This window comes from Diplotaxodon limnothrissa, linkage group LG17 (genome assembly GCF_057381915.1).
Source record: "Diplotaxodon limnothrissa isolate DT_005_m linkage group LG17, D_limnothrissa_male_GT1.1, whole genome shotgun sequence".
NCBI lineage: Eukaryota > Metazoa > Chordata > Actinopteri > Cichliformes > Cichlidae > Diplotaxodon > Diplotaxodon limnothrissa.
Window position 1 is genome coordinate 13,898,837 of NC_140612.1, and position 108,490 is coordinate 14,007,326.

At 40.7% G+C, this 108,490-nt stretch overlaps 2 protein-coding genes across 5 annotated transcripts; both read left to right on the forward strand.

Moving 5' to 3' along the window:
- The first annotated feature begins 4,132 nt into the window (after positions 1-4,132).
- On the forward strand, positions 4,133-11,307 carry sirt5 (sirtuin 5). Of its 3 annotated transcripts, none has more exons than XM_085375595.1 (9): positions 4,133-4,259; positions 5,652-5,755; positions 5,843-5,976; positions 6,102-6,327; positions 6,419-6,506; positions 9,201-9,254; positions 9,361-9,484; positions 9,784-9,899; positions 9,981-11,307. In XM_085375595.1, the coding sequence occupies exons 2-9, from the start codon at positions 5,665-5,667 to the stop codon at positions 10,051-10,053; spliced, it is 906 nt and encodes a 301-aa protein (XP_085231721.1). In that variant the 5' UTR covers positions 4,133-4,259; positions 5,652-5,664; the 3' UTR covers positions 10,054-11,307. The 3 variants fall into 3 exon arrangements, with proteins under 3 accessions (XP_085231721.1, XP_085231722.1, XP_085231723.1); XM_085375596.1 differs by lacking the exon at positions 4,133-4,259 and adding an exon at positions 4,266-4,511; XM_085375597.1 differs by lacking the exon at positions 4,133-4,259 and adding an exon at positions 5,067-5,113.
- A 32,015-nt stretch (positions 11,308-43,322) lies between these two features.
- adcy1a (adenylate cyclase 1a) lies at positions 43,323-103,052 on the forward strand. 2 transcript variants are annotated; one of them, XM_085375810.1, is made up of 21 exons: positions 43,323-43,937; positions 45,583-45,732; positions 50,950-51,068; positions 56,324-56,435; positions 67,094-67,221; positions 68,958-69,116; positions 72,808-72,949; positions 75,043-75,198; positions 77,895-78,089; positions 79,753-79,850; positions 79,998-80,082; positions 80,820-80,909; positions 82,536-82,807; positions 83,212-83,338; positions 83,438-83,581; positions 83,703-83,819; positions 95,539-95,685; positions 96,931-97,029; positions 97,384-97,498; positions 99,869-99,993; positions 102,723-103,052. In XM_085375810.1, exons 1-21 carry the CDS (start codon positions 43,323-43,325, stop codon positions 103,050-103,052), a joined length of 3,525 nt encoding a protein of 1,174 aa, XP_085231936.1. The 2 variants fall into 2 exon arrangements, with proteins under 2 accessions (XP_085231936.1, XP_085231937.1); XM_085375811.1 differs by lacking the exon at positions 83,438-83,581.
- The last annotated feature ends 5,438 nt before the right edge of the window (positions 103,053-108,490 follow it).

Below are 108,490 nucleotides of genomic sequence, written 5' to 3' on the forward strand. Positions count from 1 at the left end.
CTGCAGCGTGGGAACTGTCACTGGGCGATGAAGCAGTTTCTCTCACAGTGAGAACAGATTCACTACACTACACTATCCCTCCCCCGTGGGAGGAGACGACACGAATACACCCGGACACGAAGCGTAGAGGATCCGCGGCTCTGGCGAGCAGCCCTACCTGTCTCCAGGTGGAGAGAGATCCTCGCCTCGTTGATGTAAGGCGTGTCGCTCTTGGAGCGGACCCTCCGGATCGGTCTGCGGTCTACCTCCTCTTCCGGGGCCGCCGCCATGTTCCGCCAGCCGGGCAGCGTCCACTGGCGACCGGCGCGACTGCGAGAGATTCGGCGCCGCAGCAGCCACTCGTGCACCCGCGCGGGCAGGCGGTGTAGGAGGGGGGGCTATTGCAACGGTGCTGGAGGGGAGGAGGGGGGGAAGAGAGAGACAGAGAGGGAGAGAAAGATTGGATCCTTGATGAGCTACTGTTCCAGTAAGTGAGCGCCACCTGCTCAAGTTCCGACTCCACCTTGGCCAATGAAAAGCAATAGACTGCACTGTCCTCAAACACATAATTTTAACGGTCACATGTTGTCTGGAGTTATCGACTCTTACAATAAAAGACGAGAAATTCAACAACAAAAACGTTGGTCACAGATTGCAAATGACATTCCCATAATAGAAAAATCCATTGTTACGATCCTCGTGTGTGTCTCATTGATGTGTCATCAATTATAAAGTGCTGAGAAATGTTTGGATACTGCTATGACCAATTATGGAACCACTCTTTATGCTAGAGCCTTATTACAAGGCAGTGCTGGCCCAGTAATATAATATGAAAATGACTGGTGACTTGTCCAAGGTGTACCCTGGGCAGGTGGATGGAAAGAAGCATACAGCAGACCTTATGCACGTTTGACAAGTTGAACAGGCTGCTGTCATGCTGACGAAGCCAGGCTTTTTCGAATGACCAATTTTAATAGAAAAATAATTGTCAATGATGTAGAAAAACAAAACCACCTGGTTTCAGCTTTTCAAATAGAATTTGCAATATATGTACATATACCCCATTTTTAATAAAATACAGAAATTGAAAATAATAAATAATTATAAATAAATACATAAAGAATAATTCAACATAATTGATCTAATTTTTAAAAAGGATATTAATAAGGCACTTTAATTAAAATAAAATAAAAATGCTGTTTGTATATTTTTTTGCTTTTTGTAAACTGTAAATGAATCAAGTTTGGGCAAAACAAGACATTTGAAGATGCTAATATATAGTTTGGGAACCAGATTTAACTACAATTGATAAATTCTTGATTCATAGATCAGTTGCCCTGGTAAATAAATGCTACCCAATTGATAAATAAAAGAAATATATTTTTGCAGTTCTAAATAATGAAATATTAAATAATGGCTGCTATGTTTTATAGGCTAAAGAAGTCAAATTTCAAATAGATCATTACGTAAAGAAAATGACTTACAGAGCTGGCTTTTTTAAACATATGAACACGTTTGTTAAAAAAAAGTAAATGTGCTGCATTTGCATTAAAAGCAAAAACAAAATAAATAAAATCTTTACATCAGCTTGGATTATGGGATGCATGGACTGTATATGACCAATATATCATTATCCAATAAACCAGTCTTTTAACTCTACAAAATACAGTAGTAGTACAATGGAGAGAGACATCAGCAGAAGGGATTTAACTAATCTGCTTTGCCTCTTTTTATTTGTGTTATGAACAGTGTTGGTCAAGTTACTTGAGGAAAATAATCAGTAACTAATTACTGATTACTTCCCCAAAAAAGTAATCCCGTTACTTTACTGATTACTTATTTTCAAAAGTAATTAATTACTTAGTTACTTAGTTACTTTTTAAAAACATGATTTACAACCTGAAGAGGTGATAAAGCACAGATCTTTCAGCCCAATTCTACTTTTTCTGCATAATCCATCATACAAAATGTAATCAAATGGAAAAGTCTCTTTTTTTAACTTGTTTTATCAGTTTTAATCTTTTAACTTTATGCATCAAGCAAAAATTTAATTATATGCAACATTCTCTGACTTGAATAAATTAGTTTAACATTTAAACCTATTTTCTGCACATTCCAGCACATAAAATAAAATATGTTTTGTGTTTACACTCACTCTTTCAAATAGATGCAAGTAAAACACAGCAGAAAATAAATAAAGTCAAAGACTCAGCGGTCCTGTTGCTCTATTTTCACCTGTAAAGCAGGAGTAGGGTAGGCGGAGGTTTACTCTGGTGCAGGTGTGCCGCGGTCAGTTGAAGAATCCGCGAGTTTCTCTGTGAGTTTCCCATTACATCGTTGGGCTTGCTCAGAAGTTTAGGGTTTTTTTTCGTTGTAAAAAGTTTTCTTCCCACGCACAACAGACTCTAATGTTTTTGTCCCTTTTTATGGAATCAAACTCAAAGTAAGGTCAGTACTTCCACGCTTTAAACGCTGCACGCTCATACTCTCTCCCACAATCGATATGTGATCCATTGTTGATCTGCACACAGCTGTTGTCACTAACAGCGCACTCGCTTACGTCACTGTCGTGAGACATTCTCGCAAAAAAACTCACGGTTTTAGTAACGCAGTAACGCAGCGTTCCTACGGGAAAGTAACGGTAATCTAATTACCGATTTTGCAATAGTAATCCCTTACTTTACTCGTTGCTTGAAAAAAGTAATCAGATTACAGTAACGCGTTACTGCCCATCTCTGGTTATGAATGATATTAATTGACTGCTATAACACTGCAGTTCCATCCATCCATCCATAATCACACAGGATTCATAATGTTAACTATTATTGTATATCACTGCTTTGGTATTCTGCTTAATATTCTTATAATTCTACTAATTCATTGGTGACCTCTAGTGGAGATGACTGTAAACAGATTCACTGAGTTCACAATCACTATACCAACAATAAGGTGTTTAAATGTAGTTCTTTTAAAGCACAAACTGAGTACAACTTAGTCCACTCTTTTTTAGGGCCATACTGATGTGTGGATAACAGTTGACAGGGCCTACAGTATGTGGTACTTATACATGCTACACGGTTTTTGAGGGACACACTCACCAGCCACTTTGTTAGATTCACCTGTTCAGTTGCTTGTTAATGCAAATATCTCTTTAGCCAATCACATGGCACTAACTAAATGCATTTAGACATATAGACAGGGTCAAGATGACTTGTTACAGTTCAGAATAGGGAAGAAATGTGATTGAATTGACTTTGAACACAGCATGATTGTTGGCACCAGGCAGGTCTGTTTGTTTCAGAAACTGCAGGTCTGCTGGGATTTTCCTGCATAAACATCTCTAGTGTTTACACAAAACAGTTTAAAAGAGAAAAAAAACATCCAGAGAGCAGCAGTTCTCTAGGTTCAAATTCCTTCTTGATGCCAGAGGTCTGAACAGAATCAAATGTTTGATCATGTGGAGATTATAAACTGAAGTACAGCACCAGAGGTTACATTTTCTACCCACAGTAAAACATCTCTTGAAGCCAAATACAAACAAACAAACAAAAATATTTGTTCAAATTGGTACACATTACACTTTTGTGTTTAGATTTCATCACATCTCATTGTAAGTGCATGAATGCATTAATATGGAGTTAGCCAGTAACATGTATAACAGTTTTCCCTTTTCTTGGAAGGCTTTCTACAGGATTTTGGAATGTGTCTGTGGGAATTTTTGCCCATTTATCCAGAAAAACATTTGTGAGATGAAACTCTGAGGCTGGTTCCCAGGGGCCGTTCCAGGTCATCCCAAAGGTGTTTGATGGTGTTGAAGCTGAGATTCTGTGCGGGCCAGTCAACTTCCACCACATTAAACCCATCCTTTATGCACCTTGCTTTGTGCACTGGGGCACAGTCAGCTTTATCTCTGCAAAATAGGAAGCATGGAATTATACAAAATGTCTTGGTTAGACAAGAGATTTCCCTCACTGCAAATAAGGGGCCGGAGACTACTCTAGAAATAATCATATAACTTTATTAAATGATTAGGCAGTGTAGCTGAATACCTTTGTCCAGTGTGTGAACACCCGTTCAATGCAAAAACAAGTGTAGTACAAATGCTCCCTCTGCTGGACAAGTGGATTAAATGGGTTGCTGTTAACCTCGCTGAGTTCCCTGACAGGTTCATGTCCTCACAGCGAAGCCAATCCAGTGCAGTTGCTGAGCCGAAGTAGAGGAAAAGACGCCTTCCCACTTCCTTAAAGCCCCAGCTAATTGTCCAAGCTCCGGTCTGCCAGGTAGTTAGTGTTGCGAAACCGTGTGTCTGACAGACAAACCCAGTTCATCGATGAACACAGACAAAGACGTGCTATGCTGGCCTCACAAGCTAATGTTATGCTAGCTGTTGTTTCCTTGGTTACCAGCGCTAGCTTCTATGTCGTTAGCTTAGCCACCTAGCATACATGGTCAGCTATCAGTCTGTGCTCGAGTACACACCTTGATCGGTTAGTTAGGATAAACAATACCGTATCATTTGTTTCGCAACCTAAGTAAGTAGTATTGTGAATAATGAGCAGTGTTAAGGCAGCAGGAGGTGCATGTTTGTGTTGTGATAAATATGACCTTTGACTTAAGCAAAGCTACAATGACCTTTCAGCTAACAAAAGTGACAGCAGTGAAAAATGGTTCAGATACAACTAATGCTCAACCAATAAAAACGAGACAGTATAACACCACAGACGACAAACTTTTTAGTTTGCATGGGCAGTATAAACATATTTATAATGCATGTGTATTTTATACAGTTTCCAGTGACTAAAAACAAGTAAATTTCTTAGTTTATTATTATAGGTAAAATAACATTAAATACATGGTTTCTTCTAAATATGTGGATTTTCGGATATCATTTCTTAGCGCTCATATTCTATGTCAATGTCACACTTTTTTTTTAGTAGCACAGATAATTCTACCTTAAAATGCAGTGATAGTGTCCATAAAGGAAAATGTTCCTGTTAACGTAACATCATTTATATTTGGCCATAATTACTTCCATGGTAACAGCACGTCTGCACCAAAAATACTGCGCATGTTTCTTGAAGTGACATCACTAAGAGTAAATAGTGTGGTATGAGGAAAAAGTACACAGATGGTGGTGAGTTTACACTTTGCCTTACAGCATTTTTCTTTTTTGTTAAATATTCCTTCTGTAATCTACTCTGTTTAGCGTGATGGTCAAATAACACAGGGAAAATGTTTTTTAATTATACGGTTACTGTGGTTGTGTGGTAGATCGAGTGATTACAGTGAACAGAACAAATGTGTTCATAGCTAAGAGTATGGGTATGAGCTTTGTAAGACTTGACACATGTATGCTATGAAATACAAATTTCTGTGTTTGTCTTTGATGATAAATAGTACAATTTTAATCAAGACAGTCAATAGTTTCTATGGACTGACCCAGATAAAGCATCACTTTAACAGTACCTTTGTTTCAAAGGCATTTCAGGATTGATCAATAAATCCATTAGACTGGAGCACAAAATAACGTCTGCTGCGCGAGACAAAACTTTCATATGTTTGTTTTAACAAACTCAATTTGTTAAACTTTGGCTTACTAGTTGAAGGAGTATCAGATATAAAGCCATAGAGTCAGCTATAAATAGTGACAGGGTCTTGTCTTTCTTCCCCAGTTGCAATAACCTAATGATTGTGCGCCAGTTTACCTGCAGAGCTGTTTTATTTGCTCACTTGAGAAAACCTGGGGGCAGACAAGCCATGGCTAGACCAAGCTCAGGTAAAATTGATTATTTACAGTCTCTGCCACAAATCTGTTAGCAACAACTGTCGTAGCATTTCACTGCCTCGCTGTGTTTATGTGCAGATCTGGCAGCATTCAGGGAGATTTTCTCCAAAGCCAAGAATATCGCCATCATCACTGGAGCAGGGGTGAGTGCGGAGAGCGGAGTTCCTACTTTCAGAGGAGCGGGAGGCTACTGGAGAAAATGGGAAGCACAGGTATACACCTACAGCTGTTGGTCCAGTACAACCAGCTCTCATGCTTTGTTTTGAGTTTTTAAAAATATTTCAGAGAGAATCATAGGTCATGATAAAAATCTAATTGCACAATTCAAAACTGTTAGGAACTGGCCTCGCCTGAGGCCTTTGCCAGAAATCCCTCACGTGTTTGGGAGTTCTACCACTACCGGCGTGAGGTCATGCTCACAAAAGATCCCAATCCCGCTCACCTGGCCATCGCTGAGTGTGAGGAGCGTCTGAGCAAACAAGGGCGCAAGGTCACCGTCATCACGCAGAACATCGACGAGCTCCACCACCGAGCTGGATCCAAAAACATCCTGGAGATCCACGGTGAGCAAAGATGTCTGATGCGGGCAAACAAACGTTTCTGTATGATAATTGTTGGTTCATATTTTGTTTTTGTTTTTTTGTTGAAATACAGGAAGTCTGTTTAAAACACGTTGCATGACCTGTGGCCATGAAGCAGCCAACTACAAGAGCCCCATTTGCGCTGCCCTCGAGGGCAAAGGGTAAGAGCGTCATCCGGTGCGGTTTGGTATATTGGACTGTGTTTTCCCAACAGTGTGAAAATGTGTTATAAGAGATATCGATCGCAGTCATTTGCGCCCCAAATGCCAGAGAAAGCGGGCTGTTTCAGTCAGTCAAATGTCAGTGAGCTAAATAACGCCTGATGACACGGTGAAAAAGGAAAATATGTGACACAAATCAAATGTCACTTTAGAAGCCGCCGTGCCACTTACCTGACATTTAAAATGGACGATGTTGATAGCTGACAAATATTCCTGTGGTGAATTCAGTCTCAGCTGCAGAGTGGATGAAGTCACGCGCTGAAATTCAGAATGAATAGCAGAACCGATCATGTCATGTTGAAACGTATCTGTACTGACTGTGCTGTTAGCGATTCAGATTAATTTAATTTTCTTTCCTATTGCTACTGCTCAAGGTGTGGAGACATACTGGTGTGCTTTATCACAGCACTGCAAATGGTCAATGAAAAAAAACAACAACTAAAGAACTGAAAATATCATTTTGAGTTTAGATGTTTTTCTAGTCAAAAGTATGAAAATTGTTTTAAAAAATATTGTCAGAAATTCTTGAGCCATCCTTATTTCTTCACATTTTGTTTCCAAGGAGCCAGACTTTCTTGTAACTTTATAAACTGCTCTTGAGAAATACTTCTCTGGGCTTTCTGGAGGTCTTTCTGTCATTGTCAGTCCAGTTCATGTACTTGACCAATTTCAGAGGAATGTTTTGTTTGTTCAGCCACTTAACACTGACCTTTTAATCATTCGAGCATAAAAAAATGGCTAACTCAATGGATGAACCTGTGTCGTGTCTACACATAAACAAGTTTAATTTGTATCTTTGGGCAATTTGTTGCTAGCAGCCTGCTGCAAAAACACATAATTTGTCCACTTTTCCGTAGTCGATTCTAAAGGAAATGCGAGCACAGTTTGACAAGGATAAAAGTTGTATTTTTACAGCAAAAAAATAAAAATCCCAAAAAGCTAATATCTGAAAACTTGAATCTAAATCAAATAAACAACAAATCCCACTAAGATTAAGAGGCTGTGGAATGCTTTCGTGCTCACAGAAACGCTCATAACAAGCAACCAGCTTTAAGCCAACATATTAGAACCACTCATCCAACGACATCAACGACACAGCTCTGCAATCACTTGGGTCACATGCATCCTAAAAAATAGACAAAGAATGGTCAAACAGATTCACATGGAAGAAGGCACAAGTGTGTGAGGTTGTTGAGTTTTACCAGGATTTCAATTACATATCAGTAAAAGCGTACTTTATGGTCCTGCGATTGTCTGTCTCTCTGCTTATACGTCTCTATTCGGACAAGGGGGAAGAGCAGTTTATGCTCGCCTCAAAAAGGTTCGCATGCAGCTCTCCAAGATCCTGATTCTTAGTCGTTGTAAGCAGCCAACTCAGAGGCAACTCCTCCAGAAAGGAAAAGTGACCTGTTCCATGATTAAAATCAATGATCTGATTAGAAGTAGGGGTGTAACAGATCACAGAACTCCTGCTTCTAATCAGATCATGGATTTTAATCATGGAGCAGGTCACTTTTTCTTATCATCAAAATATAACTTTGCTTTTGATAAAAAAAAAAAAAAATGAATTTAAGATAAGATAACTCTTTATCACCATTGCACAGTCATACCTTGTACAATAGTACAACGAAATTGGAAACTGTCCCACGTTGGCACTGGGCACAACTAAACACAACACCAAACAAATTTAAAGTGGATTTTCTATTCGGACACTCCATGGCCACAGTCTCAGTGGTGCAATCACTGTAGGTCTTTGAGTCTTTACTGCAGTACATCTGTGAGGGCAGTGCTATACCTGAAAGTCAGTGTACCTGAGGCTCAGGTTCAGTTCAATTTTATTTATATAATGCCAAATGGGGGTGTGGCTGTAGCTCAGGAGGTAGAGTAGACCATCTACTGATTGAAAGGTTGGTCGTTCAATGATGTCAAATATCCTTGGGCAAGATACTAACCCCAAATTGCTCTCCGATGCATCCATCAGAGTGTGAATGTGTGTGAACGTTATCTAGTAAGCACTAAAAGCATAGGAGAAAGTGCCTATGTGAATGGATGTAAATGGATAATTGTGGGATATCTAGAAGAGTAGAATCAGTATATAAGAATCAGTCCATTTACCATTTAAATAACAACAACAGTCACCAAACGTACAATAACCATTGTCTCACTTGGCAACAGTGGGAAGGAAATAACTCCCTTTTAACTGGAAGAAACTTCTGGCAGAACCAGACTGAGTGAGGAGCAGGAATCTGCCCTGACTAGTTGGGGTGATGGGAGGAAGACAGGATAAAGACAGGTCGCCAAAGACAAATTATGAGTCACACAAAGCTACTTTAGCAATATTCAGTAAGAATGTGAAGTGAAAACTGAGCATAGACTCTTCATTTCTTTATCTGTGCCTAAAAATTTTTTTTCTTTGAATTAAGGTTATAGCCCCAATTTTCCAATTTTCTCCAAAGTCTGTTGAGTTTTTTTTTTTTTTTCAACTTGCTGGAATTAGTTTTTTCAAGTGAATGGGTAACAGTTACACCTGTAGCCCTGTGTCTGACCATGTCTGAGAAATATTAGGTGCATTTAGAAGTGGTTCACTTGGTAGTGGCAACTAACATCTCAAAGGCAACCTAACTGTCTCCTCAGAGCTCCGGACCCGGACACACGAGATGCCGAGATCCCAGTCCAGAATTTGCCCAGGTAAAACACACTTACACTCTCTCTTTTAACACACAATTCTTTTCAAATAAATTTATTTGTTTTGACAAAGTGCGTGTGTGTGTCTGTGTGTGGGTGTGTATTTCAGGTGTGAGCAGACAGGCTGTCACGGTCTCCTTAGACCAGCTGTGGTTTGGTTTGGAGAGACTCTGGATGCTGACATCCTCACCCGTGCAGAGAAAGTGTTGGACAGCTGTGACCTCTGCCTCGTGGTATGTGTGTGTGTGTGTGTGTGTGGGGGGGGGGGGGGTCACAGGACAGGTAGAGAATTTATAGAGGTGCTATAGGACCAGAGATTTCACACTGCATCTTTCCAGGTACAGCAGAGCTTCACAACCTACCTCAACAACACAAAAAGCTGCTTTGTTTTTGGCGATGTTGGCAGGATATTCAAATTTTAAAAGTTACATTTATTACAGCATGTAATTGCAGCCTGCTTAATTGACAGCACTCCAGTTTGTAGTAATCAGCAGAACCTTTCTCTCTGTTTCGTGGGTATCTCGCTTTGCAGGTCGGTACTTCGTCTGTCGTGTATCCTGCAGCCATGTTTGCTCCTCAGGTGGCAGTCAGAGGCGTCCCAGTGGCCGAGTTCAACATGGAAAACACTCCTGCCACCATGCGCTTCAAGCACGTGTCATTTACTTTTGCACAATGACACACTCTTTAATTTCATTGCACTCTGTAGATAATTCTTTTTTTTCTCACCAGGTTCCACTTCCACGGCCCCTGTGGGACCACCTTACCCCCCGCACTGGCGCGCCATGAGACTGAACAAGAATGAAAAAAAACCACGACTCCTGGAATGTTGGCTTCACAGAGACCGGGTTGTCTTAAACCAGAAAGGTTTACTGGTAGTGCCAAGAAAATTGGTTTCTGTGTGACGAGCAACAGGCGTGAAGGATGTGAAGACGAGGCCAACAAATTATCTGTCATACAGATAACACGTTTAAGAATTTGACTATATTATCAATATGTGCACACAGCTGTAAGAGTTTGCTGATTGAGTGGCTTCTGGTTTCTAATCATTAGGCTGTGATGAGAGTAACTGATTTAATTGTCATCAGGTTGCAGCAGATATTGTAGTAATGCCAAATCACCCCTATTTGATGTCAGCAATGATTTGTGAGTTTGTTTGTTGTTGGGGGTTTTTTGGGTAAAAATGAGTTGCTGAAAAAGAAAATGAAGACAGTGGAAAGCAATGATAAATGATTAAATACCATAACCAACGTCATCACTCATTGGGCAACGAAAGGCTTTTGATTGCCTGACAATAGGGGGCAGTGTTTAGCTACCTCAGCTAAAGCCTGGTGGTTGGTCTCCAACGTGGAAAAAAAACGACTCCTAAAGGATTTTTGAGCTTTGCCTGGGATATGTGGGGCTTGCGTATGTTGATGCTGTGTGAATTTAGAGACTGTGAGGAATGGTGTGCATAATACCTTCCAGCGGCTACGAGTGTGCTCCTGTTAAAGCCGGGACAAAGGGGACTGTGTGTTACCTCAAGCAGTCGTGGGGACACACAATGCACATGCGAGTGCTCATGAATGATTTGTCGCATGTATGTTAATATTTTCACACTATCAGAACAGCTTGTGGAAATTTGAATGATTCAAATATTGAAGTGTCTCACCAAAGCTTCCTGTGTGGATCTAACATACTGCACGAGTTTCAAGTAATGCAGCAGTATGAGTCGGGAAAGATCAGAGAGTTTATACCACCGCAGTGTAATGGGTGATGTTCTGCTTTCTGAAAACATCTCAAAGATGAGATTGTGCCTGACACTTGGCTGCTTGGCCACAGCTAGCACAACCTCTCTCCATTATCATCACTGAAGCATAAATACACAGTGTACACTAGTGGAGTCCAGTTTAAATTTCTGTGTGTTATTACTGTGTCACACCTGATCTTTGCAAGATCTGAATATCATCAGCAAGCATTTGAAAGAAGTGAAATTATAAACATCAAGAACTTATTGATGTACATATTTACGTTCTATTATCAAAAATATCAACAAAAATAATATAATATGTACTCATTACAGCGATTTGGAATATATATATATATATATATATATATATATTATATATGTTACAGGCAAAATAAGTCAAAAATAACAGCAGCAATAACTGAATTATAAATTTGTCACAAGTTCCCAAAAATGCTACACTGACTCCATAGAATACGCCCCACTCTAATGTGGATCATGAAAAATGTAGACCACACACACACAAACAGTCAAACTGGAAATGAACATCAACATCCAGTTTGTATGAAAATGTACAGTTCTGTGTAAAAGTCCTGTGCTATCTGCCATGTCTTTATATTTTGCTAGGAAAATGAAAAATGGGTGCAGCAAATTATTGAAATGTGCACAAAAATAAAGTGTATACGCTTGTTCATTTTTAACAACCTTTGAAGGTTAAACACAGTGTGAGCTCTCTTAGACAAGGTAATGATAAATGGAACTATATGGTGCTTTTCTACTCTGGTTGAGCAGAATAGAAAAGCCTTCTTCACACAAGCATTTGTTTCTCGTGTAAATAAAATGCAAAAATGTGGAGGGAAGGGACAGTGTGATTGACATGTGGATAAAATGTCTTTCTCCTCACCTCAAGCCTCAGCTCCTGAACTGAAGTCAAAGCTTTCACACAAAAATGTGCATAAACAAGATGATTTATTGCTGATGTTTTTGCAGGTACTTACCGTCATTATATTAGACATGCGACCATACCATCTCTCTCTGACAATGAGCCAGATAAACAACAACTGGTTATAAGCTAAGCTCCGGCTTATGTGTCTTAAAAATCCCACTTTCTCTCTGATAAACGGTTTAGTTTCTTTGTCACACCATATGAGATTTTATTCACTAAATGCGTGACTCCAACAATGTTAGATCCCATTCAAAGAACGTTTCCCTAATGCCCGCTAACAGTAGCAAAAGCAGCAGTGCTTATCAACAGTAAAGCTCAGCATATTCTCAACAACAACATTCTCAGAAATCCTGGAGTACTATTGGTCAAAATACTTATACTGTTATAGTACCATAAGTGCTTCCATGCACTGAACGCCTCAGGAGTAGAAATAACAAAAAAACATTTTGCACTAAATACACTGGTCTCTCACTAGTTTTTTTCTAACTCAGACTGCTGAAGCTTCAAGTTAGTTTCTCACGTTTTCACGTCTCCTGTTACTTACTAACTTACTAACTAAAATGCAAGCATGTCTTTTCAGATTTCAGAGGTAGCTTTTGTGCAATCGACACATAACCAGTAATAACCAGAGATTATCAGTTGTGGTTCTTAATTACCATTACAATGGTGGATTTTGACAATAAATTCATGAGCATCTGCATGAGCAACCATATACAATATCCGGCCATACTTGTTTTCCCTGTTGTAAGTTGAACATGCACAGAATTTTAAAATCCCCGAGTGTCTTGATGGAAGAGTATGCAAAACCAGTTTCAGAATTCAGATTGGCACCTACAATTTGCTGCTAAAACTGCTAATGAATTAAACACCACCATAATCTTCTGCCACTTCAAGACTGACCAGGTATGTACAACAAATAATTCCCCAAAAATCAAAGTTCCCATACTTGGAACATGGTGCCAGTGAAATAATTTCATACAGCTATTTCAATGTCCAAGTTCAGCTCTTGAAAATATGACAGCGATCTAAGTACTTAAATTTAATTTGATATCTTGCAACACCGTCATATGCTATTAATAAACATTGCATGGGTAATTTGCATTCTGTGAAGGCCCCCTTAATACTGAACACTGTATGCAGCCTTTTCAGGGAAGTGTTGCGTAAGACAGTGCACATCCACATTCTACAACTGCACAAGTTTGTAGTAAGAGTTGGGTGCTAAACTAGTCTCCTTGCAAACAAGTCATTGCTGTCAGTGAAAACATTTCCTGCATAGTGAAATATAAAATAAAACAAAAGAATTGCAAAGCTTTTGAACAACTAAACTGTGATCAAGCAAGCATGGAGCAAATTTTGCTTCCAAAAGTATAGCAGTTGTTTTTATTTTCACTTTCAGAGCTATGAAAAGAAGAGGCGACATTGCATTCGTGATATCTGGTTTCAAGAGCCAAAATTACAGACGCTTGAAAACAGTGCAAAACAAATGGATAACTTGATGGTGGCTTCATCAAACGTTAACTACAGTCTATATATTTTACACATCTGACAATTCTTTGGAATTGGGTTATATTCAGTACACTCATTTCTATGCTACTCCCATTTAATTTAATTGGCACATAATCTGTGCAAACAAATAAAAAATCTGCAAAAGGCCATAGAACTGAACTGAACTCGTGACAGTTCTAGATGTTGAGAATAGAAATGTGGTTTATACCAAGATTACAGAGCATGTCTGTTGTTCACAATCTGATAGAAGCAGAATAAGAGTACAGAAAGACAAAATATAAAATAAGGACTATCAACATAGAATATGGAACTTTTTCAAGCAAGCACTGAGGACTCAAAATCCCAGTATTAAAAATGACAATTCAAGAATTACTTTAACTCAGGGGGAATCATGGCTAGACAATGAGCCTGGACTCATACTGTAGGTAAACAGGAGACCTTTCATGTGCTATAAGTTAAAAGTCACTTATCCCACGTGGTGATATCAACCTTTAAAGTTTTTACAAAAAGCATGTTTTCAGGTTTTCTCCAGTGAGTTTTTTGGAAAGTAGATCAAATCTAATGTACTAATGCTTTTTATGTGTTCACATTTTAGACAACAAATGCATGGATTTTGCTATTAAAACCTAAATGTCTAAGAAATTTTGATTTTGGCTTTAGACTGTGACACCTGGCGTAGGTGTAAAACTGTTTTGGTCGCAGTTTTTCTTTCTTTTTTTCTTTTTTCTTTTTTTTACAGAACTGAAATGTGTTTTTCAGCCCTGAAAAATTTCTGTGACTGTCTCGCTTGAACATTTAGTTAGTTCAAAATTGCTGGCAAAAGTAAGGCAGTTTGAAAAAGTGCCAAATATCAACTCACCCCATATATTAGAAGAACTGTAACTCAGACAGTTCATAGTAGGGAGGTAAAAATTTACATGGCTTAATTATGAATATTAAAGTTATTTTTCCCAAACCCAGGTGATTCTGGGAGCATCAAGTGGAAATTTCTCTCAGATTTGACTGGTTTTGCTAGCTATCATTTACATTGGATTCCTATTAGGAAGAGTAGTCAAGGCTGTATTAACATGAGTATGAAGTCCTATAAACAGTAACACTTCTGAAACTGAACAATCTGTATTGGCACTACTGTTATTATTTTAGGACAGGCTATAAAAATATAAACCTTTTCTCGTTCAACAATCTCAGGATTTCAGGTGCCAGAAAAGTCTGGAACCTCCTGCTGTTTATGTGCCTGACATTTCCCTTTCCTGCCCACAAAGAATCCAACATCCTAGACTGCTATTATCTCAGCATAAACACAAACTGTGCATGATCCAATCCCTGCTCTGTCAGCAGGCGTTATTAATATTTGGCTAATCTGATTTTCATATTAGCTCCAAGAAATCTCATCTCACCAATTCATTCCATCTTCCTCTGCTTTTACTCGGGTACCTTTCGCAGTGCTGTTTTCTCTCCCCCCTCTCATTGTACATCTGCCATGTGTGTGGTGTTTGAGACGCCATGCCTCCCTCCCTCCCTCTACAGCTACGCCTCCATCACCTGCTCATTAGAGAGAGGATGATGGTCCGACGGTCCCCCATGACTCTGCTCCAAAAATAACAGAGCCAATTTCCCGGCTGTTAGGCGGCGATTTCACACCAATCTCAGTTGTACTGCCCAGCGAGGCCTGTCAAGGAGAAAGAGAGGCAATGAAAGCTGACGAAAAAAGGTGGAATAGAAGAGGATGGGAAAGAATATAGGTCAGACCTACAGTATCTGAAAATACAAGCTCTATATCGTATAAACATACTGCCCTCATCAGTCAAAAGATGTTTTCACAAACTTAGATACATTTTTTGGAACAAAATGTAGTTTTTATACATTTTGTACAATATGTGTTCATTTTATTTTTCACTTTTGACTGAGCCGAGCGAACAGCTCTCTCCTTCCGCCAGTCCCTATGTCACAATTGAAGTCCTTCAGTATTAATTTAGCACAGTTTACAGTGTCATCGTGGTTGTAATTCTAATATACATTGCTAAAAAAACATCAAAGGAACACTTTTTAATCAGAGTATAGCATTCATATTGATCTGGTCAGTTAAGTAGCACAGGGGTTGCTTTGATGTTAATGGAATGAACAACAGGTGCACTAGAGGTACAATAGTGATCAGTCGCCAAGGAGTGATGTTATAGGTGGAGGCTGCTGACATTTAACCCCCCACAACCTTTTCTGATTAGATTTTCACTGGTTTTGCATTTGGCTGGGGTCAGTGTCACTGTTGGTAGCGCAAAGTGATACCTATAGAGTCCAACTCCTCCAGGATGGCACATCAATATGTGCCATTCGGTCTGGAGAAGCCGTGGACGACACCATTCAGCATGTCCGGTCAGTGGTGGGTCAGTGATGGTGGAGGAATATCCGTGGACGGATGCACAGATGTCTACAGGCTTGGCGTCAGCATCCTGACTTTCATTGGGTATTGGGATGAAACACGTTGTCAGACACCACGCTGCTGCAGTGGATCCTGGGTTCTTCTCGGGTGACAATACTTGGCCTCGTGTGGTAATGTGCAGGTATTTCCTGAAGGATGAAGGAACTGATACCATTAACTGGCTCACACACTTGCCTGACATAAATCCAATAGAACACCTCTGAGAAATTATGTTTTGGTCCATCCAATGCTCCTCAAACTGTCCAGGAGCTCAGTGATGCCCTGGTTTAGATCTGGGAGAAGATCCTCAAGGACACCATCTGTCATCTCATTTGGAGACATTATGAGACATTCCTCCTGATCTGATGTGTTTTCAAAGTGCTGCTTTAAATTTTTTGATCAATGTATTAAGTAGATTAATATTTTCCTTCCTTTCCTTTTTATCAAATATCATTTAGTTCAATGGATTCCCAGAGTCGAATGAATAATTACGAATGAGCACCTGCTTGACTGCTTGTACAAGCTTCATTGAGCCCCTGAAAACTTCAAAATCCCACTCAGAATTTTTCAAACTCACACATATAAAATTTCAAGCCCTCAGAGAAACTTACAGAATTCTACTCTAATTGTCCTAATTACTTATTATGTCCATCTGTACTGTGAAGTTCCTTCATTTTCCAACTTTACACTTCTATAAAAAAACAGCTCTAGAGTTGCTTTGCCCCCATGAAACAGCAATTACAATAATAGCTGTGTATGACAATGTGCATTTCCTCTTGAAGCGAGATTGGATTTATATTTTGTTGCTGCTCAGTGTGGAGATCTCTACGGTACACTTCAACACAAACAACTCTGAATGTTATTTTTCAGTATCAAAGACACAGAAAGCAGCATATATACTGAGCAGGTTTGTTAAAAAATATAACTATTAAAAGTAACCATCGGATTAGACACTTATTTTCAGAAGTACTCACAGTGCTGTCTTTACCTCTTCTAGCTTACACACAACTTCATACTACAGTGCTGCATACAGGCAAGCACAAAACCCCTCCCCTTACTAGTTCCTCAACAGTAAATTTAAACAGTAGCAGAGCAAAGCTGGTGAAATATCTGAAAGACTGACGCCCTGCTTCCAGGACAGAAAAAACTGCATTTTAGAGCTAACACAACTTTGGCAGATAGACTGCACAGTAACACGAAGCCCCCATGGTATCAAAAATGCTATAAGTATTACGAAATTCTAGTATTGTGACAGCCCTAGCCTCTACTGCTGTTTTACAGCTTCCTTTGCGCTCAGTTTCAAGATTGTATAATGATGAATAGAAAAGCACCATTACATCATACACTGGTTTCCTGAGATCAAAAAGCTTCAGATCTGACAAGTTTCATGTCTACATCTGCAACTTCACCGTAGCCCTCAAACTTGTAATCCAGGAGCTCAGCGATGGCGATGAAAAACAGCTGTTCTCACTGGAAGTGTTTATCAGCTGATGAGCGTAACTGGGATTATTTTGAGGTATTTATTTTTGACATTGTGCAACTTGAATTTGTCCTACAGGACCAGACTGTCTGGAGACTGTGCTGAATAAAACAAAGTTGTTGGTTTTTTTAAACTCAAGTGCTTTGTCTAACATTTATACATCTTATACTTGCAGACTGCAGTAGCTGGGGGATCAATCCACCAACCTCCTGACTGGGAAACAACCCACCCTAGCTCCAGAATCACAGCCATCCCAAGCAGGCCTTCAGCCCCTGAAAGAGAAAACTTAAAATCCTACTCAGACCTTTTTAAAATTACCATGTATTTTAAATCACATTGAAATGTTCAATAATTTTCCAACTTTACACTTTTATATAAAAAACAAAAAACAAAAAACCCCAAATCGTCTCCCGTAGTTGCATTTAAGAGGAAAAGACCCCTTTTGTACCATTTGATACACATGATCCTTTCTGCTACAAAGTTGGGCAACATGAGAGTGCATGAGAAGAGGCTCGCGTTGGAGCCAACTTTGAGTAGCCACTGGCAGTTTTTGACTCTTTTAGCTTCTTTTCAGCTTCAATGGTTCACTGCTTGCATGTGCGTGTCTTCTCAAAAGCAGAGCGCAGAGCAGCGCACCAAAGCAGCAATCTCATCATGATGGGTTTGGCTCGGCATCAGCTGGCTTTGCATAGAATATCTCAGCCATTCGTTTTCATTTAGTGTTTGTGACCTGACTTTTCTTTCTTGTGTACACATTTCTGATTGTAACTGGAACCAAGATGTAGCTGCTGGTGCAACATCCAGTTTAAGTTCCAAAACTTTTCATCTGTTTTGTATCTTCTTTGCTTTTCTCCATGTTATAAACCTTTGCCCTGCGAAGGGTTACAGCACCTTCTGGGAGATGTCAGCAGGGCACTCTGGGACGTGGCTGCAGTTCTGAGGGTTGATTAATAAGAAAGCACTGCGTGAATGTGCCACAGGTGTGGTCTTTTCAGCAGAAACCAGTGGAAGGATATCAGGTAGGCAGAAGAAAATAGAGTGTTAAAAATGTATGATAGTGTTTATTGGTCGGACATTGATCTCAATCACCAAGAGTACTACAAGCAAAATCTCAATTCTGTGATGTTTGCTGTTTCTGTTGTTGCTCTAACACCACGGTGTGTGTGCTAATCTCAAAACCCTTATCTGTAGGAAAATGGACTGAGCTTATTGACTCTCAGATATAACAAGTAAACACAGCATTCCTACCACAGTGCTAGAGCTCCTAGCTCCTGAGATGGAAGAGTTGAAATAAAAACACAGATTGCACTAGGATTATCTCTTTTTTCCACAAACAAAGACTTATACCCCTGGAATAATTTGAAAGATGCTATAATCCTATAAAAAGACTAGAGTTATGGACTTTAAACCCTCTAAACACTTCCCCCTACACACACACACACACACACACACACACACACACACCAGAGCGACTTCCTTCAACAAATAACACAGGTTGCTCAACTAGAGCGAGCGTTACAACAAAGACACGAATCACACTGTCCTCTCCTCTTGAACCAAAGTCAGAGCGAGGTTACGGTAAATATCCGTCAATGTCAGCGTGTCGCCAGCAACCACGTCAGTATGGTTTCGTCCCTACCGCTGCAGCCCCTCTCGACACAGGTTTTATGAGCTATGTGCCCACATGTGACCTCTAATCACAGGGGCTTGTGTTAGTCTGTGTGGCTGAAGGATGGAAACAGTGCAGCAACTCAACTTTATTTTGTCCAAACATTTGAAAATATTTAACGATTATTTGTTCAGAATTATCGCCTCCAGCCGTGTGTTTGCCTTTCTGTATTTCTGTAGCCGCTAGGGTCATTAAAAGTAGAGAACAGTAGATGCCAAGTAACAGTGGAGCACGGATTAGGCTGTGGAAATCTGTATATATAAAATAATATTTAAAAAGCAAATGATTGCACAAGGCAGTTTTGTCCTGTTTTGATTGATGGAGATGTTCATATTCCCACATCCCCAAGGATGTAGCTTAATGCCAGCCCCTTGGCTTACCTAATAGACTAACTTGATTAAATGTACAGTGTGTGTGTGTGTTTGAATAATTTGTCTCCCCACAACTTCTCTTTCAGCGGACAGAAATTCCAATTAGAGAATCTTTCCTCTTTTCCCCCCTTCTTCGCAAACTGGAGCATCATATTTTATTCATTGGTTTGGCAAACTGTGAAAATGAATTAACTTTGAGCCACGATTCCGCAGATGCCCAGCCCTCTATCCACTGACATACCTGCAAACTCTCTGAGCCATCGATTTTTAATTCACACTCAGGAAAACTTATACTTTATTCATTCTGAGGAAAAAAACAGCCAGAGGATCTGCAGTAGGATATATACAGAGTGTGTATGGAACGTGGATTTATTCTTAGAGTTTTCTCCTCATGAAGACCTCAGGTGGATGTGCGCAGAAAGGAAGGAACGTGTGAGAGATATGTGGTTGTTTAACATTTTAAAAAACTTTAGAGCTGCAGTGTTATGCAAGATGTATCCTCAAAGCTAAAAATGAGTGCGTTGGCTTCCGTATGGCTGCATTGATATGTTGATAGGCAAACATGTCTGTACATGTAATGGAAATCAGGTTTTTGCGCGCGGAAAACTTTTTTTTTTTTGCGCGCATCTCCTTTTTATTTACATCCCAACATTGTTAGAACTGGGTTTGAACATCAAAGTTTTTCAAGCTTTGAAGAATTTAAAAACGGAACATTTTGAGACCAGAGGAGTGGAGCCAAGACCAAGTTTAAGAATTTAGAGATTTCTTTCATATTAATTTCAAACTGGGAGTAGTTAAACCATTACTTCGAAAACCAGCTGTCTTTGCTAATTATAGGCCAAACTCCAACCTTCCATTTATCTCAAAAATTCTTAAAAGAGTCGTTATAAAACAGCTAAGTGATTGGCTGCTGTCAGAGATTTACAGTTAACAAACAGTCAGGTGAATAATCAACACTGAGACACTTGTGTAGGTTAACGTGCTGCACGGGTGAAAAGCTCAGAGCGAATCACCACGAACTGCAGTATTCGTTTATTTTTATAGGTTACATCGTCAAGATGCAAATATAATCACATTTCCTGTTACGCAGGTCCTGACGCTGTCTGTGTGTAAGCTGTGTGTGTGTGTGTGTGTCACAAAGTATGTGTGTTGCAAGTCAATTTCTAAGAATAATATAATGCAAGTCAACTTCTGCGGATATGTATTTCTGTACTGGTCTCTTGTCAGTGTCACAGGGTCAGCTTCCTGTTTCTACAGAAAACTGTGTCTGGTGAAATATGTATAACATAACTTTTGAAGCATAAGCAAATAAAACAATAAAAACTCCCTAACAGCTGCAGTGGAACGGTTTATCTGAAGAATTTTAGTCAGGTTTCAGAACTCATCACAGTACAGTAACACTGTAAGTGAAGGTTACAAATGATCTTCTTGTGGTGGCCTCTGACAGTGACATCTGACTCTGACATCTCTGTGATTGTTCTCCTAGATGCTTCCCTTGGGCAGCATCATTAGAAGGCATACATTTTCACTACTATGCAGACGATACCCAACTTTATCTATCCTTGAAGCCAGATAACACACAATAATTCAGGAGACAGACACAGTCTCTGCTTTCTGGATGAGGCTTCAAATGTTCCTTTTTGATGAAACTTAGAGGTGGTACAGTGGCCTTGAATCCTACCTTAGTTATGGTGCAAGAGGCCTAGACTGCTGGGGGGCTGCCCATGATGCATTGACTCACCTTTGTTCACCCACTATGTGTTTATACACCACTGTGCATTTAATCATTAGTTATTATTAATCTCTTCCTCTCTTACACACCATATCTTTGTCTTGTCTTCCTTTACTCAACCCCCAACCAGTCGCAGCAGATGGTCCTGGTTCTGCCGGAGGTTTATTCCTGTTAAAAGGGAGTTTTTCCCTCCTATTGTCACCAAAGAGCTTGCTAATAGTGGGTCATCTGACTGTTGGGGTTTTCTCTGTATTATTGTAGGGTCTTTACCTTACAATATAAAGTACCTCGAGGCAAATTTGTTACTAATATAAATAAAATTTAACTGAACTGAACAGAACTAAATGGAAAAGCTGCAGGTGACAAGCTAACAGTAAATGGTTTGTTTAATAGCAAACATGTAGCTATAGTACTATACCAATCATCCTTAGCATTATTTGGTTTCTGTCATTTCCACTACTGGTGTATCATGTTATTGTGTCCCCAGAAACACTTCTGTTGTGTTTTGTGAGGTTGATCTTGACCTCTTAAGATCACCATACAGTACATTTCATGTATTTCAATGAGATCAGGTTGAATCTGGGAGGTTTTTCAAGCTGTCGTGACCTGTATTTTCTTATAAAATCCTTCAGCACATCTATCCATGGAGACATTTAAAGCATTATTTGCTTGGGGTTAGTATTACCAGGGGACTTTATGTAATTTAAAAATGCACCTCCTTCATCTGTGTTTGATGTTTGCACAGAATGAACAAAGTCCGTTTTACATGGATTTACTGATATTATCTCCAGATACGATGACAAATAATGACTGGAATGTGTCTGGCTGCTGGACACTATTAATGTGCTATTAATATTGAGCCTGTTGAAAGACACCAAACTGTTCCTTAAATGCTGCCAATTATGTCATCCAACTTATCATCCTCTCTTGGTGAATTTGAGCTTGCTGTGAATATAAATGGGTGTCCATGCTATGTAACAAAAGGAGCCTTATAATTTCCCTATACCAGGCTACTTTGTTGCTGTGAAAAGAAGAGGAAACAACTAGCAAAGCAGATATCTCTACACTATGGAGTCACTCTAATAGGCTTGTTTTGGTGTTTCAGCCTAAGGAGGGCATTCTTAACTTTCATCCAGACTTCTCTGAATCTCATACTGAGAGTTCTAGAAAAAGGTTACCAAATACATGTTCAACATGGATATTTTTCCTCCTTAATATGTCATGGAGTAATAGAGGACTAGTTGACGTAACTGAGGTCTGAAAACGGGAACTATTTATAAAAATGGCTGTAATGCCTAAGCTACTAATTTTTCTTAAACCCCTTGAGTTAAAACTCGAAATTGGTGCTCAAATCACATCTTGATTGTGGTTTGTGGTTTACCGAGTTAAAATTCCAAAAACAGTGTAGTTCTACTAAGGTATATGTTAACAACTTGCACATATAAAACATATTCCCACAGGAGAGAATCTATTGGTAGCTGCTTCAGTTGCTCCTCTCCAAGTTGAGAGAAATCTGTCTCGGTTCCCACCCACTTCCCATCACCAGTGGTTATTTTTCCTGTTGTAGCTTGAAGTTGCCACAGTGTCAGCCACAGTCTATCTGGTCTGCGCATCTGTCATGGTACCTGGGCCTGTGACCCAGTGTTTTGAGTCAGTAGATGTCCTAGTTTTGTTTATTATGAATTCTGCGGTTGGTTAATGTTTATATAGTTTGATTCATTCCTTTGGTAGATTTAGTCTTGTTGTTATTCCTTGTATTGAATAATTCCTCCCTCAGTGTTCCCCATACTCTTGTGTCTAGTTTCCTGTGTTAGTTATTGGTGTGTCTTTGTGAAGTCAGTTTCACCCTCTCTCTCTCCGTCCCTCGCTCTAGCTTGATGTCTCTGTCCTTCAGCTCTGCCTGTCTGTCTGCCCAGTGGTCTGTCTGTCTGGTTTCTCTCGCCCTCTCTGTCCCTCGCTTTTGCTTCTTCCTAGTCTTGTCTCTGTCTCTTCTCTCTGTACCCTGTATTTAGTCAGTGTGCATCATGTTCAGCTTTGCTTTCCCTGTCTTGTCAGTTAGATTATGTACAGCCGTGTTCCCTGGGTGTTTCCTCTCTGCTCTGATTCCATATTGTTTGTGTCTCCCTCCGTCCAGTGTCGCGATCTCTGTCTTGTGTCCTGTTTGTTCAAAGCCTTCAGTGTTTGAATACATGTGTTCTTGGCAGTTTCTTCAGTAATAAAGCTATTGTTAAATTCAGTCTAGCCTGAGTCCTTCATTTGGGCCCAGTCTGCCTGCTCCACACAGCATCATATCATGACAGAAGATTGTGACGTCGTGAAAGGAAAGAGGAAAAAAACCCCTCTAGATCCAGACATGTCAACAAAGGTGAAGTGTCTGAAGATACTGATGCACAGGACATGTGAGACCTCACTCTGCTTCAGTCCTTCGCCCTGTTCATTGGGTTTCCATGTACAGTTACACAAGCTCTGTGGTGAGTAATCCCGTAACTTTTCCTAGACTCTTCCCTCCATCTGAACAATTTGAGATCAAGCCTGAGTGCTCCGTTTCCAAAGACATTATTTCTAGTGACTCTTCTGTTATAGTGTCTGCCAGTGTTTATGGAAGGTGTTTAACGACCCATCGTCATTCCAAATCAATCTTTAGTTTCAATGTTAGTAAATCTTTTGTTTCTGAGCTGTTTGATTAATGATCTTCAATTTCTGTTCCTGAAATATGCAATATTGCTGAACTAATAATGCAAGTAAACATATTCTTGAATTAGCTAATATGAAGGAGATGTTTAGTGTTTCGGTGCCGACTTGTTCTAAAACCATAACCTACTCTCAGGTGGCCTCTTTAAAGACTCCACTCACAAGTCTGCTTGTTTCTGAAATCTGTAAATCTGCAAATTCTGGTAATGATTTGGACATTTCTGTTCCCTAGAGGAGGGGTCCAAGTTTTCTATTCTGCTGTCAAGTTAACTAGCAACGAGTCCTCTGTTTCCAAACATGATTATTGTAAGCCTGTCCATTTTTCTCCAAGAGAGTAAGTGCTGTGATTTGTTTCTGAGACAGACAGTTTTAAGTGTATGTTTACTTTTGATCAACCGCATCAAGCAATTTAAATAAAAAAAAAATAGTAAGTAAAATTTATTTATATAGCACATTTCACAGATAAAAATCACAAAGTGCTTTACAGTAAGATCAGACATACAAGTTAAAATTAATTAAATTAGTTAAAAGCCCGTTTGTATAAAAATGTCTTCAGCTGCTTTTTAAAGGAGTCAGTAGAGTCTAGACAGCGTAAAGACAACGGCGGAGAGTTCCACAGCCTAGGTGCCAGTGCCTGAAAAGCCCGATCCCCACGTGTTTTAAATCTAGTACGTGGGACCACCAGTAGCCTCTGACCTGAAGACCTAAGTGCTCGGGATTAAGCATGAGGTTTCAGCAGGTCAGAGATATACTGGGGAGCTTCACCATGCAGAGCTCTAAAAGTTACAACTAAAATTTTAAAATGAACCCTAAAATTTACAGGCAACCAATGAAGAGAAGCCAAAACTGGAGTAATGTGTGACCTCTTGTTTGTACCAGTTAAAAGTCTTGCCGCTGCATTCTGTACAGACTGAAGGCGATCCAGAGCTGATTTGTTAAGGGAATTTAGGGAATTTCAACCAGGTAACACTGTGACTACTTATCACAAACCTCATTCTGATTGTGTTTTTCAGTCAGCTCGGTCAGTTTCAAACAATAAACTAGCCCCCTCGGAGATTGTTTATTGTACTGCTGTGAAAGTCTTTCCAAAGACACCTTACTTTGCACTGCCTTCACCCACTGGAACTGTTTTTAGTACTTCTAAGCAAAGACTTCCGAAACTGTGTTTGCACCACATTCTGTCCTCTCCAAGACTGTCCACTTATCACAACCTGCTCCACTTAAGTTCATTCTCAAGTTACCCCTGAGCCTTCTCCTATGCCTGTTCCTGCTTCCAGGGTGGCTAGGGGTCAGCCCATCCCTGTCCCTGTTGCCAGGGCAGCTAAAGCTCCGTTGGTTCCTGCACACGTACCTGTTCCGACCGTGACCCAGCCAACTTCTGCACCTGTACCTATTCCTCGGGTAGGAGTGACTGGTACCCGGTCTGCTCCAGTACCCATTCCAGTTCCCAGGGTGAGGCCAGCGAAGACACAGTCAACCGCCGCACTTGTACCAGTTCCTTGGGTGAGGTCTCCGTGCCTTAAACAACAAAACAAAACAAAAAACCCCAAAACACTTGTAGGGTGTTGTTTATTGACCAAGTCTCAGAACATGGTTGTGGTCTGACCTGATGATGTTTGAAAAGATCCACAGTCAGATGTCAGAGGCCAGACTCAATAAATCAGACTATCACATAAATGAAGTAAATACCACAGGTAGTCAGGAATTTTAACATAGAGTAAGTTTACAAATGTCGGAACTATTTTCTTCTTCTCTAATTTTTATCTCCCAAAATGCTGTTTTCGAGTGTTCTTTTGCAGAAATTCGACTCTTGGTATACTAAAGACCCTAATTTCTCTCGAGTGCATTTGGTGTACTGTATAACATTTAAAACTTTACAAACATTTCAGGCATCTTTTGAAATACACTGCTCTCCAAGCATGTCAGCGGTTGATTACAGGGTCGGGTGCTGAGTAATCTTCTCTCACTGTACTGGTTGAACCTTTTCTGCTTTTTACATATAATATATACATTGTCCTTTTTAAAAACAAAAAACAAAACAACACTCCCTTTCTTTGCTGTTTTGCTACAGTGTGCGTATTCGTATTTACAATATGTCTTCATGAATGCATTTGCGTACAAACATAGATAGATCTATGTTTCTATCTGTGTTCGGTAGGGTTTAACTGAATTAGGATGACTGAGGCTGGTGCTCTTCCCAATCGCCCCAGATTGGGCTTTCGGAGTCAAAATCCTCCAGGGAAGCACTAATCCCTGACTGTCGGGAGCAATTTTTATTCCGTAAGCAAAGCTTTCTCGCTCTATCTCACTCTTGCTTGCTCTCTCTCTTGCTTCATTGCTCTATTTATAGCCCTCCTAAGCTGCTCTGTGTTGTACTGTTTACATTTAGAGCCCCGACTCTTTAGATTTAGAGCACCCCCGCCTCCTTTTGCTTGCGGTCTTCCCTTGGTTCTTCAGCTGAAGAAATAAAAGCAAGAAAATCTCTACTGACTAGCATTCTCCCAAAAAAGTAGGGGATGAGATGGACAGAGAGATTATGAGAAAGCGTGCTAGACAGATAGAAGTTGAGAGAGGAGAAGGAAAGACAAAGACGAGGAAGATGTGAAGTGACAAACAGATCTGAATGTGTATTCAAGGTGGTTAGGCAAGCTGTCTGTGTTTGAGTAGACGGATTGTTATAGAAAGGAGGAAGAGGCTATGTTTTGAAGGAGAAGGGAGGCAGAGATTGTTTATGTGTTTATGGAGCGACAGGATATATAAAAAAAACGACGACAAGTGATTGCATCTTTTATGTTTTCCAGCAATTGGAGAGTTTTATAGGAATAGTTTCAACAATTTTTAAAATTCTCATTTGCTTTTGGACTAACAAAGATTGATACCAAACACTGATTACATTTGCAGGATCTGTCATGGAGTACATTAATATAGCTATCCTGTTTTTGTTCAGAGGTAACAAATATCCCATTCCCTTTGGTCTTCTAACTACCAGTGTCCAGGAACTCCCCGAAAAAATAAGGGTTCCTCCAGGTCTTTGCGGGAATCCATGTTCCTATCAAAGATACAGTCATGGTCAGAGGTTTACATAGAGCGGGACTCGAGTAGAGCCACTACTCCTCCACATTGAAAGGAGGTGGTTAGGGTGTTTCAGGCATCTGACAAGAATGTCTCTTGGGCAGCATCTGGGTAAGGTGTTCTAGGCATACCCTACCAGGATAAGGACTTGGGAAAGATCTAGAACACACTGGAGAAATTAGCTTTCTCAGCTGACTTGGAAACACCTTGGTGTCTCCCCAGAGGAGCTGGAGGACATGGCTGAGAGAGGGAGGCCTTGGTTTTTGTGCTCTGGGTGTTGATGGATGCACGGATGGATAGAATTATTGTAAACATGCATCTTTTGTTATTTTAAAAAACAAGATTAGGCAAACCTGTTTGAATTTAGGGTGTGGTGATTAGCACTGTTGCTCACAGCACAGAGGTCCTGACCTCGATTTCACCACCTGGCCGGGCCTTTCTGTGTGGGGTTTGTATGTTCTCCCCGTGTTTGGATGGGTTCTCTCCAGTTAATCTCTCTTCCTCCCACAGTCTAAAGACATGCAATTAATGGGGTTAGGTTAATTGGCAATTCTAAATAACCCATATGTGTGAGTGGCCCATGGTTGTCTGTCTATATGTGTCCAGGGTGTACCCTACCTCTTGCCCCATGGTAGTTGGGATAGGCTCCAGGCCCCCTGCGACCCTGACAAGGATAAGTGGAAGAGAATGGATGTTTGAATTTTTATTTAGATTTTTCTCTAATACACACGGGATCAAAAGCATATATACAGGAGCATGCTGATGGCTACTGAAAGTGTCTGGCTGAGGTGCAACTTCATAATGATATGAATGATGATTAGACATGTGATGTTTAAATCGGACTTAGCAATACTCCTGCACAAGATAATGTCCACACAGTAATACCAAAAGATACATGTGATGGAAACAAGGAAATCAATGACGTTGATGATGATGTAGTATAAATAAAATTGAATTGACCTGAATTGAAATTAACTGAATTAAATGTCTGTTCCTGATATTTGCCTGTTCACAGATGCTGAACAAAGAATGAACTTTAATGGTCCATCTATCATAGGATTTTTTTTTTCTGTTAAACAAATATCTGTACTTTTTAATCTTACATTTTCAAAACAGGCTTGTTACTTTTGGTTCAAGGCATTTAATGGGAACCATTATGTCACGTCACTGTGGGCCTTCAAACATCAAGCCGTTTTGAGCCCAAAGAGTAACACATTAAAGACCGTCCTGTTTGAATATTAATCATCAGCAGATGTCGCATAAATAGAGTGTCGAAGTCAGGGGTTGCAGATGTGATACTTTAGCATCTAGCTAGCCCTACAGAAGATGAGCAGGCATAGATGGAGTAATAATTTTTAAGTTGCCGGTAATTTTCAATGCAGTGTATCTATCAGCTCAACAAACATCAGAAAACACACGAACTGTTTATGTGGAGTTTGTCTCACAGTGTATTGCTAACAAAAGGCCCAGCTGCTGTATTTCACAGGGAGAGAAGTGAAAGAGAGCTAACTTCACTCAGAGATGGAGAAAGATAAGAAAGAAAGACAGGAAGAAGAGAGGTGATATTTAAATGTTCAGTTGTATTTGATACACTGGGTCTGCACATGTGACATGTGATATGTTTTTTTTTTATATTGTGAAACCTGCTGCAAAAGAAACTGAGGCAGACTAACGGTGTTATTTAAAGGTTGCATGAAAATACTGCAGGATAAACAAACAAAAAAAAAACAGTGTGTGACTGGTACACAGTGGCTGTGGTGCTCATGGTTTGGTTCAGAGTCGGGTTACATCAAGTTGTCAAAGGAGCTTGCAAAGAAAAGCGTCTGGACTTCTTTAAGTTGCTTGAAGACGTTTCACCTCTCATCCGAGAAGCTTCTTCAGTTCTAAGGTCAAATGGTGGAGAGTCCCAGATATAAACCTAGTGGGAGTAACCCCCCACAGAGGGACAAAGGACCCCCTGATGATCCTCTAATCGCCTGAGCCAAGGTGTGAAACTGGGTGTGGGTCCCAATCAGCCAGAGTTTCGGGTGTGTTCATTGTGAAACCTGGCCCCACCTTATCATGTGAATTCCTGAGGTCAGATGGCCCAGGATGTGAGTGGGCGTTAAGGCGTCTGGGGAGGGATCTCAAAACTTGATTATAGATGGCAGAGAGTTGGTGTCGTAAACCCCCGCCTCTGTTCAAAGATGGTCGCTCACAGTGGACATAGATGGCTTCTTTCACTCCTCTTTCAAACCATCTGTCCTCTCTGTCCAAAATGTGAACATTGGCATCCTCGAAGGAGTGTCCTTTATCCTTAAGATGCAGATGGACTGCTGAGTCTTGTCCTGTGGAGGTGGCTCTTCTGTGTTGTCCCATGCGCTTGTGAAGTGGCTGTTTGGTCTCTCCAATGTAGAGGTCTGAGCATTCCTCGCTGCACTGTACAGCATACACCACATTGTTAAGTCTGTGTTTTGGCGTTTTGTCTTTCGGGTGAACCAGTTTCTGTCTGAGCGTGTTGCTGGGTCTGAAATGCACCGGGATGTCGTGCTTGGAGAAAACTCTCCTGAGTTTTTCTGATACACCGGCTACACAGGGGATGACAATGTTGTTGCGTCTGTCCTTCTTATCCTCCCTCGCTGGTGGCTGATCTTCTTTTCTGTGCCTCTTTGCTGACTTTAAGAACGCCCATTTAGGATAGCCGCACGTTTTGAGTGCTTCCTTTACATGTGTGTGTTCCTTCTTTTTTCCTTCAGGCTTAGAGGGAACATGTTCTGCCCGGTGGTGTAGGGTCCTAATTACTCCAAGTTTGTGTTCCAAAGGGTGATGGGAGTCAAAGAGGAGGTACTGGTCCGTGTGTGTGGGCTTCCGGTAAACTTCGATGTTGAGTTTGCCATTCTCTTCAATGTGCACAGCGCAGTCCAGGAAAGGCAAACAGTTGTCCTTTGTGTCTTCCCTGGTGAACCTGGTGTTTTTATCCACAGCGTTAATGTGCGCAGTGAAGGATTCCACTTCTTGTGTCTTGATTTTGACCCAGGGTTTGAGATCCCTTCCCAGACGCCTTAACGCCCACTCACATCCTGGGCCATCTGATCTCAGGAATTCGCATGATAAGGTGGGGCCAGGTTTCACAATGAGCTCACCCGAAACTCTGGCTGATTGGGACCCACGCCCAGTTTCACACCTTGGCTCAGGCGATTAGAGGATCATCAGGGGGTCCTTTTGTCCCTCTGTGGGGGGAAACTCCCACTAGGTTTATATCTGGGACTCTCCACCATTTGACCTTAGAACTGAAGAAGCTTCTCGGATGAGAGGTGAAACGTCTTCAAGTAACTTAAAGAAGTCCAGACGCTTTTCTTTGCAAGCTCCTTTGACTACGATGACCTGGATGACTGAGAACCTTCACAGACACGTTACATCAAGTTACATTCACTGAATTCCACCTTCTTACCAGCTGTATACTGTCTAGTATGAAGACACCATAAACAGTGTACTGCCAATGTAAAGGATGGAAATCAGCCAGGAAAACTCATGAAACATCTGCTGACATCTGGTTGAATTCAGTTGTGTACATCCACAGAGAGCAGCAGGTCAGCTGATCACACCATGTGTGAAAATCTACTGAGCTCTCAATAGAAAATATTCCCACACTGAACCATTACATGTGATTTAAGTGTCCCCCACCTGCTGAATCCGACTTTAACCTCTTCCCTACTCATTTTCCTGTTTAGAGGCAATGTCACCCTCTACAATGTAGGCAACAGAAAATAGAGCTATCTATAAAAATGTCCTTCTTTTTCTGACCACCTGTTTGAGCACTAAGGGTTTAGTCAGTGGCCTTTAAACCTCACCCACACACCAGTTAGCGACTGGTTGACAAAACCTCCCTCAAAACAATAGGTTCACCTACTGGTCTTTTAAGGACTTTCAAGCACATTGAATGATAATTCTGAAGATTAACTCTAGATATATCAATTTGAGTTAATCTCAAATGTTTGATAATTCTTGTCATTGGAAGCCTTCAAATAATACTTTTCCCCCGTTCTAGCAATTTTACTGTTACCTTGTGAAAAAATATGTGCATTAAAAAAACAAATATAAAATTATGACATATATTTGACATATGTTTAGTCTAGGTAGGAATTTAACCACCAGACATTTTACATAAAACTTATATACATTTCTCATTGAAATTTGGGTTATTCTAAAAAAAGACCCTAAACATGTATTTTGCACTGTTGCACAAGAAACACTTCCTTTATCGGTTGTGATCTACTGGATGAGAGTGGCTATGTTCAATATTTTTTGTTGTTGTGGTCAACAAACCCCACAAAAACACCAAAATGACAAATGTGTACACTGACCTCCCAAATCTGTCTATATGGCTCTGAGCTGACAGCTTTAGTTCTTTATAAAGCTCTACTCAGACAGTCAAACACCAATTTGTGGAATATGAGCAGAGTAATCAACATTCATACTCTATTAAAGTATCTGGGGCAGCAAGATTGTACATGTGAGACTAACTTAAATACGCTTCAGTGTGTGGTCACTGAAATAAAGGGAACCAGTGCAATAAGTAGCGCTTCAATGTATTTTTTATATTCCCCTGTGACACAAAGCACTGAGATCATCAGGCTTTAGTTGTTGTTAGAATTTCTTTGATGCTCTTGGTCTCTCCCTGAAATTTGCTAACAATAAAATAAACATAGTATATATTTAGATACATTACTGCCAAAAAATACTTCCCTAAGGACATCCAGATTGAATGCAAAGGCTTCTGGAGCCTTTGCATTCAATCTTGTGGAGGTCAGCTTGCCCCCCACAGCTAAGAAGTAGCAGTTTAAGGCAGCAGCTAACATTTAGCTCATTATGTAAATGCTAATCATCAGTTGTAGCACCGACCCCAGGGCTTTAGAGATGCTCAGACACAAATAAGGCTGGCAAACAACACGCTGCATTAACAATTCTCGTGCACAAACAAACTGATTTATGGATTGCAAGGATTCGCTGTGCTAATCTGTCAGTTTTGTTCCCCACACATAGAAAAGCAGCGGTGATGTAAACCAGTTATGTCATTTAATATGATGGAGCAGCCTCGTCCTCTGTGCATTTTACACTCAGCTGAGGCAAGCTTCCACTTGTGTTTCTTGCCCAGTGTCAATAACGTAATCAGATGTGGTGCTCGCAGCTGCTCTACCTGTGAGGTTGTAAGTGTGTGTGTGTCTGTTCAGAGAACAGGCAAAAGGACATGATGCAGTATTTGGGCATGGAAATGGCTCTGTTAGCTCCAGTGCGATAGACTTGAGTGAAGCTGCTTTTCTGTGAAGACGTTGTGCTCACATTAGCTAAACTGTTTGAGAACTGCAGAGGTGAGGATATAATTTTGTCTTTGCAAGAGGTTTTAAATTAAATATTTTTATGTAGCGTTTTGTAAAACAGAGCGAGAAAACATAAATACAGCCAGCATGAAAAGCTAAAATAGATCTGCAGTTCCTTTAGTAGCCACTTTAGTCGACACCGGCTGCCAAAGTGAGTGAGTCCTTGCAGACTCACATATTAAAATGAAGTGGAAAGTCGTTTCAGTTACACGTGAAAATTTGTTTGTTGCTTGACCTAAACTGGTTCTCATGAGCATGTTTGTTTTGTTGGAAAGTTTTTAATGTGATTGTCTGAAGAACAATATCAGAATAAGAATCATCTTTATTTGGCCAAGTTTCTGTAAACAAACAAGGAATTTCACCTTGTGCATGCAAAAAAAACCCAATCCAAAAAAAAAAAGAAAATAAATAAAAGTAAGAAAAAATAAGTTACAGAAAGTCTTAAGATACTATTCAAACTTTAAGTGCAAAACTGAGTAGTCAATGTACATATGGGCATTTGACCTGAATGATAACAGTGGGTTGTTTTCATTTTGGTAGATGTGTGTGTCTGTGTGTTGCACCATTATCAACAAGCTTGCTAGTCTTAGCTGGTGTCCCCACATTCTTGTCCATATATGGTCACGTCTGACTCTAAAAACCAACACAGCGCCAACCAAAATGCAAACATTAAGGCTCAAAATTGAGTTCCAGAAGCAGTGCATGACATCATGAGGTCCATGTCCATCTTTTAAATACAGTCTTTGTAGAAAAACAGATTTTAAATAAGTCATGGACTGGCTGACTTCTAAGCTAACTCTTGTGGTCTGATGACCACAAATGTACTAATACATTGTACATAAATTAAATCTGGTGGTTGCAAGCCTAAAATGTGTCAGCACAGGTTAAATGTATTAAAGGTTAAATGTCTCAGCACCTCTTTACAGCAGCAGTGTATCCGAGGCTCCACAGTTCTACTCAGCTGCCTGTGTAGCACGCACTCATTAGTTCCTCCTCTGCCAGCTGAGAGCTCTGATCTGCAATCATTGATTGGAATCAATAATTCACACCGCCGCTTTAATATTTGATGTATGGAGCTATAATCTGCTGGGGATAAGTGTCAGCGTTAAGTGTGAAACACATAGCTCCTGGTGATAATGAGTATTTGTGATTATGTCCCTCGCTCTCTCTCCTCCAGTGCGAGTGGTTTCAGAGTGGCACCGAGGCACTGCTGAATATTTGATGTGTCAGGCTGATTGTGAAGTTGACCCCAGATCACGGTCAACGCGAGTTTCTCCAGCTCCTGCATTGATCCGACTGTCCACCCGCCACTCCCTCAACCAAAAAGACAATTAAACTGTTGAACTGCACTCTCTGAACAGTAACAGCAAAAAATACTTTCAACTCATGTAAAGATCAGGACTGTAAAATTTGAACTACTATTGCAGTCATTACAGCTTTATTAATTCTGAGCAGTTTTGGGGGAGAACTTTTCCACGTGCACCTCTGGATGTCAGGGTTCCTGGGTCGTTGACCCAGTGTTTTCAGTTTTGTCATGTTCGGTTTATTTCCCACATTCATGTTTTTCACTTCTTGTTTTCTGTGCGAGCCTATCGTCTGTGTATTGTGTTCCAGTTATTTCCATGTATCATTAGTCAGACTAAGTTCAGCTGTGTACTCACCGGTTTCTAATCACTCATCATCCAGTGTGTATTTAAGTCCTCAGTTTCCATCAGTTCATTGTCGTGTCATTGATGTTGATGTTGTCTTTTTCGCATGTGTGTTCAGTCATCCAGTCAGTCGTTTCAGTTCATGTTCAGTTCATCCAGCCTACAGTAAAACACCATTATCCTGCACCGTGAGTCCAGCGTTTGGGTCATCTCTTCCTCGCCCGCACACAACAGCCTGACACTGGACAGCTTCCAGAACTTGTGGAAGATCAGTTTAGACCACCACTGGACTTCACCCTGGATATCGAACTTTTTCTGGGAGAAAACATCAACTTTGATGCAAACTGACCACAGCTTCATGTTGGACATCTTCACTGCTGATGAGAGCTGGGTTTGAACATAACACATAACAGTTTGGGTCATTTAGGAAATAACCTCAACTGAGATGTGTGATGTTGTACACTAAAAGTACGCTGAAAATATGTTTTGTTTTGTTTCGTTTTGTGGTTTGTAGTTATAGAAATAAATAGAATATTTGCTTTAGCTCTGTGTGACTTTGTGTTCTTCTCTAAAATTTAATTCAAATCAAATTTCATAGGGTGGCCCTGAGGTCCCCTTCAAGACCTTCAAGGTCATGACATGGTAAATGGACTGGTTCTTATATACTGTAGCACTTTTCTACTCGAGCACTTTATACAACATGCCTTATACTCACCCAAGCACTTCTTTCTCTAAATGTTTTCTATCTAACATTCACATTCCAATGAATTCATTTTGAGCAACTTGGGGTTCAGCATTTGCCAAAGTTACTTTGACAGCTGGGGATCAAACCACCAACCTTGTTCTTAGTAGATGACCTGCTCTACCTGAGCCAAAGACACTGCATCTTGCCTTTTATTCCTTTTTAAGTATTAAAACCCCCCCAGCTGACTAAAAGATTGGACATAAGGACATAATATTTTCTGTTATTTCTACATGTTAAGATTTCCCCAAATTAATTTTAAAACCAGAGGCGACCACACTTTTGAGCTCCTAAATGTTGGAACAGCCTTCCACAGCTAGTCAGGCTGACTGAGCTTGTGATTTATTTTGAACGACTGCTGAAAAAACATTTCTATTGGAGGTTGGCTTTTCTATAATATTTCTTGCATAGTTTTTGTCTGCATGCTAGAACATGTATACTTACCTTCAGTGTGTAGTTTTTATTCAAACTGTGAAGCACTTTGTAACTGTGTATTGTAAGTGGTACTATACAAATAAAGCATTAGTTTAGTTTATATTAACATCCTTCAAGTTCTCCTTACACTGCAACAAAAGTAGTTGCTTAGGTTTCTGTTGTAAATCTGCAAATATTAAGTCATTAAGAGCCACTGGGACAAAGAGGATAATAATCTGAACGGCTGAAATCAGATTCCAGAAACATACTTCACCTTCCTCCGAGCGGTCTCTGTTTGTTGTTCTGTCTGTATACAGGAGATTCTGACCCATACAGCTCCTATAGTCCACAGAAAATGACAATTAACTTGTCTAATGTCTTACTGATACCACCATGGGTAAATTTGTGTCAGTTTGCCTCTTCGCATAGATTTTGCAATAATGCTGCATGAAAACTTTGCTTTGTATTTGGTGCGAAAACACTGTACAGTAATACAGCATGATTTATTAATCTGCTTCTTCTTTATGCTTCTGTTTTTGTTTGTATTAGGAGGAAGAAATCATTACTTGGTAACAGGTTAAACACTCAACGAGTCAACGTGTTTGAAAGGAGAGAACCTACAGCGAGCTCTTGGTGACATGCCTGCTTCAACTGTTGTTTCTGTTCGTATTTTCCCATGTCTCCTCTCTGGGATTCATCCTAAGCATTCAGCTCTGATACAGTGGGCTTCTGCATTAACAAACAGCAGAAAATGCCCTCATACATGGCGAGTATTGGGGATTTTATGCAGATTTTGGAATGCAGATACTGTGTTACAAGTCTGGATAGTCAAATAGAACAGGATGTCTTTCCTGCTAAGGGAGAGGGGGAGCCACATGAAGTGAGTATGCATCCTGCTGTGCTCTGTGTGATTGAGACAATTGTGCTGTTTCACAAGCTTCACTGAAAATAGGAGTGTGAGCAAAATCCATTTACCTTCTACTTGAGAGAAATCCTGCAGCGTATTCCACCAGGATGACCTTAATCCTACTTTGGAGTCCGCTGCAGTTTCACATGCACCTAAAAGCAATAGCATGGAAGAAAGTCATTAGGCCGCTGACGGCTACTCCACAGGGAATTATTATTGCCATCATCTGCCATATGGTGAAGCATTATTTAGTCACCGGGCCTCGGAGGTGTCAGGACAACTGAAAACCTTACTTGTCTTTCTAAACAGCAGTTGTTGATTTCTTTTTATGGGTGGCGAGGAACAGTTAGTCTGTTTAATCTTTTAACACCTTCAGTATCAGATTGAAGTGGGTTTGTGTGTGTGTGTGTGTGTGTGTGTGTGTGTGTGTGTGTGTGTGTGTGTGTGTGTGTGTGTAGCTTGACAGGGAGATTTTAGCATTCACTTGGATTCACGAGGAGATGTATCATCCATCCGGGATCACATTCATGTTTTAATCTTGTTCATGTAAAAATTCCCTCACAAGCACTTGGAGGGGAAATTCAGAAAAAACCCCACTGACACTCTGGCAGGCTTTTTTTAAACTTTCAAAAACGCAACTGGTGCCATATGAAAGACTTCTGAAACTGTATGTGTTTGCACTAGTGTGTGTGTGTGTGTGTGCGTGCGTGTGCAGGAGTGTGTGTATTTAAATGATAGTTGCATTGGAAATGTTTTTCTGCTTCCCTCCGACGTCTCTTGCTGAGGGAGATGAGAGGAGCTGACACACAGAATTAAAAATATCTCTCAATAACACTCCCACACACACACTGTAGCCCAAGAGACCACACACGCACACACACACACACTTTTACAATCGTACACACACACATACACTCTCTAACACACAGCCTACTGCTGAAGACTCTTTTTTGTGTCTCTCTCATCTATTTCATTTCCTCTCTTGTGCATATGGATGCATACGTACAATCTGCTGACTTGAAAAAGACATTAAAGCAACAAGATTGAAGTGTCAATGAGATCTTTAGATGCTTTTTTATTACAATTTAAGTAGGTTCCTATTATGTAAAGATGGAAGAATAAAATCACTTAGGATTGCAGGGAGATTATGCGGATGATGGTGCTCACAAGGTCCTTCATTGGTTGTATAAATGCCAGCATTTATGTATGAGAGCAGGCTTCTGTGTTCGTCTATTTCTGTCTAGCACATGAGAAGCACGGAGTTAATTGTATTTGTATGAATGGCAGCTAGCAGGTTTTTATTCATGAATGCAAACAATGCTGAAGCAGCAGCAGCACCCACCTCAGCCCTGGTGAAGAGCTCCTATTCATGAATTTACTTAAGAGACGCTTTATCTGTCCCTGTGTCTCCCTGCCAACTGGCTCCAATCGCACACACACAGACAGACATCGGGGCCCCACGACCAGGAAGTCACCTGGCTGTGATTACCAGAGCAGCAGGCAGCAATCTCTGCCTCACCTGGTTTGAGGCGACGCTGGGTTTGCTCTGACATTTTCAAAGTTAATATCAAATTTATGGATTTACCTTTAGAAGCATAGCTTCCCCTGCATGCCTACATCTTCCAACACCACCTGTGTGCTTTTGTGTTTCCTTTTTCTTTTTTTTTGCGGCGGTCAGCCTCAAGTTTTGAGTAGTTCGGTCACTACCGAAGCTTCCTTCTCACCGCACGTACTTCATGTCACATCCTCAATTTCGAGAAATGTCAACAAGCACAATGAGCCAGCAGGGCAGGGCACTGTGGCACCCCTGTGCAGATGGACACGGACACAAACACATCGGCTGCACTCATCAGCTCAAACTGCCTGAAAGAACATCAGACAGGAAAAGAGGAGGGGGGGGGGGGGGGGGGGGGGGGGGAGACAGCAACACACGGGAGGCAAAAGAATTGGGAGAGGGAGCCAGGGTGTCAGATTGGGAAACACCTCAGCAGCATATCAGTCACAACTGCTAGCCTCACTGCCTCTGTTGCCATGACAACAGAGGACTGTCAGGCATCCTGGAGGGAGGGATGGTCCAAAAAATCTGCAGCTGTCACTTACTTCAGGAGAGAGGAGAAATGGAGCCAGTGTATGTGCTGCCTGACTGCGGTATCACTTCATTTCAACGGAGGAGATGCTAAACAGGAAAGATGAGACATTTTCAATGAGCCAGTTGAGATGTGACGATAGAAAATAATTCTGCATTTTCTGCTCCAAAACAACTTAAAACAGATCCAAAGCTTGGACTGGTTAAATAATATAACACAACATAGAAAGGGGGTGTATCTCAGAGTGTTTTATTGCAGAGTAGGCTACATAAAGAATGAATGTGGCCACAGTGACATCACTTATTGCTTTTAGGGTCTGTCTTTAGAAGCGTTGGCTTTAGCATTGTAGTCGCTGCTATGTTGATTTCTTGGAGACAGAAGTCACCATAATGGCAGATGGTGGAGTGCTAAGCTAACAGCTAATGCTACCAAGCTTGGTTAGCTAGCTACAACCACAGGATGTACCAGCTAAGGGGGGGGACAAAATCACTTTTTGCACTTATCTGGAGTCATGTTGAACATTTTAACATGAGCTTCTATAGGGACTGACTTGCTTTTTGTTCTACTTCTGATTCTGTTCTGCATAGGCCTGAACCCCCTCAGCCAGACCATTAACAACACTGTCTATGATAACCAACTACAGAATGTAGCAAACATCAGAACTAAGGGGACTGCACTACAACAAGGTTGCAGACATTAAGGATCCCTACAAGTAACCTGGAATCCCACAGGCAAATGGAAACATGAAGAGGCTGGTAGGAGAGCCGCAACCACCAAATAGCTGCAGAGTGACAGGAATGTCCTGAGGAGTCAGCAGAACAAGATCCGGGCACGGCAGGGTCATCAGATACCCTGCTGGGATAATCAGTTGTCCAAAGGAGGAGACAGAAGCCACTGACATCAAGACAAGAGAAACAGGAAAGCTCCCGATAAACGGTTTCACCTCAAGTCCAAAACCCTGAGAACAGAAGGAAGGACGCAAAAGAGTAGAGGACTATGGCCATCGGGACTATGGCAGAGCCATTGCAGGGGGGGCGCGGTATGAAAAGAAAAAAAAAAGAATGCTTGGACACTGATAGCATAGTGGACAAGTTTTTGACGGGGCTCCCAGCAAAGCAGGAGATGAAGCATCGCCAAATATGTTTCCAAACCAACTTCCTTCCAAGCCAAAGACTAGAAAATTTGGTGACGCATATCTTCCCTTTGGCTTCACCTGCACAAATGCCAAGGTAGGTCTCCCCTGCAGAATTGGTTTTCCCTGCGTCGGGAGTATGTGCTGGGCTCTCCAAATCACAGGGAACATTTTTCTTGTAAAACAAAGAGGGGCCTAGCAAAAAAAAAGTTTGTGAACCACTGGTATACAGGAACATCTTTGCCGAGTATGGAAGCCCTGAGATCAAAATAGGATATGCCCCACGGGGTGGTTAAGAATGAACAAGATAAAGACTGCCAGCAGGACACGTTGGGAATTCTATTTCATGCAATGATGGCATAGGGAGGACAACATTGTTTTTATCAATAACTGGGAACTGTTTGCCCACCCCCAGTAATTTTCCCTTAGTTTTTATGATTAGGAATTCTGACTCTTACTGTCAATCACTTTGTGAATAAATAAACATGAATAAACAAACAAACAATACACTCAATAGAAAAGAATAAAGTGGGTTTCAGACACTTGAGCTGTGAGTAAAATAGCTTCGCTATCTGTAGGTTATCTGCAATATTTAGTGTCCCTGGTCAAGATTCACCTTTATACTGTTTTTCTAAAAGCACCTGTCATGACTGATTTCCCATATGTTACAACTCATTCCCTCATCTTGAGGTTGTTGAGAGCAGAAAAGGACGTCAGCTATATTGCATCCTAGCAGGGACTGAAGAATCAAGAGCAGTGTGTTTTCACTCTGTTGGCTGGCCCACTAGACATAATCTTCCTATTCTCGCCTTAGAATACAGTCAGATTGTCACTATTGATCTCAACACCGCAGTCTATTGATTACAGGCATGCTGGACGATAGTGGATATTGACCATGTAGTAATTGACTGTGTGCATGTAGAGACTTTTTGTTAAGGGAGCCCAAAGTGCTTCACATTGACTTCTTCATTGATGAGCCAGTTGGCTGACTTCTCCAGAGATCTTAGCAATCTAAAGCACACGTTCAACAGCAAACAAGGTCATCAGTGAGGGCACCAAAACACCTGCATTTGTCCTCCGAAGATATGTATGTGCACTCAACAGCAGCTTTTTTTAGATTTTAAAAGCTTGTTATTTTTGGCTTTGTCTGATCTCACAGTTGCTGAGAAGATGCTTCACACTGCTGAGGAGGTTTATGTATTATTCCAGGGCAGCCACATACAGAGTTATGTTTCTTTTGCTTAGGCTATTTCTGAAGGACGAATGTAACCCTGATATGATATAGCCTCTAGCCCAGCTTTTACCAGTGTTTCATTTGGAAATGTATGCACATAAGATTAGTTAGAAGATTGTATGATAACAGCCTCAAGGCCTGATTCACTACTATACTAAAAGGAAGGTGCGAACCGAGAAAAAATTAAATGTGAGAATTGAAACTGTATATATATATATAATTTTATTTTTTTAAATTATTTTTTGGGTTTTTTTTTATATATTTTGGGGTTTTTTGGGGTTGTTTTTTTTTATTCTTGCATGTGGTAAACCCCCATCTTTACTCACAACCGTAACATTAAAAGAAGGAATGGCGTGGAATGACATCACTGGTGCTGTCTTGTGGTGTCTGGCACTGGAACTTTGGTGGTGGATCATTTAGATCCTGTGGATTGTCAGGTGGAACCTTTATTGATCAAGCTTGTTCTGGCACATACATGAATGCTCAGTGGGAACGTGCTCCAAAAGGAATCAATAACTTTAACATTCTTCTGAAGATCAGGTCAGTGACTCAAATTAGTGGATGTGCAGCCTAGCAGAAGACTACAAGCCACATGTCAGTCAACAAGGTCATGAACCTATTCCGTCTTAACAGGATCCAGATGGCTCACCTGTTGTTTTAAAGTAAAAAATGTTTATGAGGGTCACTGCTCTTTCCAGACTTTCACATTGTCTCTGTTGTGCATGTGTATTAACGTGACACATATAATATACACATCACCAACACGCGCGCACATGTTTATGTTTCATAGCAAACCTTCGCCAAAGACTCCTGCTGAGCCATCTGCATATTTCACACCAAATTCAAATATTTCTCCCCTTTGATATGTAATTTCCAGCCCCTGCATGGCTTCATTTTTCCTGCTGTTAATCTTTGAGTTTTATATATTTACATATTCTTTTTTTAGCTGTATTACTTTCACTAATTCAGGCCATTATTTTTTTCAAAATGGATCTGACAGCATGGAAACTAACAACAAGAACAGCTCAAAGCATATAAAATCTTTATATTTGATCTCTGTTTGGATATATGGACATTTTTAGGTGTCATAGAGATCTGGGTTCTTATATTTTTATACATTTACATGTATTTTTTATATTTTTAAGCAAAATATGTCCTGTCAGAGTGTTTCCGATTCAGCAGATGCTGCCACTTTTCAGGCCTTTTAGCCTTTTACTCCATTTTATCATAAATTAATACACAGTTATTCCACAGTAAATGGCGTTTTACTTCAGAGCTGTGCCTTCTGACTTGGAGGGAAAGCCCCCTTACAAGCTGTCCTGTCTGTACAAGTCTTGAAAAAACATTTACTTAAGCACTAATTGCACATTCCACCCCATTACAACTTGGCAGGATACTTTATGACATAGTCCACCGCCTATTAGTGTGTAATGACAACGTAAGAAGTAGCGATTTTGATACTCTATAATACAGCCCACATTCTTATTAGTAATGTACAATTATATTGTCAGAAGAAGAGGTCAGGGAACTTTAAGAATACTGCGTAATTACATAGTAATTATACACGAAAGCCATCATTGCTTAACAAAATACTTACACTATGGCCTGTGTTTCTTTTCTTTTCAAATCCACGCTACTTCTTACTTCAAACAAACAAACAAACAAACAAACAAACAAACAAACAAACAAACAAAACAAACAAAACAAACAAAACAAACAAAACAAACATAAAATACAGACGTTAGAATTTGTTTTTCCTTTCCTTTAAAACTGCCCATTACTCTCCTAGTTCTACTTTAACTCCATTCTAAGCATTAACATGAACCAGAAAGGTACATTTAGAATAATTCCGCGTTAAATGTTGGCGAGCTGTACAATAACTGTATTGAGTGATGAGTGTTATGAAGCGCTACCTGTTGTTTTTGCATTGTGTTTGTTTAGCGATAATGATACGCTTGTTGTACCACGATCCCACCTATTATTGTGGACAAGAGCTTCGAAACTTGAAGTGCAAACTCAGACTCAAATTAAATTACCTACAGCGCAATGCACTAAGATGCGAATAAATATTTACGTTTCTGCAAAAATGCGCCACATTTAGATTTTAATTCGGGCTATTATCACTCTGCGGAATTACCACCTTGTCTGCCTAAGCATCATTTTCTGTTAATTATCTGTGTAAAACTGGCGCTTGACTGCAATAAAACACACGAGGTGTGGAGCTGCGGGAAAGACCAAATTGTTGCTATATTGGAACATCCACGGGTGCAGCTGATCTATTTATAGCTGGGAACTACATCAGCTATGACTGCAGACACTGCGAGGGGAAATCACCAGCGCTGTTTCTGCCGCTGTCTTCTCACTCAGCCGCTGACATTTCACCGAAGTGAATGAAAAGCAGGAGAAGATCGCGGTGCAGAATGTAATGTTTACTCCGTGTCTCACATGGGGAAAGTGCACGCGGGGGAAAAGGATGATTAAATTGTTTTGTTTTGTTTTGTGCGTGTGTGCGTGCGTGTGTGTGTATTGAATGATGCCCACTGAACCTCGTGGTAATGTGTTTTGATTATCACCACGAGCGTGACCCAACCGCTGAGCCCCGCTGAAGCGCAGGATTGCTGGTTACCCTGTGTGAAACGAGGCAGGTGGTCTGAGAGAGAGAGAGCGCGACAGAGTGAGAGAGAGAGAGAGAGAGAGAGAGAGAGAGAGAGAGAGGGGGGGGGGGGGGGGGGGGGGCGTGCGGCACACACTAGTCGGGCTACTCGGCAGATCAACAATCGTCAACCTGTGGATAGAGCGCACTGCGCCCTGCTGTATCCTCCACTGCCACCCTCTTCCTTGTGGCGCCGGCCCCGAACCTCGGACATCCGGGACGCACGAACCGGGAGATGGTGCCGGTTCGATTCCCTAAAAGTTGAGCGGCTCGTGCGCCATCCCCGCTTCATGAATGGCCGGAACATGGAGGATATGCCATTCGAAAGAGTCAAGACGCGGCGGAGGAAGGGTCACTGTCCGGCCGGTGCACCCTTGGGTGCCATCGCCTGCGAGGACGAGTTCAACAGCCAGGAGCTGGAGGCTCTCTTCCAGAACTACAACCTGAAACTGGAGCAGACCGCCACCCTCAAAGCGCTGGCTGTGCTCATCGTGGCCGCGTCGTCGCTGTCCCTCGTAGAGCTGCTGTCCAGCCCGCGTCTCACCTTGTCCAAGGGCTCCAGCCCGGTGCACTGCGTGGTGTTCCTGTCGCTGTTCATCGTCACCAATGTCAAGTACCTGCAGGTGACGCAGCTGCAGCAGATAGCGAAGCTGGCCCTGCTGTTCAGCTTCACCTTCGCGCTGCTCTGTTGCCCGTTCCCGCTGGCTTTGGGCACGTCGGAGCTGGTGAATGCCGCTGCCCCTGAGCAAGGCGTGTGGCAGCTCATGCTAGTCACTCTCGTGGCTTACGTGCTGCTGCCGGTGCGGACCCTGCTGGCCGTGCTGTTCGGGGTGATGCTGGCGGCATCCCACTTCATCGTCATTGCCACGTCGGTGACGGGGAGGAAGCAGAGGCTATGGAGACCAGTAAGTGCTGCATCCGCACCCCGATCAGTCACCCATCCAAGTCGGTTGCTTAACAGTGTCTTCACTTAAGCAATGGCCGTATGCAGGTGGCGAGTTTGAGTTCCAACAACTTCTGTCCAAGTGTGCTTAAGCAGCTCGCTCCTGTGCTGCGTGGGAAGCTCCTAGTTGGACTGCGAAGTAACCGCATGAATGTAGACTGGTGCCGGGAGGCGGCATGCTTACTCAACATTCCCAGGAGGAGAAAAGGTTAAAAACATTGTCAGTGATCGATTTTAGCTGTGAGGCACTGTAGTTGTAAAGCTGGAAACGAGCACTTTCACTTTTGCGCACCAGCAGTAATGAAGTAGAGGGGGAGCTGTTCAACCGCCAATGCTGAAACACTGATCCTACAGGGTCCAACATACAGCTCAGCACTAGGACAAGGAATTAGATTGTAGATAAAAGTAAGAACAAACAAACAAACAAACAAACAAACAAACAAACAAACAAACAAACAAACAAACAAACAAACAAACAAACCAAAAACACATCCTTAAGCCTTAAATATATATAAGGGTATTTATTAATATGGTTCCATGAAAAATTATCTTTTGTGAAGCTGTATTTGCTGTTTGTCCAGTTCACAGCACAACAACACTGCTAAATCTTTGTGTGGAGGACGCAGTGTTCACCAAACAATAAGCGTGGAGTAGAATAAAGGTCCTGACCTATCAGAAGTAACACACTCAGGAAAAGAATGTTACTGCACCTTTAGATGTATAAACAGCTCATCACTGAGGAGGTACCCACTAAGATGACATACTTGTAGTCTTTGCGGGGTATTCTTGTGGTTTATACCACACCGGACACCGGGGACCAGTCTCTAACCACAACTTTTGAGTACTTTTCCCTGTATATTAATGCATCAGCATAACAACGAGATGAAGGTGCAGAATAAGTACAGGATTCCCCTTTATTTAAATAGGAAACCTGTTTGGAAAAATACATTTACCTTTATAGAAGTTTTTCCTAACCTTTCCAGCTCATGGCCTTTGCAATGTCTAATGAACTTGTTCATGACTTGTTCAACCAAAGAGCAATCTTTTTTTTTCTGTTTTCATATTAGAGATCCGAGGGTGTAAAATCACCCGCTAATCTGGGAAAATTGAATTTCCTGTTAATCATTCCTCACACATCAAATTTATCTTCTGTCTCAACCCCTTAATTGGAAGCCATCGTGCTAAAGCTGTTTGGTTATAACCGGACTAAAGCAGTTTTTGTTTAAGAGGTTGTAATTTGCTGGTCACAGAACAGAGAATGTATCACTCGTGCAGCTGTGCTGGGTTACACATGTCTGAGCTTTCACCTCTGACCCTATCGAGAATCAAAGACATGGACTGACTACAGGGTTCAATCTCCAAATTAGGTGTCGGATGGGATCGATAACCTCTATCAATAATGCACTTTGTCTGCCAGCCATTCCTCTGTAGAGCTTTTGATGCTTACCTGACATTAATTTTTTAATCCTGTGTTGACCTTCATGTCTGCCATTGAATCTGTCCCATGATCTAATCTAGCAGTATGCACAGCAGACACACACGTCGTCTTCAAAACAGCATCTGGATGCTGCCAGCTTTGTTTGGCATGTCTGTTCTTGTCTGTGCAGCTGGTGGCCAACGCCGTGCTCTTTACCAGTGTCAACTTGTCAGGGGTGTTTGTGAGGATTTTCACTGAACGCACCCAGAGGAAAGTTTTCCTGCAGGCCCGCGACTGCATCGAGGAGCGACTGAGGCTGGAGGATGAAAACGAGAAGCAGGTGAGGCGGCACACACGGACGCACCGGTGTTCAGAAAACAGCGGCCACACGTTTTAGCTCATCTTGCAGCGCGTATGTTCATAAAAACCTTTGCAGTCTTTGAAGAGTTTTTTGTTGTTGTTTTTTTTCCTTTCTTTTTTTTCATGAAGGTTTCAGGTGCCAATGTATTCTCACAGCCTGCCCACGGGCACGCAGTAACTATGACAGCAGCTATTTAAGGAAAGAACAATTACTGTGGCACATGCACCAGCGCCACCATCCACCCCCTCTGCATACACCTACATGGATTTAACTGTGGAACCATCAGGCAACTTTAACACACCAGAAACACTCTCTTTTGCACAGCACCCTCCCCACCCACCATGGGCACGAAACCCACTGATTTATAGAGTATTGATTGTCTCGTGTACAGTACAAAATATGCCCGAATATGAATCTCACCTTTGCTATAGCAAACATTTGCAAGTGCACGTGCACACTTAGCACCTGTGCTTTGTAGATTAGATGATGATATGCTGTGTTTTCCTCAGCAGTAACAGCCTCCCTTCTGACAGGTAATTACACAAGCAGATTGCTTTCATGGCCTTCCTACTCCAATAAAGGTCACATTTTATCTGACTGAGAGAAAGATGTGCAGAACCCTGATTTGGATCTATCAACAGACAGCAACCAGGCTTCTGCTGATGTGCTCATGAGCAAAACATCTCAGGCTTGAATATCTCCCATCACGTGGGTCAAATGAGCGTTTGCTTTCAGGTGGTTCTACGAGTTGCACTGACTCTTGAACATGTGTGGACTACACACTGCACTTCTTGTGCGGTGAATTGATTTCCCCGTTCAATAGTGAAGCTTCCTCTTCCTTCCCACAAGCCGGGAGAGGCAGAATATTTAATTTGCCAGTGACTGCAACAAAGCAGTCCTGACACAAGGTCCACTCGTGAGAATTGTCTGAAGCTTTCTGCTCTATCCCGCAGCCTTCATCAATCTTCATGAGTGGGCTCAGTTGTCAAGGAGATGGATCTGTTGTAGGAACCCAATATCTGTTATGGCTTCATCCATTGAGCACTGAAAAGCATTGGAGTTCATTTTTGACTTTGGAAATTGTCAGGTAATGACAGATTAGACCATCATCATTATTATTATATTTACTGTACACTCCATGATATCAGTGAAAGTGTGAGACATTGATGGGCCATGAAAAAACAAAACAAAAACAAAACAAGCAAACAAAAAAAAAAAGTAATTTGAGTTGGGATGAGCACCAACCTCGAGTGTGAGAAAGTGAGAAACTGCAGTTCCTGGCATGACCACTTGGGGCTGATTCTAAAAGGAGGTCAATCACAATAGATTCCCATTTTAAAACTGCTGGAAACTACAGAATTTAAAAGCATTCATAATAACTGTACAGAGGCTTTCTTTGTCCATCCGGATTCTGGTAAGAATTATTGGTGTGGCTGCTTTAATTGACAGGTAAACTGCAAACCATAGCTGTCTGTTAGGCTTCATCACTGCTAATCCACTCCGTGAAGTGGACCTCTGTGCTGTGTTTGTGATGCTCCTGCTTTTAGGAGCATTTTAAATCGAAGTGTCTGATAAATAATATTGACTTTCATGTCATACAGAAAATAGAAAAAGTGTTTGCTTCAGTTTTGAATGACATTTAAGGATTTTATGTTATTTAGCACTAATTAAAAGATATAGAATGTGTGTCTGAGCATTGCACGTCTACAGTCTATGAATGCAGCTTTCTAACAAGGCTTGCTAGCATGAGCTGATGGCTTACTGTAGCAAGTCATGTCAACATCAAGTCTTGAAACTGCAGAGTGACGAATGCCTATTAATGAACACCATCCCAATAGCTTTTTTCTAATCTGAAGACTTTGAAATATTTGGTTCAGTGTTTTTGGTGTCAAAAATATTTTGTTTTTTTAAACCCAGAAGTGATCCTAATACACAAGTGTCGAACTTCAGGCCTCGAGGGCCGGTGTCCTGCAGGATTTAGATGTGTCCTTGATCCAAAACAGCTGATTTAAATGGCTAAATTACCTCCTCAACATGTCTTGCAGTTCAACAGAGGCCTGGTAATGAACTAATCATTTGATTCAGGTGTGTTGACCCAGGGTGATATCAAAAACCTGCAGGACACCGGCCCTCGAGGCCCGGAGTTCGACACCCCTGTCCTAATGTGATGATAAGGTAGATTTCTTGAATTATCAGGTAATGCTGAAAAAACTTGGTTAGATAGGTGGTGACATACTACACCTGTTAATTATTGTTAAGAAACACAAAAATATCACACTGTAAATTCACTCAAAACACAGCAAGCAGACCTTGATGTAGCTGAGATGGCACCCTGGCAGTCAGCAGCCAGCTTTCGATCAAAGCCATCGCACAACAAACAATATGAGGTTTTTAGCCTTAATTGAACTTGAATGGTTTTTAAAAATGTTTTAAAAAAGAAAAAAAGAAAACGCACAGTTGTCATGAAAGTAAAAATCAGATACAGACTACAAAAGTTTCTTGTACATTCTTTATTGATATTTTCACTTTCACCTTTTCTTTTTAAAGCTCTGGAAGTTTATGCATGCTAGATTCTGGTTTGAGAAAAAAAAGCCCAGAAAAGTTAACTTTGTTTTTGAGCAATGTAAAAGTAAAATTTGCATTGAAATATTTCTAATAAGCCAATAACAGTTGTACTTCTTTCTGGCATTTCAAGTGTCAACTCCATCATTGCATCCACTTTGGAATCTAACAGGTGTCTTCCAGATAAGTGGAAGACATTAATAAATTATTATTTATTTAATCAATCAAATCAATTATTGTCTTACACATAAGTCAAATACATTAACAAAGCACGGAACAAAAAACGATTCAGACTGTTGTCATCATGATTTGCGCACCTTGCACACATGTAGAACAGGAAAGATGCGTGCACACACAAACACAGTGACAGACTCACACTCAGACTCCATAATGGAGAATGATGGCTGTTTTAAAAGCTGCTCTCCAGTATCTCTTTGTGTTATTCTCAGGTGAGGAGCAGTGATGTGAATGGAAGTATTATGTGAAAAAGAGTTGGAGGGAGACACGGGAGAGCCCTGGCTGCTTTTATAACCCTGCCACTCAACAGCTATTCACCATAGCTGCCTGATGATTCATTGTGCATTTACAACCGCTTGACATCCTGCTAGAGTTTCAAGCATACTTCATGCCGCTGCAACTGAGACTATTCACACAAACAAAAACAAATCTGCTTCTAGGTATAAATGCCACTTTATGCCTGTGCTGAAAGGATGTTGTTGATGAAGTCATTAAATTAGCTTTCAAATGTTCTCTGGGCTGCATTCTAGACATACATGGGCATGCATATCTAGAAAGTATTGTACAATGGGAGAATTAGACAGAGAATTGGATGAAACTACCATACCATACTCAGATCTTTTTCAACCATGAATGAATTCATAGAAGAATGCTGGAAAAATAGTCATCCATAATAACCAAAAAATATTTCATTTGTGAAAGTCAGAAAATGAAACACGTAATAAGCAATGTTTGGGATTCTAACGGTATTGCAGCAAGCGCTGTTGCAAAGACACTACTTCACCAAACCAGGAAGGAAGGTTTTGTTACTTCCTTTGTTATGTTTATTACCAGTTGGGTGTCTGTTTTAAAGCCCCTTGAATCTCAAAGTGTTCTCTGCTGTGTAAATGCTTTTTCTATATTAAGACTTGCTTATTTTTTATTTTTTTTTCTCTTCAAGCCTTGCCATAATGGTCCATTTGATTCACCTTTTATTGTTTATTTTATTTTCACTTGCTGAATACGGGACAGACTTGACTGGGGAAAGAAGGGGAGAAAGAAAGAGGGAAAGAGAAACAGCTGAGAAGAGGGACGGGGGAGAAGGGCAAAAAACAAAAACCAACAGAATGGGCAGAAAAAAGAAAAGAAAATGCATATATCAATCACCTGGATCACCTGTTGAGAAAGAAAAAAGAAAACAAGCAGAAGAGAACAAGAGTAATAGAATAAACAACATCACAATGATATATGGGAATATGACAGTAAATACTAAATATTAAACATTATTGTGCAGCACATAAGATCAACAGAACACAGTGTGCTTTGAGGTAGGAGCCAAAAAGGGTGTAGTTTGTGGGTGTGATCACCCGTGTGTACACCTGTGAGCATGGACGCGCTTGTTTTTTTAAAAAGGTTCCTTCATGTAATGATCTGCTAGAGGGTGTGTGTGTGTGTGTGTGTGTGTGTGTGTGGGGGGGGGGGGGGGGGCATGAAGCAGGTATGGAGGAGATCAAAACTCCAGACATCCAGAGGCCCCCAGAACACAAGAGACCAAGGAAGACCAACAGAGGGGCAGCCGCGCCACTGTCCCAGAAAGAGCTGAGGAGAGTCCCAGATGAGGGCTCACTCAGCAGCCGCGGAGCAGAAGCCAGGGGGAGTTGCAGTGAGGCGCCCGTGAGCTCCGCCGGCAGCCAGCCGTGCCTGAGAAACTGCTACTATCTGCCACGACAAACAACTACTTTAGCTTAGGTGGATAAGCTAGCCACTAGGCTAACATCTATGATTTTTAAACCCCTTAGCCTTAGCTGTGGGCTAATTAAGTGGCTAAGTGACTAGCTTACTAACCTACACTCAGCCACCATTCCAGGTTTGGCTGCACTGTAAAAGTAGCCTGTCAGCAAGGCTACTTTTTGGACATACATTAAATCTGATATGTGCATGGGAAAATTTGAGTCTGGTGAAATACTGGTGGCAGTACTCAAAGAAAGATTTATTAAGGTTTTTCAGTCACATGACCACTAAACACGTGATGATAACTTGTCTGCCATTTTGCACATGTGACAATGTGGAGTCAAGTGAATTAGGCACACAGAAAAGTCTGTAACCACCTGGTAACTACTGGTAATGAGGGAAAAACCTTTAGCAAAAAAAAGTTTTTGCTAAAGGTTGATGGAAGCTGGTGTGTAACTGTTTGCTAAACTGCCATTCATGCAAGCCTAGAGATTGGTCGCTGATCCTTTGGCAGCTGCTGCATTCTTGGGATAATGTGTATTCCCTGATTGGTTGCCAAAAAGCCTCCTTGTGATTGTTTTTTTTGCTCGCAGATATCTGCAACTGCAATACAAAATGACTTATTATGCTTGAATACAAAAATACACTTTATATCCTTCTCTCCTCTTTTAACCCTTTCTTCTTCAGGAGCGTCTACTAATGAGCCTACTGCCCAGGAATGTTGCCATGGAGATGAAGGAGGACTTCCTGAAGCCGCCTGAGAGGATCTTTCATAAGATCTACATCCAACGTCATGACAATGTCAGGTATGGGGGTGTCATGACAACTGTGGACCACAGACGTGTGCGGAGCGACTGGAGTGTTTTGATCCAGGTGTCACTGGTTGTGACGTCAAGGTCAAGAATAGAAGCAGAGCAATTAAGATTAGCCATTAACGCAGATGCAATCAGGCAGCATAAAGGTTACAGGGGGCAATGCAGAGTGCTGTTGCCACCATAAACAGATTAAAAATAATTGTCTTTCCTGCCTCACATACATATTGCAGATGCAAAAAATTTGCTTTAAAAACAGATATTTTCGATACTTTAAACATTAAGTGTAACAGATTAAAACCTGAGCTTTTTTTTATTAGAAGCCCTGGTGAGATCATTTGATGAGGGCACATACTGGAACATCTTTATGACTCTAAATCAAAAGTTCCTTTAACAGTTAGACACAAGTTTATTTACAGTCATGTAAAAAAGGACGTTTTCACAGGATTTTTATACAGTCCTATAAAAAACTAAGCACACCCCATGTGCTTAGCTTGTACAACCATCTTTAGCAGCAATAAATTGAATGACTTGATCTTTTACTGTATGACTTCATCAATCTCTCACATTGTTTTGTAGGACTTTTGGCCCACTGTTCCTCACAACATTATTTCAGCTCACAGAGGTTTAGAGGCATTTGTTTATGCGCACCTCTTCTAATGTCCAGCTACAGAATTTCAGTCAGGATGACGTCTGGACTTTGACTGAGCCATTGCAAAACCTTGATTATTTTCTTTTTCAGTCTTTTGTTGCATTAGTCAATTTTAGCCAGGCTTTAGCTGTCAGACAGATGGCTTGTCTTGGTCCTGTAGTTTCAAAAAAGGCCAAATCATCACCTCTCCTCACCACCATGTTTTAAAATTGGTACTTTGGTCTTATTTTGGCCTCTTGTTCTCCTACAACATTAAATATGCTAAATGAGTGTGTAGAGTCGGACATATAGTCCTTGCATATTTTGCATTTTCTCTAAACTATGCAAAGTCTGATGATGAATTTGCTGGTATTTCCACTTTTGTTTGTGGCATTGTATTTATACCCACCTGAATGCTCCAGCAAATGAACAAACCCCCTGGTTTTATAGACGTGGCACACAACACTTGACTGCTACTTACCCTCTTAATTCCTGGCAGTAAAAATGCACTCAGTTTTTCACAGGTCTGGTTAGAATCCTGTGGAAATGTCCTTTTCACATGACTGTGGCTTGTTAAATTGCAATTTCAACACAGAAAAGTTTGAGAAAGCAGACTTGGTCAAACTTAACATTAAGTGATCAAACAGAGTATCTCCAGCTCCCATCGCATTTTTGTTGCTTATTTGTAGCTCATTTTCGAGCTGTTTAGTTTCACACTCACTGGTTTCATGGGATCATTTTCAGCATCAGCAAGCAGCTGTTTCATTTGTAAAGGAGCCCTAAAATCTACTGTTTCAATGGGAAAATACTGTTAGCAGCTATCTGTCGAACACAGCGGTCCCATCGAGCAACTAAAAGAGCTAGATGCTAGAGTGAGGTAATGATTAAGTTTGCACCCTATCGCACCAAAGGAGACAAAATGACAGATGAAATACTTCAGTTTCAAAACTCACTAACAAAAGGTGTTGCAATTAAGAGGCAGTAGATCTCCAGTGCAAGAATGTTTCTTATACAAACAGTGTTAAAACTCAAGCAAGATAATAACGGGCATGACTGTAAAATGGATAAAGAACAAAACAGACGAAGTTAAACATAATGGTGAGTGTGCATCAGTATAGAAGTTTTCTATTGAGTTATTTGTCGCTATGCAGTCATGTTGTAAATCCATTATATGAAAAGTACAACCAATAGCTGGACTCAAGTATAGTGAAATATGATCAACGATTTCTCTTGCCTATAAAAGTGGAGTTGAAGCATACGATTGCGGGTCCCCTCGAATGCCATCAGTGAACTTGTCGTCCATTTCTAATTGTAAGTGGCATCTATCGGAGACTCCCATTTGACAGCCTTTTGCAAAGGACTGCAAGCTAACTGAAGTTCAAATATTTTTAACTTGTGTCAATGTGAATTTAACAGGAATGAATGTCCACAACATCATGACAAATCCCCAGCATCCTAGGCCTATTACAGCATGACTTAGGGCGTTTTCATACCTGCGGTGTTTAGTCCGTTGAAATCGAACTTTGATTCGCTTTCCTACTTAGTGTGGTTCACTTGTCCAGGTGTGAACACAGTAATCACACTTGGATTTGGACCAAAACAACTGCGTCGAGACCCTTTGGAAAAGGTGGTCCAGACAAACTCGAGAGCAGTTTATTTGTCTGACTAACAGGTGTACCTTGCAAGCTTGAGCTAAAAAACGTCCAGTAACCACGTATGCTTTGTGTTCTTAATGCAGGCAAGTACCATAGACATGGGCTAGCAACTAGCTGTGCCAGTTGTAATTGTCCATGTTCTACAAGTCCAGAACATAATACTTTCTTCCTGTATTTACTTTTGTTGCTTCTGCCCAATGAGCAGACTTAACACTCTCACGTGGTTTGTAGGGAATCATTTTCATTTGCTTGGAGTTCAGTTGGATTTTTCTCTGTGTGAAAACAAATAAACTGATCAATTGATCTGGATTAAAGCAATTGAAGTATAGGTGTGAAAATGCCCTGAGGAATGGTTCAGCTTCACCTGATCCAGTCCAAACTATAAGTTTCAAACATCTGGAATTTTTTTTTTTTAACTTTATCTGAGACATATAGTAAGTTAATTAAACATCTTTTGGGCTCATTGACTGTTGGCTGTGCAGAAAAAACAATAATCTGAGCAGAGTTTGATTTGAACATTTTATGATTTTTTTTACATTTTGTAATTTACATCATTAATAAGTAATCTACTCATCAAGCAGCTAATATTTACAGGTGAATTTTTAAAGCTATTGGATGGGCCAGCTCTAATGCGCTTGTAATGAAAAATGTGTGTGAGAACTTGGCTTGACTTTGAGCTGATTACATTCCAACGAGGCAGTAAAAAGAATAGGAGAGCTGTATTAGTGCTGCTGAGGGTAGGAGTCGAGGACTAGGTAGCATATCAACAGCACTCCTGTCAAGAGACAATCCTCCCCACTCTCTTCTTGCTCATACTGTCTGCCTGTCTGTCTGCTCGGCTCCCACACTCACTCACATCTCAGGAACATCGCCGCCTGTTCACCAGCCTCTACTGGCACTCAGCCAAACATCATGGGGCTGTGCTCAGCGAGCATGCTCCCGCTCGTCTCTGGGGAGCTGCTGGAAACACATACACACATAAACACATGGCAGTAAAAAAAGAAAAAGAAAAAAAAAAACACCTCCATGTTCCAGAGCAGAGACATACAGCCCCCCAGATTTGGTCCGCCTTTTGATGTGACCCTGAGAACGTTTGATCATACACCTATTTAGCTCCGGCACCACTGCCACCTTCTCCTCTCTACCCCACTGCCCCCAACACACATCAGCACGATCTGCAGCACAGCACCATTCAAAGATAAATGGCACAACGGAGCGCTTCTGTCGAGCGGCAGTCGTGATCCGAGCTTTGCATACATCAGACTCCTCAAGAACTATAGTGTACTGCCAAAAAAAGAGTGCAGCTACTCAGTCACGATGCAGAAAATAGGCCTTCCTCATGCTATCGAGCTTTCACTCATTTTAGTGACTGAGGGGAATGTGTGTGCGCCTGTGTATCAAAAAACATTTTGTCATCGTGTAATTGGTCTGGTGTGTAGTCTTATTTGTTCTGTGACTGTTTTTGTAGCCGTTTAACAACATTTGAGAAAACACAGAAACTAGAGCACTGGTCATTTGTTTATATAAAATGGATAATCTGTGGTCCATTTTATCCCTAGTGGTCAGGTTTGGTGTTCCTCTTCACTGAACCTCCCCTCCCTCATCCAGAACATTGCTTAGCAACTACAGTCTGTCAAGGTTTACCCACAGGTTGAACAGGAATGCCCAAGATTACTAACATGAATGGCCTGGTTCTTCCAGAGATCTCTTCCTGTTTAAACCGAGTTCTTTTTCCCTACTATTGCCAAGCGCCTGCTCATTAGGGTTTTCTCTCTAATATTGCATTTTTCACTGATGATGACATGGTTTACACTAAGATTATTGACTCTGCTTTATTTATTTCATCTGGGAAGGTTTGATTTCCAGCAAATCTAGCAAAAAGTAATGAGACAGATGCAATGATGTAGTGCTGAAAACAAATTAGTTCTGACTAGGAAAAACTGTGAAAATTGTCAACTTGAATTTGCTGTACCAGGGATTAGTGCTGTCACTGACATTATACAGAGCCAGGAGTGGAAACAGGGGACCTCGTTATTTGAAGTTTGACATGTTTCATATGACGATGCAGGAACAGTAAATGTATGATAGAAATTAAGACTAATCTTACAGGTCTCCTTAGAAATTAGTCAACAGAAGCATTTGAAAAAGAAAAAAACTATTTTAATCAACTCTTGCAGCTAAAATTAGCTCAGTCTGCTAAATGATATGCAAGCAGCTGTTGTTTGACTGTAAACTAGAAGCCTGATTATGCCTACCTCTGTCTTAAATCAAACTACAATCTGCCACTGTAAAAGGTATCACAAAAGAATAGAAGGCCTAACACATGTAGCATAATATCCTTATTACTACTTAAAAACCTCACAGGCTGGAGGTTATGGGGAAAACATGTGTCATTATTTCTCAAGCGGTATCTATAAAAGTAAACCTAGGCCATTATGATCAGCTCCACACAGCACAAGCCGGCTCTGATCCCTATACTCCACCGAGAGCAGTGATTTTCCACTGAGTCAATAAGATCCATAACACCTTGTTTTGCTGCCATCTGGCCTGCCTCTGAGCAAATGAATGAGGGGCTAAGTAGCTTTCAACACCTTCCTCCACCCCACTTCAGCAGCTAGCCAGAAGCAGGCAATTTAGCTCCGTAATTGATTTAGTGTTTGGCCTAAAAGATGCTTTCACTTATCAGAGATTGGATTATAGTATTTGCTGTTTGCTCACTATTAGTCAATTTGTCGCTCCTGTGTGATCTGTTGGTATTGTTTTGTTAAAGAAAAACATTGCTCTGTACAGTTAACATATCCCATCCTTGCTTGTTGAGTGTATTTTTTTTACTGAATTGAGAACCACAACATGTTTGGTTGATGGTGAACAGGAGGGAGAGCAGGAGGAATCAAAATCAGCTGTCATCGTGAACTGAGCGCTTCACTTTAGATTAAAATCTCTTTTTCATTCTGTCTCGACAGCATCCTGTTTGCAGACATTGTGGGTTTCACCAGCTTGGCTTCTCAGTGTACAGCTCAGGAACTGGTCAAGCTGCTCAATGAACTCTTTGGGAAGTTTGATGAACTGGCTACAGTAAGTCCTCTCCCTTTCCTCTCTGGCTACTATCTATACTTAATTAATAGCAAAGACCATGAAAATCACATTAAGCCTGTGTAAAGGATGGAATTGTGATTTAACACAGGTGTTATTCTAGAAGGGAAACACTCCTCAAAAATGGACGGAGCAGTGGAGCAGCCAAGGGAATGCACTGAATTAAAAACTGTGTCACTAAAATATAATTTATTATACAAAACAGTTAAAAATGCAAAAGCAATTAAAACAACCCTGGCCAGGGAAAACTCACAATAAAAATCAATAAAACAAAAACATTAAAAGTCCAGTGGCGTCCGCCACGGTGTAAAAGTCACTAAAAGTTAAAAATCCAGCCAATCGGAGAAGAAGGGAAAACCCGGCGGCGTCCTCGCCGTCCTATCAGTGTTTCCGCTCCGGGGTTTTGGAAGAGAGGGGCAGCGACAGTCACTATTCTTATTAATGGCTACGGTTATTGTAGTTGGATAAGTCGTGAAACTTACCCCAGATGGGCAGAGCTCTTAACTCTGCCCGCCGCTTTCCTGTAGCACGCCAACCGGCACCAGCCCATCTCGCCGTGGGAGTTAGGGCGCTGTCCCTCTGGCCACTGATTCCCCACCGTGATCTGGCCTCCAGTTATTCCAGCAGCAGAACAGCTCCCTCCGCTTCTCTGCTCGCTGGCGTCGTCTTGCTCTCCCACGTCCTGCACGCCAACCTTTACCAGCCCCGTCTGGGCTTGTTGCCGCCGCCGCCTGATACAGTTCACTCCACCATTTTTGCCTCCTCGTCTCCCATCCCTCTTATTGGGCTCCTCCAATGAATACCATAAAAACATGCAATAAAATCCATAAAAATAAAACACTGTACAATATTAAAATATTAAAAAAGTAAAACACAGCAAAACATGCACAATAAAAAACCCTAGGTAACTTGTCTCTTTCCACCCCGTGACACCTGTTCTCAGGATACAAGAGCAGTTGATTGAGATTAAATACCAATTGCTGGCTGTAAATTCTTCCATTCTCAGAATTCCACTTTGTCAGATTCAAATGTCCGAGTTTCACTAATATGGTAGCCACTTGTTGATATTGGTGTGTCACCGAAGATACATCATCAAATAGTCATCTATTTACACAGCTAGCAAAAGAGGTGCTAGAAATGCATTTGATCTTATTAACTGAAAACTGTAACTCAGTTACCCTGAGCACTTACACATTATGCAGTAAATTACAATTTACAATTGTCATTACAATACCTAGCAGTGAAAGCAACAGCAGTTTAACAAGCAGCAAGGAGCACAATTGGAAGGGATTTATGGATAACTATTTTATCCTTTCATGTGCACTCAGCATTATAGAAAACCCAACCCCTAAAAGCACCAAGATGAAAAATCCCCCACAAAAAATAAATTAAATGCTTTACTCAAAAAGCTAAAGGAAAAAATTGGGGGAAAAAACACATGCTGGATATCTAACCCATGTGGACTGCGTAATGTGTTAGGTTTAAAAGGATGGAAATAATAATTGAATAATTCATCATCTTGATTATCAATCTGCAGAGAGCTGAATTCAAAGACACCAGTGATGGACCAAAACATAATGTCCCAGAGATTGGTGCAGGTTTCATTGCCATGCACCATGAGGAACCCAGGACCCACTGCAGCAGTGTGGGGTCTGAAACCGGGTCCAAGTTATCATCCTGATACCTAATGGCAGTCAGGGTGCTGTTACCTAGCCTGTTTGAGGTCTGTTGTTAGTCTTCTCAGCCCATCACTGACCCACCACCATAGCGGTCATACTGAATGATGATACAGACAGCTTAATGTTTTCCATGGCTTCTCCAGACTCCTTCACATCTGTCCATATGTGCTCAGGGTGAACCGATCTTCCTGTCTTTAGCCCCAAACATTTGCAGTAGATGAGCCTGTTTCTGCTGGAGGTTCCCTTCTGTTAAAAGCAAGTTTTTCCTTCCCACAGTTGCCAAGTGGGTCGTCTGATTGTTGAGGTTTTCTCTCTGTTATTGTAGGGTCTTTACCTTACAATATTAAGCACCTTTAGGCGACTGTTGTTTTTATTTCGTGCTATGCAAATGTAAATTTGAATTGAATGGAACTGAATTGAACCCTTGAAAAGCACACGGCATAAATGCTAACTGTGCCGGGCTGTGAGCACAGGGCCCACTAGAGGATGTCAGGCCCTCAGGCCACCCTCAAAAGTCTATTTCTGATTGAAACCTTCACATTCAGGTAATAGCATGTATTGATGTGGTATCCTGGTGAAATTGGACTACCTGTCCAACAATAAATTAATACCAAAGCAGCCGAAACCGATTAACAACCTCTCTGCTACTTCACTGACCTGATCGATATCCCTGAGGTTTAACTGAATTGATGCTATACTCTGATTAAAGAGTGTCCGTTTGATATTTTTCGAGCAGTATATTAATGTATTTTTGAAGTTAGTGAAATTTACTAATTTTTGTGGCCTTTTTCTTTTTCAACATGGTTACAAGAATTGCTGTAGGTAGAAACCAACTACGGATTTTGTTGGGTGAGAACAGTCTGAAAGGTACTATAAACTGCTCCACAGTGGGACCAAATCTCAGGCCAGACTGTCTCCACAGCACAGAGAGTAAACTTATGTCAAGCTTCTGTTTAGCTTCCAGTGATAGGGAGCTAGCCAAGCCCATGTAACATGTATTACTGGAACTAGTAACAATAATTTATTAATGGATGTAAGCTTGGGAGGTAGTTGAAGAAGGAAACTCTAGTTGGACACACATACTATGCTCCAGTCTCCTCATGTCACTTAGAAAATACATCCTTCCACTTTTGGTGGCCTATTTAAGCTGTAGGATTCCCCATCTCTCCTTCTGACATGCAAATACTGCTGCACTCTTAAGTGCTGTTCGTCAACATCATCCACCTGCAGGCTCCGGGAGAGATATTTTACTCATTACTCCCTAATTTAATATATAGCATATTTGGAGGAGTGATGATCTCAGAGCCTGGAAGCAAAGTGCTGACTGTAATCTGCTGCTTTAATACTTTATTCATTTCGATCACGAGTTGTTTGCATTAACACACAGTTGGTGACAGTGATGAGACTTACAAATAAACTAAAAATAGACCAAAAATGATGATATGAAAGGCATTAGTGGTTTTATTATTTGTATATGTGGCAGAAACAGCATTCACATTCTCCCCACTTCAGATATTCATGTTGTTAGCCATTCATATCCTCGACAGCTTGCTGTCAAACTCTTCCACAAGAGTGCGTCATCTCCCATTTGGCTGTTTGCAGTCTTCAGTGCAGAGAGAGCCAGTTGGTTAATTGGTGAAAAAATAATTAGGTGAATGATTGGCCTGACTTCTTGCGCTGGCTCATTCAGTCAGTATATACAGGGTGATGCTGGGATGTGTAGGTAATGCTGTTTTCTTATTGGTTATTCAGCGACATCAGCAACTCATTAAGGAGGATAACAAAAAAAAGAGAAAAAAAAGTTTTGAAGGCATTTTTTTAGTCCATCACACAACTAAATGACACTTTGTAGCTAAGTGAGAGTTTGAGCATTGCACAGCCATTCATTCAATTGTTCTGATATTCGAGTGTGCACTGACAATCAAGCTGAGCTGCACTCCTGGCAGCGATCTTGGTGGTTCACTGTATACAGGGCACACCTGTTAAATTGCTTTGATCTTCCCACAGTTGCTGTACATATTTTAATGCCGGATCCACTTCAACTGCTGTTGTATACAGGATGGGCCATTTATATGGCTACACCGTAATAACATGGGAATGGTTGGTGATATTAAAGTCCTTTTTGTGGCACATTAGTATATATGAGGGGGCAAACTCTTCCAGATGGGTGGTGACCATGGTGGCCATTTAGAAGTCGGCCATCTTGGATACAACTTTTGTTTTATCAGTAGGAAGAGTGCCATGTGACACATCAGACATATTGGTAATGTCACAAGAAAAACAATGGTGTGCTTGGTTTCAACGTAACTTTATTCTTTCATGAGTTATTTACAAGTTTGCCTTTGTTCACAGCCATTGACATGTTGAAGAGGTTAACACGTGAGGAGCAGATCGAAATTGTGTTGATATCTGGTATATACCATTCCTCCCACAGTCCAAAGACATATAATTAGTGGGATTAAGTTACCTGATGAGTCCAAATTAGCCATAGGTGTGAATGTAAGTGCGAATGGTTGTCTGTCTCTCTGTGTTAGCCTTGCCACAGACTGGGTGACCCTGGACAGGTCAGGCTCCAGCCTCCCCGTGACCCTGATAAGGATGAGCCGAAGAGGACGGATAGATGGATTTCTACTATAATCTGCTCATTTAATTTTTTTTTGGAAATAGTCGGAAAATGGGAAAGCGGTTTACAACTTTTGAGTAATGGAGACGTGAACATTACGTAGACTTTACTCCATGGAAAAGGACAAGAATGTACAAACTTCAGCCCAAACCAGCAACAGCTATCCACCGCTGGTAACATGACATCAGCTCTTTCCAAGCACCTGCAAAGAAAACATGTTAACAAAAATGCTGTTAGTATATACAGTCAGGCTTGTAGCCTTCATTTCTATCTGTGTATTTTTCTGCAGTGTTTTTTGTGTCAAGCGCTCTTTCACCAGCTTTGGTGTCATCTTATCGTTAACACTTAAGCACTGACAGCAGTCTTGGTCAAGTTCTTTGAAAATAGTAATTAGTTACTAATTACTGATTACTTCTCCAAGAAAGTAATCCTGTTACTTTATTGATTACTTATTTTCAAAAGTAATTAATTACTTTATTACTTAGCTACTTTTTAAAAACATGATACACAACCTGAATACGTAAAGCAATAGACCTTTGCCAATTCTATTTTTTCTGCATAGCCATCATATAAAATTGAATCAAATGAAAAAGTCTCTTTTAAAAACTTGTTTTATTAGTTTTAATCTTTTAACTTCATGCACATTGCATCAAGCAAAATTAAATTATATGCAACAGTCTTTGACTGGAAGAAATTTGTTTAACATTTAAACCTATTTTCTGTATATTCCAGCATATAAAATAAAATAATGTTTTGTGTTTACACTCACTCTTTCAAATAGATGCAAGTAAAACACAGAAAAAAAAAAATCAACGACTCAGCAGCACTGAGTCCTGTCGCTCTTAAATCTATTTTCACCTGTTTAGCAGGAGTAGGGCGGGTGGAGGTTTGCCTGGTGCCACAGTGATCATGTCAGTGGGGGCATCCGTGGGTTTCTCTGTGAATTTCACATTCCTGTGGCAGCGTGCTGGTGCTTGCTCAGATTTGAAGGTTAATGTTTCGCTGTAGAAAGAAGTTTTCTTCCCATGCAGAATGTACAGCGGATGATAATGTTTTTGTCACTTTTTATGGACTAAAACTTTGAGTAATTTAAGTACATCCAAGCTTTAAACGCTGCATGGTCGTACTCTCTGCTGCACTTCATATTATTCATTAATGATCTATACATGTCTGTTGCTGCCATGGACGTCGCACGTGCTTACATCATTGTCATGAGACACTGACAAACAAAATCACATTTTAGTAATGCAATAATGCAGCGTGCTTACAGGAAAGTAATAGTAATCTAATTACTTTTTGCAATAGTAATCCCTTACTTTACTCACTACTTAAAAAAAATTTAATGGATTACAGTAACACGTTACTTTTAACGTGTTACTGCCCATCTCTGACTGACAGAAAACTCTTGTGTACAATCATTAGGACAAGGACGTGTGTAGCCTAAACTTCATATTGTTAAGTAGTGTTAATTATCTTAGGCCATGTTCAATTCAATTCAATTCAATTTTATTTATACAGTCGCTTCAAGGCACTTTATATTGTAAGATGGACCCTACAATAATAGGGCCATGTAATAATGCACTTTCTACTTGAAGTAATTCAGTGATATAATGCTATAAATTTTTGTATTTTAAATAGTAAATAACAATGTGTAATAGGCAGTTTTTTAAACAATGACCTCAATGCTACAATTAATCAGTGTAAAAGCTTATGGCCACACCACCCTGATCACGCAGCTCTCACCTGATCTCGGAGCTGTGCGATTACAAATCAGGGCCGCATAAATGATACTAGGTGTTGTGACCAGAGATGGGCAGTAACACGTTACAAGTAACGCGTTACTGCCCATCTCTACAAGTAACGCGTTACTGTAATCTGATTACTTTTTTCAGGTAACGAGTAAAGTAAGGGATTACTATTGCAAAAACGGTGATTAGATTACCGTTACTTTCCCGTAGGAACGCTGCGTTACTGCGTTACTAAAACCATGATTTTTTTGCGAGAATGTCTCATGACAGTGACATAAGCAAGTGCGACGTTCGTGACAACAGCTGTGTGCAGATCAACAGTGGATCACATATCGAGTGTGGGAGAGAGTATGAGCGTGCAGCGTTTAAAGCGTGGAAGTACTGACCTTATTTTGAGTTTGATTCCATAAAAAAGAGACAAAAACATTAGCGTCCGTTGTGCGTGGGAAGAAAACTTCTTTTTAAAGCGAAAAAAACCCCCTAAACTTCCAAGCGAGCACCGAGTGCGCTACGACGTAATGGGAAACTCACAGAGAAACTCGCGGATTCTTTCACTGAGCGCTGCGGCACACCTGCACCAGGGCAAACCTCTGCCTACGCCACTCCTGTTTTACAGGTGAAAATAGAGCAACAGGACCGCTGAGTCTTTGACTTTATTTATTTTCTGCTGTGTTTTACTTGCATCTATTTGAAAGACTGAGTGTAAACACACACAAAAAAAAATTATGTGCTGGAATGTGCAGAAAATAAGTTTAAATGTTAAACAAATTTCTTCCAGTCAGAGACTGTTGCATATAATTAAATTTTTGCTTCATGCATAAAGTTAAAAGGTTAAAACTAATAAAACAAGTTTTAAAAAGAGACTTTTCCATTTGATTACATTTTGTATGATGGATTATGCAGAAAAAGTAGAATTGGGCTGAAAGATCTATCGCTTTATCACCTCTTCAGGTTGTAAATGGTGTTTTTAAAAAGTAACTAAGTAACTAAGTAATTAATTACTTTTGAAAATAAGTAATCAGTAAAGTAACGGGATTACTCTTCTGGGAAGTAATCAGTAATTAGTTACTGATTACTTTTCAAGTAACTTGACCACTACTGGTTGTGACCGTAGTAGTCCATTTACCATATCTGTCGTCAGTGATGCCGTCTCACTGTACCATTAATTTTCTATATTACTAAAACTGAAATTGTAAAATATGTAAAACAATTTAATGGGAAACCTACAATTTCCTTATTAACTACGTCAGCTGTAACAAACTGAGGCCTCTCATATGAACAGTCCTTTTTTAGAATATTAATGCAGCATTACGTTTTACTTTGTCATAGAAAAACAGAAAATTCACTTCTTACAGCATGTGCAAAAGTTCATTCTGCAGAGGTGGATTTGTCTCTTTAAAAATCAATAAAATGAGGAATCTGCATACAAATGTTGTGTTTGTAAGTCTATGTGGTTTTAGTTGCAGTGAGGCAAGTATATGGGATGGTGAAACTTGCAAAACAAAGTAGCTTTAAAAAAAAAAAGAAGTAATGTCACTGAGCCATCACACTCACAGCCTACAGTGAGGGAGGAAGGCTGGCTGCAGCGAGTCCAAACAGTTGGTGAGCTCCTTTTTTCAGCACGTTGTTCCGAAGAAGCCTCCAAGAAAACAAAATGTATTATTTAGTCCTGGAGCTCATTTATTATGCCAAGTCATGTATTGATCCAAAAAGTGAAAGTAAAGCTGGAGAGGTTAACTGACATGTAGGAGGAGGAGGAGGGAGTCAAGAAAGAGAAGGAATTGGGAGGCTGAGAGAGGAAGAGATGACAGTATCGATTTCTAGACAGAGGGGAGATGAGCAGGGCTGAGGAGGTGGAGTGTTAATGTGTGTGTGAGAAGAAGATTCCTTCCCAACAATGTGAGAAACTTATAAAGTCATGAAGTAAATGATTACTTCAAGTTACTGCCTCAAAACATGGTTCTACAAGCTACTCAATCAGAGGGTGTACTTAGCTTTTTCAGAGGACTGCACAGAATCCTGTAAGAACTTTCTTTGTCACATGATTGTATATAGTCATTATAAACATGCAGAGTTAACATTGTGAATGGATGTATTTGATCTATGATCTTTTCATTATACTAAACAAGGTGCTTTGGTCACTGCTCCTGTAACATTTGTTGCTAATATTCAGCACTTCTCTGGCCTCTGGTAGGTACAAAGAGGCTGTGGCCTTGAGAAAACAGACTGTACCATTAGAAGTCAGTCCTGTCCAAGATATTGCACTCACACTCAACTCTTTACCACATGCTTGACCTCTTCCATGAGGCCAAGAGACAGTTTACTCCTGCTTTCTACATGCAGACACGCACACAAGTCACATGATGGGCAGGATTATCCGTCATGAGCTCATTCTGTATCTCAGCAATCAGTCGTGGCTTAACATAGAGAGAGCGATAGACCGAGGGTGAAAAGAGCAAGATACGAGTTATGTGTCTTGCTAGCAGCGCTTTGAAACTCAGCAAGCCATTATATAGAAACCTTGTGATGAGGATATATTGGGTGCATGTGTGTGAGCATTTGTGGGTAGCTGCAGCTGCAACCTAATTGAGATTTATACCCCGTCGTGTTAGCCAGGGAGAAATTCTCTTTCAAACCAGCTCTGTCACAGCTGCTGAGCCTGTCTGGCTGCTGTATGCTACACAACACATTAGTTCCCTGCGGGCTCAACTTAAACTTAACCACAACAGACACATGCCTAACACTAACCTTCACCTAACCATAGCGAAGACAGCATCAAGCAAAACAGAGGCACAAAGTCTGCACTTGAATCAGGTAGCTTTATTCCTAAATGTGTCTCCCAAAGCAAACAGAGATACTTTTCTCTTGTGACATGGTTTGCTGTGAGCAGATTATTTCTGTTCACAGACATGGACGCACACACAGGCACATGCACACTTCTCTCTCTTCCGAGTGCCGGGATAATCATGCACGTTCTGAATTCTCATATCCTCCCACGCCAGAATCTTTCTGCTCCCGTGAGCAGAAAACCAGAGCACCCCATCTTCTCTCTTCTCATCTCTGCCTCTTACCCCGCAATTGTCATGAATCTTCTGTATATATGAATGTGTGTGTTTGTGTGTGTGCACATGTGTGCTTGTCAGTCAGAGGTTGCCTGCAGGCTAAGCTTTGTAGGGTCTTCCATTGCAATTTTCTGATGACTCTGTGTGATACAGTGCCAAAAGGAAACCCTGCGTGTGCCACTAAATCGTGTGCAGTACAGTATGTGTGCAAGTTACCATGCAGCTGTTTTTTTGCATTTTTTTTGCAGGTATGTGTCTGAGTGGGGATTTGTGTGTCTGTAAAGGTGTCTGTGTACATTGGTGAGTGTGTGTGTGGCACCATTGCTGAGTTTGTGCACAATGTGCACTGTGACAATTAGCGGATCTGTCTGGAAATGTGGGGGCGGGATTCTACTTCAAGAGCATGTCGGAGCAATTAGAGTTGGCCTCAACTACAAATACACAAACAGTAGCACAAGCACACACATCTGATTAAAATGAATCGAAATGCAGCTGCAGCTTCCATACAGTTTCTGCAGAAGAAAGGGTTTAAAATAGCAATGGTTCCTGTCATAATTAGCTATTTATGGGGCGTTAAACTTTACAAAATCTGCGATCCAGATGGAAATAAAAGTTAGTCACACCAGCTCACGTCACAGAAAAATTTGACCATGCTATCTAAGAACAATTAGGAGTCATGCTCCGTGTAGAGTAATAATGATAGAGCCATCAAATAAGATGGCTACAGGTAAATGTATATCAGGGCAAGTACCAGTAGTTTACAAAATCAGGGACATGCTAGGATTAAGCTGACCCCCCACAAGGGTTATCTACTGGTGGTTTTCAATTGAGTTAAATTAAGAATTTCATTAGCTTCTAGCTAATGTTAACTGCTTTGACATTTAAAAAGAGAAAAAATGAAAACACAAGTAAGTAAAACAGGATTAGAGAATAAGTTAAATAAAAGGAAAAGCTACTTTTAGCTACTCCTTTAGTAATCCCGGTATTATGAGTGAATAAAGGGATCACTCATTGTGGTGATCCCTTTATTCACAAGGGATCACCACAATGAGTAGCTCTGCATGTTTGATTGGGCAGCAGGATCTTTTGATAGTTAGGCAAATGTGTAAGCCACTACACTATGGAGGACCTGTTAGACAATAAGTTAAATATTTTGACTAACTAGTGCTTTACCAGTTTAGACTACCTTGCTAACCTAGCAAGGTAGTCTAAACAGTTCAGTCCTATGTGTAAAACAATTGTTTTCTGTGCTCTTCTGCTGGTATTTTACTTTCTCCTCATGCTGGAAAAGGGTCAATAAACCCTCTGATACCTGTCTCTATCCCCCTCATATCTTTTCCAGTGTACAGAGCTGTAAAAACGCAGCTACGTTAATCATTATGTGCCACCACACAATTAAAGATTCGTTTAATGACATTAAACCTGACAAAGATACATTTAAAGATATGTGTAGTATACACTCAAAATAACTAAATTTTTCTAATCTCACTGACATTGCTCATCTTTCTTTTTCTCTTTGTGTCTGTAGGAGAATCACTGCAGGCGCATAAAGATACTGGGGGACTGTTACTACTGCGTGTCAGGACTGACCCAACCCAAGGCGGACCATGCCCACTGCTGTGTAGAAATGGGCCTGGATATGATTGATACCATTGCGTATGTCACACACTGACATGCAGGCAAAAATGTCTTTGTTATGATTGTTTTGGGGAAGGACCAGAAGTCAACAGTTACTCTACAATGTGTGATCATCCGAATTGTTTCTTAAGAAGAAAACAATTTTATCCTTTTAAGTTGCTTTCGGTGCATTGCTTCTATGACAACAGTTTCTAGGAAATCCGAGAAAACTGAGGCACTTCTTACCTGCTTCAACAGTAATATACATCGATCAGGGATAACATTAGGACCACTTGTCTAGTATTGCGTCGGTCCCCCTTTTGCTGCCAAAACACCTGTCACAAAGGTAACCTAGAAAGCTGACCTTTGTAACATGTGATTGATATTGAGTGTGTATATATTCCAATCCAAACAATTTCTAACCACATAGATTTGGTTGACTTCCAAATCTATTCCCTTTACTTCTTTTTCGTTCATTTGGAACCTAAAAGACACTTGCTTGCACGTAGCCCTGGTTTCCGCCCCTCTCCCTAAAAGCATGTAGACACCACGTACACGGAGAACCTTTGCCTCACTTTCCTGTGTGAACCTGCGCCTGTCATGTTCTTTGCCCCACCGCTCTGTCTGGGAGGATGGATGCCGGAGTGGGAGCCCTTTATCTCAAAGGACAGGTGCTGCCATGCACACGCATTCCTCAGTATGCGTGTGAGTGTAAGATGTCCCTTCTTCAACCTTATGGGCAAACCACATTTTCTTTTCTGCCATCCTGTAAACAGACACACCCACCCCACACACACGCAAATACACACTTTGTGAACCCTTTGCCATTCTCAATTTCCTTCCTCGTCTGTGACTGTCTCACATCTGAAGTGGGTGACCTCCCACAGGTTACTAGGTGATTTACCAGGGAGGAGAGGCTCTGGAAAAGTCCTGCTTTTTCGTCACTGCCCCACAGTACGACTCAGGGAAGGTGATCCACACATGCGCATTCATATTGTAAACACATACATGTGAACATAAACTTTTTTGAAGGCGCATTGAGTAGTTTGTGCTTTTTTTGGAACAAAGTTGAAATGTGTTGGAAGCGTATGATTACAGATGCGCCTCTCTACATCAAAGATTTTGTACTCGTGTAGCAACCCTGAATCAGTTTTGCTACACAATTCAGAACTTTAAGATTCAAGATTAATTCCATTATCATAATCTAACACGAGGCTGTAAAACAATATCCACAAAAATAGCAATTTTAAAAAAGGGCTCTTGTGCTCAAATGTGGTTGCGCTACAGCAGATGTTTCTGGTTGGCTTGCCACATGGCAGGAAGGTAAACAGGTTGTGGCAGGGGGTGGAATTGTCTTTTAATATATTTTGGGTTCTGCACCAACATTTAACCTCATTGTACAGCTATCACTGATGCTTGGTAGATGGTTGCCTGATTTCTTCCAACACATCCCATACCAGTTAGTGGTGTTTCCTGCTGGGAAACAGCTATACTTCTTTGCAGATGTTAATAAGACCTTGTTGTGAGAATTTATCCTCTTTAAGTTTGAGCTAAAGGTCACTGTAGTCTAACCTAGTGTTGTTAACACTCAGTAATCTGGAGAAATTTGCTGGGCATCTTTTACTACCCAGCATTATCATTGCTTCAGCCACACTGCTTCCTATATGGCAACAAAAAGAAAAGAAAACAACAACAATAAAAGAAAAATGCTTTAAATGTTAAATTGTCCTGGTTTTTGTTCAAGTAGTTCTAAATCATTCTTCCCCCCCCTGCAGGTCGGTGGTGGAGGCCACAGAGGTGGATCTGAACATGCGCGTAGGCCTGCACACAGGACGGGTGCTGTGTGGCGTGCTGGGCCTGAGGAAATGGCAGTATGATGTCTGGTCAAATGATGTCACACTGGCGAATGTGATGGAGGCTGGAGGGCTGCCAGGGTCAGTACTGACTGTTACACCCACTGAAAATCAGACGAACGCAGCACACACACTCATGCAAAGACACAGAATACAGTATGTCAGCTACAGTAATATGACACAGTGCTATGACAGACTTTTTGTATCTGTATGTACACTACTATGTTCATAGACTTCTCAAATGGTTATCATAATTCACAGGGTCATTTACATAGAAATGTAAAATTACCGTATTTTCGGACCATAAGGCGCACTGAATTATATGGCGCATTAAGTGAAACAAAACAGTCTGATAAGTCAGACTTAACTCATTCTTCTTGCTTCCTCCACTTCCGTACCATTAATTCATTAATGTTGAATTCTCTCACAGCTGCTCTATTCCCATGTTGTTTCAGTATATTAATGACTAAGCTGTTCTCCTGACTGAAGTTTGGTCCTTTTACCTGCCATGCAATTGCATTTGTCCATAACCATCAGGAACCCTCACGTTGCCATTTAGAGTGAAAAAAAGTTAGCGTTCATCTTCCAGTTTCACTGTGTTTATGTTATGCTAACATAGCTGTGTTGCTAGTGATCAGGTAGCACATCATTATATACCAGCTAGTCCAACTTCAGTAACCCTACAAATGTCACTGCTGTTTAGTTTTCTGTCTTCATTTATGTTGGAAGTGATAGCAGAGCTGTACATTTTAAGTTTTTCAGAAATCTCTCAGTCAGAATATGCTATATCATGTTTAGGTGGTAACTAGCAAGCTAACTTCCTGCTAACTTCTAACTCCGTTAAATTTAATAAATTCTGTTTTCATGGATGCCCGGATGTTAAACTTAATTGTTACACCTGGTAAAGCTGCAAAATGATCATTTTATTAAAGATGAAACAATTTAGACCATGTTTAACTCTCAGTAATGCCGCAGTGTTCGTTTGACTTTGGAACCTGAAGGGACAGAGTTTTGGACCCAGATTACTCCGTGAGGCTCCTGACTACGGTAGCCATAACGCTCCGACAATCCATCAAGCAGTGCGGTTTTGTAGCTTACGAAGTCGTACTAAAGCATTTTTTGACAGATTTCTGAGCCCGTGTACCACATAAAATCGGTTTGAGGTCAGTAAGCACAACCAGAATTCATACATAAGGCGCACCGAATTATAAGGCACACTGACGATTTTTGAGAAAATTTAAGGATTTTAAGTGCGCCTTATAGTGTGGAAAATATGGTACCTTTAAAAAAAACAAAAACAGACAAACAATGAATTTAGCAAGCTATTGCTTACCTAAGTATTTTTCAAAATGTATAAAAATTGTGAAAATGCACTTGATCAGTCACCCATTTTCCATCCATTAACTGAAGATCAGTGAAAAAGTGTATAAAATAGTGTTTGAGCATGAGCTGACATTGTTACCAGATATGAAAGAAAGCTTTCGCAAGACTCTAAGCAGTCCCATGGAAAACTGTATCATTAGCTTGTTGGACAAACTTTAAAAAGCTAGAAGCTGAAGTACTGATTTTCTGTAGGTCTCTATCAGTTTTTCACATTATTATGAAAGTTTGGCCCCTGTGTTTGAGGCAATTGTCCTGTTGCATGATTCAATTTTGGTCCAGCTTTACCATTTAGGCAGATGCCCTCACATTTGACTCTAGAAAATGTACAGGTCCTGTGCCTGAATCATCACCTCTCCAACACTGTGCTTGACAGCTGGTAGGATGTGTTTGTGCTGATATGCTGTCTTTGTTTTCTTCCAAACATGTTGCATCATGGCCAAACATCTTTACATTGATTTCACCTGTCCAAAGGACATCGGTCCATTCTCATGGATTCTTTAGCTACAGCTTTGCAAACCTAAGCCATGCTACCATGTTCATTTTAGAGAGAAGAGGCTTTCTCCTGGCAACCCTTCCAATCAAGCCATAGTTCTTCAGTCTTTTTCTAATAGTACTGTTCTGAGCTTACCATTTTACTTGCTAACTGAGGCCTGTAGAGTGCATGGTTTGCATGGTTTGACTTGGTGGGATGTCCACCCCTGAGAAGACTGTTGTGGTGTGTTAACACATACCTGGATTCTCCAGACTAGCAAACTGCAGTATTATAAAATATAAACAAGATATAAATTCACTAGCTGTGTCCATGTCCTCATTTTAGGCTTGACAGCGTTTTAGTAGATAATGCGCCCTGCCACAAAGCAAAAATGGTACAAGAATGGTTTGAGGAGCACAACACAGAGTTTGAGGTGTTGACTTTGCCTCTAAATTTGCCAGATCTCAATCCAGTCGAGCATCTTCGATCCATGGAGGCCCCACTTTGCAACTGGCAGGACTTAAAAGATCTGTTGCTAAAAGCTTGGTGCCAAATACCGCAGCACATGTTCATATTAAGCAGCGGGTCATAATGTTATACCTGATTGGTGTATACGTATATGCAGCCATCAGATTATGTTTTGGACAGCACCACATTTTTTGACATCAGAAGAGATCATATTGGAAAAAAAATACTAGAATTTCACTCACCGCACTCAAGCACAAATTTATTGGACTTTACTACATATAATTAGTGTAATAATCTCATACTATAACTTATACCAAGCTATGGTTTACAGTTTTTGTACTTTTTCCAATAAACAGAAAAGATATTACAGGTCCGATTGAATAAGCTGCTGCTTACAACTGTTGTAAGATACATCCTTAAACTTGTCATGTCGATCTGACCTAGAAAAAGCAAAACAAAATATCAAAGCAATGTAAACATAAAACAGCATCCCTGAGTAGGCACACCAACATCTGCTCAACAAGTAACTGAGAGATCACAACCTGTGTTAGTTTACAGAGTTGTACCAAAATAAACCACACGGTTCATCCTGATATTTTAAGTGTTTTTAACTGTTTCCATACAACATCTGGATTGACTTGGCTTACTGTAATCATTTGTGGAATCATTTCGTTGGTGTTCATGCTAATTGTTGATGAAATAGTAAATAAAATGATCTTTTAAGAGGTCAACTTTTCCCACATTCTGCCCTGAAAAACCATTGCAAGAAAATAATTCAGATTTAATGTAGTTGCACAAATGTGCTAACTAGGACATAAACAGCAGCTAAAAATAAAACTGACCACCATGATTAAATTAATGTCACTTCATTAAACTGGCTGCAGAAATGATCAGACCTACACAGTGTATACGGACGTGGCTGGGTTTCTTTATTTTGTTTACTAGTTCTTTTCAGGTTACGGCACAACTCGAGCCAGGAGTCAGCTCTTCTCGAGGCTTCCTCCACTGCACACTCTCCCCGTCAGTCTCCTCCGTTACTATATACAAGGAGAGAGTGATTAGTCTCTGCACAAACACCTGTCCCCTCTGCCACCCCGACGCCGCCCCAAGAGCTAGCTGCGCCACCCGTCCCACGGCAGCAGGCCAGAGACCACACCCCTGCCACATTGGCATACAGTAACAAGCAGATTTGCATTTTAAACAGCACTGAAATGAGATCGCCTGTTTGGCTAAATTTGGTTCTGTTTCAAGTGAGGTAATAAGATTTTAGGACTCGTTACCAGATTAGATGATTTACCAGGATGAAAATTTCTATGAAGTGACGAGTTTTGAGCAAGCCGAGGGGCTATTAAGCTGATAAAAATAATGAGGGGATAATGATTTGAGACCTTAGTGTTGGACTTTTTATCACCAACTGCTTTTTGTCCTCTGCTTTGCTTGTGCTCCCAGCAAGGTGCACATCACAAGGACCACCCTGGAGTGTTTGAACGGAGACTACGAGGTGGAACCGGGCTTTGGCCACGAGAGACATGCCTTCCTACAGAAGCATCACATAGAAACGTTTTTCATCGTGCCGTCACACAGACGGAAAGTACGACAGAATGATTTCTTTTCTGCAGATTCTCTTACAACCGTATAACTTGAGAGGTGACACAGCTGTCAGTGTTGTAACAGTTAATCCTCTGATGGAGGGAGAGGGAGGCAAGCCATGTGCTAAGCTGGCATACACATGACTAGTATCAATATCTCACACCAACTGCACATGTGCATCGGAGCTGGCTGTTCGTGTCAGAAAAAATGTTTTAAATCCCTCGTAAAGTGCACATGCACAACGCTGGCACCGGCATGCACACGCAGATAAACACTTGATCCAGGTTTTGTAATATCCCACATTCACAGTTTACTGTAAAAATCCCACTCAAGCCTACTTGATTTCCATGAATGAGACAATTCTCCACATTTAATTTCATGCCATGTCCTTTTAACCGCTTCATTAATGGAGAATATAAATTTTGAATTTGAACATTTTTGAATTAAAAGATTTTTATGGATAATTAAATGGAGGGAAGATGCAATCAGAAACACTGATGTTAAATTGTTTAAGTTGTGGAGGGTTCCAAAATAATAATAATAATTATGATGAATTGGCAAGAAATAATATTACTTGGTTGTACAAGTAATCAATGGTGCATTCGTCCCTAAAACAGAATATATGTTGCTTTTATTTCCACACATGACACTGAAGTAAATCTCTTTCGATTTTTAAATCAAATGAAATCAAGACCTGATGTCTTCTCTGTCCCATCTAGCCTAAAATGAAGCATAACAATAGTGAATTTAGGATTTTTACATTTGTTTGCTTTTTTAAATTTAGATGCATTTTACTACTTATTATGAGAGCTGTGCTATTTTTGGAGCTACATATTTGTTATTGTCATTTTACATTTACTCATATTTAGTCATATGACTAAATGTAAAAAGAGCGTGCCTGCTTGTATTGTGCTTGTTCAGATCTACTGCGCATTATCATAATACATTTTCTTTATTTGTAATATATGTAGAGTGATACGTCTGTCCTAAGGGCCAATGGCAATACATAGCTCTGATTAATGAGGACTTAAAGGCAGCCACTGGCGCAGTGTGGCATGACACACATTTTGTGTTGCTACTGTGTTGTTGATAACAGCTGGCTAGTGGCGACTTTTTATTGACCCTGTAGAATACAAAGAAATGAGCAGCACATTATTTTTGGTAATATATGAAACTGATTTAAAAAAACAAAACAAAACAAAAACATTTATTGTTTTTTCAGCCCGTATAAAAAAACCCTTAAAACCATAATAGCTTTAACAAATTTACAAACATAAGAAATTTAATAAGACTTACAATTTCCTTGATCTTAATGAAAGCTTTATAATGACCCACAACGGTCAGGGTGACTTGAACTAACTAGTCTTTAAGCACCCTTAAAACAATGAGAACAAAATAATCACATTCACATGTCCAACTATTTAGTTAAAAGATTAAGTACCTTTAAAATACATGGCCCAAATCAATAATTGTATTAATTATAAAAGCAATAGTAATGTAAATGTTCCAGCCTATTTAACCTTTTTTATCTCAACCATATTTAACGTAGTACAACAGCAACAGTAATACAAAAATCCTAACAATGTATGCCACAAAGCTAAATTTATAAGTCTGATACAGCACATGATAAATGGTAAAATTCTAATGTTATGGCAAATATCCATATTCAAATACGAGACTGCGTAATGCTAATGATAATTAGTTTGACTTTGGCATGTTTCAGTTTCATATATTTCACATTTTCACTTCGCAAGCAAGAAAAAATAACATAAAAAATGAAAGACGGATTGAATTTATAGATGTATTAGTTGCGAGTTTTTGTGTTTACTGTTTGTACTGTCAATTATTCTATCAAAGCTGTGCTTAATTGTGCTATATACACTAGGCTAAATGTTAGCTTTTTCATCCTGAAAAATATTAACAAGATAAGAGACTTAATGCTTCACTTGATTTATGTGATGTTTTCTTTTTCTTCTTTTTTTTTTTTCAAAAAAGCCTATTATAGTATATCATATCAAGCCTTAAATGTGTTTAGTATGTTGAGTTCTTTATCAAATGTTCTATTTATTGTTTTATTTTTATCTTTATTTCCAGATCTTTCCTGGTATTATCCTATCAGACATCAAACCAGCCAAGAGGATGAAGTTCAAGACAGTGTGCTACTTGCTTGTGCAGCTCATGCACTGTAGGAAGATGTTCAAGGCCGAGATCCCCTTCTCCAATGTCATGACCTGTGAGGATGATGACAAGGTATGTGTAAAAAGCACTAATGAAAGCATCTCTTTGGTTTCAAATTACAAAAGTAATTTGCTATGCTTGCATATGAGTGCACAGAATATGAATTACTAGTTCACATAGTCAAATGAAAATCCTTTTATTAGACTTGCCTATAGGTGTTTTTTGGGTGGATTGAAATCCTGCTTGGATCCATAATCTGCATGTCAAACAATCACACAAGAAAACATTAATATGTATTTAATGTTTGCTTGTATTGTATTAATGAATTAATATGTACATTTCACATCTTCAGAAGTACCACAGTACTCCTGCTTTATGACAGTCTCTTAAAAAGTAAGCCACTGGGACTGATACAACCACTGACATTGACTTTATATATGCCAGATTGCAATTTCATGTCCATATGAGCATCACCTTGTTCTTGTTGATGTGTTTCTTAGCTCTGTGTGTGACGAGGCAGTGAGTCAGTCATGGAGTCGTCGAGTGTTTGGGCGATTGGTGTTGTGTCACAGTGTCTGGCTGTCAGAAATAGCCTGCTAGCTCTAATCCGCCCAACTCTGTGAGCCGGTCCAGGCATTAGCACTTCATGATTTTGATGAGGTTGCATTACAACTGCTGGTAATCACCCACTGCCTGGTATCATCTCTCATAATAGCATTAGACACATTGTTATATGATTATCCAAGTAGCTAAAATCCTTCCTTTGTGACACATAGCAAATCTATAATAGAATTATGACTGGGAATTGTTTGGTGCTATTTACAAGATCTAATCTTGCTATACATGACAAATTAAAAATGGTGACTCTTGCTTCACTGTCACCTGTCAAGGGGCAGAATACATTAGGCAGCAAGTGAATATTCAGTTCTTGATACAGATGTGTTGGAAGTAGGAAAAATGGCCGAGCATCAGAATCAGAGAGACTTTGCTAAGCCAAACTTTGATGGCTAGGACACTGACTGTTCCAGGAGGAGTTTTCTAGTTAGTACATACTAAAAGTGGTCCAAAGAACCGTTTTGAATGACAACAAAGTTATCACCATGTTCATCTGGGAAAGTTTGTGTTTTGAAGCGTTACTTTGATGGGTTCGCAAACATAAAAATGTTCAAGCTTTAGACGTGATTTCAAATATCTCAGTGTGACTGAGCATCTGTGGAATATTCTAAAAAAACAAGTCAAACTGAGGGAGCCTTCACCTGGCAACTTTGCTGCTTACATCTTTTTGCTACAGGACATCGTCAGAAATCTTGTGGAGTCTCGATTCCCCAACAAGCAAAAGCTGATTTTATGACTAAAGGGGGTCTTTAAAGCATGTATGCAGGATGTGGCATGTACTGTGCTTTGAAACACATTATCTTGATTAGCTTGCACCCACTTTGGGGGCACTGTGGTCAACATTAGGAATAACTTTGATTGCTGCATGCTGTGAAAGGAGAAGGGGGGTATCCAGCTGGCAGCACAGAAAGCTGTGTGTGTCAACAGTTGTGGAGCTCGGTTTTGGTCAGTAACACATGTAAAGAGCTTGGATTTGTTATTCGTTCTTCCAAATAGGTCCATAAATCTGTTATACCTTCAGACATAATAAGGAACAGGAGTTGAAAAAGCAGATCTTAAAGAAAAATGTCTTCATCTAATATTATACTGTAGCCAATGAGCAGTAACTTCTGCAGTTAACATACCATTCTATAGTTTATCATAATTTTCAAATTGGGCATTATTTTATTCATTATCGTATTTGACAACTGAGTTCCATCTCCCTGGATAATTCCACCCACAGGACCAATAAAAAACCGCCACACAGAAAAAGCAATTAAAACACACCAATGTGTACTTTGTCTACCTACTTATTTTCTGATTAACTGCTACCTGAAACTTCAGTGTGATGTGACATTAGTGCCTCGGTTGTATTACCAGCAGCAAATAAGTATTTATAACCTTATCATCAGATTGTATATTAGACCTTTTCTCTTTGCCACCATCAGATCAAAAGCACAATGTCAGTACAATGCCCATTTTAATGAGCTATACTTCATATCTATATATACTTTAATTTACATTATAAAATGTTATCACATCTTAATCTGCTACATGGAACTTGTAGTAAGTTGACATGTGATCAAGAAACAAAAGAACCCCCCCCCCCCCCCCCCCCCCAAAAAAAAAAGGCTATTAATGGGTGGTGGAGCAAAGAAAAACTGCTTCTTGTCTTTTTTTTTTTACCAAGGTCTTTTAATGATAAGAGCCTTGTGCCGAAATTTGTGCCTGAGCTCTAACTTCACAGTGGTTAAACAATATTCAAGGCCCTGTGGTTTTGATCGATTAGATTTAAAGCCTTTTGCATGTTAATTTCTTAATCTGTTTAAAAAAAAAATTCAGTCACCTAACTTCTAATTTCAGCCTTCTCTGCATTTATGAATTTGTGCACGCATAACATGCGTGTGTGCATCTCTGTGAGCTGCTATTGGTAGTTTGATGGTAAGTAATGAGTATTATATCCTCAGATATTCAGACAAGCATGTCTGCAAACTTTTTTATCGTCTTTATAGAGTTATATCAAATTCTCCTGTGCTCAGGAGCTGTGTAAGTGCTGAGCTCACAAAACTCTTCATTTGTATGCCTCACCGCATCAGCTGACAAGCAGTCAGCCTTAACGCACGAGGCAGGTCTCTGCAGAGACTGATTGTGTTGTCTTTTTCGCTGTATGACAGCGGCGAGCTTTGCGGACTGCATCGGAGAAGCTGAGGAATCGGACGTCTTTCTCAGCCACTGCCGTGCAGCACTCGCCAGGAACGCGAGTCAACCGCTACATTGGGCGGCTCATCGAAGCGCGTCAGACCGAGTCTGAGACATCAGAACTCAACTACATCACCCTGTTCTACAGGAGCAGAGACAGGGAGCGCAGGGTGAGGACACACGAGACCTGAACATCTGATCGAGAAACACGTAACTTTTCAACAGATATACAAATGTATTAATATACACTTTGCTCAAGATACAACATGCTTCGTGACTGCCCCCCCTTCTGTCTTACACTCGCACATACACACCCTACACGAGCTCTAATTCTCTTTCTCCCTCTCTCCCACGCCTGTTGTCTATGTGTGTGTGCGTGCAAGAGGAATCCACCCACCCTCTCAAGAGGGGGTGCAGATAATGATTTGGGAACGTCTGAGCAGCACACGTGATATCTTTCTGCAATGTGTGCGTGGGTAGCCATAAAGAAGAAGCAGAACAGAGATGGGTTCATGCGTCGACGTGTGCGCGCGTGTCAGCGTCTGCATTTAAAGTTGTTTCAGAAGAAATAAAACCTGTGCAAAGTAAAAACATAATTAATTGCCTCTCATGTTTAACTTGTTTTAGCCTTGCTATCTTTTAGGAGAAGCGCAATAAATAAAGAAGACACAAATGAGCATAATGGGTTTTTAAAAATATATTCCTGCACTACACGATTTATTTCAAAACAAATTTACAAATTTAGACATCCCCTTTCCTTTCTTTTGCAAGAGATAAGTGAAGTTTTTTATTAGTACAAACATGAGCCAAAAAGCCTCTTTTCCAGTTAAATAAAAACAATTGTGGTATTCTGTATTCTGGGTAAAAACTATTTTTCTTGTTAGAGTAAAAACAGCTGTGATAAGTAAATGGCTTATGGCTGTCACTTTTTGTGGTCATAAACAAGTGAGGATCCAATTGGAAACACCGTAGGAGACGGAAAAATCTAATCCTGTATTTTCAAAGGGTAAACAGAAGGCTCTGCAGATATGAGGCAGGAAGTCTAAAATGTGTCCTAAAAGTCTAGGTAGGGTAGAAGGAAAACAAACTAGATTCAGGATCGGATTCAGGAATAACAGAGAGTTGTGATAATGACAAATACTGAGGTAGGACATGGAGAATAAATGAGCACAACAGGGAAAGGGATAATAAACCACATGTGAACTAAATCAGGACAGCAACCAGGGCAGACAAATGAACGAAAGGTGGACAGGAACTATTCTTCGAAATAAAGCAGAGAATATTAAAAGAAGTAAAAAGAATGAACTGTAAGATAAAGACAGGTGGAACAATGTAAAAAAGATGGGTGTACCTTCCAGGTCTGTGGCAGTGTCTTAAACCTGCATTCTTTCTAATGACCAGCAGGGAGAGAATCTGCTGGTTTCAAAAACACAGTCTGAATGTATAGAAGTCAGCCCTCTGCCTCTCTGATCCATTACCTCAGTAAAGACTTTTCTAGTGAAATTAAGTGCTCACTCACTAGTTTCAAGTCACACTGAAACTATCGAGATGTAAAAACCAACAATAGCACCTTTAAACTTCATTAGTATCATACCATGTTAACATTTGTAGCTGGTCAGTTTCTAATAAAACTGAAATGACCATGTAGTTGTCTTCAAACAATCTTATGTACTTATCTCTAGGATGATGTAAAAGCAATGCCAGGATTCCCCATGATAAAGGATTTCCAACACAGTGCTCTGAATCGACCTACACTGTTTTTGCAATGGATGGATGGATTCTTTGTGTTTCCTCTTCTATTTACATTTTAACTCTTGTTTCCTCTTTTCTTAGTATCATCAGGTATATGATGACCAGTTCATCAGTGCTGTGGTTCTTTCTCTGATCCTTGCTGCCCTGTTCGGCCTTATCTACCTACTAATGATCCCACAGTATGTAGACACACACATTCACGCACAAAATGTCCAATCATATTACGCAAAAAAGTTTGTGGGCCAGTTAGAAAAGGAGCTGTTTTTCACGGCATTTAGTGAAAACTGGGAAAGCCCTGCTCACGCTCTTGTCTCTTTGTCTCTCAGAGGGATGCTGGTGCTGCTGCTGTTGGTGCTGTGTGTGTGTTTCCACGTGGCCTGTGTCATGTACCTTCATCTCACCAGTGTTCAGGTAAGACTTCCAGACCTCTTCCAGCAGCCTCACACGTGTAAAGATCACACTCTTAATACACTCTTTGTCAGTGGTTTTAGTCACTTTGTTGTTGCTTTGGGCCTCTTAATGACTATTTTGTGTCTTTTTGTTGTCTAATTCTTTAGGAAGTTACTTCATATGGCTTTAAAATAATTTTGAGTCTCTGCAATTGCTTTGCTTATGTTGGGGGGTATTTTGTATTTCTTTAAGGTAATTTTATATATATGTTCATTGTGGGTTTTTTTATTTTAGAGTTGTTTTTTCATAATCTGACATTTCTTAGATAAATCAGTGTTTCACTATCACTACTATAACTTCATAGTTTTATTTATTTATTTTTATTTAGCCTCCTTTAGCATACACTTAGTGGTCTCACAAACCTTTTAGCATTTTAGCAGTCTTTGATTAATTATATTTTTGTGTGTGAAAAAAAAGCCTTCATATCGGAGCACCATAATCATTTTTGCATAGTGAGCGCATAATCTCCATATGACACTGTGGCATCATGCTACATTGAACTATCATCATACCCTTTAAGTGTCTCCTCTAATAGACCTGAACATAATGAGCCACACCACAAAATGCACTCATTTTATTTCCAGTCCTGGTTAATGATTTGTCCAAAATGCATTTAAAGTAGATAAACTGGTGCTTCATTTACTCCTTCTATTTTCCGCCTCCCTGCCAACCTCCCTTTCCCTTTCCTCTGGCTTTAGTGCCAACCGGGCTGCCTCACCATCCAGATCCGAACAGTGCTGTGTGTCTTCCTCGTTTTGCTCACCTACTCTGTTACCCAGGCCTGTGTGGTAAGTGTATATGATTTATATAAATGATATCATGGTCTGTGTTCAAAATCAGTTACTATTCACTATATGTAGTTTGGCATATTACCTATTCATGGTTGATATACCACAGTTATGTTGAGTGAAAGGAGTTGTCAGAGTTTCATCATTTCAGTTCTGGTCTAAGGAGCTCGGAAAGAATGCGATTGGACTTCTTTAAATTTTGTCACCTCTCATTCGAGAAGCGTCTTCAGTTCAAGTAGGGATTGTCCCTTAATAGGGTCGTTGGTTACGGGTCAAACCACTGTGAGATCTTGCCTCACTCTACCTTGTGACCTCTATAGGTCACCTGACACAAGATGTGAGTAGGGGTTGAGGCCCCTGGGAGGGATATCAAAACTGCACTGGAGGTGGCCTCTTTCACTCCTCTTTCAAACCATCTGTCTTCTCTGTCCTAAATGTGAACATTGGCATCCTCGAAAGAGTGTCCTTTATCCTTAAGATGCAGATGTACAGCTCAGTCTTGTCCTGTCAAGGTGGCTCTTCTATGTTGTGCCATGCGTTTATGGAGTGGCTGTTTGGTTTATTCAATGAAGAAGTCAGAGCACTCCGTGCTGCGCTGCACAGCATATACTGTGCTGTTCTTCTTGTATTTGGGAGTTTTTTGTCTGAGGGTGTGGCTGGGTATGAGGTGCACTGGGGTGTCATGATTAGAGATAATTCTCCTGATTTTCTCTGACAAAACTTCATTGTTGGTCACGATTACAAATACCAAATCTGATTTGACTGCAACTTTATCAGAGAAGCGCTTGTGTCAGCACACCACTATTTTATTTGGATATTTTTTTCTTCTTTTGTTATTTTTCAAGGGAAATGCCCATATGATTTTTGTTTTAATAGTTAAAAAGTTGGCACCACTATAATCAGGATATAGGTAGCTTAGCATAGCAGAAGAAGAAAAAGTTACTTTAAGCTGATGTCACCCCAAAGGAATTTGCACCTTCTCCTGGGGATCTTTTTCCTGATAGTCAAATATATGAACTACTACATTATGAATGTACTAGTTTAGCATAGCAAAGAAACACAAATACTGGTAAAAACGGGCAGAACCCCTTTAACAACCTAATATGCAGACCAGTGTCTTAAGAAGACGGACGTCACATAGCCAGGCTTGCATTATTTCAGCTTGTCGTAGACCATTGAATTTGAACATTCAGCTTGATCAGTAAACAGTTTATGGCCTCTCCAGTCATCATATTGCACATGGGTGTACTCTAAAGATAAATGCGTGCATGCAGAATCTGTCTGTCTCCTTCTGCAAGGCAAATACGACCTGAGTGCACCAGCAGGTTGGTCTTACTGTTTATATTACACGGGAAGATAAGGTTCGGAAACAGAATCCAAAGGCATGGTTTATCACACTGTACTTACGCTTTATTCAAATGTTCGTGGTGCTCTGTACCCAGACGTGATGTAGCAAAATAATTAGTCGAGGATCTCTTGGAAAGGAACAAATCAGGCACATAGATTGTTAAATTGTCTATTCAGGTTTCTAACCTTAATGCCATTAGATCAATGAGAAATTTATTATTTGATATTAAATGTTTTAGGATTTTTTTAAGATAAATTATCAAAGTAATTGTCTTTCAGGTGGGTTGTGTTCCCTGGGGTAAAGTTGGGACAAACTCCAACCGCTCTGTGGAGAACACCGCAGACACTCTCATGGTTAGATCTGCTAACACCACAGCAACGGACCGGGCTTGTCCCAACATGGCCTATGCCTTACTCTCCTGTGTGGCGGGGACCCTCACCGTGATCCCTTACATTCGTGTCTCCTCGCTCCCCAAGATCCTCCTCCTCTTTCTACTCTCCATCACATATGCAGTTGTCATGGAGACCAGTGGTTACCGTCAAGCTGTGGGGTAAGCTGTGCTGTTAAGATTTGTATATGTAATATATGTAAGGTTTATGGTTATAGTCAGGTTTGGCTAAGTGTGCTAAGTACAAAAAAGTTGCTGTTATCCACAAGAACACAAGAAAGTACAAGACAAAAGTTCAAAATCCTATCAAATTATTATCAAAATATTAAAACAGTAGGAGAGGAATTGCAGCAAAATCTGACATATTTCCCTCATCAAAATACTCAGTGTAAAGTTCTGCTTTACATTGTATTTGCATTTGAAGCATGTATTTCTATGCATATTTTCCCACTTTATTCTTCCACTCCAACACATTTCAGGGCATTGTTTTGTATTGTCATGAGTTCTTCCCTACATAACAAAAATAATAAACATTATAAAAATGTTTTTATGTCTCCATCTTCCAGTGGTGGCTTTCTGCACACACGGGGCTATGACCCTGTTTTGGCAGTGTTGCTTTTTTCTGGAGCCCTGGCTCTGCATTCAAGACAACTGGACCTTAAATTGCGACTTGACTATCTCTGGGCAACTCAGGTGTGTGGCTGCTGGTACATTCAACATCCTGTTCTTGCTTCTAGGGTTCAGTTTTAGTAAGGATTTGATCATTGTAATACAGATTTGTGTTTTCTTTAGTGCCTATGCTCAGTCTTGGGTTGTCTCAGTGGATCATCAAAGCCTGGATGTTTCTATTTTGGGAAGATGCTGCATGTTTGTCTTGTCTGCAAATCATTATCTCCCTCTAGTGATAAGGACGGGCAATTACATCTCCTCTTTGCTGTAAGCTAGAGTACGCCATCATAGTGCTTAAAACTTAAAATGTCAAGATCAGTGCCACTTTTTAAAGGATCTGCTATGTGTGTGTGTGTGTGTGTGTCGCGTGATTGCTGATGTCATGCAGGCGGAGGAGGAGAGAGACGACATGGAAAAAGTGAAGCTGGACAACAAGAGGATCCTGTTCAATCTGCTGCCAGCTCATGTGGCTCAACACTTCCTGATGTCAAATCCCAGGAACATGGTGAGCATCTGCGGGCATGTCCAGGCTCATCCAACAGGGATCGTCAGTCTAAAGTGCGTAAGCACCTTTGAAATCAGAAAGCACACCCTGACACAGTAGGTGCTTTAGGAAGCTCTGAGGTTTAGGTTTGCTGACTTACAGGTCAGAAGGTGTCTAGATTTTTAGGTGACAAGTCAAGATTCACACCTGTTTGTTTTTTTTTTCAACTATTTTGCCTTTTAATGTAAATGTCTCAGTACAGTGCATGTATGTGGGTTTTGAGAAGTTTAGTTTCTGGTTTTGCATTTTCAGGAGCTTATATCTGAGGAATTTGAAGGTCGAAGGTGGAGGGAAAAATCTAAAAAGCATACATTTCTAAATTTTGTTATATCTTATCAATAGTTTTGTTCTGTTACAGTAATTCCAGAATTGCTGTTACTCAATTTGTTCTTTGAATTAGGAAGTAATTTCAAATTCAGTTTTTCACATTTTGGTTATCATCTTATGTCTTAAGTATTATGTCTACAAGAGATATGGTTAAATAATAATCTTGTTAGATTAATGAATAATAAAAAGACATACCAGTAAATCATATCATCTGTATGGCCCTTACAGGTCATACAGATTTGTAGACCCTTTGCAGGGACCATAGACTCCCATTGTTGGGAAATTATCTCAGCTGTTTAGGACAATGACACTGCTATCCTAACCATTTGTTTTGAAGCACTTAATTTTAGCATTTCAGTGACAACATGATGTCGTGCTAAAATAATTTTCTGATCATTATATAAGAGATAAGATAAGATAAGATAAGATAAGACTTTATTGATCCCACAATGGGGAAATTTTTGCGTCACCTCAGCTCAGGTACAGATATATGAAGGAAATACAAAAATACAATTAAGTACAATCAATGAAAAAAGTAAGATAATATACTATATACAATGGTAGCATACACAGTATATGATTATGGATATAGTTGGAAATATGGAAGACATAAACTATATAGCTTGGAAGGTCATGGAAGGTCCATTATGCATGAAGTGGTGACCGTGGATGTTCACAGTGTCCAGTGACTTATGACATCGTGATTGAGGAGTTATAGAGTCTAACTGCTGTTGGGATGAATGATCTGCGAAAGCGCTCCTTCCTGCAGCGAGGGAAGGAGTATAATCCAGTAACTCAGAATAAGAAGGAGAAATGAATTTAAACTGCAACTTGACGTGTTTGCAGAGACACACAACTGTGGGGATATGTGTTATGCTCGTTCCCACTGTAATAAAGTAGCGTTGCTAGATTAAAATGTCCTCATTTATTTCATACTGGGCCTTGGTGCAACCCCTTAGTTCTCTCTCAATCCCAAACCTTGCTCTTTAGCCTCATTCCCCTCAAGCCAGCTTAATATCATTGGCTGTGTACCTCAGATGACTAAAATAAAGGTACCTGTTCTCGGTGACATCATGCAGAACCAAGTGCAGATAAATATGCATGAAAGTGCAAGCAGAGAAGCCTGAGCTTTAGGCTTTTACATATGGCTTCATCATTTCAAACTTTATGCATATGACGGTAAATGTGAAAGCATGTGATAGGTTCCCTTTCATCTTCAATACCATTTTGAACAATAGAGGAGTTTTATGGCTACTGTGAGAGTACTGGAGGCTGGAATTTGTTAATAATAATAAAAAGATAAAATAGTTCCTTCAACAATCGGTGGGGCTATACATGAGACGATGTAGGATGGTCTGAGGCTGAGACTCGTAAACACAGGGGGGAGGAAGTCAGGAAGTATGTTTCCAGCACATTGGTGACCCCACAGAGTTACGGTGTATAGAAAGGCTTCCTCTCTTTCCTCTGGGCTAAAGTTCACTCATATACTGTATTCATAACACAGCACAGTGGGACTCCACTGCCTGGAAGTTGTGCAGCTCCAGCATAATAATTTAACCAAAATTTTCCATGCACATGAAACTGCAGCTTTGACCTGCAGGCATGCTGATCTCATCTCATAAACGATCGTTGCATCATTTATGTAGCTCTAATGTATAGACGGTATTGTGATTCACGGCAGTTGATCTGCTTCACATTCGTCTTTATTTTCTAGCTCTATTACTTGTTTTAGTTTTGTCCCCTTTGCAATATGTCTTTCCTGAGGATTGTTGTATTGTTATTTCTTAAGGGGGCAGTTAAACCAAACGACACAAAACAATATGTTTTTAAATAGACTATAAAAATATTTTTAGTCATGTCACTGCAAGAATTCCCAGCACTTAGATACTCTCAGATTTAGTGAAAATCATTGCACAGATATCTGCTAAACAAGTCAAGATAAACTGATATTACTATTATTACTTCTTATTTTAACTTTAATGTATTAATGTAGCAAATATGCCCTTCACATTGTTTTAACATATGTAACAGTAATAGTACAAATCAGTGGTTGTTACCTTAACATTTGATCTGGGTCACTGGGATGAGCAAGTGACCGGTATGCTGAAAAGCTACTGCAGGGGTCCATGTTTAAGTCAACCCTGCACCATTTCCTGCTTGTTGTTCCCTCCTCTCTCTCCTGCCTACTTTGCTGTTGTTTCAACAATAAAGTCTAAAGGGACTAAAATCCCTGACTGCTCATTTTGGTTACAGCTTAGAGCGAACTTAGACAGCAAACTGTGTCAAAGGTCTTCCAAACTTGGGGCTTCTTAAGGACATTGGGGCTGTTTTTGCTTTCTTTTCATTTGAATTAAAAGGTCTGGATCTGTTCTTAAACTCTTCCACAGACTTTGCTGTATATGTTAAATTAACATATATTTATTAGGAAAGGGTGCTTTTGATGTGTATTAAAAATGCTTTGGTTCAATGTGTTTACACCTGCTGCATCTGATTGATTATGCATCAGTATTTTACAGATATAATGACATTAAGGTTGACTTAAATCTTGTTTTCCCTCCAGTAAGAGAATATGCAAATATCAAAATCAGGATGTTCAACTGAAGAGCTCCCCTAAGCTTGACTTCAGCTGGTAGTTTCCAGTGAGTGCATATAGTACAGTTCTGTCAGGAGGATTGTATTTAAATCAGCATCCCATCAACTGTAGTATGTATTTGGTGATTTGGCTTTAGTCTGGGACGTTCCTGCCCTTCAGTGAGCATTCACAGAAAGCCAAAAGACAGTGAAACCATCTACAAGACCCAACACAGTTTAGAGCAGGCATCACTTACAGAGAACTAATAGTAATACTATTACATGGAGAATCCAAGGTGAAAGTACGTTACAAAGTGTTTGTCAGAGGGGAGCAGAAAATGAAGCGGCCAAAATAACTAACATGTCATTTACCAATCAGGCATCAGCTGATGTCTGCTGTCAGTGATATTAGTTGATCCACCAGGGTTGCTAGCTAAACTTATATGTAGTCATCTAAGTATGCTTTGAAAAAACTAATGCAAGCACACACGCCCATAATAGAGGGAAAACAGGGACTTTTTTGTGAGTGAAGGAAAATGAAATGTAACTTCAGTGGTTAGTGGTACACAATGAGAAATTATAGTGACAATTTCAGGAGAAATGCACCAGGGATAGTAGTATATTGCTAAGAGTATGAAAGCAGGGGGAAAAGAATCCTTCAACAGTTGTCTTTCAACTTGTCAATGGCCTGGATAGCAGCTGTGATAGTGTCCGGTGGCACTTCCTCAGAGCAGTCTCTCATTAAGGTTTCTACATCAAGTGGCATTCTTGATAAAGCATCTGCGTCACCGTTTCCCTTCCTTAATGGTGAAGTGAAAATCAGCGAGCTCAGCGACCCATCTTGATGTGGTGGCATTCAGTTTGGCTGTTGACAAAATGTACGTTAGCGGGTTGTTATCGCTATAGACAGTAAATGTTGGGGCATAGTACAAATAGTCTCTGAATTTGTCAGTGATAGCTCACTTCAATGCTAAAAATTCTAGTTTTCCTGCATGGAAGTGGTAGTTTTTTTCAGCCGCTGTTAGAGTACGGGAGCCATAAGCAATAACTCGCAGCTTACCATCTTGTCTCTGGTACAAAATGGCGCCTAGCCCTTTGTGTGAGGCGTCTGTGTGTACGATGAACGGCTGTGTGAAATCTGGGAACCCCAGCACTGGTGGGTGGAGCAAACAGTCTATTAGTTCCTCAAGCGCACGTTGATGCTGGTCAGTCCACACGATTTGTTTTGAGGAGGGCACAACTTGACTGGCTCTCTTTGGTCTTGCCCTTGGCCCTTTTGTGGTGTCTGAGTTCTCTGGGGTTTTGACAGCTTTTAACAGTTCATACAAACGACCTGCTTTTCTGGAGAAGTCTTTTATGTATTGTCTGTAGTAGGAGAGAAGGCCTAACATTTTTCTGAGCTGACCAACATTTTGTGGTTTTATACCTTTGAGTGCTTTGACTGCTTCAAAGTCTGCAGGATCCACTTTACTGCCCTCTGCAGACACTATTCTGCCCAAATAGCGCACCTCAGACTTAAACATGTCACACTTACTTGGCTTAAGCTTTATACCAAAGCCTCTCAATCTCTGGAGCACTTTTCTCACATCCTCCAAGTGATCTTTGAACGTTTTGCTGTAAACTAATGTGTCATCCAGATAAGGGATGCAGATGTTGTCGCGCAGCCCATCCAGGCACTCTTCCATACAGCGCTGAAATGCTGCAGGGGCATTCATAAGTCCAAAGGGGATGCGAATCCACTTATATAATCCCCAGGGGGTCACAAAAGCAGTGAGTGGACGACTTTCTTCTGACATGAACCCCTGGTGGTACGCTTTCCCCTGACCTAAAAGCGAAAACCAGGAGTTTCCACCCAAACTGTCCATAATGTCCGATTCAGGTCTCTGTAGTCTATGCACAGTCTTAAAGTACCATCTTCTTTTCTAACACAAACGACTGGTGAGGAATATGACGAGTCTGACTTTCAGACCCAGCCTTGTGCTATTAAATCATGCAGGTAACTTTTCATCTCTTGGTAGAGCGGCCGTGGCGCAGATAGGTATGTGCGTTTGACTGGTTCGTTGTCTTTGAGTGAGATGGTCATTTTCAGTTTTTCAATACAGCCTATATCAGCGGTCCCCAACCCCCGGGCCTCGGACCGGTACCGGTCCATGAGTCGTTTGGTACCGAGCCGCGAGAGTTGAGGCTCAGGTGTGAAATATATGGTTTTCAGGGTTTTTATCAGTTTTCAGCGTTATTTTGTTATCGTTTTTATTGTTAACTCGGTTTTCCTTGGTCTTTTCATGTGTGTTGTGAATAAAACTTCTTTTTTTCGGTACCGCTACTAGTTTTATTTTGTTGTATTTATCCGCGACACCTTAAAGGCCGGTCCGTGAAAATATTGTCGGGTATAAACCGGTCAGTGGCGCAAAAAAGGTTGGGGACCGCTGGCCTGTATCATTGTCTGTTTTAGAGAAAGAATGGCATTCCTCTCTGAGCATCTGTTTCGCTAATACTCTCTGCTCTTCACCCAGGTGGCTAAGATCTACAGGTGGGTCCCACTCTTCAGTAGAGCTACACTGGGCTTGTATATTTGTCTGGTTAACAGTAGCTACAGATGCGGCTTTTTCATACACCTGGGCAGGTAAAACAGCTGTAATAGTCTGAACGGAGCCAACTAATGTACGGCCTGGAATGACAATTTCATGGTCAGTGGGGTTAGAGACACCTAGTGTTATGACAGGTAAAGTACCCTTCTTAACTTTAACCAAAGTGTCAAAAAACTCAAGATCGTCTGGCCACTGAGGATTTAAGTCTGGCTCAAATATCATGACCTGGGGCCCGTTCTTCGTACGTCGCTCACTACATCCAAGATCAAATGACACATCCAAGATCAAATCATCGCCCTAACCGTGAGCTCGCTAATCCGGTTCTCCGAACACACCTTCCGTTGACGATTAGTACAGCTGGACGCAGTAATGTGAGATCACTGGGTGTCGTAAAAGGGGCTACGCATCGATAGTAGAAACATTGATCGGCAACCCTCTGATTGGTCGGCGAAAATGTCGAAGGGGCGCGCTCGGTATTTTCCGGCAGCAGAGCAAGAACTCTTGAGTGAGGGATTTCAGGAGTTTCAGAGTTTAATTAAAACGCAAGGGAACACTGCAAAGGCTGCAAAAGCAAGGAGAGAGGGCTGGCAGAAAGTTGCTGACAAATTAAACTCGTAAGTAAGTTAATAATAAAAATAATAATGGAGTGGATTGATATAGCGCTTTTCAAGGCACCCAAAGCGCTTTACGATACCACTATTCATTCACTCTCACATTCACACACTGGTGGAGGCAGCTACGGTTGTAGCCACAGCTGCCCTGGGGCAGACTGACAGAAGCCAGGCTGCCATATCGCGCCATCGGCCCCTCTGGCCAACACCAGTAGGCGGTAGGGTAGATCTATCATATGACACTATATTGTCCAATATTATATGGCATTATATTATATTATAATATGTTATATTATATCCCCTTACACATTAGAGCCACAACAGGACCCACTAGAACATGGGAACAAGTAAAAGTGAAATATAAGAATATTCTACAGAATGGTAATATTTATCACTTATATTAATTTTCGTCTCTTGGAAAGAGACCCTGGAATAATCTGTTAGTTTGTTCATAACAGCAACCAAGAAAAGGGCAGAGCAAAAAAAGACAGGTGGAGGTCCTGCACCCCCTCGTCAACAAGTTGGTTAAGTAAATAATACCCTCACGGGAATATCGATATCTCTCAATGAGCACACTGTCGCGCTGAGCTAAAGGATCCTGTCTGTCCCACAATATACGCTGAATTCTGAGGACTCTCCTTATCAATCTTGCACCTTCCGCAATGGGTGGCTCGCGTATACGGACAGGACATGGCTGCGACAGGCTTCCCAAATCCACCTTCGCTTTTATAGCCGTGGTCTCTCATCTTGATTACACGAAGTAATTTACAATTACTACTCTGAAATATGAATTACATCTGTAATAATCACATACATGTAATAGAATGTTAATAGTACATTTCCCTTTTTTAGGAAATGACCTGTATGTATCTGTGTGACATCAATAAAAGGATCAAGTGCTGCATTATCTTTAGTTACATTGATGTTATTTATTTATGGTGAAACAGTGGTGGAATATCGCTGTTGCTTTCGTATACATGAAGCGGACATACCTGCGTGGCCGCGATCTAATCCTGTTTACATAAAGTAAGCCTGCTCCCGAGCAGGTTTACGCTTACGGATCTGTTGCTATGACAGCAAGTCCCAGATGTGCTTCGAAGAACCGAACGATCCAAGATCACGCGAAATCGTCAACATTCAAATCCGGCTAACTTACTTAGCGAGGTACGAAGAACGGGCCCCATGTCTTGTTTAAATGGCCCTGCTGCTATATGACCCTCAACATGCATGTGGCTTTGTTTAGGTACAGTAATACAGTCTTTCTTTGTCATCACTTTGTACTCGTCAACTGTATCTGCACTAACAGCCTGTATAAAAGCTTTCACCTTGTGTCTTTTGAGGCTGTGAAATGCTTTTCTCTGTGCTGTACAGTTTAGCTTGGTCAGTCTTATTCACAATGTATTCAATGATATTGTAACCTATAATAGGGCATCTGAGATGAAAACCTTTCATTACCAACATGGGGATGGTCAATTTCTCAGTTTGTTCAGTTCCGGAAACAAGTTGGAAGGTTGTCTCAACCCACCCAAGATATGGCATGTCGGTCCCATTTCCTGTGGTCGGGGTGAGTTCAGATGTGTCCATAATATCGGCTACATCTCTTAGTTCTGTTTGTGGCAAATAGTCCTTTCTCCATTTCTCATCGATGATCGACACCTGTGAGCCTGAATCCCATAGAGCTTGAAGCCTGTGGCCGTCCAGGAGACACTCAACCAGACATTGCCTGCCCACCAGAGATGTGACTTTGTGAGGGGTGTTTACATGAGCTGGCGGCAGTGGTACCTGAACAGTCTCATTGTCTTTGTTAGTCTTTAAGCCAGTGCATTGTCTCTTATGTTGTCTCCAGTGTTGCTTCTGGCATGCTTTTGAACAATAAAGTGCGTTTTTACATGCTGAACACTGTCTCATGCCTGACTTTTCTTGTTTACAGTTGGAGCAATGTTGGGACTTGTGGATGATGGGCATGGTTAACACTCGTCCCTCGATGGTAACCATTGCTGGTTTAAATGTTTCTCTTTATATGGTCTCATACCTCTGCTTCTACATCCAGCCTGAAAGTGTTCTCTACTCCCATAGAGGTAGCAGTGTGTGCAGCATTCGTTTCTTGTTCTTCTTGTCTTTCCTTTCTGCCTCATTGGCACAAGCCATATTTAACCTCTCTAACAGGAGTTCATCAGGTGTCTTAGAGTCTAACAGGAGTGGCTGCATATCTATCCTGACACTGTCACTCTGGAAGCCCGTGAGTATGGTGTGCAAACACATACGCTGGACTAAAGCTGGGTCGTATTTGAGTCCTGACTCTGACTCTTGGGAAGCAAATAAGACTTTCTGCTTTAGATCTAAAACTCTCATCAGGAAGCTTTGAGCAGTCTCTTTTGGGGTCTGTACTTCAGAGGCAAGTTGTTTATAGAGTTCGGTGGCGTTCTTCTCTTGGAAATGGGAGCGCAGGATGCAGCGTAGAGTCGTAAGGGTGAGTTGAGCTTTTCCCTCCAAATAGCTGCGTAGTTGTAGACCTGGCAAGATAGCTCTGATGACAGCATCTACAATGTCAAGCTCTGAGTAGCCTCTGCTCAGTCCATTTTCGATCTGGTGAGCAAGACTGGAAAATGTCAGTTTATCTTTTTGACCTGGTTCACCAATCTGGCCTGATATTTTGAAATCTTTCTGCCAGTAAGGGCTTGGTCGTTGGGGGGCACTTGACACAGATGAGTTAGGGACAGAGCGATTAGCTTGGGAGTGAGAACTAACCGCTGTGTTAACTGCATTAGCTGTCTCTGTTACCAGTGAGATTTGAAGGAAACGGTTTCCAGGGCCTAATCCGTGGATCGACTTCCTCCGAGGTGTGGACGTCTATCAGCAGAGAATGTACCTTCACCTATCAGCAGAGAATGTCCCTTAGTCTGTAACACAGTCAAATATATTCTCAAGTAATATTCAAGCATGCCATTCAGCGTGTTAGTACGAGCTCGGGAGCAGCTTGGGAGAACAAGAAAACAGAGACTGCTTTAGATTGTCTTCCCAAATTGACTCAACTTTATTCACAAGTACAACAGTTTATATAGAGGGTAAAATTCATGAGACAGCAGATTATCAGTTTAAACCAGTACAGACCAAGATAAGGGAGTGTCTTCCTGCCCTTGGGTGAAGAAGCATCCTTTGTGTAGTTTATCAGTTCAGCTACAATTGTGATTATCTCAGCGACATATTTTCAAGGCACAAAACGAAGAGTTCTTTCATTAGTGAAATCTGAAACAAACCATTTGGCCTTCAACAGGCGTCTAAAAGATTAAGAAACTAATGTAGCTGAGGGAGTGATCTCTGTGGTATTTCAACCTTGTACCAGCCTGTGATTCTCACACATCAATTCTTGGGTCAAAGAGAAAAATAACTAAAACAAAGGGGCCTTATTGAATGACAGAGTTTTCCTGTATAATGTCACTATAAAACAATATCCAGTAAATGCTCCCATGGTACTAAAATACCTAACAAGATTGCAGTGTTTAGTTGCTCTCTGTGCCCTGAATAACCCCTTCCATTTGCATTTGGTTCAGTCTCAACAATTGTCTCTTTCATTACTTCAGCAATCTTATCATTAAGCAACAACAGTTCTGACATTCCATCATCCTCAAGTACTGTTATACCTTCTCTCTCCATGTGTATTTGAATGTGTGTTAGCAGTGACAGTTTTTCTGCTAACATCTATTTTCTCTGCAATGCCAAGGAACTCGCAGATTGACACCAGTTGATCTTTGGATAGAGTGTGCATTTCACGCACAACCTCTTCTTGCAGCTCTTCCACCGAAGACATTGTGGCAGTAGGCAGGAAGAATGTTGTTTTTGCAGCCCCTGATGATCTCTGGCTAGCCTCAGGAAACATGTGCTAAAACACAGCTACCAGTGCGCCTCGATAGCAAACTTTCCTCACTGCAGTCTGCCTGGGTTGTAGGGCTGGGCTATATCATACCGTTCACGGTAATACCGGTGTAATTTTGGGCAACAATAGGAAAATATAATATCGCGATAGAATATGGGTAAAACGCACATGCGCAGTGCCTTTGTTTACATACGCACATGGCGGCGACGGAGAATGAGAAGAGCGAAAGTGGATCGTTAAATGAAACGGATGAACCAGAATTGATTTGTAAAAATGCTGCAACTTCAGTGGTGTGGAACTGGTTTGGCTTTCGTCCGTCAGATACACAACAAAGCACTATTTTTGGTAGCGCATGCTAGCGGGCCGTCGTTATTACCATGTTGTTTGGAAAATACGGCACACTTAAAATCAATCCTTTGATTTTTCTGAAAATCGACAGTGCCCCTTATAATCCCGTGTGCCTTATGTATGAATTCTGGTTGTGTTTACTGACCTCGAAATGATTTTATGTCGTACACGGCGCTCGAAAATCTGTCAAATGTTTTAGTACGACTTTGCTAAGCTACGAAGCCGCACCGCTTGATGGATTGTCGGAGCATTAGGGCTATATTAGGCAGGCGCCTCGTGGAGTGATACGTACTGTGCTTCAACATAATATTACCGTATTGTGTGTGTATAACCTCTTTTTAAGTTTTGTGGATATTATACATGGTTATGCTGAGGATATGTCGGCCAATTTCCACTGGAAATGCCTTTTGGTTAAACTGTCAGCAAGGAATTTGCACTGTTACATTTTTATATAACTTTAATGCACATAAAAAACAGCTGCTTGTTTAAGTGAAAATACATTGATGAGGTTTTTTGCACTAATAAAGTTGTGGAGTTGTAAAATATTTTGTCTAGTGTCAATTATATCGTCAGTTATATCATTATCGCAAATTTTCAAATGTATATCGTGATAAATATTTTTGGTCATATCGCCCTGCTCTACTGGGTTGTATGGGGGGATTTGGCTGGCTTGGACTACGATGTGCAGATGTGGACACCGGACATCTAAGCAGCTATCCCAGCGGTGCCTCCAAATGTTACACCCCTGAAAACAGGGGGGAAAAGAATCACGAGAGTGAATATGACTTGCGTCTCTCATGCAGTCGTTTATTGCAGTGCAAATAAACAGAAACGTTTCACGTTCTGTACTGCTTAATGTCACATGGTGGAAGAAAATCACTAAATAATAAACCAAAATACTAAAGTGCTTACTATATATGCCAGAACAGGTTTCCTGACAAAATGGCTGACAATAGCGGCGTTTTTAGCTCCTGCTGTTATCTTACTGGTCATTACACAGTACCTAACTGGGGCTCAAAACCGCCATGTATATGTGCACAAAACTGTAATATAATGCTTCTAACGCTTACAAAACAATGAAGGATTACCTCTTAAATATCTTAACAGTGTACACATTGGAAATATATCAACTTTTAAACACTTTTACCTGAAAACAGGGGGAAAAGAATCACTATGGACATCAGGATGAAGCATGTTTATTTGTTGGGGTTGTGATGGCACTGGGTCACTGCTATTTAATACTGACAACAGTCTTGCTCAAAGATTCAGTAAGCTAGCACAATCTTCCATATGCAAATATTTTTTCTTCTTTGGTAGTATGGGTTGTTGAATTGTTTTTATTGAATTGTTCTACCCTGCAGGATCTGTACTATCAGTCGTACGCTCAGGTCGGAGTGTTGTTCGCTTCTATCGCCAACTTTAATGATTTCTACATCGAGCTGGATGGAAACAACATGGGAGTTGAGTGTCTGAGGCTGCTCAATGAGATCATCGCTGACTTTGATGAGGTGACTGAAATAGTTTGTTCCATCAGATCATCCATAAATCTGCAGCATTTTATATGTTTTTCGTGTAGTGAATCTTCTGGCCAGCAGTGCAATTTTCAGAGATGATATGGCTATGACCAAGGGAAAATACTGTTTATTTATGGAATATAAAAAGCAATGGTGGCAGCTGGGAAAATAAGGAATTACTTACAGATGATTTTTGGCTAACTTGAATCTATAATCAGCTGCACAAAGCATTCCTTTACTCAAACATGCCAAACAAGTCCATTTTAAATTGTATTCAGATTTGTTTGTCACTTTTAATATACACTCACACTCACCACTTTATTAGGTATACCTGTTTAGCTGCTTGTTAATGACTGATATCTAATCAATAAATCATATGGCAACAACGCAGTGCATTTAGGTGTGTAGAGATTGTCAAGACAACCTGTTGAACTTCTGAGTATCAGAATGGGGAAGAAAGGTCTTTTAAGTCACTTAGAATATGTTGGTGCCAGACCAGTCTAAGTATTTTCAGAAACTGGGGTTTTCCCTCACAACCATCTGTAAGATTCACAGAGAATGGTTTGGAAAAAGAGAGAGTTTCCTTGAGGTTACAAGGCAGTTAGAACTGTCTTGTAGATGTCAGAGGAGAACCAGACTGCTTTGAACAGAAAAGAAGGCAACAATAATTCAAATAACCATTCACTGCAAGTAATACAGAAGAGCATCTCTGAACAGAGATAATGTGAAACCTCGACGCAGAAGACCGCACCAGGTGCCACTCCTGTCAGCTAATGAGAGCAACCTGAGGCTACTTTCACAGGGGCTCACTAAAATTGGACCACAGAAGATATCGTCTTCTCTGATGAATCTCAGTTTCTGCTGTGACGTTCATATGGTAGGGTCAGAAAATAACACTAAATCATGGATCCATCCTGCCTTGTAATGTATCTGGTTGGTTGTGGGGATGTAATGTAATGATGTGGGTGATATATTCCTGACATACTTTGGGCCCCCTTACTACCAACTAAGCATAATTTAAACACCACAGCCTACCTGAGTGGAAGCTCAGGTAGTGTAGCGTAGTGTTCAGATCATCTCAAATGGGTTTCTTGAACTTGAAAATGAGTCACTGCAATCAAATGGCTCTAAGAATGTGCAACCAACAAATCAGCAGAAAATTTGATTTGAATTTTCTTGTTGTGGTAATCTGTTTCTCCTGTTTTTGTCCAATTTTTCCTTCTTTTTCCCCACTTCCAGCTGATGGATAAAGAGTGCTACAGGGACATTGAGAAAATTAAGACCATTGGCAGTACATACATGGCTGCAGTTGGGCTGGTTCCTACAACTGCTTCAAAGGTAGACCTCTACTAATTATATTTATCTCCTGAATAAGGTTTTTGTACTTGTTTGCAGTGTATTTGCACATTTGAAAACTGTTCTGGGTGTCCAGGGTACTGTTGAGAGGCCTAGCCTTTCCAAGTTTGTGTTCTCTGAGTGCTGATCTTTTAAACACTGCCACATTTCACACCACAAAATCCTCTGTGGGGGATTACTGGTATCTGTGGTTTCAGCATATTCTGCTTTCATAAAGTGCATTTAAAGCCACATGTTACCACATCAGGGAAACAGAAATGGAGGGTAATATTGCTTCTTACTTCAGGTTTATTTCTGCATTAATATGTCACATATGTGTCTTCCTCTGATTTTCAGGTGAAAAAGTCCATCACCTCACATTTATGCACCGTGTCAGATTTTGCCATCGAGATGTTTGATGTCCTGGATGCTATCAACTACCAGTCTTACAATGACTTTGTCCTCAGAGTAGGTGAGTGAAGAGATACACATACACACTCTATGGCCTATAAATATGGATGTCAGAACTTCTGGCCTATTGCACTGGACACCGTGAACACTCGGTGCCGCTAAGCTTGGAAATGGAGGAAATGCATCACAGAAAGAACGTTCCCCACAGGAAGCTCGTCACAGCGAGACCTGAAGTTCTGGGTTCCATTGTGTTGGGTATCCTGTGGGGAGCCTGCAGCTAGAGCCCTTGTTTAATCCCAGTGAAACCTGGTGTACACAGTGCCATCCTGTCTGCAGCCTAGGTGGCTCCACATGTAGAAACTGCCTCTGTTTGTGTGCTTGGATGGACTTACTCTGCAGAAATGCAACTTTTGGTAATTTTTGCAATTCTGGATTTCCAAAAAGGAAAGAAACCAAAGTTAGAACTTCAATATGCGCCATGTTTCTGTCTATCACTGAAGTCCTTGGGAAATACTTACATAGATGATGCAATATACTGATGCAAAAAATGTCTTGCAAACATGTATTATCATAGTTTTAAAAATGATATTGATATAAATGATGTCAAATTCTTGCAGTCATTTTTTACTATCATAAGTATACTAAACACTTCATTAAAGTTGCATTTGCATAACATTAATATTATATGGAAATGACAGATAGACCAAGCCCATTGGTCCCTGTTGGATTAAACTATTGCTTTGCGTGTGAGTTTAAACATGTGAAATTACAAGAAGCCATGTCTGATAGATTTGTGCAGTACTTTATGGGGTATAAAATATGATGCTCTTTTAGAACAGTGCTAAAAATGTTTAGTGTATCAGAATGACAGTGTGTCTGTTAATGTGCATGTATGATTGTGTAATTTCCTAACAGCCTTGCACTACATGTTTTCTGTGACACTAAGAGTGTACACAAAGTTTTTCTGAGAACTGTCATCTATACTCAGTACTCTTTAGATGCTAATATTAAGTGCAGTGAGATTTAATTGCATGTATTGTGTTTTAATAATCACACAAATCAGTAAACTACAGTTACAATAAGAGAAGAAGTAGCATAAAAACATCTATCGTTGCTATGGCATTTTTACTATTGCTTACTGTGTGCAATAGAATATTATGGTAACACACCAGAACTGGGAATCAGTGAACCTGTTATCACTCATTCCCATTCTTCATACCCTCCTTTGCAGTGTTACTGGGAAAAGAAACACTGTGTATGCCAAATGCATCCTCTGGAAATGTTATCTTTGGCTTGCAACAATGCTTTTCTTCTTACTGCAGCAGCAGCAGCAGCATGTTATACTGCTGGTAAAATGTTTCTCTTAGCACTAACATAAATAAACAGATCATTTGCCATAGTTTCCTAAAATATTTCCAATTGCTAATAATTAACCTGAAATGCTCTTTCTGAAGAGCACGAGTAAGACACTGATTTTTGTAGGAGTTTGAATATTGTTTTGAAAACTTTAAAGTGATTCAGGACATGAGTACAATCAGAGAAAAACTATTACATGCCACTTTTATTCTGACGTAAAGAAAATGGTCTCTTGGAAATTCAAATCAGTTTTACTTACAGAACACCAAATCGTCGTCATAGTCACATCAAGATGCTTTATGTTATAATGTGAAGATCCTACAATAATACAGAGAAACCCCAACAATCAGATGCTCCCCTACGAACAACCACTTGGCAATAATGGGAAGGAAAGACTGCCTCAATCTTCCTCCCGGGAGCTGGTTCCATAGTAGAGGAGCCTGAGAGCTGAAGGCTCTACCTCCCATGGTACTCCTACCATAAGTATCAGGCCACTGCTTATTTAACATAAGAAGTGGCCATATTATTCAACCCCTTGTATGTAAGAAGACGTTAAGTTTCATTCTGGATTTAACAGGCAGCCAATGAAGAGAAGCCAGTATAGGATATATGCTCTTTCTTTCGCATTTTGGATCAACTGAAGGCTTTTTAGGGAGTTTTTACAACAGCCTAATAATAATGAATTACAATATACTCCAGTTTAAAATTAATGACTGGTCCAGACAGGAATTAAATGAGGAATATGATCAAAACTTTTTCTTCACATCTGCTGTTCATAAAGGAAAAGTTAAAAGATATGCCACCAGCTGCTGAAAAACGCTGGGTAAGTCTAGCTGTTTGGTGTATGTTAGTGGAAAGAGAAATGAATCCTATCACTAACCAACACTCAGCAATTACTTTGTAATTCTCATTTCTTAGTGCTGCACTGCTTAAATTTGTAATTCCAGTAGAAGCTCGACATGTTTGTTATAATTATATGAAAGCACATGAAAACTATATTTGAAAATAAGTAGCACACATATGTAATATGCATGTGTGACCCAGACATTATATGTTTTGTTCATGTTAACACCAGGCATCAATGTGGGCCCAGTGGTGGCAGGAGTGATTGGAGCCCGGAGGCCACAGTATGACATCTGGGGAAACACAGTGAATGTAGCCAGCAGGATGGACAGCACTGGAGTACAAGGAAAGATACAGGTACAGCTCGTCAGTCCACATGTATGTCTTCTCTGTTACCTATCCTTCTTCTTTCTATTCCCAAATGTAACAATGTACAGATCTCACTAAGATTACAAGCTGCTGCTGTGTTATGAAAATACATGCAACGCAGATCAATATTGCAGTCATAGAATAAAAAATAAAAAATAAAAACAGCATAAAGGTGTCCAGCTAAGATATTTAGAGTGCTATTTGAAATAAAAAGTTAGCGGTTTTGGGGTAACTTTTCCCTGAGTTGGGTGGTTTTTGCTGGACATATCTGAATATTAAGGATGTTCCTTGAAAGCACTTGCATAGACTCATAAAATAATCTCTCCCAGTCATCACCTAAGACCCTCCCGAAGTGTGTAGTGGTGTATTTACCTGTGGAGACTGTGGCCCCTGAGGGTTATTTTTATACATTTAAGGCTTTCCTGGGGTGCTTTCTTTGGGCAGTGAGTGTGCTGCCTGTAGCTAATAACAGCAGCTGGTGCCACTTTAAATGCAGTGACCAGTGACCAAGCACTGCTGTCTCTTTTGCGCTCTGTAAGTAAAGCACATGTTTCACTGATGGAGACTCAGTGAAGCACAGTAATACTACACCACACCACACATGTGGAGGTGTGGGCGTGTCTATGCTGTGCCGTAAAACATAACCATCGTGAAGCAATCAGAAAACAACTGTTTAATTCTCTGCTGTGCTCTCACTCACACCGCATAGGTAGATCAGTCATTCTCTGGCTCGCTGCTAGGCCGCTGCTTTCTTTCTCTCTCTCGCTCATTGAGTGGGGATAAATTAAGAAAGAGTAAGTAAGTTTGAATGTTTGCTTTACAAGCAGTTGCTGCATACTATAGCTTTTTATTATTGACATGACTAGTTCTTATTTGACAAAGGTAAACAGATTAGAGGGTGTTATTTGGAAATAATTAGAAAAGTTCAGATAAAGTTCATGTGTTTCATTATTTTCATATATTCAATTCAATTTTCTTTATATAGCATCAAATCACAACATCAGTTGCTACAGCTAAAACCTAACAATCAGAAACTCCCTATGAGCAGCACTTGGTCAAAGTGGGAAGAAAAAACTCCCTTTTAACAGGAAGAAACATCTGCCTAAGGACAATGTACTAAGGACAAAAGTAGTATCTGTTTAGCTTTGAAATCAGGTGTTTTCAGTCACAGCTATATAAAATAAGGCACCTAGCCATGCAGTCTGGCTGTACAAACACTGGTGAAAGAATGGGTCATTCTACACAGAGGAATATAGGCATGGTACTGTAATAAGATGGTACTTTTGCAACAAGTCAGTTTGTGAAATTCCCTCCCTTATAGATATTTCATGGTCAACTGTAAGTGGTATTATTGTAAATAAATGGTAAATGGCCTGTATTTATATAGCGCTTTACTAGTCCCTAAGGACCCCAAAGCGCTTCACATATCCAGTCATCCACCCATTCACACACACATTCACACACTGGTGATGGCAAGCTACATTGTAGCCACAGCCACCCTGACAGAGGTGAGGCTGCCGGACACTGGCGCCACCGGGCCCTCTGACCACCACCAGTAGGCAACGGGTGAAGTGTCTTGCCCAAGGACACAACGACAGAGACTGTCGGAGCCGGGGCTCGAACCGGCAACCTTCCGATTACAAGGCAAACTCCCAACTCTTGAGTCACGAGCACCCCATTATTGTGAAATGGAAGCATTTATGAACCACAACAACCCAGCCATGAAGTGGCAGACCACATAAAGTTACAGAGCAGGGTCACTGAGTGCTGTGGTGCACGGTGCCTAAAAGCCAACACTGTGCTGACTCATTAAACCTCCTCGGGCATTAACATTTGCACAAAATTGGGAGCTTCATGTCATGGGTTTCCGTGATCAAGCAGTTCCTCTAGGTGTAATGTGTAGGTGTCCCAGTACTTGTGTCCATAGAGTGGAGGTTTAAAGCATGACCTCACTTGAAAATTGCAAAACAAATGGAGATGTGGTGATAATATGTTGTGCTCATAGTTCGCTCCCCTAGTATGTGATGATTTGACTGATGCTCTCCTGCGCCGAGAGAAAATGTCTCTCCTGTTTGTCTCCAGCTTTGTATCTGCAATCAAAGATATTGATGATATGCTCAGAGTGAACCTGCTCTGATCTGTGAAAAGCACAGAGTACCAGTGGTGGCAGTTCTGGTAGTCTGTTGCCACTAGGGCTTCAGAGTGTCAGGCAGTGGGCACAGAGCTCACTGGAGGGCATTGGGCCCTTAGGTCACCCTCATGAAGTCTGTTTCTGAGTGTTTGGTCAGAGACATTCACACCAGTGGCCGGCTGGAGGGCATTGTGCAGCTCTAACAGTCCTCGTGCTGTTCTTCCTTGCACAAGGGATGGGTTAAGGACCTTCTGTGTGATTCCTCGCTACCATACAAAATAAATATTTTTATTACATTTTCTAATATTAAAAAAAATATACTAGAATAAGAAGATTACCGATAGTTCCTCCTTCTGTAAGACCCACTTTTATCTTTTCTTTTTGTGTTCAGGTACAGATGTAATTCTTTGCCCACATAAAATTTTTATTTGTCTTTTTTAAAAAGCATATTATTGTTGCTTCATTGTTTGCAAACTCCTTATATATTTACTTGTGCAATCTCTTGTTCATTTTTGTCATGTCGTAGGTGTGTCATGGTAAAATATTTGGTCATAAAGCTCATCAAACGTCTGTGTGCCTCCACCAGGTAACAGAGGACGTCTATCGCCTCATCACCAATTACTACAATTTTGTGTGCCGTGGCCAGGTCAGTGTGAAGGGCAAAGGTCAGATGCTTACATACTTCCTGGAGGGACGCAGACAAGGCAGCAGGCCATCTCAAACCCAGCAACAGCCTGGCAACGGTGAACGCCGTGCCAGTGCATTCGCCCACGGCAGTGTGTGCACCAGGCTTAGCCCCGCCCCAACGGTGACCACCTACGCCGCTATGAGGACCCCAAGCCCAAGTGTGGCTAAACCAACCACATCCACCAGCACCACCAGGTACCTGCCCTCTGTTCCCACTGCAGTGGTGTGAAGGGCACTGTCTCCATCGTGACTACGAAAAAATAAGAATGTAAGAGTGGAGGTGGGTGAGTAACACAGATGGCTGTAGCAGAGAAAGGCTATTTAAAGAGGAAAGGTTGTTCTCCACTCTTCTTCTTCTGTCTGTGGAAGACAGGGAGGCGAGACACTGATCATCCAATGGGAAGCCTGGATTTGGGCCTAAAGCCTGGAACCTGAGGCGTCCTCGATCAGACTGTCCCTCCACATTCAAACCCTGTTTGTTGTTTCACACAGCGGGATGTCATGAACAGGATACAGGATGCCACGTTGCTCTGTCATCAATCAAAGGCCAAGGATGTCTCCAGGATTTCATAACTGCCAAAAAACTGGATCCACCACTACGATAAACTAAATAAGCATAAAAATAAAAACACATCGCAATGCACAATTGAAAGTGTAGCACACAAACCTGTCACAACAACTGTGTCCCGAAATCTAAGAACGTTAGCTGACTCTTTTCTCCCCGTCTAAAACCAAAACAGTGCTGTTGCCTTAGCGACCACTCTTCACAATGAGATTTTTGCCATTTTTTTTGTTGCCTTTTAGATTGATTTATCAGATTAATTCATTTTAGGGGCATCATTGTCCTAGAGACAACAGTGTTTAAAGCGGTTGAAGCCAATTGTGGAATTTTAGATGGCAGTTAATGACATGAACTTGCCAAAATACAACAAGGCGTTGCCTTTGACCATTTGTGGGTGGTTGATGCTGTATGCTTCATTTCTGCCCCTTCGCTGAACCCCTCGTACACGAGGCAAGCTCTTGATTCAGTGAGCCGAGCTGCTCAGCGTCTTTAAGTGCATGATGCCACTGCTGCATTTCAGTCATGTGTGCTGTCTGTTTCCCTGTGATGCTTGACTTCCAGATTCTTCCTTGTCAAAGTGTAGCAATAAAGCAGTTTGTCTCCTATCTCAGCCTATTCACTCCTTGCATGCTGTAGCCAGCTGGATCCTACTTTGACCTGATAGTGTTTGTAGCCAATAGAGTGTGCATAGCTAGCCACACCAGTCTGTATCTGTGGAGTTGAAGCATGAATTAGAAAACCTATTTTTAGTATTGTGCGAGTGTGATTCCTTCTTCCTCAATGAATTATATTTAAAAAAAGAGAACTTTTTTCTGTGTGCTTGTTTACAAAGAAATATTTTCTAGTGTTGAAAAATATTCTGTTCTACTATTTTTATGAACTCGAAGCTGCTTTGGAAAGGGCGGAAAAAAAGAAACCTTCTGTTTATGAGGAGATTCCCACAAACCTCTGTGTCTGGATTCCTCATGCAAACCCAGATGATTTATTTTACGGTATAGCATGCTACTCACAGTATGGCTTACCACAGCCATTAACTTTCCTCTAATCTGTATGAGCATGCACTGCCTGGAAGCCTGCAGATCAAACATGCATGCTTTGATGAAGCACTAATGCAGGCGGAGCAGCGGACACACGTTGACTGTGTTTTATTATAGTCCTCATGCATGCGCTAAAGGTAGCGGTCCTCTTGAATGTAAGGTGCTTAATTGACCCGTGTCTTCTTCATGAGCTTGGTGTGCAAACCTTTTTGAGGACATATTCAGGATAGATAGACTTCAGGCCTGGGGGGAGAGGTTCCTCCTCCTCCTCCCTGCTCCTGCTGTAATCAACAGGTAGCTGATTTTCTAATGTGCCAACCTATTTTCATAAACATATCAGACTTTTTCGTGTTGAGCTGTAGCACAACTGAATGCGTTGCTACGGTTATTGTGGATTTTCTTTTGTTGGATGCCTGTATTTTTACTGTTCGAGCTGATTGAGTTTTGTTACTCAAAACGATGGCAAGTGTCGATTTTGATCAGATTTATTTGGAACCTGACGGAAATTACGTTGGACTTATCATATTTAAAATAGATTTTAAATCTATATGGTAGCTTGAGTGCTTAATTTAAGTTTATAAAAGGTTTAAAATGAGGATTTTTTATACACTTGCTTTAAACAATTAATTGAAAGTTGATGAAAAGGAATTGTGTACAATATTTTTCCTGTAAATTGGATATTTTCATACTGTATGATACGGGTTTCAATTGTTATATGTAGGTATTACTAGCTATTATTGTACATTGTAGAGATATATTATGGATGATACAATATTTGTCAAGTTCTTTTGTTGAAGATGTATTTATTGAGATGTTTTATGTGAATGTAAATTTTGGTAAAGAAAATATTTTATACTAAAATATAAGTGTTTGCACTGCAATTATATTGACGTACCATGATTATGAAGAATAAAGCCAGTGGAGATGTGTCTCCTGGACTAAGAACTCTCATTCTGTGCTTATTTTGAACAAACACAGACAGAAATGCACATACAGAGTGCATATGGAGAGGACATGAAATTTAGTTAAACAGTTACGTAACGCTAGAAAAACAGAGTAGCTCATGTAAGAAGTTGGAGCAACATCGGGGTCAGTGGCAGTTTGACTCCTCTGGTGCTGCTCAGCATTGGCGACCTCGCGCTGATGACATAAACACGTCTGCTCTAGTAAAAACATGTCAAAGGAGTTAAGTGTGTGGGTGTGCGTACAATATGCCTTAAGTTTATTGCTCATAACAGTTTAAATGCAACAGATACACATAATAAGGGTCTATTTTTTGGTTTGTTTTGCAGAAACTACACTGCAGGGTTTTTTTTATGTTGTATCAAATCATAAGACATCTTAAGCAAACATCTAGAAACGAGTGTCACAACTCAACAATCTTCAAGCATTCACTAGACCAGGTATTTGCATATAAGGAAACACCAGTCAAATGTGATAAGGATCCACAAATCTACTAAACACAGTCCACAATCCACAATGTATATTTTGTCTTGTCCCCATCCCCTCACCCCTAACCGGTCGCAGCAGATGGCCGCCCCTCACTGAGCCTGGTTCTGCCAGAGGTTTCTTCCTGTTAAAAGGGAGTTTTTTTCTTCCCACTGTGGCCAAATGCTGGCTCTTAGGCCGTGAGATGACTGTTGTTGTAATTTGGTGCTGTATAAATAAAGTTCTATTTGAATTAAACACTGAAAGAGACCTAAAGCTAAAGAACGATGAAATACTTTTAGTTTTTTATACACTGAACAAAAATATAAACGCAACACTTTTGTTTTTGCTCCCATTCCCCATGGGATGGACGTAGAGACCTAAAATTCATTCCAGATACACAATATAACCATCCCTCCCAAACAGTGGTCACAAATCAGTCCAAATGTGTGGTAGTGGGCACATCTGCTATATTGAGATAATCCATCCCACCTCACAGGTGTGCCACATCAGGATGCTGATCTGACATCATGAGTAGTGCACAGGTGTACCTCAGACTGCCCACAACAAAAGGCCACCCTGGAATGTGCAGTTTTGTCTCACAGCAAAATGCCACAGATGCCACAAGCAATGAGGGAGCGTGCAATTGGCATGCTGACAGCAGGAATGTCAACCAGATCTGTCGCCCGTGCATTGAATGTTCATTTCTCAACCATAAGCCGTCTCCACAGGCGTTTCAGAGAATATGGCAGCACATCCAACCGGCCTCACAACCGCAGACCTCGTGTAACCACACCAGCCCAGGACCTCCACATCCAGCAGGTTCACCTCCAAGATCGTCTGAGACCAGCCACCCAGACAGCTGCTGGAACAATTGGTTTGCACAACCAAACAATTTCTGGACAAACTGTCAGAAACCGTCTCAGGGATGCTCAACTGCATGCCCGTCGTCCTCATCGGGGTCTTGACCTGACTCCAGCTCGTCGCCGTAACAGACTTGTGTGGGCAAATGCTCACATTCGATGGCGTCTGGCACGTTGGAGAGGTGTGCGCTTCACGGATGAATCATGGTTCACATTGTTCAGGGCAGATGGCAGCTGAGAATGTCCCAGTTCTTGCATGGCCAGCATACTCACCGGACATGTCACCCATTGAGCATGTTCGGGATGTGCTTGACCGGCGTATACGACAGCGTGTACCAGTTCCCACGAATATCCAACAACCTCGCACAGCCATTGAAGTGGAGTGGACCAACATTCCACAGGCCACAATTGACAATCTGATAGACTCCATGCGACGATGTGTTGCACTGCATGAGGCAAATGGTGGTCACACCAGATACTGACCGGTTCTGGGTCCCCAGACCCCCAATAGCGCAAAAAACTGCACATTCCAGGGTGGCCTTTTGTTGTGGGCAGTCTGAGGTGCACCTGTGCACTACTCATGATGTCAGATCAGCATCCTGATGTGGCACACCTGTGAGGTGGGATGGATTATCTCAATATAGCAGATGTGCCCACTACCACACATTTGGACTGATTTGTGACCACTGTTTGGGAGGGATGGTTATATTGTGTATCTGGAATGAATTTTAGGTCTCTACGTCCATCCCATGGGGAATGGGAGCAAAAACAAAAGTGTTGCGTTTATATTTTTGTTGAGTGTACTTTGATGTACTTTTCTCCCATGCTGAAGCAGAAGCTTTGATGGTTTGTAGAACATAGAAAGCTGTGATGTTAAAACTAAAATGAACAATCAGCACACATACATGGTTGAGAGGACAATTTCAGTGGGTCAGATTAGGCTGAAACTACTTCTGTTTTTTTGTTTTTCTTTTTGGGCCAGGTTGTAAATATACTATAAAGTTGGATATTAGGATTACACGTGGGAGTCTAGTGGGATTAAGAGCAATCTTTTTAAATATTTTGCACTGCTTTCATTTTTTCATTCCCCAGAGGTTACCAATTCATGGAAACTCAAATTCCCCACCCACCCTTAGGCAGGACTTGGCAAATGTGGGGAGGAAGAAAGCTTTAACAGGAAACATTCACAGTGCTTAGGGCACTCCTCTTGCTTAGGGCAGTTAAAGTTTTTTGCTTATGAGAAAAAATGTAAGTTTCTCATGATTTTTACATATAAAAGGACCTCAGTGGGTATTCGTTTGTGTCTTTTCCCACCCTCACCCACCTCACCCCACCCCACCGAAGGCTTTGGTGAGAGAAAAGGAATGTTTCAACTCCTGTCACAGGAAGACCCGACCTCTAAACATTCATCAGTGCTGTGAAAATGTGTGTGTGTGTGTGTTTACCACTGGTGTGGAAATGCCATGGCATTGCGGAGCATCCTGCGTGACAGGTTGTCATGGCAACACGACAAGAATACACGCTGACATGTAACCAAGGTTGTGTTTTTCAGCGGGTAAATGATAAACCAGTAACCCCCACCCTCGTTCTTCTTCTATTAGCTTTGTGATCTGTGCTGATTGTGTGCAATCACCACAGAGGATGTCAATATTCCACTTGTTGATAACCGAAAAATTTACAACTCTGCGTGTGTGTGTGTGTGTTTACCACCTGATGGAATCTCCAATATGATCAAAGACGCCCGGTCAGGAGTGCCAAGGTAAACACTTACACACAG

Bases quoted from the DNA above. Each gene is read 5' to 3' on its own strand.
- sirt5 (XM_085375595.1), top strand. From the start codon at position 5,665: ATGATTGTGCGCCAGTTTACCTGCAGAGCTGTTTTATTTGCTCACTTG. The intron at 5,756-5,842 runs GTAAAATTGATT...GTTTATGTGCAG, and splicing joins CATGGCTAGACCAAGCTCAG to ATCTGGCAGCATTCAGGGAG. The intron at 6,507-9,200 runs GTAAGAGCGTCA...CTGTCTCCTCAG, and splicing joins GCTGCCCTCGAGGGCAAAGG to AGCTCCGGACCCGGACACAC.
- adcy1a (XM_085375810.1), top strand. From the start codon at position 43,323: ATGAATGGCCGGAACATGGAGGATATGCCATTCGAAAGAGTCAAGACG. The intron at 72,950-75,042 runs GTACGACAGAAT...CTTTATTTCCAG, and splicing joins TGCCGTCACACAGACGGAAA to ATCTTTCCTGGTATTATCCT. The intron at 75,199-77,894 runs GTATGTGTAAAA...GCTGTATGACAG, and splicing joins CCTGTGAGGATGATGACAAG to CGGCGAGCTTTGCGGACTGC.